The 140,257-nt window shown below is 59.2% G+C and overlaps 1 protein-coding gene across 3 annotated transcripts; it reads right to left on the bottom strand.

Annotated features, from left to right (window-relative positions):
• Positions 1-40,478: 40,478 nt before the first annotated feature.
• On the bottom strand, positions 40,479-138,191 carry NFATC1 (nuclear factor of activated T cells 1). 3 transcript variants are annotated; one of them, XM_060029259.1, is made up of 11 exons: positions 138,149-138,191; positions 137,717-137,856; positions 127,862-128,939; positions 111,870-112,029; positions 98,076-98,278; positions 95,962-96,134; positions 94,162-94,302; positions 86,340-86,395; positions 81,764-81,896; positions 69,992-70,657; positions 40,479-42,292 (listed from the first exon to the last, which is right to left on the bottom strand). In XM_060029259.1, exons 2-11 carry the CDS (start codon positions 137,805-137,807, stop codon positions 42,243-42,245), a joined length of 2,751 nt encoding a protein of 916 aa, XP_059885242.1. In that variant the 5' UTR covers positions 137,808-137,856; positions 138,149-138,191; the 3' UTR covers positions 40,479-42,242. The 3 variants fall into 3 exon arrangements, with proteins under 3 accessions (XP_059885242.1, XP_069397437.1, XP_069397438.1); XM_069541336.1 differs by having other exon boundaries at positions 70,083-70,657; positions 137,717-138,188; XM_069541337.1 differs by having other exon boundaries at positions 70,299-70,657; positions 137,717-138,188.
• Between the last annotated feature and the right edge of the window lie 2,066 nt (positions 138,192-140,257).

Raw genomic sequence — 140,257 nt, 5'->3', positions numbered from 1 at the left:
GCGTAGAATCGGTGAACTTCAGCACACATGGGAATTCACCGAGTCTGAACAGCAGAGAGGAACGGTGCGAAAGACATGAACGGAGCTTCGGGGGCCTGTGGGACAATTAAGAAGATGTGGCTTAGAGGACCAGAGTCCCAGAGGAGATGGGAGGGGAGTGACGCTGAAAGAGAATCGGGATAAACAACGGCTGAGAGCTCCCCAAATTTGGTAAAAGACGTAAACCTACAGATTCAAGAATCTGAACAAATTCTCAGTAGGAAAACACCCCCAAACCCATGCCGAGACACATCACGATTACACCTCTAGAAGCTAAAGACAAACCAAAATCTTTGCAATGTCCAGAAGGAAACACATTACCGACAGAAAAAGAACAGCGGTTCCAGCAGCCGCCGGTTCGTCTGAGACCACGGAGGCCAGAAGGAAGTGGCACGATTTCAAGGGCGGAAAGAGTAGCACTGCCAACCCCGAATTACTCTTCAGGGGTGAAGGGGAAACAAAGACAAAGTTCTCAGGCACAGATAAATGCGTAAATCAGGGACTGAATTTGCCACTAGCAGACCTGCCCTCCAACAATGGGCAAAGGGGGGTTTTCAGACAGAAAGGACGCGACCAGAGGACTCCTGGAGCCTCGGGAAGGAAGACAGAGTGGGAGGAGCCCGAGATGTGTGTCCTTTCCACCCCCACAGGAGGCTATGAGTCACCCTGATGGGGAGGGGGTGGAAGGCGCTCAACGGAGGTGAGGGGCCCATCGGGCAGGTGGTGCCGGCTTGTGCCAGTGACACACCGGCAGCAGCCAGATGACAGCGATGGGCGGTAGACACTCAGACACTGTGCCCGGATCAGAGGAGCCCTGTGCGCACGCTCACAGCGAGGCTGCAGCAGGCCACGTGTGCAGCAGCCCTTGTGAAGAGGTGGGGGTGAGGGAGCGAGGCCGGGGCAAAGGCGGGGCTGACGTGACACCAGAGCACGCGGCGTGAAGGGTGGGTCCGTTTCCTGGGGCTGCTGTCACCAAGCCCCACAGACGGGGCGGCTCAAGGAATTTCTTCCCTCCCAGTCCTGCAGGCCGGGAGTCCGAGATGGAGGGCGGGCAGGGTCAGCGCCTCCTGGCGGCCGTGAAGGCAGGACCCGCTGGGCCTCTCTCCTCCGTCCATCCTCATGCAGGCTCCTCTCTCCGAGTCCCGTTCTTTGTGTCCCGTAAGGACATGCGCCCGGCTGTGGGGGCCTGCCAGATGATCCAGGACCACCTCATGTCGAGCTCCTCACCTAAATCACGTCTGCAGAGACCCAGGTTCCCCGTGGGGTCGCGTCCTGAGGTCCCGGCACGCTGGCCAGCTGTCTGTTCTGCTTCCTGGGCAGCAGGGAGAACCCCCACATCCTTAGAGTGTCGTAAGCTACACCCCGGTATTCAAAACTAGCTCAACTATTTAACCTTGGGAGGAATTTCTTCCCTGGAGTCTCTTCAAGAACTCCCACGACGAGAAAACCCAGCGCAAACAGGAGAACCGGGCAGGTCCTCTGGCCCCTCTGTGTCGCAGGCAGGACCGTCTGGCGCCAGGCTGGCTGCTCCCCAGGTATGAGCGCCTCGGGAGCTGAGAAGGGCCGAGCTGGCACCCAGGAGCCGGAGGGACGGGGCAGGGCCCGTGGGACGCAGAGTGGGAGAGCCCAGGGCACAAGGAGGGGGGGCGAGCCCTGGCCGCTGCTGCCTGAGCCCTGGCCGCTGCTGCCCGAGCCCTGGCCACACTCGCCGCCTGGGCCAGCTTGGCAGGAGCGGGTCCGCGTGGGGCTAGGTGTGCTGCACAGAGAGGCTGCGGCAGTGGGTGGGGCAGGGGTTACGGGGAGCCTCGGAGGAAGCCTCGGAGGAACTGGGATGTTGCAGACAAGACGGGTTCTTTTTACTTCTCTTCTTTGGGGTCTGTCTTCTATTTTAATTATTTTCTCTCTGATCTTTTCATCCTCTCTGTTCATAACAAGTTTGTTTTGCTCACCTTTCCATGTTTTCATTGGTCTAGTTTCCTATTTTCAGCTTCTCTGAGTTCTCACCCTGTGACGGTTTTATTTTTCTTTTCCGTGTCTGTCCTAAATTCTGCTACTAATGTTTCCCTTTCCTTCAATGATCCCAACAGTTCTCCTTGAGCTCTTGTATCTCTGCTTGAGCTCTTGTTTAAGAGGTGAGTGTTTCCTTCATTCCTTTGCATTTATGACACTGTGTCAACATAATTTCATCTGTCCTGGGGTATTCTTTGATGGTGTGTGTTCTTTGTCTGCCGTTTGTTTTTTAATCCCCTTTTCCTTGTTAACTTCCATATCTTTGCATAGATCCTTTCGGTTTATTAATCCTGCCTAAACATGGTGAGTTCTCTACAGACCTTCCATTTGCAAGAGGTCCAGGTAGGAGATGGTCAAAACAGCGTTCCAGGACTGAAGGACGTTTCCTGCTTCTCAGCAGAGCCTCACACACAAGTCTGTGCACCTGGTGGGACCACTCGCTTGGGTTTACCTGGACTTCTTCAGGCAACAGAGGTCAGCCCTGTGAGGAAACCATAGTGGGAGCTCCGCCCAGCTCACCTCAATGACAGGCCACTGTGGGGCTTTCCTTGTCAGCCCACACGCCCCATCCCCTGGCACCAATAAGGTCAGGGATGGTCCCATAGCCAGCCCGCGGCCCTGATCCCATTTTCCATCCCAGGATCATGGGCTCTGATGTCAGGGCATCTACCTAATGTGCAGAATTCCGTGTCCTGCTTCTGCTGCCAGAGACCTCCTGTAGCAGGGTCCACTCGTAGCCTGTCTGCAATCCTGGAACAATCTCCTCTGAATTGTTGACGCCTCCCCATGTTGAAGGTTTAAGATTCCCAGTGTCTGCAGTTCGGTCAAAAACAGTGTTTGTATTTTCTTCTTGTCTCCTTGTTTCCAAATGATTTCAGCGAAGACAAACAACTGAGACATTTTATTCACTATTTTAAGCTGAAAGTCAGTACATAACATTTTTTTCAACAATTACCAATTTATATCTAATTCACTCTATGACATGGGTTCTGTGGCTGTCAACAGAGTTTGCATGGTCTTTACAAAATGCTCAAGTGAGCAAAATCTCTTTGGGCAGGACAGTGGACACTGGGGGACTCTGACGTGACCGGTGCACCAGCCCCTCCCCCTGGGGACTCTGAGTCTGCAGCGTTCTGCCTTGTCTCCCCGAGTTGCTGTTCGGGTCAAGCCCTATTTCGCATGGTGGTCACCAACCCGAGAAACTGGCCCTCTCTGCTCACTTCCTCACCTCTCCAGTGCTTTGTGGGGTGACCACCCAAATACACTTTGATTCAAACTACGTCTCAGGTCCCTTCTGCGGGGTCCAGACCACAGGCGTGTCGTGGGTGTGCTCCCTCTGACGTGGACAGACCCCTGTCAGGGACTCAGGGTGGGTTTGGGGGCGACCTGCTGGGTGAGCCTCAGGTGATACGTGTGGTTGTTCGGAAACGGAGTTCCAGGCCCTGCAGCCCTGTGACCCTGGAGCCAAAGGAGGTGACAAGGACGTGCTGGCCGCATGTGTCCGTGAACGCAGGGCAGCGGCCAGGTGGATGGGGACCCTGCTCCGAGGGTCGCCTGTCCTACAGGTTTCCGAAGTAATAAGGACTCAAAATGGCCCCAATCCCAGCCTGGAGATGTCTGCGAGCTGCATGGAAGAAAGAGTGCGGCCCGGCCACAAGGGGAGCCTCCTGGGATGGGGCCCAGGGGCCTCCAGGCATTCAGAAAGCTCACAGCTACAAGGAGTAAAAGTAACCGGCTCGCACTAGCCCCCGCGGCACGGAGCCCGGGAAGGAAGCCTCAGCCCACGGCCGTGCTCGCACCGAGGCCGGTGCGCGTCCAGCACGCAGGGCCCAGGTGCTGGCGCCCAGCTTCCTCACGCCTTGACTGCGGTCCAGTCCCCGCAAACCAGCTCCCGGCTCTCGGCGGGCAGGTGCGGCGGCTGCCAGGCCTTCCTGCTGCGCTCAGGAAGGCGTCGAAAGGCAGAGGAGAGCAGGGAGTGAGGAGACGATGCAGGCAGTGGCAGCGGGAGGGTCCGGGCGCAGTCAGCCTGCGGGACCCGTCCTCGTGGCAGGCTGTCTGCATCTTTCATCGCCTGGCCGAGCCCCCAGAGCAGCGTCCCTGCCCCTCGGCACCGCGACCCTGGGGCTGGATGAGTCTCTGCCGTGGCCGCTGGGCGGCTCTCTGGCCTTGGCTCTCTGGATGCCCCTCTGCAGACAGTGCCTGGGCCTGTGGAGTAGAGCCCCTGGGGAGGTGTTGTGAGGCCTCCCTGGGGAGGGTGTCGTGAGGCCTCCCTGGAGGCGGGGCTGGGGGCAGACGGGCTGGGCAGCCACCCCCCCCGGGTGGGCCCCCCCGCCCCGGGCCCTCCCCGCCTCTTTCCTGTCCCGCGTCCTCTCCACCTCCTCGACCTCCTCGGCTCGGGACAGTCCTGGGGGGTCAGAGGCTGCGTCCCGCGTGGGATTCCCGGTCCTCAGCCCTCAGAAGGTCTGCTTCAAGCCTCCGAGAGATGACTAAGAGATGGGCCTTAAGCAGCCTTCCTTCAGGCTCAGAGGGAAAACAAGCCACTTCTACTTCTTGGCGTGTTTGCCTCTGAGCCTTGGACGTGCTCCGGAAGGCCTGGCCTCCTCCCAAGGGCTGCGTCCTTCCCGGGAGCTGGGCGTTGCCGGGAGAGGCCCTGGGGAGGAGAGGGGCCTCCCGAGGGCCTCCCTCCAGCTTCTAAATTGAGGCCTCAGTGGCCCTGCGGGGCGGGTAGGTTGACATGCAGACAGAGCGGCCCCCCATCGCGGGAGAACAAAGCTTTTGTGATGTCGCCGAAAGACCGGTGTTTGCAAAGGTTGCTACAGGACACGCCGCGTGAAGAATCCAATATAGAGCGTCTAGACAAACTCCTACTGTCTGACCTTTCGTGTGTTTCCTCATCCACCCATCTTGCCAAGCAAATGGGTGACTAAGCAGTGGTTCAGCGGACACCCTGTCACCAGGCCCGACGAGGCCCAGGTCACTCCATAAATTTCAGTCTGGCTGCCCTGACGACGGGGGCTCCTCCACCGGCGGGCTTGCTGTGTGGTTTCCAAGCTGCCATGTGTGTCTGGATCGTCATGAACTAATTTTAAGTCTGCTGCCTCCAAAAGCCACAGGGCGGCTGAAAAACAGAGCTCACTTCCAGCCAGCAGGACCCCAGAGTTTACCTAAGACACGAAGAGGAAGGCGGACAGCCCAGGAAGACAGAGTGAAAGGCGGTGACCGCCAGGCCTGTCCTGATGGTGGGGGGTCCGGGGGCACCGGCTCTGCCAGCGTGAAGCGTCCAGGGCCTCAGCACAGCCAGCCCAGAACATTCTTTCCCTCCCAGGTCCTGCTGGCAGCTGTGCCTGAGCCTCTGAAAGCAGCCGCGTCCGTGGCTCAGAGGCAAGAGGAGAATCCACTCCACATGCAAACACTTAACAGCAGAACTGGAGCCTGGTTGGCTCTTCCTGAGCACGAGGCTTCGAGTGTCAGGGGTCCTCGGGGCGGGGGCGGCAGGAACTCACCCCGGAACTCCCTGGGGCGGGGGATGCAGACAGCACGGGATGAAAGTTCAGGAAAGCAGCCGTGAGCCTCCCGTGGACACACGGGACACGGCCTGGCCGCGCCCACAGACCACTGGGCTGATCGGGTGGAAGCCCGGTGCCGCGTGCCCTGCAGACCCTCCCACCAGGGGGGTTTCCACTGGGACGTGCCTCTGGCTTTAAAAATGGAAACTGGAGAAAGACTGGACTCGTTCTGCTGGAGAAGACGCCGCTTCCCTGAACAACATGGGGCTGTGAAGTGTGCTAGCGCAGCTGTGTCCTCACGGTGGCACTGACTGGCCGGATACTACGAATGGTCCAAAAGGAAGAGACACGCTTTGCTCCAGATGGTGTCACCTGTACCGCAAGGTGAGGGAGAGTATTCCCGAACCTTCCCGCCCCCTGCCTGGAGCTCGAGTACGAGCTTAGCTGCAGGTGTGCTGTGGCCGCAGCGTGTCCTGGACACGCGTGATCTTTACACTGGTTTCCTGCAGACGTAGGAAAGGGGAATTTCCTGGGGTCTCTGGGTGAGCTTCGTGGGCACAGTGCTGGGAGCTCTTTAGGAAGTCTGTCCCTGATGATGGAAAAGCGGAAACGCCCCTGAATTTCTTGTAGGTTGTTGGGACCAGGCTCTGGAGGCCCCGTGGAAGGGGTAACGGAGCCTGTTGATGGGCCATCCTGTAGGGGTGGTCAGAGGGCTACGAGCCCCACTGGACTTCCCAGAAGGGCTCCCAGGCGACAGGGGGCCGCTCAGGGCCCCCTTCCCGAGGCTGTGGGCCCAGGGACCCTGGGCACCGTCCAGAGACGCTCATGGTGGTCAGGACGGGAGCGGGCGCTGGCACACAGCAAGGGGAGGCCAGTGCAACCAAGCATCCCCCCGTGTGCAGGGCTCCCCCCACCTGGAATTACATAGCAGACATCCTGAGTGCTGCGGTCGGGAAGCCCGCTCCAACTCAAAGGAGGGACAGGACAGAGGCCGTGGGCAGGGCCCTGGCCAGCATCTCCCGGATCTCATTCAGAGAGGGACCAGGCCCAGCTCTGACAGCTCCTGCTCTGAGCAGAGGAGACAGTGGGAAGCTTGTGTGTGTGTGTGTGTGTGTGTGTGTGAGAGAGAGAGAGAGAGAGAGAGAGAGAGAGAGACGGTCAGCCCGCAGTCGGTGGCACGACTGGGCACAGGCAAGTCTACCTCTCCGGAGGCTTCACAAAACCTCGACTAGGGCCAAACCCACTCCCGGTGCCCACCTGCCGGTTTCCTCACCTTCAGCACGGGAAGACTCAGAGCCGCACACAGAACCATTGCCAGTGTCACAGGAGCAGTGCTGGCCCTCGGAACCTGGCCGGGGGGCTGCGGTCAGAGCTGTCGGGAAACTCCTGTCACCAGCATACCAGAGGCCCTCGGGACCACTGCAACACTCTTGCCACACTTGCCCTTAATTCAGCTTCTCAACACACCTTTCACGGCCTGCCCACAGGGCTGCCTGATCCCTGGGCACTGAGCTCAGCATGTTCCCCAGCTCTGCTCCCTCAGGAGATGGACTTAACTGTCACGCCAAGGTCACACCTCGATTCCCATGACAACAGTTCCACCACAGCTTAAAAAATGACTTGTGTAACGTCCTGATTCCAAAATGTATCCCAAAGCTACAGTCGTCAAAACAGGGTGGTCCTGGCGCAAAGACAGACATGTGGACCAAAGGAACAGAATCGACAGCCCATAAATAAACCCTGACGTGTGAGGTCGGATGCTTTTTGACAAGGATACTGAGACTATTCCGTGGGGAAGGATAGTCTTTTCAACAAATGGTGCTGGGAAAACTGGATATCCACATGCAAAAGAATGAAGTGGAACCCCTACCTCACACCATATACAAAGAATTAACACAAAATGGATCAAAGACCTAAATGTAAGCCTTAAAATTACAAAACTCTTGGACAAAAACATAGGACAAAAGCTTCATGACATTGGGCCTGGCAGTGATTTCTTGGATGTGACCCCCAAGGCACAGGTAACAAAAGACAAAAATTGACAAATTGAACTTCATGAAAATTTAAAAATTTTGTGCATCAAAAGACAATATCAACAGAGTAAAAATACAATCCACTGAACGGGAGAAAATATTTACAAATCATACATCTGATAAAGAGTTAGTGTCCAGAATTTATAGAGAACCCCTAAAGCTTCACCGTCAAAAACCAAACAACTGGATTCAAAAATGGGCAAAGGGCTTGAATGGACGTTTCTCCGAAGAAGACACACGAATGGCCACTAAGCACATGAAAAGCTGCTCAGCATCACTAATCAGGGAAGTTCAGATCAAACCCACGATGAGACACCACTTCATACCCATCAGAATGGCTATGATCCCCAAACGAGAAAACAGGTGCTGGCAGGGCTATGGAGAAACTGGAACCCTTGTATGCTGTTGGCGGGAATGTAAAATGGTGCAGCTGCTGTGCAAACAGTACGGCAGTTCCTTAGTATTCAACCTGGACGGAGGGGGAAATTCTGACTCAGGCTACAACATGGGTGAGCCCGGGTGAAATAAGCCAGACACAGAAACACACCCTGATGGTTCCACCTGTACGAGATTCCACCTGTCGTCCAGTTCATAGACAGAAAGTAGAACGGTAGCACCAGGGCTGGGGGGAGGGATGGGGAGTGAGTGTTTAGCGGGGGCAGAGCTTCAGTTTTAGGAGATGAAAAGAGTCATGGGGACTCATGGTGGTGACGGCTGCACAGCAACGTGAATGTGATTAATACCACTGAAGTGTGCTCCAGAAACGGTCGCGGTGGTGAGTTTTATGTGATGTGTATTTTGAAACAATTTTTTTAGATGGGGGGGTGGGAAATAACCTGTGCAAAATAGCAGTTACTCCTTGGGCCTCTTGTTGGTGTATTTACTGCACTGGGAAGACACGAGTGTCAGGCTCTGCAGGTTTTTGCAGGAGCAAACACTTCATAATTCTGCCTGCCTTTTCCAGGAACATCATCGTGTGTGTGTGTGTGTGTGTTTGTTTGTTTGTTTTTTGCGGTACGCGGGCGTCTCACTGCTGTGGCCTCTCCCGTGGCGGAGCACAGGCTCCGGACGCGCAGGCTCAGCGGCCATGGCTCACGGGCCCAGCCGCTCCACGGCACGTGGGATCTTCCCGGACCGGGGCACGAACCCGTGTCCCCTGCATCGGCAGGCGGACTCCCAACCACTGCGCCACCAGGGAAGCCCCATTGTGTGTTTTTGATGATATGAGTTATTTGAAAGAAACTGACATTATCCAAAATACAGAACTCCTTTGGAAATTTTGAGGAAGGCTCTTGAACTGCGAAGGGCTTGTCTTCTGTGAGCTGGTCCCTGGAGGGCCAGGTGAGCGGGGGGCCGGAGCCAGGGCTGGGGGAGCAGGAAGCACGAGGGCCCAGAGGCTGAGGCCAGGAGCACAGGGGCCGCCCTGGTGAAGGTGATCCCGCCGGCCCCTCAGCGCCCGCCCAGGACCAGCTCCCGGCACAGGGCGTCCTCAGACGTGGAGGACACCCGGCGCTCCCTGCCTGCACCTTCTGCAGCCGTCCACGCCTCCCGCGGTGGCCCTGGGCTAGGGCCTCTGCACCTTGTCTCCCTCCTCCCAGGAGCCCACGTCTGCCCGGCGGGTCTGTCTGTGCGTCTGGACGCACCCCAGGCTTGTCCTCTGGGCCCTGAGCTGAGGACCACATCCTGGGGCCCCTTCCTGAGGCCCTTTTCTGCCTCTGGGGTGTGTCCTCCTGCTGCGGGGCACCCGGGGCTGGCACAGGGGAAGCTTCTAGTGGCAACGGGTGCCCACAGAGGGGACCCGCCCCGGATCACCCCCGAAGGGAGCAGGCGCATCGAGGGCCCTGGGGCCACACTCTGCTCGGCTGCCCAAGGCTGCAGCGCTGTGACCCCGACGCCCAGGACTCCACGTGACCCCAGCCGAGGGGCCCAGGCCGGGCAGTGCCCGGGAGCAGCGAATCCACAGAAGACGACAGACTTGGGCTCCCTGGAAAAGTCATGATATGCTGAGAGGGAGCTGAGCCGGGTGAGGAGAGCAGGCCCTGCTTCCTGCCGAGCCTGATCTCCCCGAGCCCAGGAGCCGCCGCCCGCCACTCCCGCCCTTGCAGGCGCGGCCAGCTTGTCCCATCCCAGGGCCCAGCGGGGAGCCTGAACACACAGGCCTGCGGTTCTGCCCGTTCGGTTTGTGTACAAAGTGGGCACTTCCACACCAGGAGCCTGTGCTCCGAGACCCGGGCTGGACGGGCCCCCGGCCTGTGAACAGCCCGTTGTGGGTGACGGTGACCCCAGAGTCCCACTGTCCTAGCGGCAGGAGGTGGACTCCGGGCTGCAGGGTGGTCCCTGCAGGCCGGAGGCAGACCCGGGAAGGTAGGCGACGTCTACGGGGACTCCGGCAGGTCTTACTGCGCCCCCAGCTCCCAGGACGAGACCTGGACGTGAGTGTGGAGAGCAAGGTGGGCTCCTGAGCCCCGCAGACTGGTTCACACCCCCACCCCAGCCGTGGGCCCCAGGTTCCTCATCTCTAAGCGTAGGGGCACCCACGGCACCTCCCTGCGGTGTCGGGGGATGGGGCGGCACCAGCAGCGGGAGGGGGGCGGCAGACTCCCCGAGAGCCCGGGTGCCTGCAAGCCTGGGCCTGGCTGCAGGGGGCGAGGGGCTCTAGCAGCTCCCGGGGTGAGGACCACTGGGCCCTCGGAGGGCTGAGCCTCAGACCCCCTGCTCCTAGTGGGGAATGGGATTCTCCTGTGGCTGATTTAGCAGGAAAACATGGTAGACAGGGAAAACGGGAGTCACGGGTCGGATCGTGTCCCCAGAAAGATACGTCGAAGCCCTAACCCCGGGACCTGTGAACGGGGCCCTGCTTGGGAATAGGGTGCTTGCAGAGGTGACCATCCTCGAGGCCCAGGGACAATGTCCCAAGACCACCGAGGCAGAGGGGGACGCGGCCGTGAGCTGAGGGGCGCCCGGGGCCCACGTAAGCTGGGAGGCAGGAAGGACCCTCCCCAGAGCCTCTGGCAGACTGGCGGCCTCCAGGCCAGGAGGAATACGTTTCTGTTGTTTTCAGCCACGCCGTTGTGATGGTTGGTCATGGACGCGCACACGAGGGTCAGACAGGGAAACGTGGCTCCTGTGGGTTCACGGCCCCTCGGCTGCAGGAAGAAAGGCTCGGAGACAAGCCCCTCGTCCAAGGTGCTCTGAAGGGAAGGTCTGTATTTTGCTTTTTTCCTCCGGACTCTGTTGCTCCAGGCTCCTTGCGCGGTGACGAGATCTGCCACAAACAGCAGCGGGTGTGGCTGCGCAGGCCTCCAACCCCAGGAGGCAGTGGTGGGAGGCTGATGGCCGGGGCTCCAGGGCGCTGCCGCCTGAACCGCCCACGGACCGTTTCCTCGGTCTCTGCTTCGTGCTCTCAGTTACGCTTCTCTTAATAAAGAACATTTGCTGAGGAAAAGGACAGAGGCCAAAACAATCCTGGCGCCAGGTTGAATCAAAGTGAAAACAGGTCAACACTACCTCCACTCCTGGGACTCGACCCCTACGAAGGTGGGAAAGAGGGGTCCCGGGACCAGCGGCGTGGCTCAGGGGCCGGGGTGCAGGCGTGCGTGCGTGTGTGAGCGTGCGCTGCGCTTTGGCGAGAAAGTCCACGGACTCATTCTCAGGCCGTCCCCAGAGCCGCTTGCAGGTCCTGTGCGCCCGTGTCTGTGGACGCTGTTTCTGTGGAGGTGCTGGGATTGTGAGGGATCCTTTCTAAACATGAACAGGAAGTTCTCCAGCTAAAGCTTCTTGGTTCCAAACCTCACTTGCTGCCCAGAGCTCGGGCTGCTCCCAAGGCAGCCTGGGTACCCCCTGAGGGTGGAGGCCCCAGGCCCTAAGCCCCATGGGGCCCTGCCTGACCCGGGCCTGACTCCTTCAGCCGAGCCCCTCCCAGATCTCAGACAGCACGGTAGCTCCCTGGTCTTATTCACACTAAAGTGTGAGTGACTGATGGCCTTTTAATAGTCCACACACATCTGCATTTTTCGAATAGAAAGCTATTTACCCAAATAGATCTTTAATTGGCTGCCTTCCTGGGGGCTTAAGTGCAAACTTCAGGAAGCAAGCCCTGGGGGAGGGACGGGGTCTCCCCCATCAGCCCTCGAGGTACCCCAGCTCCGACTCTCTCATGCTTCCCCGTACATTTGGGCGAAGGCGGCAGGAACCAGAGGGGTTCCTGAAGGCTGTCGCAGCCAGGAATTCAGAACTGGACACATCCAGGAAGACGCTCATCCTTCCAGACGCCCCTCCTGGGTCTCCCTCCCAGGAGCACCCCACCTGAAAGCACGTCCCACAGGTGCGGGGTCCATCCTGTGCACTCCGCTGCTGTTGGGCAGCTGCCCCACTGGAGCACCCCTGACCCCCACTTTGTGTCCCATCCCGCCAGCGCCTCTCCATCCCCCGGCCGGAGCAGAACCGGCCCCTCTAGGGGTTTTCTGCCAGTTTCTAGGTTTTCTCCCTGGTCTCAGCGTCCCGGGCGCCCTGCTCTAGTCCACACTCCTGCGGCAGCAATACGGAGACCGTCCATCTATTTTCTCCCCGCAAGTGTGTATCGAGCGCCTACCGTGCCGGCAGCAGCCTCGGTACATACCGCAGGCCCAGCGTCTGGCCTGGTCCCTCCCCCAACGAGCCTGGCGGCCCATGGCTAAGTCGGAAGCAAAATCACTTTAATGACTTTAGGCAGAAAGAGATTGAAAACAGAATCACCGAGGATGCCCCAGGGATGCCCAGCTGGGCAAGGTGCAGCCAGGACCCTCAGCCAGAGCTGTGCCCACCTCACGACCCCACAACCAGACGCCAGCAGCCCCACCAGACCTGGGAAGACTGCCCCACGCTGCTACCCCGAGGCCGTTCTCGAAGTCTCCAGAGACCAGGCTCACATGTGGCCCAGCTGTGCACGCACAGATGAGGGCACCCGGGGAAGAGGCCGGGGTCCCAGGCTGAGTTTCTGCTTCATTCTCACCCCGCTTCAGACACTGCTCTCCAGCCATGGAGGGTCTTGTTATTTCTAGAAGAAGCCCGATGCTTAATCACTTGGTACTTTCACATGTCATGCTGGGGAATGCTTCTCCCGCTGCAAACTCCTCAACATCCTTCAAAGCCCCACCCTGCATGACTGGGCCTCACCACCCCTGGAGTGAGCCCGCAGGCCAGCATTCCGTGGACAGAAGGGGAGCGTGTGGCCAGGAGTGTGGACCAATGCGCTCAGCGCCAGGCCTCCCCGCGGTCCCGTAGGGACGCTGGAGTTGACCAGACTTGGGATGTGGAAAGGGGAGGGGCAGGCGGGGGCTTGTCCAGGCCGCGTGCACGGGTGCTCGCCCCTCCGCTGCAGGCTGGTCTGGGAGTCCTCGGTTGTCACTGTCCCTGGACGTTCCGGGCCCCGCCCTCTCCCACTCTGTCTGGCCGCCTCTCAGCTCACGGGAGAACCTGCCCTTGGCAATCCTTTGGGCGGGCAGGCTGCCCAGTAGGCTGTCTGGGGGAGTCCCCTCCTGCCCGGCCTTGGGGGCTGGGCCCCTCGGTGACGAGACCCCCTCCCCGGCCACAGGGGCGTCCAGGGAAGCTGGATTCCAGGCCTGACGATGCACCAGGACGCAGTGGTGGGGTCGCGGCCGCTGCGAGCGCCCGCCAGCTGGCGGTGCTGCTGGCGCCCACATCCCCCCAGCCAGCCTCCAGTTCACCAAATACCTGGGCTTACAGTGCCTGCCTTTCTCCCTCCCGGCAGCGGCCGGGGCCCAGGGGCGGCTTTGTTTGGGCGCTGTCTCTCCGAGCTGTGTGAACACAGCTGTGGAAGCAGGCTGAATCGCAGGCTTGGAGTTTTCCCCCTCTTCTCGTTTCAGTTTATGTGACTGAATGGCTTGCAGCTGCTTCAAAGGGATGTCCTCACCCCCCCACCTGCCGGCCCATCACTTTATTCACCGTCCGCAGTGGGGGAGAGGCCCGGCCCGCACAGCTGGAGCGAATTAAAACCCACCTATTCAGGCCTGGCATCTGTGAGCCACGCATACCCACCGCACACACAGACTTACACAGCTCGGCAAAAATGGCCTTTTCATGGCAAGGCAGGACGGAAACCACAGCCGCGTGTAAAAGGCCTCCCAGTCTAGGTCCGGGATCCTCAGATCCAACCTGCGAACAAGAAGCGCTGTGTTCCCGCGACCTCGCTCCCTCGAGAGCCCCGGTGCCCACATTCGACAGACGTGCCGCTGCGTGTTTCTCCCCGTCTGCGAAGGGCGCGCCCCAGTTTGTCACATTCTTACGCTTTTCCACTCCCGTTCCTTTGAGCCCTTTTACCCAAATTGTTCCACGCGAAGGGCGCTTTCCCCCGGAGCCTCCCCAAAGGGCTCCTGGCAGACGTTGCCCCCTGGACGGCGTCGGGAAGAACAGAGCCGCAGCAGGGCAGCTAGCTTCTCCGGGAGTCAGGATGCTCTCAGCACGTCCACACCCGCGGAAGAGGCCAGGAGTGAACTGCCGCGGGGGCAGCTCAAGCAAACCATTTCGATTCGATGTGACGGAAGGCCCGGCGCAAGTTTGCTAGGATTTGCTCTCTGGGATCTGAGAAGGATGTTCCTTTTTTGTTGTTTTTTTTTAAGCTTTTTGCATTATCATTATCTCTCAGCCAGCACTGAGGTGCCTGGAACGCATAAAAGAGTATTTTCCAAACTGAAAATATGAAATAGAAGCACCGATAAAAACAACAAAAGCAGATCCCAGACTTACGACCATGTCTTCACCGCCCTCTCCCTCCCTCTCTTCCTCCCCTTCTCTCTCTCTCCCTCTCCCTCTCTCTCTCATATTTCTTTCTGCCAGTTAACTTGGGACACCTGAAAACAAGTGACGTCAGAGACAAGGGATGGGCTCACCCCGCGTGCCGGGCGCCTCGGTGCCCTCCTGCTGCAGCCCCCGTGTAGCCTCGGGCGGCCGGGCCGGGCGGGGCTCCACCCTCGCCTTTTGAACAGCTGTCTGGCAGCTCTGAGTGAAGGTCGATCTGGGGGTGAACTGCAGAATGCAGGGCGAGTGGTTAAGAAGCGGGGTCTCCACCGTCTTTGCACTTTTGCCTGCGGTTTCCCAGCTGCTCCCAAGGGCTGCCCGGTCGCGGCCGGCTCTAGCCTGTGCCCTTTGGATTCCTCCAGAAGGTTTCCTTCCAGAAGGATTCCTCCAGAAGGTGCTCCCTTCTCGGCCTCTGGGCCCCGTCCCCGCAGGCCCTGCCCTCCGCGGGTCAGCAGCGTCCCCGCGGCCACCTCGCCGCCCGCCGGGCACAGGCCTGTGCAGGGCCGGCCTGTGCAGGGCCAGCCTCGCCGCCGGTGCGTGGACCCGGGCCTGAGAACAGGAGGCCTGAGTCACACCCTCCGGAGCTCGCACCCAGGCCTCTGGGCCCCGTGGCCGCGTCCGGGCCCGGAGTCCTCCGGGGCCCACGTGGCATTTGGCCACCCCTCGCTCTTCCCTCGTCGGCGGGGACTGTTTGTTTTGGGGGCCAAATGCAGACAGAGGGGTGAGGAACTCCCCACAGTGGCCATTTGCGCCATTTGAAAGTACTTCTTGACCTAACAGACATCAAGAACTTCACTTCACAGTGTTCTGCACAAGCGGTCTGTAGGGTAGAGCCCTTCCCTGTGAGAAATCAGGACAGAGCTATGCTGTCGGCCGTACCGCGCCTCCCAGGTAAACACGGAGTGGCTTCTGCTTTAACATTTTAAGGGAAAGCCATTAGGTCTGCAATTTAGTTTAATTGTTTGCCCTATTTTCGAAATCCTAACCATTCAGGGCTTAAAGCTTTCAGTTTCCTGTCCACCCAGGAATCCGGCAGCTCAGCCCGGGTGGCTGGAGAGCTCTGCTGCCCGGAGAGCAGAAGGCAGAGGCTCCTTCTCGAGGCAGGCCGGCGGGGCAGAGCGTTGTAGGGCAGGGACCCCGTCACCCGGGCCCCTCCCGAGGGCAGCCGTCCCCCGGCACCAGCCCGGTCTTCGGGGAGCTCCGGCCTCAAGGTCAGCAGGGAGTGGCCTCGGCGGAAGGGCCCGCTGTGTGGAGCCTGTGCCCTGCAGGGCAGGGGGGCTCCCACCCGGCCCTCCCACACAGGGAGGCCTGGGCGCTGGTGCTGGGGCGCTCGCGCGCACCCCTGCGCGACGTTCATTTCTCTCCTTGGTGCGCAGCGAGGCCCCCTGTCTTCGGGCCCCTCTCTGTTGTTGATCACCGCACGGGTTACTTTTCCTAAAGTTAACAAATTCCTTTAAATGAAGGCATATTCTTATATTTGCAGGGCAACAAGGGAACAGCATCACACCCCGCCTCTCGCCCCCCAAAGGCCCCCATTCCATTTCTTTCTACTTGCTTTTCATTTCTACCTGCAATTTTTGAAAAACGTGTTTCACTGCCAATTTAGGATTTTTCAGACTTAGGCGTCATCCGCTGACGTCCTGCTATGGAAGGTGAAGGTTCGGGGTGTTGAACCCTCAACTCTGAGGCCTCACACACGCCCTCCCTGCCTCCTCGCACTTGGAGTAGGTGACTCACCCCGGGGGGGTGGCTTTGTTACGTCCACATGGATGCCACGGGGAACACCTGGACGGGCAGCACGGCCGCCACCTCCCTGGCATCGCCACCCTCCTCTTCTAGACGAGACAAGACACGTGCTATGACTTTTTAAAAACTTACTTTTAAACTGAACAAGTTTACATAATATGAATAAATACACTTGGAGTCTGAACCAAATCTCGGACATCATGTCGTTTCATCCATAAATACTTCAGCTTGTGCCTCTTACAGGTGAGGGCTTGTTCCTAACGTCACCCCAACACCACTTTCATACCCAGCTAAGGTAAGAGTCACCCTCAATATCCCGCTTCCTCCAATTTCCTCAAGATGCCTTTTGTAGCAAACTGTCGAGGGGCATGTGGGTAAATCTCCAAGGTTCCTTCACACCAGGTCTGCCCTTGAGTGGGCGGGAAGGGCGGTGGGCTTGGCAGCAGGGGTTAGACCACAGAGGAGCACCACGTTCTTAGGACAGTGAAACCGCAGGAGACAGGCCTGTGTCCCTGGCGCTAATCTCCCTGGACAGCAAGACGCACCAGACTTTGTACCGGTTCCAGGTTTTCCTTGGGGGTGCCCACCTGTACCCTCTGCTCTCACACGTGAATCTGGCCACTGGCAAACTGTCACCCAGGACACCCTCTCCCGTGGTCCTCGGAGCCCTCAGCCTCCCACCTGTGTTGGCGCCGTGGTTCCTGGCCCCAGGCTTCCTGTTCCATGATTTACGCTCTCAGGTTGCTGGTGTACATCCTCTAGGAGCTTCCATACATGTCTGAAAATATCTCTTCCTTCACGCTTGATCGATAAAGCAGTTCCTAAAATGGTAGGAAATTATCTTCCCGAACGAACAGTAAAGCATTTCTCACCGTCTCCTGGGTTCCGTGTTGCTACGTAAGATTCCAGTGTCTTTCCCGTTCCTGACCCTCTGGAAGTCGCACGTTCTCTCTGGAAGCTCTTGGGGTCTTTATCTCAGAGTTCTCAACTCCAAAATGTCCCGAGGGTGGGTCTCCAAGCAGGCGTGCTTTACTCACAGGGCCAGGAACTTGGTCCTTTCAGTCTGGAAACGAAACACCTCCATCCGTGGAAGCATCTTGCATGGTTTCTTTGATGGTATCCTGCCCTCCGTTTTCTGAACTTCCTTTACTTCGATGTTGGGCCCCTTGGACTGATCTTTTTTTTTTTTGCGGTACGCGGGCCTCTCACTGTTGTGGCCTCTCCCGTTGCGGAGCACAGGCTCCGGACGCGCAGGCTCAGCGGCCATGGCTCACGGGCCCAGCTGCTCCGCGGCACGTGGGATCTTCCCGGACCGGGGCACGAACCTGCGTCCCCTGCGTCGGCAGGCGGACTCCCAGCCGCTGCGCCCCCGGGGCGGCCCTGATCTTTTAATTCACTGAATCTCTTTCTTCTCCGCTTTGTATTTTTCTTCCACTTTCCGGGATATCTCGGTTTCACCTCCAGCTCCTCCTCTGAATTTTTATTTGTGCTTCATTTTTTCTAATTCCCAAGAGCTCTTTCTTAAACTCTGAATAATCCCTCTAACCTAGCCTCTCCCTCCTGCGTGATTGCAAACGTCTTTTTCTATCTTTCTGAATATTCGTTAGGGTTTGTTCCCCTGCCCCCTACATTGTCTGTGTTCCTACTCTTTTCCTTTTCTGTCTATTCTCCTCTCATGTTATAGGCAGAGCAGAGCTGGAAAATGTTCAGCCATCGGCTCTCTGGAGAAAAAAGCCTTGAGTTGTCCAATTTCCACGGTGCAGATTCTCGCATGGTGGGCAATTTCTGTTACGTGGTGCTCTCCAAAGGCCATGGCAAGCAAGACACCTCCTGCGGCCTGGCAGCGTCCCCGGTGCCGGTCAGCCCTGCGTGGTCAGCACGGAGTGCCTGATCCTCTCTCAAATCCATCTGTGGGTCTCACTGAGGCAGCTGGGAAGGAGGGGTTGAGGCAGCGGGTCTGGATTCAGACAGTCAGCGCTAGGAGGGAAGACGAAAAGTGGTGGAAGAGAGAAGGAAAGAGCAAGAAGGCCTTGCAGCAAGGTCAGCTCACCAGCGAGTGGAAGGGCCGCCTCCCGAAAGAGGACCCAGGGGGCTCCGGCTGAGTCATTTTGGGGCGCTCGAGACTGCACGTTCCTTTCGCTTACACTGTTCCTAATTATAATTCTGGGAGAAATTAGAGCAGTGGAGAATGGGGCCAATGGCCGAACAGCGTTTCCGAAATAAAGATCCCGTCTCTCAAGTATCGAAGCGCCCCGCCAGACGACAAACTGCAGGACGTTAATTCCCGTCTCGTGGCCAGTGGCAGGACGCTGCTGCCACGCTGCCCCGCCCTCACCCAGGGGGACGGCGCTCTCGGGCCCGTGCAACTTCCACGCACCTTTGTTCCCGGACGCGGGCCGTCGGTCGTGGCAGGTCACCCTCCATGGCCTCTGCTGAGGCCTCCAGGACGTCGGCTTCCGAGATGGGGGCCGAGGACCCCCGTTCTCACCCACCTCCAGTGCAGGAAGGAGACAGATACCCAGGTTGACAGAAAACGAGAGCCCGGCCTCCCACTCCCGTGAGCTTTCACACCGTGACCATGACAGCTGTAAGGGCTACCCTCCGTAATAAGCATAAGACTTACAATGGTCAAGTGACCCGTGGCTTCCAAAAGCTACCGTAAAAGACTGGCGCGTGACGCGCGCCCCTTGCACCTTCAGCGTCCGCCCTGCGCTCGCCGCCGCTGCCCCCTTCCCTGGGGCCCCTGCGAGGGCTGGGGATGCTCTGTCTTCAGCGGGTCTGGCTCCGGCCTGGACGAGTCCAGTTCCCTTCGTCTCGATGGCCTGTCCCTGTGCCTCCCCAGGTGCCCAACCAAAAAAGCCGGAAGTCACGTCATCAAGGCGCCGTTTGGGGCCCAAAGGGGCCTCCCGCTCGCTCACTTCTGTTCATCCGCAGCTTCAAATACAAGGACCCTGCAGACATCATTCCTCCCACGTGTGCGCGTTTACACAGAACACATTCATACCATTCACCGTCTATGGGACTTAGGACCAATTACCTAGCTCCCCAAAGAATAAGGGGTTGCAGGGGTGACTGTTCCTGGAATCCTGGCGTGGAAACATAGGAACGTTTCTTATCCAACGTCTTGATGCTGTTTGGTCAAAACACACCTGAAGACACAACATAAGGTTCACGGCAAATGCCACAAAAAGCCCACGCAAGGCTGGTACAGCTATGCGAGCCGGGCGTTTCCCCTGCACGGGCGCGAAGCGGCCCTGAGGGATGTGAGGAGACTCCGTCGGAAGCCTTGACTCCCTGGGGTTTCTGGAGCCCTGCTTACTGGATTTGTGTCGCTCTGTTTGGGCTGATTAACTCGGGTGTTTGTTTGGACCTTGGAAACGTGCTGGCTTGAATCTTGGTTTGTTAATTATGAAGAAGCGTTCCTCTGAGTTTTTCCGGAGATGGATACAGCTTGATTCTCCAGAGGTAGGACACTCCTCAGTTCCGTGCTGAAAAGAAATCGCTATTATATCAAGCCACTCTAAATTAAAATCTCATCCTGTAACTCAGCTTTGTGTCCAGTTTCTAATATTTACTGGGACCCTTTGGTCAACCTAATCTGTTAGCATGTGGAAGCGCAGCTGTGTCTGGTGCCAGGTTTTTCAGCAATGTTTATGCACCATCCACGACAGCAACTAAAGCCTGCACAGAAAAGAAAGCTTGCAGACGGGCTACTTCCTGAGACCTGGTGTTGGATGCATGAGTGAAACATGAGGCCACGAGGCCATGTGATGGGGAAGAATGTGAAACGGGCGGGCATGGCGCCAGCCCAGGGCAAACAAGTCTGACCACCTGGAGAGAATGAACCACCGAACAGCTGGAGGAGCAGCGGCGCTTCCTGAGCTCCGCGGGGCAGTCGGGCCTCCAAGCTTGATCCGCGTTTATCCTCACAACAGCATCTGGGCTGGGCACTGCTGCCACCCCACTGCCCAGATGAGAACCGAGGCCCAGGGCAGTCCGGGAGCAGAGCAGGGTCAGACCCCGGTTCAAACCCAAGGAGGCCTGATTCCAGGGCCTGTGAGGCTTTATGTTTGGTACGACAGACGCACAGCCAGGTGCACGGCTTGGGGAATGTTCACATGAGTGTCCGCCCTGAAACCTCCACCGAGACCGAGATACGGAGCGTCCTCGGCACCTCAGAAGGCGGCCCTGAGCCCCACCCAGAGTCAGCCCCTGTGCTGACCTCGGTCACCGTAGGTCACCCCTGCCGGCTCCCGACACTCGGGCCACTGTGCCTGTTTGCTCTCATCTGACCTGTCAGAGCCGTCCCGCGGCGTGAAGGCGTCGGTTTCGTTCCGTGCTGTGTAGTGTCCCGTGTGTGGACACACCAAACTGATGATCTGTTCTGCTGCTGGTGGGCATTTGGGTTGTGTCCGGCGTTTGGCTCTTTGCATAGACAAGACTCTACAAACACGGCCCCCCACATCCCCGGTGGGCACACGCCCGTGCCGCGGGGTGTGCACCAATTGCCGAGCAGATGGGCACAGAGCCCCGCGGGCTCAGCTGCGTGGATGCCGCTGGACGGTTCCCAGCGGCGCTGCCTGCTTACGCCTCCGCCGGGCCTGTGGCCCCCTTGTGCTCCACACCCACGTGCTCGTCAGCCCTTTGGCCTCCAGTCACTCCGAGCCCCTTCCCAGATGCTGGCTGGACGCCCGACGTCTTTGTGTGGACGCCTGCTCAGATCTTCTGCGCACTGGAGGATGGAGCTGTCAGCCTTCCCACGTTGGTTTCTAAGAGTTCTCTGCGTCCTCAGTATCCGTGGCTACGTGGCAGCACCTCTTCACTTTCTGAACGGTGTCTTCTGATGAACAAAAGCTCTTAATTTTCATGAAGTCAGATCAATCCACCTGTGTTTGTTGCTAGGTTCTCTGTGTCCTGGTCACCCCTAGGGTCCCCTGCCCCGCCACCTCTCAGCCTCTGCTGCACGGCCGTGTCCCGGCCTAGAACCGTCAGGGCTGCAATCTGTCCTCTCAGCCTCTGCAGACGATGAGGCAGAACAGACGGGAAACAGGACCGGGGGCCTCGGCACTACTTTCTCCCTCCATCCCTCCTGCCTCCGAGGCCAGGGTTCGGAGACGCCCCTCTTCCGTGCACCGCTTTCAGGGGGTGAGCCAAGCACTCCCTCGGCCGACTCAGCTCCGGGAGCAGCACGTTCACTCGGGACGCGGGCGACACCATCGCTGCCACTGAAGGCCGAGTGGCCGCGGGCGCTCCGCGACTCCAGGCGGAGACGGCCTGAGCCCAGTCGTGGGGTAGCGGCCTGAAGCTCCGATCGGCTGAGAGGCACTGACACGGCTCGCCTGGCTGGGGTGCAGGCGAGGTGAAGAGGCGCCCGAGGAAAAGCGAGGGGAGGCCGCTGCCCACCTGCGGGTGGAGGACTCACACCAGCCAGGCTTCAGCTGCGACGCAGAGGCCACCTGGGCCGGGGGACATGGGCGGGCAGCCGGGCCACCGTCTTGTTTCTCCTCTTCCATCGCGTCCCAGGGGGAAGGTGTGCCAGGACCGGGGCCAGCCTCGCGGGACGGATGGGGCCCTCGCAGACGGAGGCTTCGCCTCGAGCCGGGCACCCGCTGGCCCGTGAAACGTGGGCGGACTCTGCAGTGGCCCCATTTTATCCTGCTCTCTCCTAACCTTGATTTTCTTTCTGGTTTTAAAAGTAACCTGATCCGTGGGAGACAATTTGGAAAACGCAGTTAAAAAAATAAAAGCACATTTTCAGAGCCACCCGTAACAGCCGGCTGAGGCTCTGCTGGGCTTTGTCTGGGGTACTGTCGATGGCGTCTTGGTCTGCGGCCACACAGAGGGGAGCTTCGGGCAAAGGAGCGCAGGTCCCCCAGGCACCTTCGCAGGAGGGGACAGCCGCCCTGGGTCAGCAGGTCCTGGCAGAGCTGGTGTCCAGCTGCGGCGGCCATCAGGCCAGCGTACACAGAGTTCAGCCAGGCTGCGGTCACCACCCATTAGCTGGCTGTGAAGTCAACGTCATGAGTCCTAGCTAGCATTAAAAAATGGAATAGAGATGTCCATTTCTACGATTGCAACAGACGCTGATTTCTATTGGGGAATCGCTCCCCTGGCAAGGTCGTCGCCCATCTGCCTGTGCCGTGTACGCTGTTGTGACAGCAGGGCCATTTCTCATGGCGGGACTGGCCTCGGTTAAGAAGGTTGGGAAGCTCCTGGCTGGCGAGGAGGGGCGTTCGGAGGCTGCCCGTGGCCTTTTCTGATGAGGAGGAGGGGGAGACGCAGTTACCAGGGCCAAGGTGTGTTGACGCCAAGGCGGCCGGAATGTGGGCAGAACAAGGAAGGTGCAGCCAGACCTGCTTAGACCTGGGCTAAGCACCCCCCCCCCCGGGCGTCCACCCCTCCACGCGCCACGGCTGTCCCCTTGTCCCCAGCTCCAACCACAGTTTCCCTGGAGGGACCCTTGCAGTGGACATCAGAGAAACACGGGGAGGGTCCACACATGCGTCAGCTTGGGTAGAACACACGCTGGCCGCACACGTGTCTGGCGTGGACACACTCTGGGGCGCGCGGAGCTCCTCCAAGAACTTGCCCTCGACTCCATGCCTGTGCTGGGAGGGCTATTCGCCGATCACATCTCTCTTCCCTCCCAAAGAACGATTCCCGTGTGTCGCTCGGAAACCGAGGCCTCCGCTCCTGGGCTGGCAGCGTCAAGGCCACCGTGCAGCCACCACGCTCGGCCCAGGCACCAGTCTGGGGCCCTAACCCCTCGGCAGGTACCGTGCTGACCGGATCCAGTTAGAGCTGCGAAGCCAGGAGGGACCCTGTGAGGGCGACGCCAAGTGGTCCAGGCCCCTCCCTGGAAGGTCAGTGGGAGACGGGCGCCTGGCAACAGCAGCCTGGCCGTGGGGGGCTGGATGGTCCTCCTTCCAGCCCAGATGGTGTGGGGGCCCCGAGGAGCCTGCATTTTCGGCTCTCAGAGTCAAGACGCAAGATATGAGACTGGGAGCGTCTGCTCCGGGCCCGTCTTCTGACTTTATATTACAGACAAGTGAGAACGGAAACGGTAGAGAGAACGGCCCTGTAGACCCCACGGGCCCCCTTCCACGGCCAGCCTGGTGCCCTCTGCCCGCCAGCCACAGAAATCCCAGGCTTCACATTTCATCCATAAATATTTGGTTAGCTTTCCCTGAAAAATAAAGATTTTTAAAAAGAACATTAGTAGAAATCTATTACCACACAGAAAATTAATAATAGTCGTGAGATCATCAAATTTCCAGCCGGTGCTCGGCTCTGGACCGAAGCCACTGGGACAGAGCTCGGTCGCAGCTGCGGGGCAGAGGAGAGTGTGGGGAAGCGAGTCCTCTGGTGCGTCTGCCCCGAGGACAGAGGTTGGACGACGGCAGGAATTCCAGGGCAGCGATTCGCTGCAACATGAGGAAGAGCTCCTGCGATCGGAGCTGCCCAGTCCCGGCTATCGCTGAAACTGCCCTGCTGCTTCGGGCGCTGTGACGCTGGCGCTGCCCCGGCAGGGCAGAGCCCGGTCGCCTGGCGCCCTTGCGGAGCTGTCTGCTGCCTCTGCACAGGCCCGACAGGCCCTGGCTCCACCCAGCGTCCCCGGTTTCTCCTCGAGGCACGGCCCACCGGTCCAGGCCCCACGGGAGGATCCACGCTGGGGCGGCTGTGCCCCGCGGTGCGGGATGCTTTAGTCAGGCTTAAGGCTACCCACTGGCTTCCCACATCCTGCCGTAGTGGACGTCGTCACGTCCCCGCCCGGCACACCGTGCTGGTCCCTCCTGCTTGGTGCAGACACGCGGGGCCACGACGGGGACCCCCGTGCTGCGTCCTCACCACCTGGACACCCCCCAGGCAGCGTGCACTCCGTGCAATGTCACCGCTATTCGATGCGGAACTGCTGCTGACGGCTGGCACGGGGTCACCCAGACAGAGGCCAGAGGCCTGACGGCGAAGATCACGGGGCGCGATCAGACCACGGCGCGGGCCTCGCCCTCCAGCCCTCGGAAGTGAGGCGGAGGGCGGCGGCGCTTTTTTCTTCACTTTTTGTGCAACCAGCTCTGCGTCCTGAGCAGCTCTCCACCCGCACCCGACCCTGTGCTTCCCGCTCTCTCGCACTCGCAAGTGTTATACGCAGCCCGCAGAAAAGCCTAGTCAGATCCCCGCGGGAGCCTGTCCAGGGGGTCTGTGTGCTAACAGCCGACCCACAGGCCCCCGGCGGGCCCAGGTGGCCGTGGCGAGCAGCGAACTCTGGGGACGCGGGGCAGGTCCCCGCGAGGGCGCTGCGTGGGTGCCAGGCCCGGTGCAGCCGTACCACATGCCCTGCGGTGAGGCCTCAGGCCCGGGCTGTGGTCCTGCCCAAGGCCCTGCCCCCGGCCCGGATGCTCTGCCGTGGCTGCGCTGCCTTAGAGGCCGGAGTGACCCGCCCATCGGCGCTGCCCACGCAGCCTGACGGGGTCTGTGCGAGCGGCACCCCTGCCCCACCGCGGACGGAAGAGGAAGCGGCACCTTCAGCCCGTTTGGTGGAATCACTTTTTGGGGTCGTATCTGAGCATCAGTCCTCAGTTCCACAGGCAATTAGGAACGGCCGGCTGAGCGCCACTAAGCATCTCGGCGCCCCGGCCCGGAGCTCTGGGCTGCCCTGTTCCGTCCCCTCTCAGGCTCATCTCAGAGGGCCGGGTGCCCGTCCCCAGGGGAGTGGACTGGGCGGCCCCTGGGACGACGGGGGCTGTTGGGCGCCGGGAGCCCATCCTGCTCCCCTAGACCGCCCCGCCCTCCGCAAGCGGGTCTCATTCCTGATGGGGCCAGGCCAGCGATGTCCCCCCGCCCCACGGCTGAGTGTCAGCCTGGCTTGGGCTTTGCCTTGTGCCCAGGGCGCTGTGGCGGGATCTGAGCTGCGTCGGGAGGCTGGGGAGCGGCGAGTCCGGGGGGCGGGCGACGTCCGGACACAGTGGTCTGTGGATGGTCAGAGGGGCACGGGGTGGCCAGGTGGCCAGGAGGTGGGAGAGATGCTGCCCCGGGCCACCGAGAGGGCGGAGACCCTTCCAGCCGAGGCAGGGACGGAGCAGCAAGCCAGGCACAGGCTCGGCCACCGTGCCCCAGCGCCTCTTTGCCTACAGGCAACCCCAAGCCCGCCCTCCTTCAGACCTGCGCAGACAGCACCTCCCTCACCCTGCGTGCTGCTCCCAGAAGCTCTCGCTGAGCCTAGGCACCTGGGGAGAGAAGGGCCCCGAACACCAGTGGCCACGGCCAGCAAACGAGGGGCACCTGCCCGCTCCCCCCCGTCAGGGCGGGCAGCCCCTCCCCCAGGACCCCCGTGGCCTCAGGCGGGAGGGCCCCTCCCGGGGAGAACGGCCTGCCCCAAGCCAGCCCTAACCCTCGCCCTGACCCCTGCAGACCCTCGGAGTCCCTCCCCAGTCGTCCGTCTGCCAGAGCACACAGCCAGGGCGGCGTCAGCTGGACAGGTGGACCGGGGTCAAGTCGGTGGGGACGAGGCTGAGGAAAGGAGACGGGGAACCTGAGCCTGGTCTCTCCCCTGCTGCCACTTTGACTAGAAAAACCAAGAATTCTAAGTTCAAAGCTGGGCTCTCAGGTGGTTATGAAGGCATAGTTTATACAACTTGCAAGCTTGATTTAACACTTTTCAATATTTAGGCAGCCTTGTACCCAGACAGCAGGGGACCTGTGGCCTCCAGTGCAGAGAGAAAGTGGGTCTGGTTCTCAGAGTCACTGGCCCCAACGCCCGGCGGTCTCAGCGATCTCCGAGGGTCCCACTCAGCTCACCTCCAGACGCAGCCTCTGGGCCGTCCTCTTGGCTTCTAGGACCGGCGACACCCTTTTCGTGGTTAGCTGCTGGCTCTCACCACCATGGGCCCCCAGATCCCCAAGAATGATCCTCCTGGACCACCTCTCTCCAGGCCCCGCAGGGGACGGCCAGTCTTCCCGCAAGCCGGCCACAGAGTGTCTCCTGGACATGTGTCTCCCGGCAGGTGCAGCGCTGTCTCAGGGTGAGGGGGCTTCACCCTAGAAACCACGGAGCTGCCCTGGCCTGGGAGACCCCGAGCCAGACGGGACAGCTGCTCGGGACAGCCGGCTCTGCCTGCAGACCTGTCTCCGTGACTTCCCGAAACCACCCCGAACCAGGGAGACGCCGCCCCCGACCATGCTCCGTGACCGACTGGACGAGTATCCCAAGCCAACCAGGGGCCTTCCCAGCCCTGGGCGGGGCCTCTGCCCGGCCTCGCCCTCCAGCCATGGGCCTCCCAAGCCACCATCACGTGGAAACAATGCAGCTTTTTTGTCTGCAAAAAAAAAAAAAGAGGGGAGGAGAGAGTGGGGAGGAGAAGAAATCACTTGCCTCCCGGTGGGTGGCAGGGCTCCAGTGTGGAAGCCACTGTGTGAGCCCCACTTGCGGCAACCTGAAAAGGACTGTTGCTTCAAGAGCTGGGACTAAATCAAGCAACGTGTCCGTGTTTGCAGGAATATCGAGCGCTCTGAAATGTGCTTTCCATCTACCGCTTAGCATTCAGGAAGATAAACAAGGTGTGGCTTAAACAGCAGTTCCAGACTCCTGGGCACCTCACAGAATTCTGCCAAGGACTGAGGGAGAGGCCATCGGGCAGAGACTCATCGGTGGGGCGCGGGCGGGGTGCCTTGGTCCGGGGACCGCCGGCCAGCCTTCTGAGGTTCACCCAACACCCGCCGAAGGGCCAGGAAGGGGCAACACCCTCCTGACCGGCCAGGGATTCACAGTTACACGTGGCCGTGCGCCGCGTTTGGACTTGGGCTAACTCCTCACTTCGTTTTTCAAGCCAAACTGCACAAACACACGAAACTGAACAGCCCCCGGGAAGAGATAGCCTCGCGGTTTTCAGTCAGCCTCTGACAATGGCGAGCGGCGCCTAAGCTAGAGGCGGCTGTACCACACGTTCGAATAAGGAGACGGTTTCCACCTGGAGAGTCAGTTGCGGGAATCAGCGATCAGAGCGATGCTGGAATTTCTAAGGTCCTCGGTGGCAAAGCGAGCTCTTTCGGATGACGTGGTTCGAGGGGGCCAGGAGGACAGCCCTCCAGCAGAGGCTTGAAATCCCATCAGCTTCTTCAAGCCGTTAGCTTAAGGCGGGAAGGCAGAGGCCTCCTCTCAGGGTCCGAATGTGATTGCTGGGCAGTGGTTCCTGGAGCGCCAGGCTCATTTCTGTCTGGGCTCAGTGGGAGAGGATGCTGGGACCAACCAGCGATGTCTTCCGTGGGCGCGGAGAACGGGCTGGGAGCACGCGTGCCGTGGAGCCCCCGCTGTTCTTTGAGGTTGTCAGCCGCTGTACCTCGGCGCGGTCTGAGAGGATTCAGAGGTGGAGCGGGGACAGTGCGTGGAGCCAGGCGGCACCTGAAGGGACAGGAAGGGACACGCGGTGGCTTGGGGAAATGAGCCTGAACTCGTGTTCTTGTGTAGGGCCTAGACCTGCCACTGGGTCCAGGGTGTCGCCCTGACGGTGATGAGTTATGGGAATGAAACTTTACTGCCAGTTAACACGGAAAGCGTGGTCACGAGGGGAACTGCTGCTGGAGCAGGGCCTCTCTCCTGAGCCTCTTGTTCCCAGTTCTCCCAGCACCCAGTGCAGCTTCTCGTTCATTCCCTCGTTGCTTTATTCGCCTACGCGTTCACTCAGAGATCAGTAGCCTGGGCTGGGCTGTTTACTGTGGAAGGCAGCTTCCACGAGCTTGCGTCTCCGTGGGAAGGTGGGGTCAGGCCGGGTCCGCCTCGGGAGAAGCCGGTTTCCCGCAGCGGGGCAGGCGTGGGGCTCAGACTCGGTGACTCAGCGGGTGGCGCCCAGTCACGTGGTCACGGAGAAGCCGCCCCGCGCTGAAGGTGTCTCCCTAGGTGTGACCGCTGGAACTGGGCCCACCGGTCGGAGGTAGATTTAGTGCTTCACTAACCTAATTTTAAAGTCACAGGACAGAAGCCTAAATGGCCTTTGGCAAGATCACCCTGAATTTCCATCTCTCTTGCTTCCCCAGCTTCCCAGGTGCTGCTGCTAATCCTATAAAAGCAGCTCCTCTGCCAGCCCTGGAGAAGCAGGTCCCAGGGCCGGGCCCACGTGGGCCCCCGGGGCCTCTGAGGCCTCCCCGCCCCGGGGGAGGTGACAGACGCAGAGCCGTCCGGCCTGGACTCCCACGTGTTCAGAGGCGATGCCAACTCCAGCTCCTCGGAGCAAATGCCAAGGAACACATTCCTCCCCGGCTGAGTCACGGCCCGCTCCTAGAGCCTTCTGCTCCGTGCTGTGGGGCTCGGGGAGCTCTGGGGGTAGGACAGCCGGCAGCACAGAGAGCGTGACCGTGGAAAGTCCTGGGAAGTCCACGCGGGGTCCTCGAGGCCTCAGCCGTGGGGCTCTGCAGGCCTCGCCTTCACAGGCTCAGGGCCCCGTCAGGGCCAGAGGGCCCCCAGGAGGCGGCGCGGGCGGGCTCCCGGTCCCCCTGGAGCTGGTGCACCTCTGGACGTGGGTGGGCAGATCTGCGAGGGGCCCGGCAGGGTGCAGACCGCGTCTTCAGGGCGCACGCAGCACACGAGAGGATTTAAAGCAAAAGCGACAGGACACTGTCCAGCCTCAGGCAGTCGGGGGCGGCCGGCTGCCAGCCCTGGAGCCAGAGAGCAGGGCCGAGGGCCGAGAACCTCGGAGAATATCCCTGTGCCTCCGGCCCAGAGCCGGCCGGTGCGCGAACACGCCCCGCCGCGGCTCTGCCTGCAGTACCTCTGCTCCTGGCGTGGGCGCGGACGGACTCAGGCCCCCAGGGTCAGGGTGCGAACCGTGCCTGAGCGGTCCACGGGGGCCAGCTCTCGTCTCTGTAGTTTTCTAGAGAAATCCTGCCTAGCTGTTCACTTTTGTTAGGTTAAATGAGGGCTTTAAAGAAAGATCACGCAGTAGAATACATGCGTTATCTTCTGTGTAAACTGGACTAGTTTCAGTTTGCACTGTGGTGAATTAAGTCTTGTTACCAAGGGAAATGTAAATATATTTTGTCTCGGTGACCAAAAGGAGAGAAAGGAGGGACAGTCGGTAGGAGAACAGTCCTTGGGGAAGCGGAGGCCAAACCCTGGGGAGACTGGACCAGGCCTGGGCGGAGGCGGCGGGATGGGGGGGGGGGAGGAGTGGCACAGGAGGCCCTGCTGGCGACTGGACGGCAAGTAGGAGGAAGCCCGGCGGCTGACTGCAGGCCTCTGCCGGGGCCCGAGTGTGTCTCCCCGGATGCACACGCTGGAGTCCGACCCCGGGGCCCCGAAGATGCCCCTCTTTGCACGTGACTGGTTAGGATGAGCTCGGGCTGGAGCAGGGTGGCCCTCGCCCAGCACGAGTGGTGTCCTTGTGAAAGAGGGGCATTGGGCGCAGGCACACCTAGGGAGAGGCCACATGACCACACAGACAGAGATCGGGAACCCCAGCGATTTCAGGCGGCCACCAGAAGCTGGGGAGGGGCTGGGATGAGGTGCCCCTCACGGCTCGGAAGGCACCAGCCTGCCCACAGCTTGGTCTTGGTGTCCAGCCCCAGTCCCGTGAGGCGCTTAGGCTGCCGGCTGTGGGACCTGGTGCAGGCAGCCCGGGGAGGCGACAGCCTCCAGTGACTCCCGCCTTGTCTTCCTGCTTTTGCTCCCGCCCAACCAGGCACCTGGGTGTGAGGCCCTGTGTGCCCACCGGGTTTACAGTCATGCTAATTGGAACCAATTTGCCAGACACACTGGGCAGGTCCCAACAGGAGGTGCTGAAAGGATTGGCAGGAAATTCAGGTGACAGGGAACAGGCAAGGCAGAACCAGAAGCAGATAAAGTGAACAACGCCTTCTTGAAAACACAAATCCAGGTGGGGGGTTGGCTGGCACTGGGGGCTCCCGTCAGAAGGCAGGGAGGGCCGGCCGGGCCCAGGTGGAGGGAGGGCCCAGTCGGAGACAGGCGTCTGACCAGGGCATCTGGGCAAGGGGACCAGGTGGGTCCCCCGTGCGGGGCCCATGGGTGGTTTCGAGGCTGAGGGTGGAGTGACGGGAGGCCCGAGCTGCGGCCTTAGGATCCGAGGGGCCCTGGAGGCAGCCCTGGTCGGATGTGGCCATAGTTGCAGGGCTTGTTGCAGGTCCTGTCCCAGGTCTGAGCTGGACCACGTGCTGTAAGGACCCCCGACCTCTCCTTCCTTTGTTCCCCACCGGCCCTGGGCACCTGTGACCCCGCCCCCGCCCCTCAGCCTCTAAACCAGTCTCTGCGGGTGGCTTCCGTGCTGTCGCGCCCTGCTCAGGGCCTGAGCTTCCCTTTCGCCAGGTTGTAAGGAAAATCCCTGCCTCACACTCGGGCCCCACAGCCAGCGGCCCCGCAGGCCTCAGCCGGCTGCGGAGCTCCCGCTATGGCCGCGCCAGAGTCCCACGGGGGGTCCTGCTGACGGAGGACAGGCCACCGACTGCCCGGGGGGGGCGTGACGCCCGGGGGGGGGGCGTGACACCCGGGGGAGGGCATGACGGTGTGCGGCAGCCCTGGAGGAAGACAGGACAAAGAGGAAGACAGGACACGGTGGCCTCGGGCACTTCCTGTCACAGGGTCACCTGCCCGCTGGCCTTTCCGTCCACGGGGCACAAGCCACAGCACAGAGCCCAGAAGATGTGGTATCAGCTCCACTGTCAGCCACGCGAGAGGGGGCCCTGAGACCGTCACCCCCCAGGCCACTGTAAGCTTTGCCCCATGGTGACAGACATGGTCTGAGTGGCCCTGGAGGCCAGCACCTGTTTTCCCAGATGCAGAGAAGGAGGCGTAGACGTCTAACTGAGTCAGCACGGATCTGCGTTTCATCAAATCCAAGGGCAGGTGCTCAGCTGCCCCTCTTGGACGGCGGGCACGGTCTGTCCCGTCTCCTCTCCCGTCAGCCGGCCTCGGCTGCTGGTGTGCTGAACGCGAGGCTCCCGGGCAGCGGACTCTGCGGAGGCCACGTGCCCCGGGCTTCACGCCGCAGTCGCCCATGACCGAGGACAGGGCCTCGTCACGGGAGCCTGTGGAACAGAGCAGGGGCCCCACCACGGAGACACCCACGCCACCCAGCGCAGCCCTTCCCTCCGGGCGGCTCCGCCAGTCGCTGGCTCTGTGGGGCCGAGTGCCTCCGCTGTAAAGAGGGTGGACAGGTCCCTTTGCATCTGTGAGGACGGAGCGTCACCGCCCGCCTCGGCCGCGCGCCCTTGCTGGCAAGGGGACGAGCCACACGCGTGGCCGTCGTGTGCATCTCGCGAGGAGGGGCTGCAGCTGGGGGTCGGGGGGGACGACAGCCAGACAGGGTCCGGGGGGGGCGGGCGTCTTCTTCTTCCAACTCTCTCTGTCCTGTCGCCACGCCCAGGCTCACGGGCCTCCTGGAGGCTTGTGTAGAGCTTACAGTTTAAACAGGGCCTCACAGGACCTCGACGTCCTGAACCACATTTGAAGCAAAGCTGAGGTTCGGCCTCAGAAGGTGGTGACACAGAGTAACCCTCAGCCGAAGCCCTGCTACAAGCGACGGCAAATTTGCTTTGCCAACCTCCACTTTAGTCCCAAAAGTAACGCACCCACCAAGACCAAAGACGGGAGACAACGCGCCCAGGTTTCGGGAGCAAAGGCACTGACGGCTCTGCTCCAGGAGCGGCTGCCACTGTCCGGTCAACGGCGGGCCGTCAGCAGCGAGCCGGCACGTGCCGTCGACGTGTTTCCCCGGAGCCCCTAGCCCCCAGGAATCAGCGCGGCGGGGCCCTCCCACACTCGTCTCCCGCGGTTCGGCCCCAAGCACCCTAGCCCAGGTCCCCCCTTTCTCCCCACGGCTTCTGGTACATCTGGGTCCCAGCTGCCTGGCCGGGCTCACCACCCGCACGGGTCCACGGGCGTCCCTGGCAGAGGCCTCGTGCGCACGGGGAACAGGGTGGGGTCCGGCGGCCAGGAGAGTGTGACTCTGGGGCCGCGGGAGGGCGTCGAGTTTGGGTGACAGGGAAACGGCACTTGGACAAACTCGAGGCACCTGGAAGCAGCACGAGCTCAGCTTTAGGCCCCTGGGGGGCTGAGGCCGCGTGGCCCCGCAGACGGCACGGCCAGCGAGGGAAAGGGCTACGGAGAGGGTAAGTCCTCTACGTACGGACAGAAATAGAACCGTTAGGTCGTAGCAACCTGTGAGAATATCCGTGCCTCTTCACAGCGTCCGGAGGTGTGGGCCAAGCGAGGGAGAGGGTGCGAGCACGGAGCCCCCGTCCCTCGGGCGCGGCTGGTGACCCCCCGCGCGTGTGCGCAGACCCAGCCGTCGGGTTGTGGTCGGGAGCGGGGGTCCACCGTTCCCTCGGGCGCCTGGCTCTCCTTCCCTTCTCGGGGGCTCCTGGAGGCCAGGGCCTGGCTACATTTTCTTTTGTAATAACGCCTTCCCAGCCCGGCCCTCGTTGGGCACTCGGACACCCCCACACACCCTGGGACTCAGCCTGTCGAGCAGGGATGGCAGATATGATGACTCTACTGAGTTCAGGCCTTGGGGTCCCTTCCAGTCCCCGCGTGCAGTCGCCAAGGGCCAGCCCCCCAGTTGTGGGCGATGACTTCTTTCCTGAGAGCAGGGACGAGACGTCCCACGGGCTGAACAAAGCCAGTACTCTCCCAGAGCCCAGAGGGGTCCCGGCACAAACACAAATGCTTCTAACAAGGACGCGGCCTGCGATGAAATGCCCTGTGACCCGGGAGTGTCCGAGGCCTGTGCTGACTGCTGTCCACAACCGGGGCGCCTCCTGCTTTGGGATCCAGACCCCGTCTCCCATCTCGCCCCTCCGCTGAGTGGCTTCCCGTCCTCAACATGCCCGTCTCCACTCACCCTCTGGAGCTCTGGGTCCCCCTAATTAGCTCTGTGCTCGAGCGTCTTTCTGTATCTCCTCGCTGCCCTGGCTGGGACCTTGGCTAACCTCCCAGCTGAGCCAGCGAGGCAGGCAGCTCCACCGTTTAGGGGGCGCGGCCCCCAACTCCTCCTCCTTAAAGAAACACTGCCTGGGATTTCATCACAAGCCCATCAAAACATAATCCAGAAAGTTTTGCTTAATGGAATAATCAGGAAATAAATGATGTGGTTAATGGGCTTCCTGGTTAATGGGGGTTAAAACCTCTTTTGTCCGAGGCTTTCCTCAGATGTATCACCAGACCACCGCCTCCAGCACCTGCTGCCACGTGACTCGGTCTTGAACCCTTAACTCCCACAGAACCCTAAGGATAAAGGCAGGCCTTTCCCGGCCCTGCGGCCAGACGTGGCCGTGTTTGTTCCCCAGAGCAGCCTGGCGCTCCCACCCCCGTGGGCTGGAGGATGGCAGCTCAGCTCAGCCCAGGGAGGACGTTCCGTGGAGGGGCAGCTGCACCCCGGGCGCCCACACAGCCGGCGCGCGGGAAGCTGGGCTGCGTGGATCCCGGGCCGCAGGACAGAGCGCGGGTCCGGATCTGCTCACCTGCAGAGCCTGTGTCGATACCGCAGCTGCTGACCTGCCGCCCCTAGGCTGGCCTGGCACCCACCCCGCCCCAGCCCTGGGGACGACAGGCCTAGAGCAGAGCTGACCTGGGAGGCCTCAGGCAGGGCCGGGGGCTAAGAGGGAGAAGCAGCCAGCGCACGGCAGCGCGGACGGCAGAGCGCTGAGCGCGTGCGCACCTGTCCCGGCCGCACGTGGGTCTCTCCGGGACCAGCTCCGAACACGCCTCACCGCTGCATATCAGGTATGGGACGCGCGCAGACAGCTTCCGGGTCACTGTGAATGTCAAGTGCGGCAACACAGAAAACTTAGAAAGCTGCCGAAGTGCCATTGCTGGCAACTCAGGCTAAAAGCCCCGAAGTGCTACAAACATGGGGCCTCGAGCTGCTCAGTCCCTCCCTTAACCCCCAGCACCACAGTCCCCTCGGCTTGGCAGCCACGGCCCCATCACAGCAGCTCACGCGTCCCGCTTGATGTATACAAGCACACCCCTCCCCCGAGGCCTCTGCCCCGCAGGCCCCACCTTCCAGATTTCTGGCCACGGGAAGTTCCAGGCAGGGGTGGCTAGGCCAGTGGGGTCCACAGGCGTTGCCTCCATCTTCCGCTTGGTTCTGGCTCCAAGAATAATTAGGAAATCCCTGTGAGGGGAATACCAGGCCATCTGTCACCAACATCCAGGATGGGAGGAGATGGCCTGGCCAAGGGGGCCTGATGACAGGAGCACGGCTGATGGACACAGGGGCAGAAGGAAGCCTACCTACTGGGCCAGCTGCCCCGGCCAGGATGCACATCTGCCAGGAAACTGCAACCAACAGATGCAGAGAAACCCAAATCTAGGCACAACGGTGGGGGGGCAGCAGGAGGGGTCCCTGACCCCCAGCAGAGGAGGGTCACCAAACATGGGGGGGGTGGGGCACAGGGGATGAATGGGTGGATGGATGGGTGGGTGGATGGATGGGTGGATGGATGGGTGGGTGGATGGTGGATGGATGGGTGGATGGGTGGGTGGATGGATGGATGGGTGGATGGATGGTGGATGGATGGGTGGGTGGATGGATGGGTGGATGGATGGGTGGGTGGATGCATGGTGGATGGATGGGTGGATGGGTAGATGGATGGGTGGATGGATGGTGGATGGATGGGTGGATGGATGGATGGATGGGTGGATGGATGGGTGGGTGGATGGGTGGGTGGATGGGTGGGTGGATGGATGGGTGGATGGGTGGGTGGATGGGTGGATGGATGGGTGGGTGGATGGGTGGATGGGTGGATGGATGGGTGGGTGGATGGATGGATGGGTGGATGGATGGGTGGGTGGATGGGTGGATGGATGGGTGGGTGGATGGATGGATGGGTGGATGGATGGGTGGATGGATGGGTGGATGGATGGGTGGGTGGATGGCTGGCTGGATGGGTGGATGTGTGGATGGATGTCAGTTCTCTCTCCTCAAAGCACGAGCACAGGGAGAAAGCCACAAGTTAACAGAGACAATTTCCTCCCCCGAGGCCTCAGTAACTTCACCTGTCGACTGGGGGTTTCATTTGTCTCACGCCCCTCACGGGATGGCTTTGATATCAAATGACGTAGAGCGCATTTGAAAATAACTTTGGAAAGTGTCATTGAATCGTGTACACGAGCCATGTACCGTTTCTTTTTATTTAAAATTTTAAGTATTTATTTATTTAGGCTGCACCGTGCAGCTTGTGGGATCTTAATTCGCCAAGCTGGGGTCGAACCCGTGCCCCCTGAAGTGGAAGCCCAGAGTCCTAACCACTGGACCGCCAGGGAATTCACCTTGTACTGTTATTATCTAGATTAAGTGGAGTGAGTAGAAATTAGTGAGCGGTTTGGATTAGAGGGTATACTTTTAAAAAATTTACTTTATTCCTTTCAAGTATATGTAGTTACAGGAACTAATTACTGATGGTATATTTTCAAGTCAAAGTCCTGCTGGGCCTACTACAATGAATAGGAAAAAAATCATAATTAGCAGCCTTATCTGTATGCAAACAACGAATGTTCCCAAAGACCTTAACGCCACTTACATTCTTTAAGTGATTAAATTGCTCGCAAACCCCTTTCTCACTAGAAAGTCTAAAAGTGAACTTGAACCAGCCAAATACCATTAACGTCTAATTGTTCCAAATTCCAAACGAACGTAGTCTCAGCTGACATTGTTTTCCAGGCACAGTACATGAAAACACAAAAGGTAGCTGCGCCCATGAAGTTCACAGACCCTTATTTCTGGGTGTGAGGCTTAGATGCGCCGACAGCCCACTGTGTTAGTCTTGGGTCCGTGTCGTCTGGGATGAGCCTGATAGCGGCTTTGACCTGGGAGAGGCCGCGGCTGTGAGCTTCCTGTCTTCCTGTCACAGGGACAGCAGGACACCAGGGCCGTGTGAGAAGGGTCTCACGCCACCTGAACACAGATATGTGTTTTTCTTCTCTGTTGCGTTTTGAAAAGCCATGACCAGGACTCTTTTGTTCTTCCTCCAAGTAAAAAGCATACTTGGCAGCTAAGGCCGTTTTTCAGCCTCTGTTTGACGCCTTCCCTTCCGGTTAAAATTATACGAGGCCCCGAGGCATGTCTGGTGATCACGGGCCACTCTCTTGGCTAGACGTGTAGTTTTTATGTGAATAGCATTATTGTTATATGATATAAAACGCAGGGAAAACGGAAGCTTGACTACTTCTCTGATTAAAATTTGGCCTACCAAAAAAGCTTTGAGAAGTCAAGCATCAGAACGTCTGCTTTCAGTCAAGGTGGACTAACAGGGCCCAGATTTACCCTCCCACCCAAAGCAGTGAAAACTTGGAAAACATACATGAAACATGTTAGACGTTAGCCATCAGGCAACGAAGAACAGTGATGCCTGAGAGGGGCACCCGGCGGCGGCCCAGCCTGTGGCCTGCAGAGGGTGTTCCAGCCCCCGGTGTGGGGAGATGGACCCCAGGAGAGCCTCCCACAGTTGAGGAGACGAGGGGGCGGGGCAGGGCTGTCGAGGCTGCTCGAAGCTTAGGGGCGTTACTGCAGAGGAGCGGGTTGCCCAGAAGGGGGCTCGGAGACCTGCAGAGGGTTCGTCCTCGGGCTGTGGGTGAGTCCTGACCCACACAGGCATGGGGGGGAGTCCCCTCAAGTTCTAGTAAAGAGCGGCGGTCCTAAAGGATTAAAGGGAGAGATGCTCGGTCCCCACACGAGCCTGACACACGGCGGAACATACTTCACAGGGCGTCGGGGAGTGTCCTCGGAAGGGTTTTGCCCTGTGAGTGGGAAAAATTAGCCTCGGCCTAAGTGTTCCCATCAAACAAAGTCTAAAAGCTAAAAAGACCCAAAAGGATCAAAACTTTCCAAGTGACTTAAACTGCATCCCAGAACGAGCATTCATGAAGAACACAGAACATACCCAGCCCTCAGGCAGGCAAAATTCACAATGTCTGACCTCTGATCATGCAAAGAGGCAGGAAATTACAATCCAAATGAGACGAAAAATCAGTCCATGAAAATCAACTAAATACCACACCAATCATGGAGTTAGCAAACGAGGATATTAAAACAGGTATTATAATTACCTCCTACGTGTTCAGGAAGTCAGAGGAGTGAGTTAACATGTTAACAAACAAGCTTCTCGCATTAAAGGCTGCAGTGTCGGGACTGAAACACTCCAGAGCCACAGGGGATCGGATGCCGTGGAAGAGGACACAGCACGAGAAACTAAGGAAAGCAAAACAGAAGAAGTCTGCAGAACTGAGCGTCGGTGGACCGTGGACGGACTTCACGCAGCCTCGTGTGCGTGATTACAGCTGCGGAAGGAGGGGTAGAAACACTGGACGGGATCGTGGCTGCCGCGTTCCACTTTTGCTGAAAACCATAAAGCCACGGATCCTTGAAGCTCAACAAACCCCGAACACAAACGACACGCACGTGGGGGCAGAGGCGGCTGAGGATGGGGGCTCACACGCCCCAGCTCCCACCTCCCGCATGTGACTTAGCCTTCCCCCCCACCCCAACAGATGCTCACTAGTGTTCTTCCTCCTCCTTTTTGGAGAAAACGAGGAGTGGCCGCCGAGGACCAATGTGCCCTGGTAATTGAGGTCATGACCACGAGCTGCAGCCCTGCAGCCCTGCGGAGGCCACGACGCTTGAAGACCTGTGGTCACAGCCTCCAAAACACAGCAGCTGCTGGAGGATGGGAGATTCTACGGGCGTGTGTGTGTGTGAGGGGGGTATCTGCAGCTCTGTTTGCAGAAGGGCCCTGTGGCAGATCCCACCGTCAGCAGGGAGGTCGTGTGAAATGCCTGCAGCAGCTCCGTTCTTTAAGAAACGGGGTGAGGCGCCAGTGGCCCCCGTGAGGCGCTTTTCTCCGCTCTTGGAATTTGGACGTGTGAAGCAAAAGACACACGTGTAATCTGGGGCCTGGTTGGTACCACCTGAACAACTCAGGCTCCCAGGCAGAGGCCCCAGTTTCCTGGCAGGAACCAGGACAGGTTGATTCCACCCAAGAGGCTGTGGAGGGCACGGGTGAGAGCTGCATGGGCATCAACGAACACGTAGTCATCTTATCGTTAGTGTAATTTTTTTGGCACAAAGAATTATAAATACAATGTGCTTCACATATGTGATTCCAGATTAGGTTAGTGATCCAGAGTCTGTCTGAGGGACGGATAATCTAAAAATTGAACACGGGAAAGCAGTTCTTCAAGAAGGAAAACACACAATTACAATATTACCAGGAATTCCACTCCCAGGTGTGTACCCCAGAGAACGGCAAACAGGGGCTGGAACAAAAACTCATATACGAATGTTCAGAGCAGCGTTACTCACAGTAGCCAAAAGGTGGAAACAGCCCAGATGTCCATCGGCTGATGATGGACACAAAGTGTGGTCCATCCGCACAGTGGGTAGTATCTGGCCACAAGGAACGAAGCTGTGGTAAGTGCCGTGATGTGGATGAACCTTGAAATCACTCTGCCCCGCGAAAGAGGCCATGAAGCATCCAGCCCGTAGGAACCCACGCGCAGAATTAACGTGGCTCCCGGGGGCTGGAGACGGGGCGGGGAGGGACGGCTCACAGGCACAGGGTTTCCTTCTGGGGACACAGGTGGTGGCCACACAACACTGTGAAGGTACCAAACGCCCCGAACTGTGCACTTTAAATCGGCTCATTTCACCTTCTGTGAATTTTACCTTAATTGAGAAAACACAGTGGAGCAAGGACTTCTCCCACATCTGGCCCTTTTCTCTCCGCTTCAGCCGCTCCGGTCTTTCTTCTTTCAATTTCTTCTCCGCAAACACATCAACTCAAATGCAGTTTATATATTGCAACGCGGAACGTATTTCTGAAGGAATATGTAATGCGAGTGGCGCAGAGACCCCCTCCTTGCAGTATCGTTGGCTGGGGCCAACGGCGGGGATCCACGGATCGAAGCAGCTGGGCCCGCGGGTCCCTCCTCGAAGCCAGGGCGGAGCCCACGCATCCCAGGTGGCGGGGAGGGAGCAGCCTGTCTGGGTGACAGGGTCGGGGGCTGCAGGAAGTCTTCCAACCAGCCGGGGACCCGCCTCCTCAGGTCAGGGGCGCCCTCGGACAGACAGGGGTGCCCTCGGGCAGACAGGGGTGCTCCCACGGCGAGCTCTGCTCGGGCTGCACTTGGTCTGACGTTTAGCAGATTTTCTTCACACTGTCCCGTCCTGGGCTGGGGCCGGGCTGGAACCGCAGGCAGCGCGGGAGGGGGAGAGAAGGGAGGTCAGCAGGGCAGCCCCTCGAGGCTGCCCCGCTTGTCCCGCGTCAGCGGCTCTGGGGCCGCACCTGCCCGGTTCCTGCAGGGCCGAGGTCACCCCGGACGTCGCGGGCGGGTGGGAAGTGACGCGACGCTCCGGGTCTATACGCTTGCGCAAAACACAGTAGCTGCCCGCAGGAAACAAGCTGGTGGGCATCTTTCCTTATTATTCAAGAGCAACAGAGAAGAAACAACACTAAGTAAACGCGTATTCGCAGAAGCCCAGCCTCCTCTGCAGAAAGCATCGTTTTATAAACGTGCATTTTTATTTCTGGAATATAAAACGCTGTTGTTGGGAATGGGGGTGGGCTTGTAAAAACTCACGTTGAAACTAACAGCCTCCAGCACACTCTTCAGCAAGGCGGGCGGAGCTCTGCCCTCCTCTGCGCCCCCCAGGCTCCGGGACTCCCTTTGGAGCCCAGCTCTCCAGCCGGACCGGGGGGCTCGAGGGTACCTTGTCCACAACCCCACCAGGCCCTCTGCGTGTGTCCCCGATTCCCCAAGCTCCTGTGGACATTAGCGTTGGGTTCCCTTCAAATGCGTCGGCACAGAAACGGCTGGGAGAGTCTGTTGCTAACTGCGTTGATGAGATTCTTCTAGGATTTTACCTCAATCTGTAAACCTTCTGGCCAGAGAAACAGGAATTCTCGCGGTTTGAAAGTCCTGAATGCAAAATATTGTTTCCATAATTCAGGGCACTCATCCCTAGAGAAGCTCCAGGTGTCACGCTTGCTTTATCAACAACTAGATGCTATTCTCCCACCCAAGCCTGAGGCAGGGGCTGGGGGTAGGGGCAGGGAGGGTGCTGCAAGAACTAGAAGGAGACGGCAAAGCCAGGCGGCCACTCGCCTCATCCTGTCCGGCGATGGCGGGTCTCCTGTGAGCGTGGGAGGCCTCGCCAGGCTCCGTCTCTGGGCAGAGATGCTGACGGCCTCCCCGACGTGGAAGGAGGAAAGACACACCCCTCACACTGCTCAGCGGGAAGCCCCTCTTACAGACACAGAAGTACACGGACCTACAGCAGAGAACGCGCTTAAGAACAGAGAAGGATTTTCCACACGTGGGAAGAATCACTCTCAAACTAAGATTGTCCAGCAAAAAAATATTGCTTTATTGAATCGATTTTCTAACTACAAAGAGAGCTAACACAGTATCAAACACTTCCTTTCCATAGGACAGTCTCCCGAGAAATGTCTCATGCAACTCCTAGGAGGCTAAATGCAGGCAGGGCTTCGGGCGGGAAGGCAGGGTCATATGTACACGAAGCCATATATCTTCAGCTCTTCACAGTAATGTGCAAATGTTACAAATATGGCTTTCAGATTTTCGGTTCTGTGACTTAAAAAAAAGTAAGACGTGATCGTACAGAAGAACATTTTTAAAATAATTCTTTCTGTGGGAGAGCGCTTTCCCCACCAAAACGCCGAGTCTGGTGACAGGACTTGTCACCTCCCCCGAGGGTGCCAATTGGGCGGAGTTCCAGGAGGGGGCGTGAGTTCCTAAGGCACAGTCATCAGGTTAAACATGTTTTCGTTAAAACCATGCTTTTTGGTTACGTGAAACGACAGGTCACTGCTAGCAATAACGCGTACTAAGCTGTTAAGGGTACAAAATGCAGTAGTAAAGCTCACACTAACCTATCTGGTAACAGTAACTAGTCTGGAAACACACTACAGTCACCACATATTAAACGCTGTTTTTGGTTATCGTTTCCTTAGATGAAGCAGAATTATAAGGCTTCTGTGAAATAATAATCTTACAGCTGAACAAATATATTACACTCCTTCTGTAACGTTATTTATAGTTTCTTTCCAATTTTGCTGTTTGGTAACAGACGGTATTGTGGACGCACCTCTCCCGGCTTTTAAAGTGCTTGGTTAACTGCAGGAGAGGGAAACACACAGACCTCCCGGGGGGTGGGTGACGCCCCCTCGGAAGTGGCTGGGAAGCTGGGTTTGGAGCCTCAGGTGAATTTTCCAGAATGGATACTGGTTATTGCTGACATGGACGCCCTTGCTGGGCGAAGAGTGAGTATCACCACCTCCGTTATGCTTATACATAAATACGCGGCTATAGATGTACACGCATGCAAATTCAAGATCCATCCCGAGACAGATAGATTTCTTTTTTTGTCCAGTCACCTACCTTGTGCTATTCAACTTACCTGTGCTATGTTCGAAGCCAGATTAAAAACAAAATCCTAACATGCTATAATGAACAGCCCTAAGGCTTGAGTAACACAGGGTAGGGAAGGCAGTCATGAAAGAGCTGAGATGACACCTTGGAAGAGTTCTGAAATGCACCGAGTAAGGCAACAGAATTGTATATTACAGCCCAGGAAAAGGTGAAGAAAGTAGGAAACGTGCTAGGTTTTCCTCACCATGCCCGGCTAGCCAGTATTCTCTTAATTTATACATAGGATGAAGCCTCATGACGAAATGTCTTTACAGCTTTTGCTCTTACAGATACTCTCCTGGTAGCCAGTTCAATGCTCAATCCCATGATGCCCGGCTGCTGCGGTCTGCTTAAATAAGGCACTTCCAGTATGAAATGCAGGGGTGCCTGAAGGGTACGCTTGGGGTCAGGCTGCCACGTCGGGTTGCGGTCACGAGGGGCGCACCACACGGTCTGTCTTCTGTGCTTCCCCTACCCACCCACCTTCGTCTCCTTCTTGAGATGACTTTCCTTCAGAAGATGGAGTGGTCTTTTCTTCCTTCCTTGAGCTACTTCTTTGTACGAATGATCTAAGCCTTCACTAAGGTGGAAGTTCCGAGTGGTACCAGGTGTGAGTTCAGTCTGTTGACTCAGTTGTCACCGTCGAATCAACACCACGCAGCTTCTGAGAGTCCCAATTGCCGACTACGAGTGGAGGTTGGTACTGGAGAGGTCGTTTCGTATTATCTCGTTTACTGCAAGAAAGCAAAGATAGAGAGCATTAGAGAGACAGGACTCTGCACACGAGCTTACATAAATCACCAGAAATTCCATCAGTCAGTTATGTTCAGCCTGTGAAAAGGTGTCCCCAGAGGATGAGGTGTCCTGAGCCGGCAGGACACAGCTGCCCGGGAGCCGGCACTGTGATTCCAGACACCAGTTAGGCCTCGGCCTCAGGTCCCGACAACTGACCCAGGCGCCGGTGCGCAGCCTGTGCTCCCGCAGGTTTGCGAAAACAAAAGATAAACCCTGCAGCGGAAGCACCCCGGTGAAGTCCTCGCCCCGTGGGCCCCTCTCCGTGGCCTCGTGGTCAGACGGGCCAGGGCAGCTCGGGGAGGAGCGCTGGCCTCCCGGGCCTGGGCCTCCCTTTGTTCGGGGCTCTTCCTTCACGTCTGTCCCGTTGTTCGTGTCCACGATCGGCCTGTGATTTTTGGCAGCCGGAGGGGAAGTGAGAGGAGCTGGCAAAGGCCACGGGAGTGACCTGCACGGCATCTGCCCCCCATCACGGCACCAGATGGGGAAATGCTGCCCAGAGGCTGTCACCACCACTCGCAGGGCTCAGAGGTGGGGACGTGCTTGCGTCACGGGAACTGCCTGGGCTCCCTCTACTGCCAGATAAACGTGTGTTTCTGCAGGGCCCCCGCCCAGCCCAGGGCGGCTTCCTGGAGCAATTAGTGGAGTGCGTTTCCCGAGCCCACTCCCTTCCCCAAACTGCCTTTCAACACCCCCCCCCAACTATTTTTAAGAATAACAATAATAAGGCCCAGCGGGGGAACCAGGAATTGTGTCACGGGAACTGATAACAGAACGCGCTGGCCCTGGTTCAGTCAGGAGCCCGCCCTGCGGACCCCAGACCCGGGCTCCTCCCGAGGGGCCGCCAGCACGCGGGAAGGGGGCGCCAGGCAGCGGCCTGCAGGGGACACGCCTGACCGACACGGCCGCCTGATGTGCACCACACGTCCTCTGCAGCCGGCCCTGCCTCGCACGGTAAACAGCGGAGGGACTGTGCTCACCCGGCCACCAAGGAGGCCAGGACGAGGCCCAGGGCGCGGGCAGCTCCTGGGTGGTGGGCCGTCTCTGTGCCACTCGGCCGCCCGGGGCATGGGGTGGCGGGACTCGGGCCACCAGGGCCGGAGCTCCTCTCCGTCCACACCTCGCAGAACGTCGCCATGAAAGAACATTCTGACAAGAACACTCACAACGTCCCGGTCTCTTGGGGGTTTGGTCTGGGTCAGGACAGGCCGCACCTGCACGCAGGGTGTCTCTGTCTCAGGCCAAGCGTGTGGAACGTACTAGAAAGATACAGTGTGTGTGTGGGGGGGACCCACACACGAGGTGTGACAGCACTGGCACCACAGAGCCCTGCGCCCTGTATTCACTCAGCAAGCGACAGTTTACAAGGTGCTTTCGTGGCCACCATCGCATTTGTCCTAAAGCAGCCTAGGCCGTGGGCCCAGTGGGGCTTCCTAAACGGTTCTGAGAAAAGCGAAAGGTTTGGGGCCACACATGGGCCAGAGTCCCTCCCACAGGGTGGCAGGTGCTACTGGGCGGGGGGAAGGGAGGCGGCGGGGCCACCTCCACCCAGAAGAGAAATTAGAGTCAAAACCTCAAAGCAGGCCCTGCACGGTGGGAACAGTGGTAAACAAGGTCCCACATGAAGAGGAGGCGTGAAAGTTCAATCGTACCACACAGAACTGGGGTATGCCTTCCCGCTAAGGGTTTAGGACAATGAAAGTCCCAGAGCAGAAATCTGATTCTAGTAAGACCAGCAAGAGCGGTAGAAAAATGTCTGAGGGGTAATAATGACAGGAATTGGGATGGAAGCCTGAGGGGTAATAATGAAGGGGATTGGGAGGGAGGCCTGAGGGATAATAATGACAGGAATTGGGCGGGAGGCCTGAGGGGTAATGAGGAAGGGAATTGGGAGGGAGGCCTGAGGAGTAATAATGAGGGGGATTGGGAAGGAGGCCTGAGGGGTAATAATGAAGGGAATTGGGAGGGAGGCCTGAGGAGCAATAATGACAGGAATTGGGCGGGAGGCCTCAGGGGTAATGATGAAGGGGATTCAGAAGGAGGCCTGAGGGGTAATAATGAAGGGAATTGGGAGGGAGGCCTGAGGGGTAATAATGAAGGGGATTGGGAGGGAGGCCTGAGGGGTAATAATGAAGGGGATTGGGAGGGAGGCCTGAGGGGTAATAATTAAGGGGATTGGGAGGGATGCCTGAGGAGTAATAATGAGGGGGATTGGGAGGGAGGCCTGAGGGGTAATGATGAAGGGGATTGGGAGGGAGGCCTGAGGGGTAATAATGAAGGGGATTGGGAGGGATGCCTGAGGAGTAATAATGACAGGTATTGGGAGGGAGGCCTGAGGGGTAATAATGAAGGGGATTGGGAGGGATGCCTGAGGAGTAATAATGACAGGTATTGGGAGGGAGGCCTGAGGGGTAATAATGAAGGGGATTGGGAGGGATGCCTGAGGAGTAATAATGAGGGGGATTGGGAGGGAGGCCTGAGGGGTAATAATGAAGGGGATTAGGAGGGATGCCTGAGGGGTAATAATGAGAGGAATTGGGAGGGAGGCCTGAGGGGTAATAATTAAGGGGATTGGAAGGAGGCCTGAGGAGTAATAATGACAGGATTTGGAGGAAGGCCTGAGGGGTAATAATGACAGGAATTGGGAGGGAGACCTGAGGGGTAATAATGAAGGGGAGTGGGAGGGAGGCCTGAGGGGTAATAATGAAGGGGACTGGGAGGGAGGCCTGAGGGGTAATGATGAAGGGGATTGGGAGGGAGGCCTGAGGGGTAATAATGAAGGGAATTGGGAGGAAGGCCTGAGGAGTAATAATGAAAGGGATTAGGAAAGAGGCCTGATGCGTAATAATAACAGGAATTGGGCGGGAGGCCTGAGGGTTAATAATGACAGGAATTGGTGGAAGGCCTGAGGGGTAATGACAGGAATTGGGAGGGAGGCCGTAGGGGTAATGATGAAGGGAATTGGGAAGGAGGCCTGAGGGGTAATAATGAATGGAATTGGGAGGAAGACCTGAGGAGTAATAATGAAGGGAATTGGGAGGGAGGCCTGAGGGGTAATAATGAAGGGATCTGAGAGGGAGGCCTGAGGGGTAATAATGACAGGAATTGGGAATGAGGCCTGAGGGGTAATGATGAAGGGAATTGGGATGGAGGCCTGAGGGGTAATAATGAAGGGATCTGAGAGGGAGGCCTGAGGGGTAATAATGACAGGAATTGGGAACGAGGCCTGAGGGGTAATGATGAAGGGAATTGGGAAGGAGTCCTGAGGAGTAATAATGAAGGGAATTGGGAGGGAGTCCTGAGGGGTAATAATCACAGGTATTGGGAGGGAGGCCTGAGGGGTAATGATGAAGGGGATTGGGCGGGAGGCCTGAGGAGTAATAATGAGGGGAATTGGGAGGGAGGCCTGAGGGGTAGTAAGGCAGCAGCAGAGTAGCTGCAAATCTTTTAGTTACTCAGGGTTATGCAGACCACAGGAAAAATAACATCTGTCTGACAAGAGAAAAGGGGAAGGAGCCTCAGAAGTGGGCTTCCCCCTACTACCCACTGGGGCGCCTGAACCTCGGAGGGGGCGCCATTGCTCGATGTGTCCTGGACATTCTGGGCCCAGACGCAGGCCATGGCGTGGCTACTCTCTGAGTGAGGCTCGGCCCTGTCCTCCTTTGGCCCCGTCGGGAGCCCTCAGGAGAGCGGCACGGGATGCGCCAGGGCAGCCGAAGCTCTTGCCCATCACGGCGGGTCAGTGGTATCTGACGAGCCTCCCTGAGGACAACCTGTCAGCTGGACCCACTGCTGTCCACACCTGGCAAGGTCAGGCTGGAGTCACAGGGTTTCATTCCTTTTAGGAACAGACTCAAGAACCACCCCACACGCACAAACATCCTCCAGCATCTTCCCTGAGCGCCGCGGGGCCTGAGCCGGGCAGCTGCCCAAAGTGAAGCTGGACGGCCAGGAGCCCCACGGCAGATGACGCTTCACACAGCGTCCACACGGCTGAGGGTGGACGCCCAGACCTCACTCTCTTCCAGAGACACAATCTGGACAGGAACCCTGTAGGGAAGCCATGACGGTCCCATTTCACAGATGGATAAAGAGAGACCACATCAGGGAAGGGCTGCTGAGGTGGAGGGGCCTTTGACGGTGGGCGAGGGCGCGGAGCACAGGGTCCTGGGGCCCCCCGCCGCCCAGCCACATCCTATCTTCCCTCCGTGAGGTCACGGGTCCGCGCCGTGTCGGTCCCGGCCGCGGGGCTCTGCGTGGGTTATTTTGGGGGTGGCTTTCTCTCTTTGATATGGTTGTGCCGGTGACACCTACGATTTCCCACAATGTCTTCTCTCTACTGATAATTTCCATCTTCTTATTCAGCTTTTCCACCGACACAGAGGTTTTTTTATCTTTACAGAAGTATTTTGAACTGCAGGTAACATGTGACCCTCACGGATCGTCAGGAACCTGAAAGAGGAACCTTTGCTCCGCTTCACGTCAGATGTCCTTGCAACAGGATGTGGTGAGCTGTTATACCACAATTTAATAAGAAGGGTTTTTTCCCTTATATTTAATTTTTCTCTAAAATGCTCCTAAGGTGGAAACTCTTGTTTTTTTTCTAAAACTCATGTGGCAGTTTGAATTGTTGTTTCAATCTGGGGTACGTACGCAGGGTGTTACGTGTATATCTGATACACACACAAATCCACCTCTCTATAGAAATCTGGAATTGAGAGAAAAGGAAGGCAGCATTTTTTAAAATACCAAAACTAACATGTACAAAGTACAGGCATAGCTTTTCACCTGTACTTGCATGATATTTGTAAATATCCTTCCTGACACTATAGAAAGATGTCTCTGCTATTCGTAAATGAGCATGTAAATTAACTAATAAGGTGAAACGTCCTTTTTAAAGTAAAATATTTGTACTTTCATATCTGAGTTTCTTCTTTTGAGCCCCCCTTTGAGAACAGTTGGCGTCAGAGCTTCACGTTGCAGTGAAACATCCACGGCTCATCTCTCAGGTTTCGCGTGTGGGTTTTGTGTGACGATCCTGAGGACAGTGCAAACCTAAAAGGAACTGTGAGTCCAAACAGTGTTTATGTATTTCTCCCCTCTCGACGCCTAACCTTTAAGCAAAGTGCTCCCACGTTTCTGAGTGCTTGGTTTCTGAATGCTAAACTAAGGATCTCAAGACATATCTTAAGGAACGCACAAACCACGGATTCACCCAACACCTACGCAGCCTTCAGCGTTCATTTCTAAGCCCTCGCACGTACATCGTTCTTCATTCTGCAGCAACCCCTCGAGAAAGACAAGGCAGGCAGTGTGACGATGGAGGCCTGGCCAGTGGGAACGGGGCCGCTGCCCTTGAGTGACAGGGGAGAAGCTGAGATCGGGACTTGGGGCCGCACGCCCCGCGGCTCTGGGAGCTTCCAGGCTGCTCCCTCCCGGCTCCACGGGCAGATCCACAGGGCCGGCGTGAACTGCTCTCCTCTCAGTGCTCACCGGGAAAGTCGGGAAGGCGCAGGGGAAAGGTGGACGGGCACAGCCCAGCCCTCGGGACCCCTGCCTGTTCGTCCCCTCCTCCCGGGCCTGCCCCCACCCCCAGGTCCCTTCTGTCCCTGGTCCTCACGTCCTCCGCGGCGAAGCCGGTCAGAACACAGAGGCGAGGGGAGGCGAGGGCACAGCCACTGCTTTCCTCTCCTGTGCACATTCTCTTCCAACAGAACAAAACATCAACACACCCACCAGCCACCACACACACACGGTGCTGTGTCTGAGCTAAAAAGACCTTTTCTTTCAGTCATTTTTCCTGTATAGCTTTTACGTGCTTCAGAAACTTTTTTTCAAAAAGGAGGACAAGTTGCAGGTGACCGAGGACTATTTCCCCTGCCCTGGGGAGCCACACGCCAGCAGCACGGCCCCGGCTCTAGAACCGACGGCAGATGAGCTGGTCGGTACCAACCTGCTGGCGCAGGTACCGGCGCCAGGAGGGGGCATGCTGGCCGCTGTCGCAGGAACGTCACCCCAACGCCGCAGCCGCGCCAGCCTGTCACATGAGCAGCCCGGGGAGGCTCTGAGCGAGAGCTGCCCCGCGCCGAGGCACCTGGCGGGCTTCTCACGCTTCTCTTCTCACTATTCTACCCGACTTGACTTGGTTTTCATATTTGACATCCGAGCAGCAGCGGGCGGCCGTCAAAGCGCAGGGGCCGTGGCTGGCGGGGGGCCTCTCACCCTCCCAGCCCCGAGGCGGGTCCTCACAGCCAGCCTCACGGCCTTATCGGTCCCAGGACTTTATCAGCAGCAGCCCCGCTTCCCTGACTCTAAGTGAAGAAGCGATATGTATGCTTCTGTGTTCGACTCTGAATAATCGGGACTTGGACCACAGTGATAATAACATCACTTTGCTCTGCGAGAGGAAAGAATGACTACGACGGAAAGCCCAGGGTCCTGACACCCAGCAGGTCCCCGACACCCCCAGGAAACACAGGACAGCACGTGGTCAGAGTCAAAATATAAAGCAACCCCTACGGCGCGACAGAAGCCACAGAGGGCTTCAAGGTGGAGCTGTTTCTAAAGACGGCCCGGCCCGGGTTCCCTGGGCAGCACCTGGGCCCCGGCTCCTCCGACGCCAGTGGGCAACCTCGAAGCCAAGCATCCTTTACTTTTTCAACTTCTCTCAGACCTAAGTTCTTGCCATGTCCACGTTGTAGCATTCAAACCATCACTCAGAGACGTGTGAGCAGCCTGTGACCTTCCTTTAGAAAACCTGATACAAGGCCTTCGCCCTGAACACGCTGTGGGGAAAGTGCTGGACAAAGGCCACCCGTCCTTTCCTCATTCTGCCTCCAAAGCCCCCCTGAGACTGTCCTGCCCCTGTGGGGCCTGGAGGTTTTCTCTGTGACAACAGGAGGCTTGACTAAGGCCCCTTTCTGCCCCAAGAATCGGGGAACTCCTCAGTCATGTCAGAGGGAGAAACAGATTCCTCCTGGGTTAGAGTTCTGTGTGCTGGGAAAGGCATGCCCCCGCATCTTCCCAGCTCTGGGGGGCAGCTACTGCTCTGATTCTTACTTTGGATGGGACCAGAGAGGGCAGGAGACGCACCAGTGCTCACACGGCGGGGACGGCAGGGGCCTCCCTGGGGGAGGCAGCCCGGGCAGAGGGGCTGGCGACAGGGCAGCCCCTCGGTCTGTCTCAATGTGGCGGGATGGCCGCTGAGAAGCCTGCATCAGCGGGCTCGCCATCCTGCATGGGTAAAGGGAAGAGAAGTGCTCTAGCACCTTCTGGTGAACTTTCAATTTACCGACTGTCGGAAAAAGAGAAAACGACTGGGCGTGTGAGTGGCAGCCGCCCTGGTCTGCAGTTAATGCAAAGTCTGGGTTCAACCACAAGACACAAAGCGGGATGAGGGACAGGGCCACCTCAACTCTTTCAGTTTCCTTATTTCTGACAACGTGTGTGTGGATCCCTTCATTGTCAGAACCGGTATCTGTGTAGGGTTTTCAGGTTAATGAGAACATCAGCCACGTCCTTTCGTTGGTCAGAGAACCGGCAGTGTCGCTAGTCGCTCATCGGACACAGCTGTGAGTGACGACCGGAAAAAGCAGCGGGAAAGCTGCCTGTGCCTGGCCCCAGGCTGGGAGCGGCGGTGGGCTCTGTCCCTTTCCCTTGTCGGGACCCCAGCAGAGACGTGGCCCTGCCTGCGGGGCTTGGGGAAGGAAGGGCCAGGAGAAGCAGGTGCTAGAACCTTCCGGCTGGCCTTCACACAGACACCATCCTAGTTTCTCAGGCCTGGGCTTGAGGTTAGAGGATAAGAAATCTAGTTCAGCAGTGTTAACCTAGCCACACTGTTTAATCCTCGCTTAGGAAAAAAAAGCTTAATTAACTCGGATGAGGACCATACTTTACAAATAATACCTTTGTGTGAATTAAAAAAAACGTATTTGTTGATATAGCTCATCACACTAGCCAAATTCCATGATTACATACTTAACTACATACAACACACTTTAAAGCGTCTTTCTCTTTTCCAATAGTTATGTCAGTTCCAATAAGGAAAGGAACTGTACTACGAATTTTTAAAAACTAACAGTATTTATCTACTGCTACTTAGTAAAGCAGCCAGCCCAGCAGGGATACTGTCATTCTTTCCATCTCTGGCTTTACAACGTTCTGCGATGCTGCTTTCACGGAGAGGACGATTTCTTTAAAGCATCGATGTCCTTTAAACAAGAGCGATCCAGGGAACAAAGAAGGTCTTGGCGATTCCACTGCGGGCCCCGTAGAGCTCTGTCCCCATCCCCGTTCCAACACACCACACGATGCAGGAGGTACCACGATTCTTTCCGTCAAAGCTCACCATCAAATTAAACACTCTACAGAAATAAACGCATGGCACGGAAGCTGCTGTTACTTGCCCACTCCATTTTCCTCCGAGGGACAGAAAAATGCATATTCTTCCAGAGGACAAGTCATCAAAAACATTTCTATTTTTAAGGGAAAGCCAGAATAGCTTTTTGAAGAGCAAAACAAAACAGGAAGGACATTCTTTCCCATTCTTATAACTAAAAGATAATTAAAAAAACTATTTGCTAACTTTCCCAGAAAATACACCTTTGGCTGAAGTTAGTATTGTAACCTGAGAGGATGATAATTTGGGTGGACAGAAGTAAAGATGTCTCAGGCCAAACCTCTTCCTAAAGAGCTAACTTCTAGGAAGTCTCCAGATGCCATGTGCTGTGCTAAGCCTGCAGATCTAACGATTCTTGGATAAGGAAGCCCCTTGGTGGTGGCTGAGAATCCTAATGGACGTACGGACTGTCGCTGCTGCGACTCTGTTACCGCTGGGACACACGTGCCCCAGGTGAGGACACACGCCGTCCCCGCTTGCACTGCGAATTTACACTCAGGTCTCACTTCGGGGAGCAAAGTGGACGTGAGCTAAGCCGAGGTTCAACACGATTAAAGCCGCAATTCAGAGATCAGGGCACAGCCAGGGAAGCACGTGCTCCGGTGCCACTGGGAGGGGGCATCAGCTCAGGTGCAGGAAACGTGAGGTGGTGGCTCCCGTGTGGGTGTTTAGTGTCTTGGGAAGAGGCGGCCTCCTGGCAAGTCCGCCTCCCCACAGGTGGGCCCGGGTCAGTCGTCTCCCCGGTCCGGTGGCCTCTGTGTCCACAGTGTGGCCGCACCTGGTCCACCAGCAGCCCCTGTCCACCCACCTCGGGAGGCGCTGCCTCCATGAGACTCTGGGCTGAAAATGGTGATTTTGCCACGAGCGCATCACAACTGCTGTAATTCTGAAAATGCAGAGTTGCAACATCACTAAAATCCTTTTCTGCTTTTCTTTTTTTTTTCCAGAGATGCTTTGTGAAGCAGTGGAAAATAAAACAGTTTCTCAAGTTTCATTAAAAAGTAAGTTCTCGTGTTACCTCGGGTGTCCTGGACCTATTTCAGCCTTCACTTATTTTTATCTTTTTAATCATAATAAGCCACTGCCACGGGGCCTGCTATTTTTGGAAGGAGAGAATGGGACAGCGGAGGGACTGGATGACGACAAGTCACGGTTTTAATAAAATATGACCCTCCCAGCTGGATGCAGGCTTGGCTCTGATGGACACCATTGTTAGGTGGAGCTGCCAGCCATTAAAGCAGAATAATTGTCCTACCTCCGTGGCTGCTTCCTTATTTAGCCTGAATACGCCAAATAGCGCAAACGCCCCGCGTGGAAACTCCAGGGCCCGTGGGGAGGGGGCGGCCCCCTAACCGGGAGGGTCCCCTGGCTCGTCCCCCTCCCTCTGGTGTGTACCAGTGAATGCTTTCCATGCGACCGGCGCCATTACTTCATCTGTGCCAAACTCACTCTGCTTTGCTCGCTGGGGTCATTAAATCACCAGCAAGCATTTTTCCAGGGCCTGCTCTGTGCCGCTAGAAACCACGCTGCCCCAGTGATGAAACTAACAGAGTTGCATAAATAGCAAATTTAAAAGCACTTTAATTAAAAAACAAAATAGAAGAAATGCACGCGGACGAGGAGCCACCGTGGGCTGGCAGGTTTGCCCCCGTCACCCGGCTGCGGGAGCACAGGCCCTGCTCTGGCGGCGGGCACGTGACGTCAGGGCGCCCTAAGGCCCAAGACACACACCACGTGGCTGGTCTTACTTTGTGGGGCGTCAGAAGGGACAGTGAGGTCAGACACGCCCACGCCGAGTCTGGGGCACTTGGGCCCCCGTGGGACCCGACCCCCCACCTGGCGCCAGTTTTGGTCAGAAGATGCTGCTCGTGAAGGAAGCACAGGAAGACGCTGGGTTCGCAGGAAAAGAAACCACACCTCAAAGCTAACCGTGACCTTGAACTAAACCCTCACCTCACCCGAGCATCATCGGTAGTTCTGTTAGGTGTGATCGTGTCAAAAAATGGCCATTTAAAAGGATGCCTGTCGGACTTCCCTGGCGGCGCAGTGGCTAAGAATCCGCCTGCCAATGCAATGGACACGGGTTCGAGCCCTGGTCTGGGAAGACCCCACATGCCACGGAGTAACTAAGCCCGTGCAACACAACTATTGAGCCTGCACGCCACAACTACTGAGGCTGCGAGCCACAACTACTGAAGCCCGCACACCTAGAGCCCGTGCTCCGCAACAAGAGAAGCCACTGCAATAAGAAGCCCGCGCACCACAACGAAGACCCAGCGCAGCCAAAACAAATGGAAAAAACAAAAAGGATGCCCGTGTCTGGAGGACACAGGGTGAAAGATGCGAGTCCGGGACTGATTTTTAAACATCTCGGCATGAGGTGGCAGATGCAGTGACAGTGCCCTACTACCCCCCCGCACCCGGCCTTGAATCAGGGTGAGGGGCTGCGGGCCCCTTTACGCTGTCCATTCTGCCCCAGCAGACATCTGGAATTTTCATAATTCAGCAACAGCACCACGATCAGAGAGAAGCTGGGGACGGGCTGGCTCAGCACCCACGGTCCTGCAGCGACAGGGACACGAGGGCCCCGCGCTCTGCCCGGCCATCACCCCCACTCCCCACCCCCGGCCATGCCCGCTGCCCAGGCCGGGTCCTCGTGCCGCCTGAGCTGGGAGGATGCCAACGCTTAGGCCCACCCAGACCCACTGAACGTTCTAAGTAGATCCCCGAAGACTGCATTTGAGCCCACGAGAGTCTGGGGGTCCCTGGGCTAGCTGGGGGATGGACAGGGGGCAGACAGGAAGCCTTCGGTACCACACAAGAGATTTACCTTAAAGACAATTTTCCAGAGCTGCTGCCGTAAAGGCCACGCCTACACCCCTGTGGACAGAAAAGCACACTCTTCTCACCTTCAAAATATTCTAAGCTATCGTTCAAATCGTTGAGAAGAGGTGCTGCACCACAGGCCCTGGGCAGCCCAGGGAGGGCACAGCTGCGTTCGGCCACTGGGCGCAGCCCGGCTCCTCCGGGGCGTTGAGAAAAGAACTGAAGTAACGCGCAGAGATTGTCACTTGTATCGGTATAGTTTGCAGGCGATACTGCTTTTAAAGCAGTATTTTAAATTATTATTGGTGCAACTCCCCGTTTCCTAGACTGAATTCCTGCGAGACCACCTCCACTTAGGGTGCACAGGCCGCGCGGGGAGGGGAGAGGGCCGCGAGCCGACGACCGGGCCTCACTGTTCCCTGCGGGGTCGCGCGAGCGCACCATCCTCCGCCGTCCTCCCCGCATGCGCGGGGCCTCAGGCCCACTAGGGCCGTGCGTCCGTCAGGGCTCCAGCTCTGAGAGCGCTGGGACCGCAAGGCCTCGGCTGTGGGAGCAGACGCCGCCCTGGGCCCTTCCCACGTCCCTGCCCAGAGCAGCGCTCGCCCTCCGCGGCTAAGGAGGACAGTCCGGGCGTGGGTGTCGTCCGGGCCCGGCATCGTCGGGGCGGCTCTGGAAGGACAACTAAGAATTTCGGGGCCCGGTGGCTCGGGGCAAGGCCGGCAGCGGGGGCGCGGCGTGGACACCTTGGCTGTTCACAGGACAGCGCCTCCAGTTCAATTTCAGCAAAAGGTCCAAACCATGGCCTCGGGAGCCCTGCGCACCCCCGCGCGCCGTCAGGGGTGCGGGTGCACGCTCCCGGCTCCCACGCCGTCCCTACGGACTCAGACATGGCCGCCACGCGGTAGCAGGGCCCCAGCCTTCTCCTGGGCTCCACCGTCCGGGTCCTGAACATGGCGGCCGCCCCGTCCGCCCGCTCGCACGGGTCACCTGCGCACCAAGCGCCAGTGCCGGCCAAGCGCCCAGCGCCCCACCCGCGGCCGGCGCGAGTAGGCGCAGGACGGACGTCACGGAGGGTGCGCAGGGCCCGTGCCTGCAGCCCACCTGCCCCCCGGGCAGCCCCCAGCCCGTGCCGACCGCTCCCCCGAGACCAGACGCCAGCCCACTCCCGCCGCCGCCTCCGTGCGGCCAGTCTGCCCCTCCTCACGGCTCCGAGGCCGCCTTGAGGGTCACGCTGTACCTCTGAATGCTGACAAAAGCAACCGACAGCAGATCCTGTTTGCTCACTCGGTAAAGATCTGAACAGAAAAACCACAGACGGCGTGAAGAAAGTGTGCAATACCAAGCCGGCAAATGACTCAAAATTAGCAAATTTGGAAAAAACAGGCCGATAGACAGGGAGGCGAGGAGTCAGAAAATTCGGGCAACTGAGACAGGCCCCACAATCCTCAGGACACACTGGCCTGGGGGTAGGAAAAAGGCAAAAACCAAGACTGCATTTTTGTATTGATTATCCAATTATGAATCTTTACAGAAGCTATTCCAACACTGCACGTAATGAGCAATTCATCAAAGTATATTAGGTGCCATGGAAGCTGCCTTCAGTATAAAGGGCCATTAAGTTTCTTGTAATAGCACATCACTGGAGCTTTCGTTAGCTCTAAATCAAATCAGCAGGACCGGCATGCACGCACTCTAATCGACTTCATGTAATGACGCCGTGCCCCCGGTGCTTACCCAAACGAGCAGCCCTGCAGAGCCGCCCTGCCCCAAGCCCACTTCTCAGCCTGAGGAACGGCCCAGCCGCTTCTAACGACACTTGCAAGAACCCGGAAAGGACGCACAGGCCTGTGGACCGGGGACCCCCGGGGGGTGGGGGGCACCAGGGGCACATCCCCGTGGGAAGGGTCTTACAGGCCGGTTTCTGGAGGAAGTTCTATAATTGACCGCTCCCGAACTCGACAGACGTGGAACCCAGGGCTGGAAATGTGTCCTGCAGAGGCCTCAGGCCCAGTGACACTGAATTTCCCAAGTGAAACAGAGACGCCAGTTGAGGTAGAGAAGACAGCCTCTGAGGCTTAGCTCCCATCTCTGAAAAGTCCTTCCTGAAATGATCTCTAAGTCCCTCAAACCTAAAAGCAAGAGCGCTGGAATCACTGGCCTCCGTAATTTACTAGGCAGCCAATCGGGTGCTGTCTGGAGCCCTGCTTTGTCATCCTGAATTGTTGTTTATACTGTAAATACTATTTAGCTGTTTAACCTGCTCTCCCAGACCCCACTCTAACTTCGCAGGGGTCAGGAGTCTGATGCAATCACGTGTCTCGACAGCCCTGCGATGCCGGAGCAGAGCAAGCAATCTGCAAATACTGGTTGGGTTCTGTCGTCTTTGAAGGTTGAATTAATCCCTTGCAGGAGCCTCACCGAGGTTGAGTCTGGGCAAGGTCTGCCCCGCAGGCCTCAGAGCACTGGTTGCCCAGCTGTGAAGTTACAACCACAGTAACCTGCACATCATCTTCCTGTCCCTGGGGCGGAGCTGTGTGTTTGGAAATTTAAATTCCTTCTCTGTTTATCTAAATTTGATTTCTGAAGAAGCCTTGAAATAACGTCCTTAAAAAAAAAAAAGAAAGGAAACTACGTAGAGAACAAACTATGTAGAACATTAGTTCACAGTAAGTGTCAACTCAGACTGAAGATAAACGAGGCCTTACGGCAGCACCTTGAGGGGTCGTCGCTGTGCCTGAGCCGTGCTGGACTTTCACGTGGGATTCAGAGTGAGCTTAAGGATAAATCAGGGGCCCATTTCCGTCACAGGGCATGAAGAGATCCGAGATGAAGTGACAGGAGTCTCAGGCCAGGAGCTGGGGCTCTGAGCTCCGCGCCTTCCCTGCTGGCCACCGTCCGCTGCTCCATGAGCTGCCGGACAAGCTTCCTGCGCAAGAGCACAGGCAAGACGTTTTATCAAAACACTGTGTATTCAGCAAGCCCTGGTCCAGCGGAGATCACTGATGCAAGCAAAGGGATGAAAACTCCTTAAAAAATCCCACAAGTGTCTGTAAAATTCCCCGTGGTGAGCAGGACATGTTTCTAAATCCAGGGGGTCCTCTAACCAGCCAGTGACAGTGAAGGGCTCCGTGAAGGAATGTCATCCTGCATTTTTACGTCTCCTCCTCACCCTCCTACCACTTAGTTAAGTGCTCGCCGCCCGCGGAGCGAGGCTCGCGCCCCATGGCCCGGCTCCTGCCCTCTGTGTCGCCGTGTCCTGGCGGGGCAGGTAGGAGCCAGGGGGTCTGGGTGACCCCAAGGCCGGCTCTGAAGACTTAGCAACGGTGGTGATCGGACAGCTCCAGCCGACTGTGGTGGCCGGTGGATGTCGGCCTGTTTATGAGTCAGAGGTCGTGAGCCGACCTGGCCTTGAAAGCAGAGAGAAACAGGACGCCATGCGGAAGAGGGCACGGCAGGTGAGGGCAGGGGTGCGATGCTGGGGAGAGGTTGCCCGCGAGCCCAGGTCAAAGCCCATCCACAGGGAGCCCACCCAGCTTGTCACATTCACCCATCGCGGAGTTTCTATCCGCATGTCTCCCTGCAGCTCTGTGATTCCGCAGCGTCACGGCAGGAAACTGCTCGCAGGATGGAAAGCTGGCATGTGATCCAGTGGAAATCACCGTTTCCTGAGAGGGAAGGACAGTGTCACAAGAACATCGCAGGCTACAGCTGGGGGCGGCAGCTGCTCTGCGTTTCGCGGCCTGATCAGTGGACGAGCTCTGAAGGACGACGACCTGTGCTCCCAACTGCGGCTTTCTGTCCAGCACGAAGGCCGAGTTAACAGACAGACTCTGACAACAGGATTTGAGCTCTTTCCTCAAACTAAAGCGCATTAAAACCGCCTGTGCAGCACCCCGCCTCCAACGCGGGCCAGCCGCCCGGCCGCGGCTTTTCCAGGGCGGCTGCAAGCGCCCCTGCCGACGCCAGAGCAAACACCCAGGTGGCGCCCCGTGCGGCCACCGCGCTCCAGCCACGTCCACCGCCTCTTCTGCTCCGACCGTCTGCCAAGAGGAAATCACTCCGCTGCGCTGGGAGCCTGCGAATCCCAGAAAACAATCTTAAATCCACAAAAATAACTGACTTCGCTTCTCCTGAGCTGCCCGGTTCCATTCTGATTTTTATTACAATGTCAACAAGAGTTTAATTTGCTTTAAAGTTTAGGTTCTTAAATCTGAGTGATATAGGGTAGTTTACAGCTTGCTGGCAACAGCTACTGTGGAAAAAGAAGGAACGCACATATAAAGGCGATTCTAAGTTTGACGCTGTGAAAGCAAGGAGCCGTGCCAACAGCAGCACACGGCAGGCCTTCCCCTCCGGACAGCGGCCCCGACACGTGGCCACGCTCCGTGTCCCTCCCTGACCAATCTCGCCCAGGGACAGTAATTAAGAGGAAATGCCCTTAAGTCTCATTTCTCTCCCTAAACACTAGAGGATGCCAGCTGTCCTACCTGGGCTCCTCCCTAAAAACCGATTCCAGAGAAAACCCTTGAGGGGGAAGGAGGGTGCTCTCCCCGCCCCTCACTAGGTGACCTTCTCATTCCCTAGACTTTGGTCCCCGAGCTGAGCAGACGCCACACGTGTCTGCACAGGACGCTCCGACCTCAAACGCAGTCAGAGGCGAGATGTCAGCTCCTGAGGCCTCTGCTGGGGCCCAGCTCTCATCTCTGCTGAAACTCTCTGCAGAGACTCCAGACTAGCCGGCCAGCCAAGCCGCCTTATGGAGAAAGGACGGGGCAGGCCTTGAAACAGGGCTGTCCCTGGAGCCCCTACCCCCGGCAGGGCAGCAGAGGGAGCCGTCGGGCCAGCGGTTCACAGCCGAGGCCCCTGTCTGCTGCAGACGCCCCGGCGGCATCTCCCCCTCTTCCCTCCTGCCAGGCCTCTTTCTAGCTGTCGCCCAGGGCTCTTCCAGGCACCCTTCCTGAGTATTTGAAATAACAGGCTGTGGGGCCTGATAGGGCAGAGATGGGGCAGCCTTCGTGGGGAGGGAGGGCAGGCTGGGCCGATAAAACCTCCCAGGCCCCGGCTAAGGACTGCGTCCAGCACTGTCTACCCGGCTTCGGGACAAAAGAAAGCTGGCCACCGGGCTCTGGGAGCGATAAGCGTCCGCGGCCGGTGGGGGGGGCCTGGCCCGCCAGCTTGGCTCATTGTCCCAGGACCAGGCCGTGATTAGCCGGGTCCCCCGGGCCTGATAAGGGCGGATGTTTTAAAAGGGGGAATAGACTTTCTTTGTTCTTTACTGTGTGGAAGAGTCCACATTATAATCTGGAAGGAAGGAAGGACGTTGTGTCAAAATTCAAACTGAAAAAGGGAAAGGGACTCAAGATTTTGTGTGCCCAGCCTACGTGAAGAACCCACGTCACCACGGTCGGCAAACGTCTGGGGCTGGTCCTGCATGCGGCCCACGTTTTGATGAAGAGAATTCTTAATTTAACTAAACAGGTAAGTAACGAGAAGCACACACATTTTTATTCCACGAGAGAAGCTCTCCCATCAGCATTATGTTCGTGTCGTATAAACACAGAATTAGAATTTTCTCCCAACACTCCTGGAAGAGGGCTGCGCGTGTTCCACGGACAGAGGGAAACGTGCACGGCACACACAAGCCTTCGCTTCAAAAGCACTTTTCTCCTTCTGCGTTTTAACAAAACTGTACTTAATGAACCTGCACAAGAGATCAGACCAGAAACATCCCCAAGCCAGGCTGCTGGCTGCTTCTGCAGAGTTGCCTTTCTGGACATCTTCATACAAATGGAACCAGAATACATGGTCTTCTGCGTCTGGCCTTTCGATTCAGTGTGATGTTTCCAAGGTTCACCCATGTCCTAGCATGACTCGTACTTCCTTCCTCCTTCCGGCTGAGTAATACTCCATTGTATGGGCATGCCACCGTTTTCTATCTATTCCCTAGTTGCTGGACGTTTAGGTTGTTTCAAGTGTTTGGATGTTATACACCATGCTGCTAAGAACATCTGTGCACAAGTCCTCGTGTGCACATACAGGTGTGTTCATTTCTCTTGGGCAGACGCCTAAGCACAGACTTGTTGGGTCTTAGGGCAAACGTATGTTCAACTTTTGAGACACTGCCGAAGTGGCTGCACTGTTTCGTGTCCCCACCAGTAATGTGTGAGGGTTCCAGTTTCTCCACATCCTCTCCAAAAGTTGCTATTGTCTCTGTTATTTTTTACAGGTATGCAATGGTATCTCATTGGCATTCCCTGTGACTGATGATGTTGAGTATATCTTCATGTATTTATTAGCCGTTCATATACCTTCCTTGGAGAAATGTCTATTTAAATCTTTTACCCAGTTTTTGATGAGGCTTTTTATCTTATTACTGAGATATGTGTTCTTTGCATTTTCTAAATATAAGCCCTTTATCATACGTTCGTCTCGTATGTTGCTTGTCTCTTTCTGGACGTGCTGCATGGCTTGTGGGATCTTAGTTCCCTGCCCAGGGTAGAACCCAGGCCCTGGCGGTGAAAGCGCTGAATCCTAACCACTGGACTGCCAGGGAATTCCCTTGTCTTTCTTTTTCTTAATGGTATCTCTTGAAGCACAAACATTTTGAATTTTGATGAGGTCTAATTTATCAATTTTTAAATGTTATGGACTGTGTTCTTGGTGTCATATCTAAAAGAATCTTCGCCTAATCCAAGGTCTCAAAGATTTTCTCATATGTTATCTCCTAAAGGTTTTGTTTTAGCTCTTACATTTAAGTCCATGATCAATTTTGAGTTAACTTTTTCGTGTAAGGTGAGAGGTAAGGGTCTAAGTTTACTTCTTCCAGTGTATCATTTAAATGCTTTTTCGGTCTTGTTTTGTTTTGTTTACTACATATATTCTTAACATTTTCTTAGTGGCTCCTCCAGAGATGACAGTATACTTAATATCTGTTTCAGACTAATACTTATTTCTAATAATATATAGAAACCGTTCCAATATAGCTTCCTTCCCTACTCCTTCCTTTCTACTATCATCGTCACAAAAATGACATTTTTATGTACGCCCATCAGCACAGGTTTGTAATTATCGTCTTATGCTTTCTTAGAATGCTTATGTTGCTTTTTTAATTATGTAATTACTTTTACCAGTGCTTTTTACTTCTTCATGTGGATCTGAGTTACTTACTGAAGGACTCCCTTTGGTACTTTGTGTAGGCCAGGTCTGACGGCACTACATTCTCTATGGCGTCTTTGCTTACTTCTCCTCTATTGTTAAGGCTAGTTTTGCTAGATAGAAACTTCTTGGCCACCAGTCGTTTTCTCTGAGCGCTTTCGAGGATGCTGTCCCACTGCTTTCCAGCTTCCATGCTTGCTAACGAGAAGTCAGCTGTTGATCTTTTTGAAGATTCCACGTACTGTACCTGATGACTTGGTTTTTTTCTTGTGGCTTTTAGAACTGTCTCTTTTTCTTTGACTTTTGACAGTTTGGCTATGATGTGACTCTCTGAATTTATCCTACTTGGAATTTGTTGACCTTTTGGGATGTCTACAATGTTTTTCTTCCAATCTGGGAAGATTTTGACCATTATTTCTTCAAATACTTTTTCTATTCTTATTATACACACATTTGTATGCCTTTCTGGATTCTTATTATACACACATTTGTATGGATTCTCTTTCTGGATTCTTATTATACACACATTTGTATGCCTGATGGTGTTTCACTTCTTCAATTTTCTTTTATCTTCTTACTTTCTATCCCTCAGACTGGATAACCTATTGGCTTTTCTTCAAGTCTGTTGATTCTTTTATGCTGTCAGCTCCAAAATGTTGTTCAGCCCTTCTAATGTTTTTTCATTTCAGTTATTGTATGTTTCAACTCTAGAATTTCTACTTGGTTCTTTTAGAAAATGCATCTCCATTTGGTCAGACACAGTTGTCCCACTTTCCTTTCATTCTCTAGACACAGTTCCCTTTGGTTCCTTGAGCATCTCTATGGTGGCTGATTTGCTTTGCTACAAAGTCCAATACCTGAGCCCTCTCAGGGACCTTGTCCACTGCACGCGGGTTGCTTCTTCCCCTGTGTAGGGGACATATTTTCATGTTTCTCTGCATGTCTCATAACTTTTTGGTTGAACACTGGACATTAGAGATAGTACACTGCAGCAGCTCTGCAATCAGCTCCCTCCCCCACCCCACCCCCATCCAGGATTTGTTGTTATTGCTGGATTCTTTTTTTTCCTTAGTTGTTGCTTATTTGATTAGTGACTTTCCTGGACTAATTCCATAGATTCTGTATCTCTGCAGTGTGTAGCTGTGAAGTTCTGTTCCACTTTTTTTTAAAAAGTCTTGCTTTTATTCTTAAGCCTGGCTTCCTAGGGGTCACCCTCAGGTTAGCATCCTTCAAGGATCAGTCTGGTTTCTCTGAATGCCTTGAACCATTAGGCCTCCCCGTTTTGTCGAGGAGATATGTGTGCAGAGGCCGCCTCTGACACGCCCTCAGTTCACAGTCAGCCTGGGCTTCACTCCTGTTCGTACAGTCGCGAGGTGAAGGAGCCACAGGTGAACGGCTGGGCCCTCTCCTTGCCCACGTCTTCTGAGCGTTCACACACCCACATGCATGTGTGCGGCCTTCCTGAGTGTGCACATATCCATGTGCACGTGTGCAGTCTTCCAGACCCCCAGGAGCATGTCAGGGGTTTTCAGAATCCCCTGTGGTCACCTAGCTTGGCCAGGCTCCTTTGCCCTAATTGAGATCACAGCCTTGGGCAGCTCCAATGAGGATGACCCCAGCCATCTGCTACTTTTTATGCTGCCCTGGGAATGAGGCTTTTCCAGGGAGCTTCACAACCAGTCAAAGGACTGACTGTGCTGTGGGGATGGGGTTTTTTAACAGAGCCCCAAAGAGGCCAATCTCCTTCACTGTCAGTGAAGCTGCTGGCTTTTCACAGCTACACTCCATGGAGCTGGGGAGGGGGCATGGGAGTAGCCCCAAATTACAGCACCACAGATCCCACGTTCGTCACCAAGGTCCAGTTTCCCTTGAATAAGTGCTTTTCAGTTTTTTCTGCCTCTGGTTGGTGTTCAGACTCTGGGATAATTGATTTGAAAGTTTCGTCACTGTTTTTACTGCTTTTTAGGGGGTGCTCTCTCAGTGAGGTCCTCTCTCCACCATTTTGGAAGTCCTGCCTGTCTTCCAGTCCTTCTTGGGTCATCAAAAGTGCCTCAGTTAATAACCAGAGATTCTCTGATGAAGAAAAAAATATACCAGCTTCTCTTTGGCTCGCAAGGCCATTCATACCTGGAAGCTGGACTTCTGCGCAGGAGTCTTTGCTCACTGCATCTCTAGTGGGCTAAAAAAAAGCTCAATAACACAGCTCAGCCTTGAGAGTAGAGAGACAGTGTTGAAGTCAGGACTGGCGGATCAAGGTGGTGTCCCTGGTCCCGTCACTCACCAGCTGTGCCCTGAGCAGGTCGAGTGGCATTTCTCTCTAATGAGAGAGCTGCGGCCTCCGTCTTTGTCCGCTGGGGCTGAATCGGCAGTCTTGCCCCCTCACAGGATTGCCGTGAGGCTGAATAGGTCAACAGAGACTGTATGGAAACGTCGCTCTGGAAGGAGCCAAAGGCCACACACAGGTGCTGTTTCGCCGTTTGGGTTTTCTGTGTGCTGGCAATCATGTCAGGTTGGACTGGGAACCGCCTTCTCAGCTCGACGGGAAGACGGTTACTCCAATAGCAATTTTCCAGGTTCTTCTCTGCCTGGACGTGATGGACGGCTGCACCAGGCACTCTCTGTCCCTCGGGGCTCCACGTGAAGAGGGCACTCGTATCAGGGGTCACTTAGAAGTCCCACGGCGCTGGCCCTGTGCGTGGCGTCCAGGGCAGGGCCGCCACGCGCCTGGCGGCTCTCGTGGAAGCGCAGGCACCCCGCAGAGGGAGTCGTAGCCCTCTGTGGCCCTGGTCGCCACTCTCCCCAAAGAGACGCCAAGCCCTGATGGTCCAGCATCACCTGGGCGTTTGAACGTGGCTCCTGTGCTGCTGGACACCTTTCCTTCTGGCTTCACGCTCTGGTGAACACAGTACAGCCGTGTGCTAGGTGTGGCTCGCAGATCTGAGAGGACCTGTCAGATGTGCTCGTCCTTCAGCGAGAAAGCGCTTTGAAATGCACGGCATCAGAGAGAGAAAACGCAGAGACCAGGCCAAGGTCGTGCAACCTGGTCTGAAAGGGAGACGGAGCTGATTAAATCCCCCTGGAAAGATGCTCGCCTCTGCAGAAGTATTGCCACACTGGAAAACTGCGTCACGGTCCTGACGCGCTCACTTGCCAACACTCTCCCACCCTCACAGCCTGCCCGAGACTGGAGACAACGCACCACGAGGCGCCCAAGTGCCCCGCACGCAGCCAGGTCCGAGCGCCAGCTTCCGTCGCCAGTGTTTCTGGCACCAGGTAGACCTAAGTGGTTCTAGTTCCACAAGACCTTTTCTAGCTCTTCCCTCCGCTTTCTCCCCTGTTTCTTTCCCTCCAATTAAGAACGTCAAACAGCTCTCCCATCTACAGTAGGAAATCAGCTAAGACCTAGGATTAAGGGAGAAGGTGAATGTTAGCTGAAAGCAAACCACCAAATTCCCCTCCAAGTGCACAGAAAATAATTGGGCTGGAGAAGACCTGATTAGAAGTCAAAGCAGTCCACGCTTCTAGCTAGCGTCTACATCCTGCAACTGAGAGGCGCCCCGAACCTCGGACACCTAAGCTGCAGTGTCATACGAGCTGCAGGAGACTCTCAAACGTCCTAGCCTAGCAAGCTGTGTCCCCGGGGCCAAAGGCAGTGCCCTATTTATAGAGGCCCTGACTCAGCGGACACCTCAGAGCAGTCCCTGCCTTCCCTCCTCCTCCGCCAGAGGCAGATCCTAACGGCTGCTGCCCTGCAGCGCAGCCGCAGCGGCGAGCACACACCTCCCAGGGCGCAGCAGACGCGCAGTGCTCGAGCGCTGCCCGTGGCGGGCTGACAGTGGTCGACTGCTCCCGCCACTCACTGGTTGTCGCTCGGGTCCACCCGGTCGGGGACGAGGCAGAGACTTGCGCCCAAGCCTGCACACCGGTCTGACCCACTTGGAGGCACAGCGGCCCTGGAAGCTCAGCCCCGAGTCCCCGTGCATATGGACTCCGGCGCCCGGGAGGCACGCACCGCCGCCGGGTGGGCAAAGTGGAAGTGAGCGGGCGGGGGCTCCGCTCCTCCGGGTGGCGGCTTCAGCCCGGGCCCCGGTGGACTCCACCTCGGGAGATGAAGCCTGCGGGTCAGCACGCCACCAGCATCCGCTGCCTCTGGTGGTACCCCAGGGGCCCGGGCCTTAAGGACCGACCCTCAGGAACCGCGTGCACGGCTGAGTGCATCCTCCCGCCCCCGGGTAGCAGCCCACGTCTGCAGTGTTAACAAGCCCGTGCGTTTGACCTGCAAGGCAGGCTCTTTCCAACATCACCAGGAGCGGGGAAGGCCTCAGAGCCGGGCCCTGGGCCAGGTTAGTAAGACTTTCCATGAGGAAAGCACCGTGTCCTCCCCCAGAGCAGCCCAGGCTCAGGAAAGAAGGGGGGACACGGGGGACGCACAGCCAGACGCGGGGCAGACATGGTCCTGGCCGCCTGCTCCACCTGCTTGCTGTTCTAATGACATCTAGACTTGTGGAAACCCGAGAGCCCCTGCAGGGGACCGAAAGGGCCGACCGTGGCCGAGGCCGCAGGGCGGGCGGGGCACGACGCGGAGGGGCTGCTACGGTGGCAGACAAACCGACACCCCGGGAGCCGTCGCTTGGGTCGCAAAGGGGGATCCTCACGTCAGCAAAACGGGGCCGCTTCACGTTAACGCTGGCTGGATAAACTCTGCGAGCTTCAGGGACGTTCACGATGGCTTTCCAGCAGACGTACGCAAGCGGCACACGGACTACTGTGCGCGTGTGTGTGAGCCGCCCACATTCTCACGTGTGTCGGTCAAGGACAACCCGCCACCCAGAGAGGGCTGCTGCTGTGCGGTCGCATAGCGCAGCTCTGCGAGGGGCGGGTCCCAAAAGTCACACCACGGAAATGGCTCACGTGTGGCTTTTAGGACACATGTCCTCTACATTCAAAATAAATGAGGCCCATAAGCTAATTTTTAAAAGAAAAGCTGCGCCGTGGAACCGCCACGATCGAGAAGTCCGAGTGGAGAGCATGTTTCACGCATATTGTTGAACTAAAGAATAAATCATAGTGGGAACTATTTATGGTCCAGACACTTTTGAAACAAAACCGAAGAGTAGAAACAACTTAAAAAAAAAAAAGCAACCCTATCGACAAGTTGGGGTTCATCTGAGGCGAGTCCTCGTGCACTCAAATTGTTCCTCGAGGTAAGTGGAGGCTTGGGACGTGCGTTAACCCGCCACATCTGGGGAGCCACTCCACAGACTGAGCAGCTGGCCCCCGCGTAAGGCACGGCTGCTTTGCGGTCTCTAAATGGTTCATTTACGGGCCCCAGATGCCCCAGGCTCTCTGGAGCTGGACATAATATCCTATTATTGCCTTTTTCATTCTACGTTCCTGGAAAGCAAAAAACCCAAATAAAAAACCAGAACACGTGTGAGATAAGCTCTCACCCCTCACAGACCTGGCGCCATTAGCATCACAAACAAGCCCGAGGAACCCCAATCGCCCCCTGACTCAGTGGTTGCACCCACGAAGCAAGCAAGGGCCAGAGTCACTGCAGCCTCGGCTCCCATCAGCCTCTGAGAGCCCTGAGGGCGGTGGTGGTGAGGGGCGGGGCCAGGCGGGATGTCACCTAACCTGTCACCTTGGGGTCCTGACACGCAATGGCTCTGCGTGCCTGCAAGTGACACGGGGCTGAGTTCGCTGTGTGAGCCGTGGTGCACGGCTGGTCCCTCCTGCCCCAGGGGAACGGCGCCACGGCTCTCGGGGCAAAGCCCAGGCGACAAGCAGGTCGTACCCGCCAGCGGCCCCCGGCACCAGCTACCCCGTCCTGCTGAGACGAGGCCTGGGGAGGGGCTGCCGTGCACAGCCTGAATCGCCCCCTCCCTCCTCCCCCTGCGCCCCCTCCTGCTCCTTGTTCCCTGGTCCCTGTCGTCAGCCACCCCAACTACTCGCCTCTCCCTGGGTGTAAATGACAACGATGAAGTCTCTGCCTTTTAACATCAAGGTCACTTGAAATCAGCGTCTAGTTTTCTGATTTAGTTTTCCGCCCTCGTCTCCATTTTCTCTTCTCTGCACCTTCCTGGGCTGGGCTGCCAATTAAAACCCAGACATACCAGGAAAGTCGCGTGTGCCTTAGAGTGAGGCGACGACCCCCTCCCCGGGCCCCCTTCCAAACCTTTCACAGGGGCCTCTTTTCTAAATCAGGGATCGGCCTGGCCGACCGGCTCCCTCTCCCACCCGGGCCTCGGGGGCCGCGCTCTGTACACGCGCCCTCGAGGCACGCCATCCTCCCCCCAGAACAAGCGGGAGTGTGGACATCGTCCCTCTTAACAAACTAACTTTCAAACCCCTCAACCACAAACCTTTAACGGTGGGACCGGCCAAGGATCAGGTCACTGGTGCCAACTCAAGGCGTCCAAGCTGTACAGGAACCTCGGGGGCCCACACCCACCCCACGACACCGGCGTACCCCTCCCCCCATCCCCGTCAGGAGAGACCAGTAAGAACCCGCCCCGGAGCCCCTCAGCCCCTGGGCCGGGGAGGCTGGGGATTCAGGTCCCCTCGCCACCATGTGGGCCTTTATTCTGCACTAGGCGGTCTTTCGAGGACTTACGAGGGACTGACCTGTGTCTAGGTCACAGCTCCTGTAAGCAAGTGAGCAAGTGGGTTCCAGGCGGAGGAACCACGGTGAGCACGGAGATGTGGCCTCAAGGTCCCCCAAGAGCCCCCCCGGCACGCAGCTGACAGCTCCGGCCACCCGCTCACGAGGACAGACGTGCTTCCTGCTGCTTCCACTACAAGCCTTCTAGCAAGAGTCGGGCCCCTTCTCTATGCTCACTGCCTGTGGACGCGGGGAGTCTTGAGCCGCTCAGACCGAGCAACAAACACTTGAACTGCTTTCCTGCGCGGGGACGGACGCCTGACCGGAAGGTGTGTGGTTCCAACTCCAGGAGAGAAGCCCCATAGCCTTAGTTTTCAGTGGCCACTTCCAGGGCCGTTCCTCCGGCCTGTGTGCTCAGACCGACCCCGCGGGCCCGAGAGCCCCCCGCAGGGAAGCCAGGCTCGTGCGGGGCCGCCTCCCGGCCACGCGGCGTGTGCACCCGAGGCCTCCCTCCACCTCGGGGGCCTCCCTCTGGGAAAGACCGCTCGGGGGGACGCTGGGCGCAGCGTCCACGCAGGGGATGTCCACCCACAGGGACGTGGCGGGGCCCCTCTGAACGGGGCCAGGGCAGCGTTTACTCTTTGCCGCTCAGGGCTCCACCCTGGCGTGGCTTTAACTGGGGACGAGCAGGGTGGCACCGAAACGTCACGCGTGGGGGTGGTGTGAAGATACACGCACGTTCACGGACACGCATTCACTGCTTTCTGGGGAAGCCGCACACCGTGACCCCAATCCTGACCAAGGAAACCGACGTCACTTCGCTCTCGTGGCCAAAACCGAAAGGCCGTGTTGACAGCTGGCCCAGGCGATGGCCGCTGAGTACAAAGCAGGGCCCACGAGGATCCTTTTGGGACCGAGTCCCTGAAGCTGCTGTCCCAGGAGTGGCCGCAGGTGCCCCCGGGGCCCCCGCTCGCCGCCCCGCCTGACGCTCAGGTGCAGGCGGGCCTGGAGCACGGGGGCCTTCCTGCTGGTGAAACGCCGGCTGCAGCCCCCAGCCCAGCAACAGGGCTGGACCCCGTCAGCTTGGCCGCCCCAGGCCTCAGGGTCTCACAGGTCCCTGTCTGCTCGGGGGGCAGTGAGGCCCCTCCCAGGGCCTCCCCTGCTCTTTCCTGAACCAAGGCCACATGCTTTCAAGTGTCCTTCTTCTGTAAACGCAGGCGGCCCCTCTGTAGGGTGTGCTGGTGGGACCCTAGAGAGGCCAGGTCCCTCCCTCCCACCCTCAGACGTGCTTTCAGAGGCCCCGCCCCGAGTTCAGGGGCTCCTCCCTTGAGGACCACGTTCTGGGCCCTCAGCAACCTAGGGGCTTGGTCACGGCCCAGGAGGTGCCAGGCTCACCTAACCAGACGCCTGCGCTCACGATGGGACCGGGACGGCGGTCAGGACGGGAGGAGGCCCTGCTCCGCACCCCCGCTCACCCCGGCGCCTTTGACCCCAGGGTCCCGCCGAGGCGGGCCCGTGTCTGAGGTTGGACGCTGGCCCTCAGGTCTGCTTTGCGCCAGCAAGCTCCGCCGTGGTCCCGCTGGAGTCAGGGCGGGGGTCGCAGAAGGCGCCCGTCTCCCTCCTCCAGGCCCTGCCCCGCCTCACAGCTTTCGGGCGAGAGCAGACGGCTGGGCTTGGGCCCCCGTCCCCCACGGGCTCTCCCGGCCCTGCACCCGCCGACGGCGCTCGTCTGCCCACTGTTTTCGGGGCACACGTGTGGTCCCGGGGCCCCTCAGGCAGAGGTTCTGAGACCAGCCCGGTGCGGCTTCCTCTGGGGGACGGGTTCTCGCTGCCTTGTTCCAGGCTGGCTTTGTGCGCCCACACGGACGGACCGTCCACGCAGGGCCCACGAGAGCACCGGTGACCTCTCACCCACCAGATCACGGGGCCCCCGGCACCTTTTCCCAAATGACAGAGAAAAACAATCCTTCGACGAGGTGCCTTCTGCTCTCATTTTATAGGAAGACCTTGGGGCTCAGATTTTTACACGAATTAGCCTGACTGCAGGTGCCTCGAGGACGCCTGGTTTCCAAATCACCCTGAACGCGTCTCCATGGAGTCCGGTGCCGCGCTGGGACCCGAGCCCCAGTCCAGGGAGCCACCGGCACCTCATCGCCTGATCACTGAGCTTCCGACAAGCCTGTCACGTGCTTACAGTGCTCTCACGAGCCAAACAGGGTGCCAGTCGCTCACTTTCAGCTGCGCGAATACATAAACGGTTCACGCGACTAGAGAAGCGGTTCGGACACTAGGAATCGAGAAGCTGGAGCCGCGGCCGAGGCCAGGCGGTCTTCCCTCCTAACAGGGCACGTCAGCTCCCGGGGGCGCTTGCTCCACGCGGCCAGGGCCGGCACACCCGGGCGCCCCGAGCTCTCCCCGTGTCGCCCCGTGGACAGTGTACCCGAGGGTCGACAGCCACAGGCCCCCACCGGGCAGAGCTGCGCGACCCCGCTGGCTGGCGGCAACACTGCCGGCCGCCAGGGGCCACTGAGGGCGGCAGGGGCGTCCCGCAGGACACACGCCAGGCGCGCCCCAGCTGGGCGGCTGGTGCACGCGCCCCTCCTGCCGCGGCGGGCCCACGGCGCCAGGCTGGCCGCACGCCTGCCCGCGAGCACTTACCGTCGTCCAGGTCCAGCGGGTCCAGCTCCTGAGGCTCTCGCTTGACCGTTACGGGAATGGGGGCCAGACTATGATTACTGTCCTCACGCACCTCGGGCGCTGGCAGGGGCCGGGCGGCTGCAGGCTCGCTGCTCGGAACCTCGGATGGCTGCTGCTGCTGGTGGCCCGTCCCGGGGGGGCGCGCGGGGCCGCAGGGCTGCAGGCGGGTCGGCTCTTGGGTCCCGGGCGGCAGCGGAGAGGAGGGACTGTGGGGACAGAGCGCTGGCCGGCACCCCGGGGAGCAGCTACCACTCGACGGCGGACTCACCTGTGGCTGCAGCGGGGCGGGGGGCGGCGGCTGGGGGGGCCCGGGAGGCACGCCCGCGGGTCTCGGCGCCTCCTGGCCGGCGAGGACCCCGCCGACTGGCCGCGGAAGTCCGAGGGGGCCGTGGCCCGGGCCGGCCGTGGCCGGGCCGTAGGGGGCGCAGGAGAGGTCGTGGAGCTCGGGGCTGGCGCTGCTCTGTGGACGGGGCGGGAAGCCGGGCGCGAGGCAGGAGCCCGGGTCAGGCGGCAGGGCGAGCGGCTGGCCGTAGCAGGGCTTGGGGAGCGGACTCAGGCCCTGGCTCATTGGTCCACAGGTGAGGGCAGGCTCGTAGTCATCACTGGGCTCCGTCTTTATGATTGGAACTGCGAGAAAGAAAAGAAGTTAAATAAACACGCGCTGCAGATGGGAGCCGCGGGGCGGGCCCGTGGCTAGGATACCCTCCGAAAACAAACAGCGCTTTGACTGAGTCCCTGTGTGTCTCCTGCCTGCTTCTCCCACCCGATTAAAAGGAGGGTGTGAGTCATCGGCCCAGAAAGCTGCAGCTGGCTCTCATACGAGAGCACTGTTTTCCTTGGCGTCTCCCCCAGCACTAATGTGCCAGAAGAATCCATTCGCAAACTGCGGTAGGAGCCTTGGGCCCGAGGGCCCGCGGATTTGTAGTAACCAAAGGGACACTTTTAACTTGGATGCACCACTGCATTTCTGCTGCTACTGACGCCCTATCTGATAAATGTCTGACATTTGGTGAACCTGAACGGTAAGATGGCGTTTGGAAGTCAGTAAAAATCTGACAGAAAAGATGAGTGTCCATTTGCTGTAGGAGAGGAGCCTTCAGCCACTCGACAAGGAAACCAGTTCCACACGAGCAAATACGCCACCCCTCCCTCCTGCTGCTTCGTTTCCACTGGAGACAACACACAACCAGTGATCGCGCGGCTCCTGGGGCAGAGCCGGAAGCCCCCGGACGGCTTCCAGACCACTGCCCTGTCCACCCCTCGCTAGGAAGCCGGCGGTGCAGAGAACCGGGCTGGGAGGAGGGCGTGATGGGCACTGGAGGGTCCCCTTCACTCCCCTCCAGGCCGTGGGCCCGACCAGGCGCCGAGAGGGCCAGGGAGAAGGTGAGCAGATGTGCCGTGGGGTCTGCACAGGGGCTGGGGCTCCACTCCCGCCCTTGCTTACTTCCTGTGTCCCGTTTTCTCGTTGGTTCCTGCCTCTTACACCGGTTTACAGGAGACATCCCGGTGGTCAGATTATCCTGCTAGTGACTGGTAAGAGCGCAGTTAAATTCGTAACAGATGCCCGGCGCTGCCGTAGCAAACGCAGGATGGGTAATGAGCTGTCATCAGATCCCCCCTAATCACATTTTCACCTCTTCGTGTGTGTGCTGCCGGATTCCCGGCGGCCGGGGCAGCCGCACGGAGGGAACGCCCCTCGCAATCCCAGCCTCCTCCTTAAGTAAATAAAGGTTCTCTCCCAAACAGAGCTTTGCTCTAACCAAGGTCTCGAGCCAGCAAGGATGCACATCTCTTCCGGAACAGCCGGCGCCTGCGAATCCACAGCAGCCGTGACGAGGAAGACGGCCTCTTGCGAAGCCTGTCCGCGGGGCGCCTGGGTAGCACGGTAGCCACACGGCTGGGACCCGGGGGACACTCCAGACCCACTGACGCAGGAGCACGTAACTCCGCTGAGCGTCTCCAGGCCCTGGGCTTTCGACTCAGGATTCCCAGAGAAGCTGTTTCCTTTAGTCTTGCCCTCGTTGTGCCAACTTCCCAGCCCCTGCTTCCCGTCATTCTTCCCGCGTCTGACGTGTCTGCATGCTGGGCAGGGAGGCGCCTGGTCCCCGGGCGGCGCTGACAGCTGGAGGGCAGGGAGGAAGCACGCGGGTGATGGTCATTGCGGGGCCGCCACGGGAAGTATCCCTGCTGCCTGCAGGCCGAGCCACGGTCGGCCACTCGTCCCCGAAGTCACGTCGGGCCGAGAGCTGTAGGGCGCGGCGCCTCGGACGCCCCAACCCCAGTGTGCCCAGCGTTCTTGGACAGGACGCACCCAGCACGGTGGGGGCAGGCGAGCCTGCGGAGGGTGCACGGGGCGTCCTCACCCCGGGTGCTCCGCGGGGGTGTGCGTTTGCTTTCATCAGCCAGGCCGACGACCCACAGGGCCTGGCCCGCCCCGGTGCCCACACTCACGGGCCTTTGCTGGGGAAGGGACCTCTCTCCCTCTCTCTCTCACAGCCAGCTAGGGCTCTGCGTGAGGGGTCGGGTCCCCGCAGGACTGGATTCCAGGGAAAGTGTCACTGGCTGCCGGCAGGACACCGAGAAGGGCCGCTGCCCGCCGTCCTCGGGTGGCACTGATCTCCGTGTGGCTCACATGTGGGGGAAACGCCCGCAGGTCCCGGCAGCAGCCGCGTGTGTCTCCCGTGGCTCCGAGGGCTTCCTCCGCAGCGAGGGTGTGAAGATTCCCCACGTGAACGTGCCCTGACGCAGGGCCGCAGGCCCCAGGGGAGGGGCGGGCACTTGGTACAGGAGCTGTTCACAGCCCAGGCCGGGCCCCCAGACTCGGTGCGCCTGCGGCCCCGTGTCCCGGCGCGAGTGCATAAGCGCCTGTGGCTTCGTCGGGTGGCCCCTCAGGACCAAGGGTCTCTCCGCTCCCGATCCGCACGCCCGTGGCGGCAGCTTCTGCAGCCCAGGGGTTCTTTCTTTTAAATTAATTTATTTGTTTATTAATTTTTGGCTGTGTTGGGTCTTCACTGCTGCGTGTGGGCTTTCTCTAGTTGCAGTGAGCAGGGACCACTCTTCCTTGCAGTGTGCGGGCTTCTCATTGCGGTGGCTTCTCTTGTGGTGGAGCACCAGCTCTAGGCACGTGGGCTTCAGTAGTTGTGGCACGTGGGCTCAGTAGTTGTGGCTCACGGGCTCTAGAACGCAGGCTCAGTAGTTGTAGCGCACAGGCTTAGGTGCTCCGCAGCGTGTGGGATCCCAGACCAGGGCTCGAACCCGTGTCCCCTGCATTGGCAGGCCGATTCTTAACCACTGCACCACCAGGGAAGTCCCAACCTGGGGTTTCTGCCGTGAGCACCTACCGGCTGGGGTCCCCCCGTGGAAGCCCACCTCAAGGAGGGGCCTCTGCTGGGTCCAAGCTCTGTGTGCAGCCCGACACGGGCTCCTGCTCCGAGCTGGGCATCCCAGGGAGGCGGGCTGGGGGTAGCGGAGCGGCCTGGGGCAACCTTGACACAGACGCACGTCCTCGCCTGTAAGAGAACATGTGATGTGCCGCGCACGCTTCCCGCTACAATGCCCAGGGTGTGAAGGTGGCCGTCAGCTCCAGCACAGGCAAGACGGCCTCTCCCAGGAACAAGCGGCCCTGCCTCTGGTCCGACAGCCTCAGGCTTCAGGACGTGGCTCTGCAGACGGCACTGCGGAGCTGGGGGCAGCCTCCAACCAGAATCATCCAGAAACGGCCACTGGGCACAGCTGTCACTAAAAACAGCCCCGACAAACCCATATGACCCGGGCGGGGAGGGGGGATTCGAAAGCTGCCCGTGTGGCCTGTGGCGTCCAGAATGGCAAGGGTTAAGATCTGCATCAGCGCGCTGAGGCTCAGAGCTCTCGACCTTAAGGAAATACGTGTCTAGCAGGTTAAGTTAAAGCCCTGCTGGGTGCCTCTCTCCTGCACCGGATTTTCAGCCAGCACGAGGGCCAGCTCGCCCCTTTCGTCCAGGGTCCCCCGAGCTCTCTAAAAACCCTCACCCTGTCTGCTCTGCCGGCTGTGGAGGTGCAGCCGGGGAAACGGCCGTGGGCCTGATTTACATGCCACGCGGCCAGCCTAGGCCCTGCGATCCCGGGGGCTGGCGGAGGGCAGGAGCGATCGGGCATCTGTGCTGCTGGCCGCTTCAATGTCCGTGGTTTATGACCTGTTTAAAGCTGCCCTGGGGCACCCGCGTTCACTCCCTCTTCGCCCTGGGGGTCTTTCTGGGAAAGTCTCAGCAAGACGATCTTGGGGGGCCTCTGTGGGCCAGACCCGGCCGAGGGCGTGAGGCGAGGGCTCAGGAAATGCATCACCTTCCCATGGCGTCGGGACCCACTGGATTCTTCCCACGGTCGGGTGGAGACTCGACCCGGGCGGGACCCCTCCCCACCGCAGCCTCCGGGCCTTCGCGGGTGCACGAGTCCTTGGTGACCCAGCCGAGCTGGGCCTCCTTGCTCGGCTCAGACACCCTCCCCTGCATTTGCAGCCTCTCCGCACCCGCGCAGTGGGCCGATCCCACCTCTGGAGGCCCCAGCACGAGGCCACCACTACGAACTCCCTTTGGGCACAGACTCCTGTGCACTTAACGGAGATAATCCCCCCGCTGCCTGCCCTGAGGGCTCCGCACAGCCCAGGGACAGTGACCAGGACAGAGACCCCAGCGCCTCAGCGCCAGGTGGGGACAGTTCCCGGCAGACGTGGAGCAGACGCGGGGCCCGGGGCACATGCGCCCGCTACCCCCAGGGCACCTACAGAGTCTAAACGCACCGAAAGCAGAGGGTGCCTCCCGCCTCCTCTGGGGACGAAGGGGACCTGCCCGGCCGTGGGCCCGCCTGCTGGCCACCCAGTGGGATCGGGGAGGCCCAGGCAGGTCCGGCCGCCTTTCCGGATCCGCTGCCAGACCCGCACCTCCTTGGGTGGACGCTCTCCAGGTCCTCGCGGTTCACAGACGCGGCCGCACTGCCGTGTCACTCACGTGGCCAAGCAGTGTGAGCCTTGCTCTGTCCGCAGGGCACGGGGTGGACACGTGGCCCCCCAGGCACAGCTGCCCCATCCCATCCGCACGCCCTCCTGACGTCTCTCAGATCGCATCCACCCATGGGAATCGGTGCCCACGTCCACACCCTGCCCTTCACCCGGGGTTCAGTGGATTTTGCAAATGGCTGATTTAATGGAAGATCAGACAAGGGCAGCAGAGGCCCTCGGCTCACGGCCACTCGGCCCTGGGCCGCTACCAGGACCCGGGGCGGAACTGAGGCCTGGGGTCCTCAACTCAGCCTGACCCCCGGGATCCCACGTGGACGGAGAAGCCAGGGGGCAGCGTGACACGACCCCTGCCGGGGAGCGGGGCTCACACCCTGGCCTGCCGGCCGTTACACAGAAGGACGCCGTCTCTCGTGAATCACGCCATCACCTTCCCACCGTCCCCGGGCAGACAGGTGGAGCACAGCAGCCGTCCCGGGCTCCCCTCACACCTGTGCGCCTGGGGCTCGTGCCCAGACCAGGACCCGCACACGAAGCAAGAGGAGCTGGGCTCCCTCCACCACCTTAAGAGCACGGCCCAGGGGTCCGACCACGGGACGCCCGTCCTCTGACCCCCGGGAGGCCAAGGCCACGGCCCAGGGGTCCGACCACGGGACGCCCATCCTCTGACCCCCGGGAGGCCAAGGCCACGGCCCAGGGGTCCGACCACGGGACGGCCGTCCTCTGACCCCCGGGAGGCCAAGGCCACGGCCCAGGGGTCCGACCACGGGACGCCCGTCCTCTGACCCCCGGGAGGCCAAGGCCACGGCCCAGGGGTCCGACCACGGGACGCCCGTCCTCTGACCCCCGGGAGGCCAAGGCCACGGCCCAGGGGTCCGACCACGGGACGCCCGTCCTCTGACCCCCGGGAGGACATTTGGGCCTCGGCCCTCTTGAGTATCAGAACCACGGGAACCCAACTGTTTTATTCAGAAGACTTTTCGCGCCTGTGACACAGCTCCTCTGTGAGTCCCCGGAGCTCAGGGTTTTACAGACGTTCGCATCCCTGGCACTTTGCATGGCGTCCAGACGCAGGCGAGTGAAGAACAAAGGCAAAACGGACGCAGAAAAGCAGGCCAGCCCGAAACTGCACCAAGAGAAAAGCAGGCACTCCTCCTACACGCACAGCTAGTGTCCTGCACACACGGACGGACACACAGACGTGGCCACACCTGGGACGAGGGCGAACGTCTGCGCTGCTCTCAGGTGGATGAACTCAGAGCCCCGGCAGGCACCCGCCGGCTGCGTGGCCCTGGGGCTGATCCTGTGACCCACAGGCCTCGCTTTTCCAGCTGTAACACAGACGTGACGGCCACCTAAGAGGTGGTGAGGGACCCAACGTGGCATGAGCCGTAAGGGCAGCGGCACCGAGCCTCCCCCGCACGGGGACAGCGGTGCAGGGCCCTCCCTCTTCCCAACCCGCTGGCACAGGGAGCAGCGGGGCCAGGGCTCAGGCTTGGGGCCACAGCCCAGCTCTTTGGCCTCGGACAGGCCAGGGATGCTGCTGCCGACTGAACTATCCCCCAGACGCGGGGGCTGAAGCCCTAACTCCAGGGTGACTGTGTCTGGAAATGGGCCATTAGGAAAGGAGTCGGGTTCAACGAGGTTGGAGGGGCCCTGATGCCATAGGGCTGTGGTCTTAAGAGGGAGAGAGGGTCTCGCTGTGCATGGGGGACATGGCGAGAAGGGGGTGTACGGGCGCTGAGCATCCCCCGCAGGCGAGGACGCCCCCTGTGACCGCCCCCCCGCCCCTCCCACCAAGGCCTCAGCGGTTCGGCTGCGGCCACCGCCCTGTGCAGAAGAGGTTGCCCCGAGCCCCGGAGAACGGAGAACGAAGCTCACACTGTCTTCTGTTTGTTACGCGTGAGCCGCGGACACAAACGCCAGCAGGGCAGCTTCAGGGCGCGACTTTTCTGAGGCAGGAGACGTGGCGGCAGGAGCCTTCTGCACCGCCGGCCCTCAGCAAGCGGGCGCCCACGTCTGCGTCCAGGGCCGAGAGGGGGCTGGGGCGGATGGACCGGAGGACGAGGAGGGGACTCACAGACCCCACCGCCGCGTGATGGCAGGCACAAGCTCCTACCCCCCCTCCCCCAGCACAGCCAGCACTTGCGCCAGGTCCTCGGGTTCCCAGAGGACAAGGCTCTGGGTGCATGGCAGGAACCTCCCGACCGAGACACCACAGACTCCGCCGAGACCCCCGCTCCGCGGTGGCGGCAGTGCCCGCCACGCCCGACGGGGTGGCCTGTCCTCCCTCGGGTCCTCCCCGCCTTTCTGGGGGTGCTGCCTGGCAGCCTCTGCGGGAGCGTCGAGTGGACACCAGGAGACAGCTCTGTCGCGGCAGGCGGGGTGTGAGCGGGTGTGGCGGCCTCGCCGTCTGTGGCACCAGCCCCGTGGCTCCAGGGCCCTTACCCGGGGCTCCGGCTCCCCGCAGCTGGGTTGGCCATGGCGTTCGGGCAGAGCAGACCGCACGAGCCAGCAAACGCGCCGCTTGGCCTTCACCCGCTGTTGCCAGCGCTGCGTCCGAAGGGAATGTGATTCACTCTCCTGTGGTTTGACCCGAGCAGCTGTGCACAGAGGGCTGTGACTTGGCGGGGGGCCATGCTGGGGTAACCCCCGCGCCGCGCGCTGTCGTGGGCAGGCCCCGGTCCCCGGGGGAAGGGGTCACCAGGTCTTCCCTCCGCAAGGCTGTGCTCAGACTTCTTGGGGGTCCAGCCTCACTCCCGACTTGCGTTGCCTTTGCAGTCGGTGGCCGTGGCCCTCAGGTATCTGATCAAAACCACCCTCCCCCTCGCTGCTCCGCCACGGGTGACGGTCTCAGTGGGGGAGCCTTGGGTGTGGCCCCCCCCGCGGAAAGGGCACCCGCCTTCTTTCCCAGCAGCTCAGGCCCCACGATTCACCCCCTCGTCCTACTCTGTTCCAAGCTCAAACCCCTCCCTGCGGATTCAAGGCCACGTCGGGGGCCTCAGGCCGGTGTCTGTCAGGACGGTCGACAGAGTTGACCCCGTGGCGGCCTTTAGAGGGGAAGCCCCCTCCCCTTCACATGCCTGGGCTCTCCTGCCACCGGGTCTGGACACCTCACGGGGAGGCGAGCGGCGTGCGAACCAGACACACCGTGAGGAGCTCAGCCCCGTGGAGAGCGCTGCGGGGAAGGGCGGCTTCCAAACCCTCCCCACGGGCCCCGGCCCGGCCCTGACTCGTCCCTCCCGGGGCGCCCGGTGGGGCAGCCAGTTCCCTGCCTCTCTGCGGCGGCAGGTTTAACGTGGAAAGAAATGAAAACATCGGTCCCTCGTTCTCCTGCTGGAACAGCGAGAGCGCCCGAAAATTGGCAATTTACTAACAGCAGCCTCCGGGACGCGGGAGTTCCCAGGAGAAGGTGCATCACAGCGCCTGCATGAGCCAGACGTGCGTAGCTGTGCACCGTCCCCCTCCAATGCACGCTCACCGCCACGCGGTCGCCACGCCACTGAGCTGACTCAGGAAGGTTCCAAAAGGCCCATGGGCAGCGGCCGTGCCACCAGCCACAGCGGGCGCCCCGTCCCGGCTCCCGCCAGCCTGCACCGGGACCCACCCGGCTCCCCTCAGCCTTCAGGTGGGAGTGTCGGGTGGGCTTGAGGCCCAGGATCAACACCCCCAGGGCCTCCCTGGCTGACTCTGGTGAAGCTCCAGGACCCTCACCCCGAGCAACAGGTGGGCAGGGGGCCTGGTGCCACTGCAGGCGCTCCTGGGGACCAGCTAGAAACATCTCAGGGGAACAGGCAGACCCTCCAGGCCCGAGGATCTGTCATGACTGACCTCCTCATTCTAGGAACATGCTGACTTTGGCCCATGACTCTGAAGTCGTTGGCTGGGATTCCCCCCTAGTGTGTGAGCTGCCGCCCCTGCCTGCTCGTCCCGGGGTCACTGGGCAGCGTCGGAAACGGAAGCCCTGGGGACACAGCCAGGGTGGACGCCGTCGTCCCCCCAAACCCAGGGGCCGCTCCCCACAGAGCAGGCTGTTTTCCCTCTTTAACTGGGGCTGTTTCCCCGGGGTCTCGGCCTCGTGACAGGTACCAGGGCCCCTCAGCTCACAGCGCTGGAGAGAGCGGACGCTTTCTTTCGGGAGACTGCGGTTAAACCCAGACAGCGACAAACAAGAAACTGAGGAAAACCTCCCTGGCTGCACGTGGGTGGGTCCGTGGCCTCTCCTGCAACTGCCCGGTTGTCTTCTCTGCTCTGTCCTTGACCTTCCCGCCAGGAACCCCCGCTGTACACACTCTGCTTGCTCAGGGCGTCCTACACGCACCTGGAGACTTTCCCCCAAACACGGCCCCCAGAGACGGGAAGCGGCCCTAGCTGCCCGGGCCCCGCGCAGACCCGCAGCCGGGCTTCCTTCCGGTTTGAACAACGACACGAACGATGCGTCAGACGGCGGGCGGCGGGGTGGTAGGCTTCTCTGTGCGGAGGCTTCAGAGGGTAAGGACAGGCTGAGACCCGACGTGGGAAGGAGGTGCCCACCTGGCCCCTAACCAGCACCACCTGCTGAACCACGTGAAGACTCAGCGCGAAGCTGCAGGGGGCAGAAGCGACCGCGAGAAAAAACACCAAACCTAAAAGCTGGGAGCTCGAGTCCCGCTCTTGCACTGGTGCATTTATTGTTTACAAGAGAAAAGCACAGGAGGACGGTCCCCACGACCCGGGCACGGAGTCAGGGCCGGCTGGGGTCCCTGCTCCCAGGGAGCTCACGGCCCCACGGGGCACAGCCACCCAGGAAGGCAGGGCAGGGCCGGGGCTCTCAGGCGTGGGTGGCACGGACCCCTCGACCCCCTGGGGATGGGGCAGATTTCCAGGAGAGAAGTGAAGGGAGACCAGGGCCTGATGAGAGCAGCACAGGCCACAGAGCCAGACAGCCATGCTCCGGAGGGACGGACGGACGGACGGACGGCTCTGTGGGCGGGGCTGGGTCACCAGCTCGAGGGACCGGGGGGTCCGGGTGACGGTCCACACAGCATGAGCGATGGGTGTGCTGGGCTGACACGGGGGTGATGGGGTGCGGAGCGGGGGGCAGGTCAGCCCCTGGCGGGAGGGAGCCTGCAGGACTGAACGGCAGCTGTAGGGTTGGGGGGAGACGGTGGCCCCTCGACAGTCCTGCCCCAGGATCTCAGTGACGTGTCTCTGGGGGCCTCGGTACCTCCCCCGAAAGGGGGACCTGGTTTGCGCGCAGACCCCCTCCCTCTGACTGGGGGCGTCTGTGTTAAGCGGGAGGTGAACTTCGAGCAGGAACTGCAGGAAACGACGTTCGAGCTGATTTCTAAACTGCTTTAGAAAGGAATTTTTCTTTATAAACCTAGGTTTTCTTTAAAGCATTCAATTTTTAGTCAACCATGCTTGAATTTTAATTAGGACACGATCATTACATTTCCAAACAAAGACTGAGTATTTTCTGCTGTAAGGAATGTAGTACACGTCCGAGAACAGGCAGGATTAGTGGAGTGCTCAGTGCCCATCCCAGAAGTCCCAGAGGGGCCCCCACAGACGGCCCCACGGCAACGCACACTCCTGCAGGTCTGTTCACGTACACGCTCGTGACGTGATGAGCACGAGACCACGTTATTCAAGCCTGGACAGGCGTGGCTAGCGTCTGCCCCCAAAACAGTTGATTCTGCTTGCTATCCCCTCGGGTTTTCCAGGGCTTTCTATCACCTAGTCTATCGTACGTGACATTTCACACTAGGAGAAGACCAAAGCCTTCAAAAACGTCTTGCTTTTACTAAGATGATCACATGGCTGCTTTCACAATCAGTCCTAGTGCGTGGTTCCCCTCCTAGGTTATATGAATCTCAAGTTTTTAAAACAGCAGTCACAGTATAACAAGACCGTTGGCACAGCTGTGCTTACGTGACACAGGTGAATCAGGACGCGGCCCTCTCTGGACACACACCCTGCCGGCCTGGAGGAGGGCGGCATGGGCCCCAGGCGCCAGGCCTCGGGTCTGGGCAACACCGAGAAACAACTTTCTACTAGTTCAGAAGCGAAACAACACACGATGCTGTTCTCCTTCAGAAAACAGCCTGAAAAGTGGAGAAGGTACACACACAGGTCTTTTTCAGGCCAAGAAACCATCCTCAGAGCGTGTGAGCGGACAACCTGAACGAGGTGCTTTTTGGTCGAGTAAAGGGTGTTTGGGAGCGCAAGCCCCCTGGTCACCGGAGACGCAATTATCCAACCAGGAGTTTTCTGTGGGACGTTAGCTCGAGGACAGAAATCATTACCGTCAGTTAATGATCACACCAACCACCAGCCTTCAGGCTTCATACAAGGGTTTATTTCTAAAGGCACCTGCAAAATCATTATAACCATTTGCTTCTCCGCCTTAAACATCTCTAGAATTTAAACTCACACCGAGGCCACCTCAGCTTCTGTGTACAGAAGAGCTGCACCTCTTCCCCCTTGGCGGTTGTATGTCTGCAAGCAGCTAGCAAAATGATCAGTAATTATCCCCAAATGCAGCCCCAGCCCCAAGAGTAACGAAGGAAAATACACTGAAAGCTCCACTTTTCTCTGGAAGGAACCGACGACGTGATCTTGCTAACAGGACGGTAACAGCTCGGGCGTGCAGCGCGACCACACGGTCTGAAGCCACCACGTGTCAGGGTTCCTGATTTTCTTTCAGGAAAAGCACCCCGTGGGTTGGTTCGCAGCGTTTAGGGTTAGAAAGAGAGCGTTACCATTGGCGGGCAGGTAGGTGAAGTGCTGGTACTGGCTCCTCTTCCGCTTCCCGTTGCAGACGTAGAAGTTGACTTGGACGGGGCTGGTTATCCTCTGGTTGCGAAAAGGCGGGATCTCCACCACCAGTGAATTCTAGTGAGAAAGCGGCAGAAGGAGGGGGCGGTGAGCATCTCACAAACGCACAGACACACCCAGGCCCTCCCGGAGTGTGAAACACACGGCAGGTTTGCCCTTCAGAGAGGCCACCCTGAGAGCCTGCAGGGACCCTGATTCCTCCCAGCAGAGCCGAAAGGTGGGCTGGGGTGTGTGCGAGGTAGGGAGGCGGGGGCTTCACCTACGATGCCACCGACTGGGCCCAGGAGAGAAGCCGTGAGCACAGATGCTAAGAGCGGGCCCGCTATCGGGCAGGGAAGTCTCCACAAGACCCCACGCCCCTCTGCCCTCACGCCAGGGCATGACCTTCAGAAAACTAAGCCCACGTTCACCGACTTGGCGCTCCTGGGGAAGCCGGGAGCAGCAGTTCAGGTAACTGGCAACGAAGACCCAGGGGAAGTGCTCGCCGCAGACGTTCTGTGCCGACGGCCCAAAGCCCAAGCCACGACCCTCTCAAATCGAAGGGGACGGGAGAGTCGGACTCAGCGAACTTGGGGGGGCGGACAGTCAGGCACGGATGCATCAGGGTGGCTTGCAGAAGCTGCTGTTACCTTTCCATGTTTTCAATGAAAAGTCAACGACATGTTTACAAAAGTGGCCCTTTCAAGTACAGGTATAAACACAGGTCGCCGTGGGGCAGCACGCGTGTGGGAGAAGGAAGCAGGCTGGGGTCCGTGTGCCGAGACCGGGCGTCCACGTGAGGGCCTGTCCTTGGCGCCAAGGAGGTGCCCTTGCTTTGGGGGTGGGGAGGAGAGTTCACATCCAGAAAGTTTCTTCAAGGTTTTTTGTCATATGATTTCGGTTAACAAGTAGGAAAATGTATAAGAAAAATCCATGGCATCCCTTTTTTTTTAAATTAGAGTAACTGTAGCCTGTTACCCAATTTAACAGCAAAATTGATTGAATCCTGTTAATAATGAAATCTGAAGAATGTTTAACCAAAACTGAGGAGAACTTCAGGGCAACCTCTTCCCTTTCCAGGTGAAGAAATGGGGCTCAGAAGCCTGCTGCTGAGGGCACAAGAGTGGCAGGGCCGGAGGGGCCGGGACCCGGGCTGCAGCCCCCTCTGGGCTCCGTCCCCTGGGGCCACACTTGCGTCAGGCAATGTCCCCTGTTGTTCTAACAGCCTCATTCCATTTGGAAGAAGCCACAAGCACGCAGGTCTCCTGCCTGAGCAAAGGAACCCCAAGGGGACGGACCCAGTGGGGGTGAGGGTGTGCGCCCGGCCAGACCCCTGCAGAGAGTCTGCACCCCAGCTACGCGGCCCGTGTTCGGGAGCCTGGCTGGGGCCCGACGGGTCTGGGTTTCTGCCCTGGCTCTGCCATCTCTGAGTCTTAGCTCCACCGCCTGCGCAGGGAACCGGAAGAGAAAGACACTCCTTGGGGGCTGTTTTCTGAGAATTCAATGATATGAGGCGACCCTGCAGGTGATGCTGGCCCCCGGCACACAGCGGGTGCGCCACGATGGCAGACACGGCGGCCCACGGCGACCAGAGCCCGATCTCTACAGGAGGAACCAGGACAAGAGACAGAAAGGAAGAGGGTTTGCCTGAGCTGAGGCCAGAAGCAAAGCGGGGAGGCGTCAACAGGAGCGGCTGCAGGAAGCAGCGGGGTGCGTCCGGCAGGGCAAGGAGCCCTGAGCAGGTTCCACGTCGCGGGTCGGCTTCTGTGGGTTCTAAGAGGCTGGAGGGCTGTGTTTTGATGTGGTCACAGACTGAGATGCTAGACAGACTATGAAATTTTGTGACGAAGTTCTGTCCTCGTGGGAGCACCAATGCTAAACACGCAGTAAGGCAGAGGCGGGAAGGGAGACGCAGCGACAGGAGCGCCTGCCACGGCGGGAGCAGAGCAAGGCCGCCAGCGGCACTCGGCACACCCGCCACCCGCTTTAAGAACACCCACTGTCTGGGGGCTTCCCTGGCGGCGCAGTGGCTAAGGATCCACCTGTCAGTGCAGGGGACACGGGTTCGAGCCCTGGTCCGGGAGGATCCCACAGGCCGCGGAGCAACTAAGCCCGCGAGCCACAGTTACTGAAGCCCACGCGCCTAGAGCCCGTGAGCCACAACAAGAGAAGCCGCCGCAACGAGAAGAAGCCTGTGCACCGCAACTAGAGAAAAGCCCGGGTGCAGCCACAAAGACCCAATGCAGCCAAAGATAAATAAATAAATTAATTAATTGAAAAAAGAAAACCCATTGTCTAAATTGCTCACGACAGTACATAAACTATAAATGCAGCACAATCCGACCCTGTTTTAAATATGCACAACACGAGGCACGTGCACACGACACGAGGCACGTGCACAACACGAGGCACGTGTATATATGTGTGTGCACGTGCAGACACACACCCGTGACAGGAAAAGAATGGAAGGAAAGACGCCCCAATGTGAATGGTGGCTACATCCAAGTGGTGAAATTACGCTAGGCGTTTTCTTTGATTATACTTTGCTATATCTTCCAATTTTCCACAGTGAACATGACACTCTTTTATAATTAGAAAAAAATATATAAAAGTAAACTTCATTTAAGAGATAAGAAAGATGAAATGGTGAACGTAAAGCACACCATTATTCACATGTCCTACGTTTCTTTTAGAACACATGACTGATAACCGTTAAGCTTTCTTTAATATATGCGCTGTTCACAGTGGAAAAGGAAACTCAACAACGGAAAATCTGAACATGCAAACTTGGCAGAATTATTTCGATGCCAACAGATGCATAGCTTCTGCAGGCCTCTCCTTCCTGCCCAGGGAGAAGGGGTGGGCGGCACTGGGGCCTGGGGGCAGAGGACTCGAGCCTGCGGTGGGGCTGGAACTGGGAGCCGAGGGCCCCCGTTTCGGGGTGACGGCTGGTGGCCAGTGTCTGTCACAGCAAACCTGAGGGCCGGCTCTGCGACTGCTGGGCCTGCGGGACCCAGAGTCCCCGTCAGAAAGTGGAGCTGCCTGAGACGGGGCACTTTCTCGGGGGGGCCAGGAGGAGCCCAAGAGGATGTGTGAGGTTAGAGGCCTGGACACCCTGGGCGGAGCGAGGTCGTGGACGCAGGTGCCGCCCCTGGGCCAAGGAGGAAGCATCTCCTTCTGATACCATTTGAAAAGCCTTCTGGTAAATGGGTCGGTGCTTGGAAAAGAAAGCTTAAGTTGCAGGTGAAAGATGCTTCTTCCTGACAGCGCCGCCTGTGCGGAGGAAGTGCAGGCCCCAGGCCTCCTTCCCAGCACGTGTCCTCCCGGCCACCGCGCAGAGGGCGCCTAGATCCCTTCAGCAAAGCCCACAGCCCGAGGTCCCCTGTTCGCACGGGGGAGCCTGAGGAAAAAATTCAGTCCTTGACCTGGACGAGATTCTGAACCGTGACCCCCATTCCCTGCATCCACACACCTGCGTCAGGAGTGGCTGGTGGGCCGAGGCAGAGAGCCTGGAAGGTCTGTGAACGTCTCCAGAGAGTCACCTGCTAGCCTGTACGTTATGTTACCTGAAGGTTTCTACTGCTCTTCTGGGGCTAAGTAGGACACACACGCACTCGGTGGTGCACAGTTAACCCAACCCCGGCAATAATCGCTTCACACACAATGGTCTCAACGCCCCAACGAGAAGACAGAGGCTGTGGGGCAGGTAAGAACACAAGGCCCGAAGAGCCCGCTTAAACCACAAGGACACAGACTGAAAGGCGGGTCAGAGAACGCTGCGGCAGCTATGACTTCACACAGAAAACATCCTCCACCCACAACTCGAGGAACAGTCATTCTGCCTCAGGTCCCTCCGTGCGTGAACCACGAGGGCCACGGGAGGCCGCGCGTAAGGACGGGCTCAGGCAGGCCCTGGGCCAGCGCGGCGACCCCTCAGAGGTCAGGCGTGTGCGGCGGGCGCCCGTCCCCGCAGGGGCCCCGGCTGCCGGCCAACGGACAAGCCGGCTGAGCACACTGAGGTCTGACCTCGCGTCTGTGTCCTGGCTCTTCCCTGGGAGGACAGCAGTGAGGGGTCACTGTCAAGGATGCTGGCGGAACCCCGAGGCCCACCTGCCCAGGAGCGGGGAAGGTGTGCTCAGGTTCTGGACAGCAGGTCCTCCCGGCGGGGGGGGGGGGGGTTGGGCAGCGGGCCCCCTGGGGCCCTGGTGACAATGGCAGCCAGCGGGGACAGCAGGCCCCGGGGGTATGAGTGCATCCTGGGCTTCCTGGTGGGGGGCCTGCAGCACACGAGGCGCCCTGTCCTCCCTGGTGGCCCCACGTCCGAGTCGTCCCCGTGCTGCAAGTCCCGAGAGCGCTTATGTCGGGAGGCATTTCCCAACCATTTCCGTTCCTCGCTCTGTCTGTTATGTTCATCAGTGGTTCGTTTTAACAAAGTAGAAGCCATGTGCCTTGGGCCAGGAGCCGCTGCCTATAAAAAGCCCCGCCCAGAGAGCGCCGCCCATGGCCGCCCGCCGCACTTACCGGCTTGCACAGGGCTCCGTCGATTTTCGCCTCCATCTCCCAGATGTGGTGGCCGTCTGCAAGAAAGGGCGCGAGAAGTCCGTTACTCTGTCCTGACCGGGCACCGCCCCGAAATCACACCCGGATGCAGGCAGACGGGACTCGGGGCGGGAACCCTCTGATGAGAGGGTCCACCCTGGCCCGGCCGGCCCACTAGCAGCTGGTGAGACTGGGAGGCCGCACCTGACTGACCGGCTGGAGAGAGGCCACGAGGCTCTGGGGAGAAGCTCAAACCCAAACCCGAGAGCATGGACCTGGTGGGGCCTGGAGACCCCGCTCTGCAGGAAGGAGCCACGTGCCAGTGAGCACCCCCAGCGCCAGCCCCGGGAGGGGTCCACGCTCAGGTCTCCAAGGGGAGCGAGCCCGGGAGGCGCGCGGATGACCCGGGTAGGAAGGGCGCTGTCTGGGGACTCGGACCTGGTTTGCGTCTGGCCTGCGGCATATGGGGGGCTGCGGGGCCTCGCGGCCGGGGCCACAGAGCCCTCGGTGTCTCGGGAACAGGGATATTCTAATGAGCAGGGGCCCGGGAGCCTCGGTCCTGCCCCAGCTCAGGGGAACCGCCGGGTGAACAAGAAAATCCGCTCTGTGACTGCGCTTTGGCGCATCAGGATACAGAAATGCAAAACACAAGGTATTTTTAACCTCACCCTGTGGCGTTTGCATGTTTGAAAAAACTGAAAAGGCTCCAGTGCCGAGAAAGAAAGGGTTTATTGTCCCTGGACCAGGCCCTCGAGGGAGCCGAAGGCTGGAAGCCCGCCCTCCAGGGTGACGGAGCGGAGCCTGTTCTGGGAGCTGGGAAGCCCTTCTGGCAGGCACGCTGTTTGTGGACCACGTCTGGCCGCTACTTTGAATTAATAGACGTCAGTCTCCTACAGGGGCCTCCTTCCTCTGCATCTTGTATAAAGTCGGCTCCCCAAACAAACCATTACAGCTGGATGGGCTGAGCTGTTGCTTATTCTCTGTTTTCCAAGAAGAAATGTGTGTGTGTTCCAAATCCTAAATTATAAATAAATTAGACAAAATCTCCTTTTTCTCCCTGGCAGTGCTGGCCGGGCAGGGGCGGAGGGTGGAGCAGAGAGGAAATGTGACTCACAGAGCGGCTGGGCCGTGCCAGGACCACACCAGCCCCTCGGGACGCGGAGGTGCCCAAGCTGAGTAGCCAGCAGATGGACCCACTCGGTGATAAGACAGGGGCCGGGGCCCGAGGGACCCGCATCCACCTCTCCTCTAGGAAAAAATAACAGGAAACGGAAAGAACACCCACCGCCCTAAAGGCCTCGGGAGTCTGCAAAGCAGCGAACGCTCCAGAGTCCTGCGAGCACAGGACGCGGTGAGCGAGGTGCCCTGACTCCGGGCCGATAAACGAGGGGGATCCCAGCGCCTGCGCAAAGCGCTACGGGATGCAGGCTGCTGCGTGGCGCGGCCCAGACCTGCCGCGCACGCGGATGTACTGTCGGGCCTCCCACTGGTTTGAGGAGATCGAAGTTACTCTTCCTGTAACCAAGGCTCCCGTGTCCCCGGTGCCTTTTAAGATCAACAAGTTTTCTCATGACAAAGCCTATCTTCGTCCCTTTCCCCCAAAACAGCTTTAAGCGCTCAAACCTGAACTGTCGGCAGCCGCCCCGTCTTTTGTCGATAGAGGCTGACAGGCCTCCCGTCAGGAGAGGGGAGACTGAGGCCGCCCGGCATTACCTGGCGTCCACCTTACCACCACCGCCCTCCAGGAGGGGCCCAAGACCAGACCAGCCTCCCGGGAACGCTGTTGCAGGTTCACCCGTGGAACAAAAATTAAGGGAAATACAGGCGTGGAGTGGAGCGGGCGGCGGGGTGTGCACGCTGAGGACACGCAGGGCGGGAGGGGTCTCTTCCCTCCAGGGCCTCCTGGGCCTTTGGGACACTGTCCTTGTCACAGCGCCCGCCTGGGGGCCGGCGGTCCCACTGCGCGCACCAGGGCTGCGAGCCAGCCGGGCCTGGCCACCGGCACGGTTTCTGAAAGTGCAGAGCCTTCAAACCACACCACTAAAGCCCGCCTCACAGGCCCAGGGCTCCCTGTGTCCCCGCCACCTGGCCCTGGGGGGCTCTGGCCCCGAGTCTCTATTCTGTGGTTGGGTCACAGCCGAGGGGCCGGCCTCGGGGATCCCAAGCGCAGCGTGAGCTCTCGGAGGCCAGGGTCTCCTTGGTCAGAAGTGCACACGCAGCCCTGCTCAGGGCCAAGACCGGAGGAGCCGCCCAGGGCTGGTGGCTGCCTGCTCTGTCGTCACACGGGGACCCTCCCCACCGGCACCCGGAGCCCCGCTGGCTGCTGACTCCCCAGAGCTGCCCTGGCCTCCCTCGGGTGGGAGGCCATGCGGCCTCTGGGCGGCCTCTTCTGCACAGGCCCGGCTGGGCGTCCTACGCAAGTTCAGCCTCTACCGGGAAGGGAAGCGATCGGCCCTGAACGGCCCTTTGTGTTCCAGCCTTATCAGGAACTGGCTGGCTTTCTCAGTAGGAAACTGCGCGCAAGCCCAGAAGTAAAAATATTCCCAATCATTAGGGAATTCCCTGCGGCGTGAGTCATCAGAAAGGCTTCCCCACCCCACCCACGGCCAGAAGGCTTCCACAGCCGCCTCGGGAGGAGCTGCCTCCGTGGGACAGGGCTGAGCGGGGGCCACCGACAGAGGCCCGAAGGTCCCAGCAGCCTCCCTTGTTTCCGGCCCTCCGCAGGGCCGGGGGGAGGTGCTGCCTCTGACCCACACGTGGTGGCACACTCGGGCCGTCGGAGCCCTGCAGACCAGCAGATGCACCTCCAGAGTGAGGGAAGGTCCAGTCGCTGCGGCACCTCTGAGGCCCAACACCCCCGCCAGGAGCGCCCAGGGGAGCAACACACGTGTGCTCTCGGGAGCCCGCGCACGGAGTCACTGCAGCGTCACGCATGACACCGACAGCCGTGCACGGTGAACGATGACCAGGACATTCTCTCTCCGGTCCTCAGAGGGTGATGTCCTGATGCTCCCGCGGGATGGACCTCAAGGACCTCGCTGGGTGGAGGAGCTGGGCCCACAGGACACCCTGAGCAGGCAAGTCCGTGGAGACAGAAAGCGGTCCTCAGCTGCCAGGCTGCGGGAGGACACGGCTGACGGCTAGCGGGTGAAGCTTCTCTGGGGTGAGGAGAATGCCCTGGGATATATGTGCTGGGCTCTGAATCAACCCAAGCCCTTGGACTTTAGCCGGGCGAGTTGTGCGGTCTGTGAGTTACAGCTCAACATGGCTGACACGGAAAATGAATCCTCCCACACGGCCGCACGCGGCGTCGCCACACGTGGTCCTGAAAGAGGCGGAAGAGGCCAGAGCCTGGAGCCGCTCCCCCCGCCGTGCCCACTCCACCCCGCTGCCCCTCCCCGGGAGGGACCCGGGCCCACTCTCTGGAGCCCTCCTGGGGAGGCGCCCGGAGGAAGAGACGAGCGAGCCTGGCTAAGCTGAGGGGCTCTCTGGTGACACCCACGCGAGCACAGGACCCCACTCTGGCTACTGCAGCCCCCGCAAGGCTCACAGCCGGCCTCACACCCCCGCACCCTCCACTGCAGGCGGCCGTGCCCTGGAGGGAGAGGTGCAGCTTGGGCCGTGAAGGCCAGGGAGGGCAGAGGTCACGCTGAGCCCACCGCCCGGCCCAGCAGCTGCAGCCCACTCCCCTCCCCAGCCTGTCGCATGCGCACCCACGAGGAGAGCCCTGCAGGGAGGGGAGGTCCCCGGGGACAGGGGCGAGGGCGCGTCCCGGGACACCGACAGAGGGGAGAGCTCGGAGCCGGGAGGAGAAGGGCCCTCGGGCCCCTGACGCCAACAGAGCCTGCGCACCTGACGGGGCCCTGCCCGTCTGCCCATCTCTGCGGAGGGGTGCCGGGGTAGCGTGATCCCGCCCAAGCTGGTTCAAGATGTTGCGTAGTTTAGAAGTGTGGGAGGATCACTGAATTCCGGGGCCACAGAGTGAGAAAGAGCCTTCTGAGGACAGGAGGGGCCCAGCCGCTGCTCGTCTGCTGACTGGGGTCAGGGCCGTTTCCCGGACGGTCAGGCCCAGGCAGGTCGCAGGCTGGGGCTACCGGGGGCAGCAGCTCCCACGCCCCCGCCGCCCCACGAGCCCACACCCGGAGGCGTCTCGGCCCAGGGCTACCCTAAGACCCCACCCGCAGAGGTCAGCCACCCACGACCACAGCCATCCTCGTGGACGCGCAGCACCTTCCCCGCCCGCCTTCCTGGGTCAGCACCAGAAGCATCTGAACACAGCGTCTCCCCCGCACCAAGTCTTGGCTTCTGGGTGTGAGCGGCGCACCAGCCAGCGGGGGCCGTTCTGTGCAAGTTCCAGAACCCCTGGGACCAACACCTGGGTCAGCGGGGCCGCAGCCGGAGTGCCAGCTGGACAACCAGCGAGTGACACCCGACCTGCAAGGCCCTACCCGAGACGCCGCCCGGCAAAGGCCGACCACAGCGGCCAGACCCCAAGAGCCAAAGGGCTGCCGGGCACCACCCAGCCGGGGAGGCCCCATGACGGCCCGACTCCGATCCTCTTCCGTAAAACGGGCAACGTCTCCGTCTGGTTCAGTGTGGACTCCGGCTCCAGACGCTTCCCCGCAGGAAGCAAGTCCTGCTTCCGTTTTAAGGTCTTAGGAGACCCTGGACGCAACCTTTTCTTCTGGGGTCTGTCTCTGTTGGCTCTGGGGCCTTAGTAAGAGGTCTGACAAGGAGGTGGTCCAGTCGCGTGGCAGGCGGTCACGCTGTGCCCGGTGACCCTCCACGTCTACACCCTGGGTGTCCTACCTCCAAGTCTGGGCAGGCTGGGACCTGGTGAGCCCCAGTGCGGTGCGGCCCCTCTGAGTCTGGGCCTTGAGGAGGCCTGGCGCCCACAGAGGGTGCCCGGCGCCTTGTGTAGGAGACCCGGGGGCCACGGCTGCGTCCAGCCACACGCGAGGGCCGGCAAACTGTTGTCTGTTGAAGCCGCCAAGTTCTGGTGAGGTCTGTCGTGCAGCAGAAGAAGCCCAAACAGGCTTCACACGGTTTCCAGGAATTGCAGAGAACAGGCCGGGGCTGCACACAGCGGGGACTTTCAGCGTCGGCGTCAAGAACATAACATTCACGGCAACGGAACCTCTGAAGCCTCCCTCTCTCCTGTCTCCAGAAGCGGCAGTTCCCCTCCACGCGGGCGCTCTCTCTGTGTTCTCATGTGTGTCAGGCTGTTTCAAACACTCACGCATGCGTACAGATATGTCCCCCACGCACAGGTCTGAAGAGAGACCCCCAGATCTTCAGTGGGAGACGGGCACAGCATCTCGCTTCCTGCAGGTGGCCCTGCCGTGGCGTCCCGCACCTGCCACGCCCCCTATGTGAGCCTGTGCCGGCGTCCGCGCACACACACGGCCACCGTGGGAGGTGTCATCTGACGCGGAGGCCGCGGCTGTCAACCGTGAAGGCCAGGCCCTGCAGCCTCTTGCTGGACACAAAGACCTCAGAAGAATCTCAGGACGGTTCCGGAAAGTTGTCACCTGATGCAGCCAGAGCTGAGCGTGGCTGGTCCACGGCGCTTTGTGACGGGCCCCTCGTCCACAGACGGGGCTTTGCTCCTACATCCCGAGGGCCGTCCTCCTGCGGGCACCCTGCTCGGTCACCATGATGAGGACACAGGTGACGGCAGGGCTTCAACCAGGAGGAACCCTGAAACACTGAGGACGCTCCAAGCGCGGCCCAGTGCAGCCGAGGGGACGTGGTGACGTGGAACTCAGCTCCCCCGGCCTGACATGGCGACGTTCGCGGCAGCTATGGACTATATGCTCCTGCAGCGGCTGCCACGGGGCCCACTGCCCACGTCCAGCGGCTCCAGAGACCAGGCTCGCTGTGCGCGCCGGCCTTGCTGCCACCAAGCAGGGGGTGAAAGAACCTTCAAGCAGACCAGGCGGCCTCCTCGCAAGCCTAGAGGACGATTAGGCTTTGAATCTAAATTGACTTCAGTGGTTTCTCCCCCCGCAAATCAACCAAGAGAAGCCCAGCCGGGCAGCGTCGGCGTGCACTGTGCTGAGAATGGAGGCAGAGGCAGAAAGCGTGTGGACACCTGCCCCTGCTGCAAACACAGAACTGGCCCGAGTACGCGCGCAGACATGCCGACAACCCCGCTGGGACACAAGCACGACGTGGCAGGACGCACAGCCGCGTCTCTACGTCTCCCTTGTCGCACGGTGTTCACGGGACGTCTGGCCTCCACCCACTCGCTGGTTTCTCGCCTTCCACCTGCCAGACGCAGATGTGCTGCAGGAGCGAGCGGGCTGGGGACGGGCCCCGACGTGACAGCGAGCGACAGCGGCGCTCGGCCTGCATGGGGCCGGGGCGGCCCGGGAGGCCACGTGAGGGCGACAGTCGGACATCCGAGGACTCGGCTCCCGCCTGCAGGCGGGTGGCCGCTGTGAAGGCCCCGTGACCGGGCCACGGTAAGCCACGCCAACCTAGGAGCCCCACGGGCACCCACGACGAGCCGAGGGGCTCAGGAGACGTCTCACAGTCGCATCCTGGCACCAAGGTCAAAGTCGGGGCTAACTGGTCGAGGAAACAGCGAGGGGCGCCAGCTGGTTCCCACCACGGACGTCTGTGCGCGGCGAGGACGCGGCGAGGACGCGGCACCGGGCCTGGGCTCCGCCCCCACGCACTGCGCACGCGCACGCGTCTAAAGCACAGAAGCTCGCGCTGTTTCCGGATTCACCTCGCCCAGAGGGGGCTTTCCGGGGGCACAGATCCCCCCCCACCACTGTACTTGGTCGGGTTTGCTCCAGCCTCTAAAACAGTTTCCAATCACACGCGCGACCGTACAGGCAGAACACGTTAAACGTGAGAGACTTTTTAAGCCCATTTTGATTGAAGTACTAAGTTTCCTGCAAACTGTACAAAACCAACCCCATTACGGAGGCTGAGTGCCTCCGCGGTTTGCGGTACTCAGCACGAGCCCTGCCCCGGCGCTCGGGAGGGGGACCGTGACCAGGAAAGAGAAGGCGAGGGATAAGGCAGCAGGCCCGGACCCCACAGGAGCCCCTCCCCAGCCTGGGGGCCACCTCCCTGCAAGGACCCGCCCCCCAAACAAACTCTGGAGTTTGAGAGAGACAGAAGGTCCACGTGGCCACGTGGTCGGGCCGGGCGTCCCGGGTCAGGAGCTGTGCTGCCCCTGCGTCTCCCCTGCAGCACAGCGAGAGGCTCATTGCCTGGTTCCCCAGACACCAGAGGGAGGAGACCCTTCCCCTTCAAACCCGCAGCCCCCTTTCCCGAGCACACGTGCAGAGGTCCACACAGGCGTGCGCACACGCACGGAGCGGCCCAGGGGCCGCCGTCACTGAAAGAACAGCGGCTGCCTGTGCACCTTGGGGTTCTGTGCTGACAAGGGCGAGGGCCTGAAGCATGCCCCGGGGGTACAGCAAGGTCTCCGGGCCCCAGTGGGGCTCCGCTCGGCTACCGTGGCCGCTCCATGCCCAGGCGCCTGCCTTGGACGGTCTGTGGTTCTGAGAAACGAGAAGACGCCTCCGCACGGGCAGGCCCGGCAGCAGGAGCTGGTCGGAGCCCACGAGGGAGGCGCCCGCTAGCCAGGCAGACGCGGGGCCGTCCCTCTGCAGAGCACAGCCTCCTGCAGGCCCCGCACCTGCAGCCCCTCTACGGCCGGCACCGTGTGCAGTGGCCCAGGACTGCGCATGGCACCCGTGGCCGCCCGCGCCCACCTCCTGCCAGCCAACCTCCGCCGGCGCCCAAACAGCAAGGGCTCGATGTCGGTTTTTAAAGAAGATACCTGGCGCTTTCTCCACGAAAATGACCTTGGAGTCCTGCAGAAAGTTGTGGCCGGACAGGACCATCCTCTTCCCGCCGAGGACGGGGCCGCTGGCCGCGCTCTGCTTCTCCACGAGGGGCAGCTCCTGGGCCGAGCGCTGGGCTGTGTGGGGCAGGAGAGCAACGGGAGTGAGACGCCCAGGCCCCTCTGCTTGGCCCTCTCGGGGGCGGCCGCTACACCCTGCTTTCAAAGAGTTCTGGGTGAGCAGTGCGACCCGTCCCTGGTACACGGAACAGAAGAGTAACCACGCGTGGTCCGTGTCTTCACAGTCTACTCCAGGTTAGAGTGACACGGGAAGGCAGCCACGCCTCTGACTTGTCCACGTGGAGACAGCGCACCTCTCAGTGACGAGCGTGCACACGCGTGTGAGTGAGTGGGCGCGCTCTGCCAGGGTGACTGACTGCCAGTGGGAAGGGCCCGGGGAAGCCGTGGGGAGCCCTGCTGGTGATGGGGAGGCCATGGCCCGGAGAGCAGGCGTCCCCAGCTAGGAGGTGGGATGTGGGGACCCGTCTGAAGCGGGCTCTGGCTTAAGGGCTGGCGGGCCACAGGCGGCCGAGCTCAGGCTGTCGGGGAGGGCGGGATGGGCAAAGGACCAGACGCAGGAGGAGGCAGAAGTGTGGCTGGAGAGGTGGTGAGGCCAAGCCAGGGGTCCTGACACAGTCACCCAACAGCCAGGGGACCCGAGAAGGAGGGTCCCACTCTGCCTCATGGGGCGGGGGCCTCGGGGCAGGGGGGCAGAGCCATCCGTGGCAGACCCCACGGACTGGAGATGGACTTCTAGAGACTGGACGGGAGGGTCCAGCAGCAGCAGGGGGGAGGGCTGGGAGGGAGGTGAAGACCACACAGCAGAGAAGGAGAAGGGGCTGCAGGGGAGGACGCCCCGTCGCCGAGGTCTGGCCGACGCTCAGGTCAGAGGCCGAGGAACTGAACCAGGACGTTCCCACCAAGACGGGTGGGCGGCTGAGCCGCGAGGTCGGGGGTGTCCTGAGGCAGCCCACACCAGAGGGGTGGGGCGGTGCTTCAGAGATGAGAGAAGGAGGAGGGCGGGTGGAAAGGCTCTCGCTGGGGCCGTGGCCAGTGGAGACTCTGGTCCCCCCCGGGGTCCGGGTGCCGGGTCGGGGGCGGGCACTGCGGGGTTTCCATGCGGAGCTGAACCGGTCACCCGACTCGCTAACAAAAACGAACAGCGTCACTGCAAGAGGAAGCTGACCCCAGGCCGCGGCGGTCCCCGCTCCTGGAGGAGCTGCGTGGTCACGGGCATCCGAGCCAGAAGCGTCTCGGCACCGGGGCCCGTCCACGCACACCGAGGGCCGTGAACCCAGGGCCACCAGGGGCAAAGGCCCGAGTTACATACGGGCAGGCTTGCAAATTCAGGTCCCTTCAGTCCAACAGATGTCAAGGCCAAAATGCCACTTTCTCAGGTTCCCTGAATCGTGAGGGGATTAAGTCAAATTCGGTCACGGCAAACATCTCGGTACTTCGGGACAAACCTCCTTTCCCTCTTACGCCCTCCTGCAGGTGCCGGGAGTCGGCGGCAGCCCTCACACCACGCACGCACAGGAGCTGCGGGCGCCCTGGCCAGGGTGCAGGTGTTTCCGTGGCTGCACGGGAAGGTGCGGGTGTTGTGGGTGGGACGAGCACAGCTCAGGGGCTGCGCACGAGAACCAAGGTGCTACTGGAAAGGAAACCTGCGGCAGGGGCTGGCCCCGCTCAGCCTGGAGACGGGGGTGGGGTGGGGCGGTGGTGGGGGGCAGCACTCACAGCACTCGATGGGGTTGGAGGCGACCTGCAGCGACAGCGTCCGGCCGTTGGGCTGCGGGACGTGGACGCGGAAGACCAGCCTCACGCGCGTGTTCTTCCTCCCGATGTCCGTCTCCCCCTTGCGGAGCTCGATGTCAGAGTTCCTGAGCTTCAGGATGCCGGCGCAGTCGATGCTGCCGGAAACAAGGGTCTATGCTCAGCCCCGGACCCCCACCCCATCCCGGGCGACCGCTCACCGAAGGCTCTTTGCGGCCCTGCCCAGGGGCCGGGGCGGCCAGACACCCACCCGTCGACTGAGCTGGGGCCGAGGCAGCAGGAGACGAGCCAGCCCCGGCCTCAGGAGCCCAGAACCCAGGCAGGCAGAGCTGCCATACGCTCAGGGCTCCAGAAGCCCCAGCCCCGCTGCCCTGGGCTCGGTGGACGCCCCGGAGCAGGACGCGGCGTCCAAAGCAAGGCTCCCCCGGCTGCTCCAGAAACCTCCTTCCACTTGAGATTCCAGCGGCGTCCCCCTTAATCCAGGATCCTGAGTTTTCTAGGGCCTCATATGATTTCACTTAATTTCATTTAACTTAACAGTTCCATTCAACACCAGACTCCAGCAGAACCACCCAGGCGTCATTCATCAGATGGAAACCAGCCCTTTCCCTCTGTCGGAAGCTAAGGAAACGAGGCCGCGTGATGCCTCTGGGTCAGGACCACAGCCCAGCCCGGAGCAGCAGGGAAGCCCTGGCCCTGGAGCCCGGGGCCAGTCCCGCTCCCGTGGTGTCTACACCGTCTCTGGGTTGGATGGTATTGTGGTAAATGCAGCCACCGAAGGAACGGCTGCTGCTGAAGGAACCAGCAGTTCTCTCAAACCATCTGCCCTGGTCCGAGGGAACTGTGATAACAGCTCTTGAAGCAAACCCAAGGATTTAGAATGAATTCCCCCAAATCCGTGAAAAGCCAACATGGAGAGAAGGCCTCCCCTTTTTCCTTTTTTCTCTCTTTTTTTTTTTTTTGTTGCAAGCACGGGCTCTAAGGCACGTGGGCTTCAGTAGTTGTGGCATGTGGGCTCAGCAGTTGTGGCTCACAGGCTCAGTAGTTGTGGCTCATGGGCTCTAGAGCACAGGCTCAGTAGTTGTGGCGCATGGGCTTAGTTGCTCCGTGGCATGTGGGATCTTCCGGGACCAGGGCTTGAACCTGTGTCCCCTGCATTGGCAGGTGGATTCTCAACCGCTGCGCCACCAGGGAAGCCCCTCCCTTTGCTTTTGACTTAGAGGGTTTATGAGTTACAAACAACTTACCCAAATCCCATGCAAAGCTCTACACGATGTGGCTTCCACACCCGCTCCCTCACCCGCCACAGCCCTGAGCTCCTCGCTGCCCCGTGGATGCCCCAGACTCACTCCTGCCTTGGGGCCTCTGTACTTGCTGCCTTCCTGCAGGGTCAGCTCTCGGCTTCTGTGCTGCCCCCCCACAGACACTCGCCCCCAAAGTCTCCAACAGGCCCCCCGTGCTAATGAGTTCCTGCCTTATGTCCCCCGCCCCAGAGGCCCCCAGGAGAAGGCAAGTCCTGTGGGACAACCGTGTCCCCTTTCTCTGCTGCATTCACAGCTCAGGAGTGAAATGCATGTAGCAGTCACTCAGTTCAGGAAGCCACGAACACAAGCCCTACTTGGACACGAGAAGATTGCCCTGCAGCTCGTTAACCAATTCACCTCTAAACTACTGAGTCAGATCTGACCTGCACATTCCAGCTGGTCACATCGGAGATGCAGAAACCCTCAGTGAAAATACGACCCAGACACACCGATCTCTTTAATGTTTCAATGTTTGCCTTTTGACCATTGCTCTAGCTTTCACAGTGCAGTCACAGAAATAAATGGGTGACACGTTCACACGTGGAGGAAGTACTGACAGCTGTGAACTGAGATACTTAAAGTGGCAACATGCACAGGGGCTGAAACCCCAGGAAGAAACAAATCCATTGTCATAAATACTTGTAACGTTTACTGAGGTGTTAAGCCCAGGGCACCCAAGCCCCCTGAGCTGTGGAAACGTGGGGAGACACGCAGGCGTGCAAGTGCCCACCGAGCCCCCGCCCCCGCCCACCGAGCCCCCGAGGTGCAGCTTACATTGCTCGCATGTTGTTCTCCGGCAGCAGCGGGATTTCCAGGACCTTGGTGTTGGAGAGGATGGCCTCGTGGCTGGTGGTGGAGACGGTCTTGCCCGTGATCCGGTGCACCTGGTAGAAGGCGTGGGGCCTCAGCAGCCGGTCGTCCGCTGTCCCGATGAACAGCTGCAGGGTGAGCGGCTCGCTCTCCATGTAGCCGTGCAGCTGGAGAGAGAGGGAGACAGGCCTGTGAGCGCCGCGCCGACGCCCGGACCCTCCGTGCTCCCCGTGTGGAGGCTGGTTCAGAGGGGAGCGTGCGCAGGCCGGGTCTGGTCCCCCCGCCCCTCCTGCACCTCGGGCCCCAAAGTCTGGGGCCTCTGCTCCGCAGTCGGTTCTGAACACTTGGCTGCCCACGCTGGAACACACACACACAGACATGCAGTGCACACCTGCACGCATGTACCTGCATCCCAGGAGCACACGTGCCCCATGCCCGGGACCGTGACGGGGATCCGCAGGGGGAGGCAGATGAGAAGCAGAGCCAGTCTCTCCGGGCCACTGCCTCCTCCTCAGGCCACCCCTCTGCCCACACGCGGGCGACACAGCAGCTTGTGGGGTCCCACCCGAAGCTGGGCCAGTGCCAAGCCGTCCGCACAAGCCTCCCCTGATGAATTCAGACACTTGCCCAAGAGGACGCCATCCACTTTCCCCTGCTCAGGCCAGTCCGAACCAGCAAACAGGATGCTTGCAAACGAGATACAAACAGCATCGGCCCTTTTCGGCCTGGCTCGGCAGGTGGTGGCTACGGGTTGCCCTGGTGCCCGCTGCAGGCGCCCCTGGACCGGCTGCGGGCAGCCCCAGGTCGTGGCCCGTCTGCCACCAGCATCAGACCCAACACGGGTGGCCGCGCGTGGCCGTTCCGACCGTGTGGGCCAGCCGGCTAGGCGCACGATCTTGAAGACAAGATCATGTGTGGGCACAAAACCCAGTGAGACTCGGGCCCCAGAACCGGAACGAGCCCATCGTGCACCAGGAGCCCATGGGAGAGCGCTGCTCCCGCATTTCAGGACCTACACTGGCTGCCCCCGGGCTGACCAGCAGGGGCGCAGGTCAGAGCCCTCCTCGTGCCCCTGCACCTCCAGCCGCTGCCTCCCTCAGGGTGAGTCCTTTTCAGAACTGAACCTGACTCGCCTTCTCCGTCCAGGTCACAGCTGACCGTACTCAAGAGGCAAATCCTGAAGAAAGCAGGCAGCTCAGGGCGAGGCCCAGGCCCAGATTCCACAGGACCCCTGGGGCTCACCCCTCCTCCTGCAGAGGCAGGCGATGCGTCCAGCCAGAGCCCCCAAGGGTCCCGACGCAGGACCCCCGCGGAAGGGGCAGCCCCACGAGCAGACAGGCTCAGTCAGCACAGCTGTGCTGCTTCTCGCGTTGTGGTCACGTTCTCCCTGGACTAATTTTAGCCGCTTTGACAACAGGTAGCAACTGTAACACAGTCTGATGGGCCAAACTAGTGCCGTCCCCGAGAGCGCTGTCACTGCTTCCACAGCAGCAGAGACCCTGGTGCGGCAGTGCCAATGAGGCCACCTGCAGGCCCCAGACCCGCCTGCTCCCCTGCGGGATTCTCAGGGGGTCGCGAGCCCCTCCCAGCCCTGCGGCCGAGTGGAAGCCACGGAAGAACCAGCCCGCAGCGGGGTTGCGGTCGGGTCCACGCGCCCCGTGAGCCCCGTCTGGGCTCCGTCTCTGCCCTGTGGGAAGGCGCCCTGACAGTCACTGCACAGCCCACGGGGAAGAAGCTCAGGCTGGATGACCAAGACCTTCCAAGCCGCACTGGCTCAGGACACAGAGGGGGCCGGGGCACAGCGCAAAGGGCCAGGCTGCCAGGTGACCGAGGGAGCACAAGAGGGGCATGTGTCAGTGACCCGAAGAAACGGGAAACCTCCGGTCCAGCTGCAGCTGACCGCGGTGACCGAGATCCTGCTTCCGTCTCTACGGGTCATTTTTCCAAGTTGGGACGTTAGAATGGAAGCTGAAGCGCCGTCCAGATGGGTGAGTCGGAATCCGCTGGGAGGTCCAGCGCTGGGAGCTGAGCGCCTTCTCTGCCCGGGTGTCTCGCTCGCTGTCTTCCTTGCAGAGAACTCACTATATGCTGCCCTGGCTGGTTTTCCATTTCTTTCTACGACATCCAGTTAGCAGCGCCTGCCTTGTCCACACCCCCCCCCCCCGGCACTGTGGCCTCCCCGAGCTCTCCTCCATCCCTGCGTTTGGGAACAAATGTCTCTTCAACCCAGAGAAGCGAGCGCCTGCTGTTTCAAGTGTGGTTCAAATCAGCAGTGAACCGTTCATCAAAGCCGCGCTGACAAAGACCAGCTACTGCACTGACTTCACTTAATTACGAGATGAAGAAGCACTTATAAATTTTCAGAGCTCAGGAGACAGTCCCAACGACAGGCCGTTCACGGGAGCCTCACAGAGCTCAGGAGACAGTCCCAAACAACACAGGCCGTTCACGGGAGCCTCACGGAGCTCAGGAGACAGTCCCAAACAACACAGGCCGTTCACGGGAGCCTCACGGGCACTCAGCAAGCAGAGGGCCAGGGCCCGCGCGCCACCCGCTTGGGGCCCCCGGGAAGGATGTGCCTGGGCGCCAGGCCGCTGGTGGGGCTGACAGCCGGGCCAGACGAGGGATCCGGGTGGCGCCTTATTAGGGCGGGGCCCCCGCAGGGTCAGCGGCTCCTTCCCCCCCCTCCGTCCCGTCTTCCGGCCAACAGGGTCTGCATGGTGTCGCAACTATGGATAGGAGACAGCAGGCCACGAGCCAGGACTGACCGCTGCTGGACCGCAGCCCCCGATGAATGAATTTACAGCTTCAGGTGAACGTCCAGCAGCTCTGAGGCTCCCACACGAGCTCACCACGGGTGTCCGGTGTCTGCGGACATTCCAGAGCATTCCGTAGCACCCGGTTAATATTTAACAGCCCGTGTTTGTCACAGGCTGTGTTTGTCAACGTCACCCTTGAGATTTTCTGGAGACAAGCAGGAGCTCCACGTAGGACAGGTGTGCACGGACGCACACGCAGCACACACCGACACACGCGCACACTCACACTCAGACACGCGCACACACGCACGCGCTCTCCAGACTGGTCTGGAATGCGGTAGTTGGTTGGGAAGATCTCATTTCCTGGCGGCGGCAGGAGTTTCACGCGTCAGGCTCCCAATTTTCATCGTTTTCGTCTGTGGCGTGGTCCCAAGCACCCGTGGATGTGCTCGTGGTCGAAGTGGTTCCTTCCTAGTAAAATACTCGAGCTTTCACACCGACCCACGGGTGTCCGGCCCACATGGACCGGATGAGTGTCTGACGGGCGTGCACAGAGGAGGGGAGTCGGTCTCAGGCCTGCGGCTGAACCCGAGTGGCCGTGGTGAGCAGAGAGCTAGAGGAAGCGTCACGTTTGCTGAGAGACCCACCCGTCCACTCGCGGCCCTCCTGGCCTGCTGCGCCCCTCGCGAGGCCAGTGCAGAGCCTTTCCTGCTCTCAGGCCGCCACACAGAGAACCTGCCAGGAGCCCCCCAGCGCCTGACGCTCATTTCAAGGTGGGTCCTGCTCACGTGGCTTAATTCTGCAGAAACAAGATGCCTCTCCTGCTTGAACTGAAGAGCTTCTTCCTGTGTGGACACGGAGCATCTCTACACACACAGTTCAGTTGGGGGAACCAAGGCCAGCCTGCCGGGCCCGCCCAACTTCTCCCTGCTGGGGAGCGCGAGTCCAGTCTTTTGCCAATTTAACAAACCTCCTAAGAAACCTGTACTCTGTGCTGGACTTGACCTACATTTTTAAAACCGGAAATGTAAAAATAAGATCAGAGACCGATGAAGAAACAAATTTTGCCTCTTAGCATTCCATTCTGTGACATTTAATATAAGAATACGTAAATGAGTCTTTGGCTAAGACTGTCTCTTGTGTGGCCAAGGCGTATTCCTCCCAGCCCCCAGGCCAGCACATGGCCTGGCCGGGGTCAGACGATTTGAAAATGACAATTTCAGATCCCACGGGACTCACACCGGGGCCCTGCTCTGACGGCACATAGGATGCAGCGGACTGTGGGAGTAACTCTGCCTTTTTAAAAACATGCCATTTCAGTGAAAATGGGAATAGTTAAGGTTTAACCTGGAAGATAAACGTCTATTATTGAAAACATGAAGTTCATTTTAAGAGAAGTAATTTAAATACTTCACATATTCCACTGCATGGGTTTTCTGCCCCTGGCACGTTCTACTATCTGTCAAAATAATATTTATAAAATTACCTGTCATATTTTCTCCAAAGAAGATATACAGACTGCCAACAAACACATGAAAGAACGTTCAACATCATTAATCATTAGAGAAATGCAAATCAAAACTACAATGAGATATCACCTCACACCAGTCAGAATGGCCATCATCAAAAAGTCTAGAAACAATAAATGCTGGAGGGGTGTGGAGAAAAGGGAACACTCTTGCACTGCTGATGGGAATGTGAATTGGTACAGCCACTATGGAGAACAGTATGGAGGTTCCTTAAAAAACTACAAATAGAACTACCATATGACCCAGCAATCCCACTACTGGGCATATACCCTGAGAAAACCATAATTCAAAAAGAGTCATGTACCAAAATGCTCATTGCAGCTCTAATTACAATAGCCAGGACATGGAAGCAACCTAAGTGTCCATCATCGGATGAATGGATAAAGAAGATGTGGCACATATATACAATGGAATATTACTCAGCCATAAAAAGAAACGAGATTGAGCTATTTGTAATGAGGTGGATAGACCTAGAGTCTGTCATACAGAGTGAAGTAAGTCAGAAAGAGAAAGACAAGTACCGTATGCTAACACATATATATGGAATTTAAGGGAAAAAAATGTCATGAAGAACCTAGGCGTAAGACAGGAATAAAGACACAGACCTACTGGAGAACAGACTAGAGGATATGGGGAGGGGGAAGGGTGAGCTGTGACAAAGCGAGAGAGTGGCATGGACATATATACACTACCAAACGTAAGGTAGATAGCTAGTGGGAAGCAGCTGCATAGCACAGGGAGATCAGCTCGGTGCTTTGTGACCACCTGGAGGGGTGGGATAGGGAGGGTGGGAGGGAGGGAGATGCAAGAGGGAGGGGATATGGGGACATATGTGTATGTATAACTGATTCACTTTGTTATAAAGCAGAAACTAACACACCACTGTAAAGCAATTATACTCCAATAGAGATGTAAAAAAAAAAAAAGTAGATAGAGAAGCAAAAAAGAAACAATCACCCTTCATCCCATCACCTAAAATAAATCAGTATTTTGAACGCACACACACACACACAAATAAAATAAAATAAAATTACCTGTCATAACAATGACCTCACTTTGCTTCAACCTAAACTAAACAAAATGTGCTATTCCATTTTCAAGGTGTAAGACCTGGTGAGTTTCCTCCACATAAAAATGTTTGTTTTTAGCTGCTCTGCTCACCTTCGCACTTGCACGGCAGGGTGACGGGCAGAGGGAATGACTGACGCCAAATTTAGTCGGTGCTGAAATTCCCACAGCGCAAGCCCACAGTGGCAGGAGCGTCGTACAAAGGACAGTTAATTGAGGGAAATTACTTTCCAGTTAAGTGTTGAGCTGGGACAAACGTACACCGAGCAAGAGATCCTCGTGCACAGCGCAGCAGGCGGTTTAAAGGGAAATCACGCGTTAACCCAGATGTCAACTCTGCATCTTCACACAACACCCAGAGGGGCTCTGCAGGAAGGAGAGAATCCACGCAACACCCAGAGGGCCTCTGCAGGAAGGAGAGAATCAGCGCACAAGCTGCTTCCACTTCTTTCAACCCCAACTTTCCCAGTACTGGATTAACTTAAGAGACTGCGTCGTGTGAGCTTTTGGTCTCCAAAACCACAGGAGAGCTTTCCCCACGGGGCGCCGCCTGCCCCCCCACCCCACGCCGGCCCGGGAGGGAGGACGGGCCCAGGGCATGCGGTCAGCTCACAGGAGACCAGACCTCAGGCGGGCAGGGCCAAGGCTGTGCTCCCGAACCCTCCTTCCCCGGGACGGCCTCTCTGAACTCACTGGAAACACTGCACGACGGACGGGGCAGTGGCCACCCCCAGGCATACGGGGCGGGCAGAGGGCCTGGCCCTTGGTGTTTATCACCAGCGCCCAAAGGGCGGCCTCGGGCAGGGCCCGGACGAGGGCTGACGGAGGCGCTGTGTGGGCCGAGGGTGCTTCCTGCCAGACACCCACATGCCCACGCGACGGTCACTGGCCTGCCGTCGGGCCAGCCCTGCCCTGGCACCAGCTGCTGCTGAGGGGACGGCCACCACCGCCAGCCACGGCATGATCATGAGTCCCGCTGGGCGGGGCCCGGCCCACAGCAGGGCCGAGCTGGCTATCTGTGCTGACCAGAGCCCAGTGTCCCGTGCAGGAGAAGGAGACTGGGGCCACGCCGCCCCACCCTCGAGTGTGCAGACGGGGTGCTCGCGGCTCCCCAGCTGCGTGCGGGGCAGGGGCAGCGCTCAGGGAGCCAGCACACCCCAAATCCAGAGCGCCCCCCGGAGACAGAGCCGTCTGCAAAGCACAGCAGGAAGGGGTGCCCAGGAGGACCTGGACACGGGGTTGCTGCCGGGAGCCACCCACCTGCGAGCCGGGCGTAGACACTGGGCCCCAGAGCTCGGGCCGGCGTGCCCTCCGTGGCTCTCGTCCTCCTTCTGCCCACGGAGGGCAGGCCGCGCAGCGGGCGCACCTCCCTACGTCCCTGTGCTGGGCGGTGCCCCAGGAGGACGACGCCCAGAAGACCCTCCCTGGGGAGAGCTTGGCCCGAAGGCGAAGGACAGGGTTCTGCACGGGGCAGCAGGCCGGGGGCTGCCAGCGGGAGGGAGACCCGGCCCCGAAGCAAACGAGGCGGGGATCTCCCACCGGGCCACCCCCCAGCCGAGGGCACTGGGCATCTGTCTCAGCCGCCCGTGGTGCGGCCCCCAGGAGACCATGGAGCCCCCAGTGAGAGGGGAGGGCCGGCCAGGGCCACGGATTTTCCTATTTTGTCATTTTTATCAAAGACAGTGGTTTCTCACCATTATCTCCGTTACACCGTCTGGCAGCCCCCCCCCCCCCCCACCTGCACCGCGTGTGAGTGTTCTGACAGCTGCGATGGGGCCGGAGTGCCGACGCATAGCTCTGACCTGAAACGGTCCGGCACATGGCTCCGCCCTCAAAAGACATCAGGAAAACATCCTGGGATAATGCAGAAAGCACAGCAGAATTATGGAAAGTCATCAGGGGTTCTGTGCCCGAGGCGACTTTTATTCTAGAATTCCCGCAGCCTGGAACACAGAAGCCAAAACTCTTGAATTAGAAGATTTTTGGAGGCTGACGATGTTGTTTATTGCTCTGAAAAGGTTTCCACTGCTGAGCTACTCGCGGACTTTATCCCCCAGTGACTGTATCGGCTGCAGGAAAACTTGAACTGTGCTGTCCTCAGTTCTGTTGCCCAATGAAACTCTAAAACAGGTGTTTAAAAACCAATGTGCCGTACCTGAGATCGAGTGTCTGTGCCATGTGTCAGCAGACAGCAGCAAGATCCCAGCTATGTTTCCTATTAATTATTATCACTGGCAACGACTCCACTGAACGCCTCACCGAGACCACGCAGGCACAGGCACCTCTCTGCTTTGGCAGGAACGTAAATGGCAAACCCCCCGCTCGGTGCCCTGAGCTTCCGCAGAGCCCACTGTGTCGTGGGAACAATGGCAGCGGCTCCCGCGACACAGGTGTGTCTACAAAGAGTGAGACCGTCCAGGCCTGTGTGCGCGGCCGGCCCAGAGGGAAACGGCCACCTGCCCGGACGCTGCTGGAAGAGCAGAGGGCAGCTGTCCGCTGCCCAGCTGCCCCATAAAAGATTAATCCGCCCCACGGGCAGGTCAGCGGCGTTTGGCTGCCGGACGACCGGGGTCCGGGCTAGGGTCAGACCTGCGTCCGAGCGCTGTCTCAGCTCCTGGGGTAGGGGGTGGGGTCTGGGCTGGAGCAGGGCTGCTGCTATAGGGCAGTTCTGACCCTCAGCTCCTCACTGGGCCCAAGGAATTTCTTCCAGTAGCATCTATTTCTCTGGCTTTTGTGAAAACCTTGGCTTCCAGGTTAACAATCCTGTCTCAATCCGGTTTCCGTAAGAAAGAATGGAGCAAAGCTTTGGGTAAAACAGAACATGCCGCGGACGCCAGATGAAAGAAAGCACTGCTGTGTGTCCGCAGTGTTCAGACACCCCCAGGAAGCCTGCTTCTTGAAAGGCTGATGCTTCTGGACCCAGGGGTGCGGGGTGCTACAGGAAATGAAAAGTGATAACAGCCGACCGGCTGATTGTAACCATCTGGAAAGAATGGCTGGTTCCTGGCGTGTTCCTTCCTCGGTGTCAGCTCGAACGTCTTACATAGTAGAAAAATACCTGTCCTGGCCTACGGCGGCAAACGTGAGCCTCAAAGCCGACCCCCCTAAAGAGAGGCCCCTGCACCACGCAGGGCACCAGGCCGGGGCCGGGACCCCCCTCGGGCCAGCCCAGCCTCCCGGTCCCCACTGCCTGGGCCAGTCACCCGGCCTGACGGGGGTTACACTGGTCACTCATAACTGACAGGAACACAAATTACAAACCTAAAGTGCTGTTTAGGAATTGACAGGCCTCCGCCGAGTCTCACGTTTCTGCGACCTATTAATTATTCACACAGGCCTGGCCTCCTGTGTGACGGGCTAGATGCTATCGAGCAGGTTATTTTGGTAACTGGGTAAACAGAGCTTCATCCTTTGACCCCTGGGTCAGAGATCGTGACGACCCCCAGCTCACTCCCCCAGCCCCCATGGGGCGGCAGGAACCGGGGACCTTCCCGGAAGGGACCTCTGCTCTCGGGACAGGGGACCAGGGATGCAGCACAGCGGGCAGGGAAGAGTGACGGCCAGGCCTGGTCAACAGCCCAGGAGGGTAGAAGGGAGCCGGGGACACAGCAGGAAAGAAAAGCAGAAAAACGAAGTGCACAGAAACGGCCTCCTGGAGCTGCAGTTTTCTCTGCGGAGGCAGAGGGGACACAGGGACCCCTTTGGGGACACACACTCTGAGTTAGCAAAAACACACAGCCCGACGGCTCTCTGCTCTCCCTCCCCAGGGAGAAGGTGGGGGACTCTCCCTCCTCAGCCCAGACCCACTGACGGCAACGGCAGGGAACCAGCTGCGGCTGCCGTCCAGGCGCTGGGCGCGGACGCGGGGCGGGGTGCCAGCAGGATGGTCTGGGAGACTGGACGGAAGGGAGGCCCCAGACGCACCCAGAACACCTGGCCCCGGGGCGAAGGGGCCCTGCACTCATCCCACCGGAGAGCCGCTGTGAGCCCTGCAGCTCAGGAGACACAGAACAACGGTGTGAAGCCCCCACTCCGACGGCTCCGGGTCGGTCTGTCCTGCCGGCACCGCTGGGGAAGGCCTTTGCATCCCTGTCGGAAGCTCTCGGGGCTCCTGCATCTTAAACCAGAGAGTGGCCCATGGATTTACACACACACGCGGGGCGCTGGTGGCAGAAGGTCTGGACCGATGACAAGAGGGGCCCTGGGCGCTGGGAGCCAGGATACTCCACCCTGCCCCCAGCTGGACGCCTCCCGCCCGGGAGGATTCTGCATGTGTCTGAATCCTTTGGCAGTAGGGGAAAAGGTACGATTTTAAAGTTCAGGGAAACCCACACTCCCTTCCTCCCTGGTCCCATCATTACAAAGTCAGCAGAGGCCAGCGCAGACCCGGGGCCCCTGGCGCTCGCTGTGGCCGCATCACACGCACACCCGCCAGTGGAGCCGGGGGCCTCGAGGAGGACGGCCCGCACCCACCCAGCTCCAGCCCGCCCAGCTCCAGCCGGCACCCGACAGGGCCGTCACAGCAGCCTCGGGGGCCCAGACGCGCCCGCCGGGCACACCCACCAGGGCCGTCAAGGACTCTGGAGAGTCTGGGTGGTGGACGGTCTGGAACGCTCACTCCCGGCACCAGCCCCCGAACGATGCTGGGCGAGCCCTGTACACATCTGTGTCCCCAAATGAAAACGGGGACAAGACCACGTGAATGCAAGGTCCTTTCCTAATCTGAAATTGCAGCCTGATTCTGCCTGGAAAGAAGGTTCTGCATTTCATCGCGTCTCCTAGACTCAGAGGAGGGGCCGCGGAGGTGGAGGCAGCTCCCCCTGCGTCTTGGGTGCTCGGGAAATGCAGGAGTCCTCCCTGGGCCTGGCAGGGCCTGTCCTACGCAAGGCCACTGCCCCTGACTTCACGACAAGCTTGGGGATGCAGAAGCCAGTCGATGAGCTGGCTGTCCTAGGAGGGCAGCAAAAGCCCCGGGTGCAGGCCTCCTCTGAGCTCCATGTGACAGCGGCTCCGAGGGACGGCCTGGGTGCCCCAGAACCAAAACCCGGCTTCCCTCTGGCCAGCCGACCGCAGAACGGCCAGTGGGAGCGGCTGTCTCCCCAGCATGTGGACCCGCCTGCGGCCGAGCTCCGGGGAGCCGCGGTGTCGGGGGATGTGCTAGGATAACTCGCCGCAGAATAAAGCCCTGCGGTCGCTGGGCTCTCACGGCGACTGAGAGCTTTCTGTTTCCATCTGTCTGACAACTGTGTGCAAATTCTACTTTTATCCAGTTTGTGCTCCACTAACTGAAAAAGAAAACAAACCCCAAAGCCCCTCTTTTTACCTGCTCACGTCACCTTGCACACAGACTCCCTCTACCGCAGACAGATCAGAGAAGTCTCCAGTCCTAACCCTCTTGCAGGAGGAATGCTGATAGAGGCTGACATTTCTGTTGGGCCTGGTTTCCTCTCGCGGTTCAGCTGTGCAGCAGGGGAGGGGCCTTCACTCTGCTTAAACCCAGAAGCAGCCTCTCCCATCCTGCCGTCACTGAACTCGAAATAATTTTGGAGGATTCACTCTTAAGGTATTTCCAATGCGGTTTCAAGTTTCAGAATTCCTCCGCAAGTCTCAGTCCTCTCCATCTCCTCGACACTGAGAGATCAACACCGCCCTGCGCCCAAGACACCTGCCCGGTGGGAATGGGAGCACGGCGCTGGGACCCTGGCAGGGGGTGGGTTCCTTGGGCTCCCAGAAGAGGCGGGGCACACCCTCGTCCCCAGGGCCACAGCCACCAGGCGAAGGACAGGGACGGCCCTCGCTCAGGGCCTCAGCCCCGCGCTTTGCATCTCACGACAGGAGTGTCCACGTGGCACGGGGCTCCCTGCCCTCCAGGGCCAGCGCCCCTCGCCAATGTAATTGACAAGAAACGGGGGCTTTGGGCCATTATTTCTCTGCTGCTTTATTTTAATTTCTCCTTATTGAACAGCCTACTTCCTCACCTTTGTAATGTCTTTTCCATTCAGCAGCAACGTACTTTCTTCCAGTGGAAACCGCAGCAGGAAGGGACTTAAACACCGTTCATGGACTTGGCTAAGCGCAGGCGTTATCCCACCTGCCTCCGCCCGGAGGGGATCTGAAAGGGCCGCCGGCAGCTGGGCGCTGCTGAGCCCGCTCTGCGTTTCCCAAGTCAAGCGGCCAACCAATACCAAGTGGGTATTAACCGGCGTCGAGCGCACAGCCTCCGATGTCGCCCTAACGTCACCCCGCGAACTCCAGGCCCTGAACACCGCGTCGGCGGACCGGCACTTGTCTGCGCCCTCCTGCCCTCGCAAGCTTTATTTTTATTTATCTAAATGGAATCAAATACAAACACGGGGTGCCCTGCTGCTTCCCCTTCGGCTTGCACCATTCCCTAAATGACGGGGTTGGGGAGCGGACTGGACAGGCGGGGGCGTAGCTAGACGGGGGAGAACCGTCTCCATCAGCGCCGTACGGCTGCAGTTCCGGGGCAAGAGGGCAAGCTCACGTCCAAGGGGACGGTCACAGGTCACATCACAGGGGTCTGGTGGGAGACGCTGGGCTGATGAGGTGACACGTGTGACCAAATGCCAACGCCTGCAGGACAGCCTGTCCGCGAGTTCACCTTTACCTCCTGGGCTGGAGGGGAGCGACAGGTTTGGGATGGCGGGCGCGGCCTGGACACCAGCTCTGAACACGTTGACTCTGATGCCACGTACACCCATCTCCCCCGGGGTGTGTGAGGCTGGGGAGTGGCACCCGGAGCCACACCGACAGAGCCCCACCGGCTCCCCATGAGGCCGGAGCAGCCCCTCCCCGATGCTGCCCCGGCCCCGACACCCCACGGCAGGTCCCCGCTCCTCCTGTCCCCAGCTGAGAAGCAAAGTGGCGGGTCCCAGCCGGCACTCCAGGGCCCAGTGGGGCGCGTGGGCATCTCTAAGGGACCCTGGGCAGGCTTACTTTGGGAACCACCGCCTCAAAGGGTCCAAGGCTTCAGAGAGGAAAGGATGGAGTCTTTAAAAGTAGCCTCTGAAAACCCCAAACCAGAGGCAGCAGCCGTGCAGACGGACTTCGCTGCCTTGGACAAATCTTAACGTGGCCCAAGGAGACCTTGGTCGAGGCTCTGTTGACGGCCGTGGGGAGACGTGCTACAAGGATGGTGGCCACATTTGGGGAAGCAGCCCCAGGAGGTGGGCGGCCGCGGCCAACGCAGGAGGGGAACAGCGGCTGCGGGCGAGCAGGGCTGCACGCTCTTCCCATCTGTCCCCATCTGTGACCTGGGGGATGGGGTTAATTCTGAGCAGAGGGCTGGGCAGAGGTGGGCTCCATTCCCCTTGGGGCTGGAGAGGGCAGAGGGCCCCTGGATTCGATTCTCGACTCTCCCCAGAGCAGGGGCGCCAGGAGGAGTCCTCTGCCCGTCCGTGTGTGGCGTGCACGGCCCCCAGCGTGTGGTGTACGCTGTGGGACGTCTGCAGCAGGAACGATGGACAAAATGCAGCTGGGTTAGAAATCGAGGGGGAGCTTCTCAGCAGAAGCTTCAGTCCTTGGTTCTAATAACCCTGAACACTTATTTCTACAGATTTGTTAAAGAAAAGGTCCTCAAAAATAAAGCCCTTTTATTTCAAAGGTGTATTTCTTTTCTTTTAAATTTTCCTATTCCAGGACACCTTAAAGCGAAATAGCACCAAGGTCAAGTCTACTGAGAGGTCTAGACAGCAGCCCCCAGGCCACACTGCCCACTGGCCACCATCCAGGCAGCGAGATGGACCCTCAAGGTGGCCCAGGGCATCTTCCTGGACACACTGTCTCCCCTTGGCTTCTCTCTTCCCTCTTTCCCATCTGTTCTGAGTGGAACATGACTGCTCAGGGACGCATGGGGATAAAGGGCATTGTCCACCGGCACAAAGCAGTAGCCGGGCTGTACCGAGGTCCCCTCAGTTACCCACCAGGAGACACAAGCAAAAGCTCCAGCCATTCCGCCTCCTCGTTGAGTAAAGGCTTGCTGGCAACACCCTCCAGGGGAGTCCTCCCAACCCCGCCGGGCTGGCCACGCCCCCACGATCTTCAGGGTTTCGCCTGCTCCCCCAGAGCAGTCCCACCGACGAGGAGCCTCAGGTGTCACGAGTGCAGCTGGTCTGTGAGCTCCAGAGGCAAGCAGAGCTTGGCACCTCTATGCCATTGTATATTGTGCCATTGTACCACTCCATGTATCGAGGAGAAAACTGGGGCTTGACTGTGCATAAAATATTTAGCTAAACTGGTTGGGAGATGAGAATATTTTTAAAAAAAGACAGAAAATGAAAGGTGCTGTTAGCTGTTACCGCAAAGTGGCCTTTGGATTAAACCAGCCCCAGCTGCTGCCCCTGCAGCAGGGACAGGACTTGGGGTCAGAGCAGAGCGGATACCTGCACACTGGGGTGTCCTCCGGCCAACGCCTTCACGGCCCCCCGGCTCCCCTCCGTCTCGTAATGAGCTCTGTGGTGGGACTTGGGCTGCACCTCGATCCTCAGCTCGTATGGTCCTGAGTGTGACGGCAGCTGCCAGTCGAGGGCAGGGAGAGACGGGCTGAAATGGAACACAGAGCATTAAACATTCATGCCACGCTTCCCACAGACCACAGACCCACCTAAGACCCTGGGGCCCTGGGAAGCAGCTCATCCTGCCGGGCTTGTATCTGAAATTCCCATCGATAAGGATAACGGCCTGACACAGACAACGGCAACCCGATCGTGATGGACGCCCAGAGCCTTGTCAGGCCTTCATGACGAGCTTCTGAATAAGATGGAAACATTTTCCCACACGACCTTAAAATATTTTCCTTCCTTCACGATAGGCCTATAAATTATTTAACCTCCCTAATAAGATAGGTTCCAGAATTAAAGACCTTTTCAGAATCACAGTTCTATCAGCCTGGCCTCAGAACTGGGCGGCCTGGCTCCCCTCCCCTGTGTCCCACGCGCGCTGGCTGCGGGCAGGAGTGAACCGTCGGGGGTGCCGCCAGGCCCCTGATAAAATGGCGGGGTTGCGGCAATCTCGCCCAGCCCCCTACATCCCGTGCTCCGTGCACGACAACTGGGCAGCCGCCCACCCAGGGCACGAGTGAGCTGCAGACAAAGACCACAGAACCAAGGGAGCGGCCCTGGGGCCCAGGGCAGATTTGCAAGGCGGGTTTGTCACTTGGAGGCTGAAGAGGGGAGAGGGGAGTGAGCCGGGCCCTGCCCGAGGGGTCCACGAGGCCCACGACAAGCTCAGATCTCTGGGGCACTGACAGTCTCACTGTACAGACGGGAGATGGAGGCCATTTGCCACCTGAAACCAGGTCCACGTGAGGCCAAAGGTCCTGCTCTCCCTACAGAACGTGCTTCAGGGTCCTGCCCTGTAAAAAGACAAAAGGCTGACCCCCAAAGCCACAGTCCACAGGCAGAGGCCGCCAGGCCCTCACAGGAGCTGGGGTCTGGCCCACCCACCGCCTTCCTACAACGATAGCCCAGTGGGGGTGGGGTGGCTCTTGGTCCCCACAGTGACAGCCCCTCCCCCTCCCCTCTCGGATGCAGAACCTGACCCAACAGAGATGCTGCTCGTCAGACCTCAGAGTGTCTGGAAGCCAAGCCCGGGCCGGCCAGGAGGGCTGCAGAGCGGGGGCAGTGTGAGGACCCCCTGCCCCCACAGGGGTGGACGGGAGGCGCCCAGGTCTCGCCCTCCACACACGGCGCTGAAGGTGCCCTTGCTCCCAGAGTCTCCGCCGTCTGGGCGCCACTGTCCCCTCGCCCCGCTCCGCCTGTCGCTGACGTGTCCGTCTCCGCGCATGCAGCAGAGACCGTGCGTGCTGGCGGCTTGTTTGGGACAGGTGGCTGGGAAGGGTGGGTTTTGTTTAGAGGCCCAGACACACGGACGCAGCGCTCGTGGCGTCTCAGCCTGGAAGGAGTCGGTACACTACTTCCCCGAAACGTCCCCCAGCCTCTCCGCCTCATCTCAGACGATGAATCAGGGTGATTTTTAAAACACAAAACAATAGATAGAATAAAGGTACTTTTTGAAAGGAGAAAAAGCCCAGAAGTCAGCTTGAATTGGAATCAAACATGTAATTTCTAAAAAACATGCAAAATACTCCTGGAAAGGACAGTATATTTCCGGGCATTCGCGGTTTTCTAGTGACGGCAGAAACGGAATCATCTCGCCACGCACGTGCAGTTACTGCTGAATCAGCTTTGCGGACACCCTGTCCACCCTCGGGTTCTGCAGCCCCGCCCGCTGGGCTCCTCTGAGAGCACAGGGCGCTGCTGAGAGCCTGGCGGGACGCAGGCCGCGCACACCACACCCCACTATAAAGTGTTCACTGGGTCCCAGGGACACTGCCAGCCCCGATGCCACCCGGGCGGACGGGCCTCCCAGTGGGCCTGAGCTCGACCTTCGAGCAGCAAATCAAAGGCTCTAACGTGAGAAGAGGCTGCATCTGTGTCGACGCAGCGAGAAATTTAAAATCCTAACTGGAATCCACCGCAGATACAGTGAAGTGGGCGTGTCCAACAGTCAGACGCCAGTGGAGGTGGGGAAGACCAGCGCCCCCCAGGGGCCAGGACCTCCGTGCAGGCACGGAGGCGGCTTTGGAGTGTGTCCCTCAGCCCCCGTGTCCACCCTGCTGGGCCCTAAAATCACCGTCTGCATGGAAAGCCTTCCAACCCTGGGAAGCCCCTCCTCCAGACTACATGTCAGATTCCAGGACCAACTTGCACTTGAAAACCCTCTATTCAATGGCCAACCTAAACCCAGATTTCTTCAGGAAGCGAGACCGCAGGCGGGTGGGATGCTCATCGCCCACCCGCCGGGCCCCCGTCTGCTGTCTACATGTTGATTCCATGTCAACAAGATGCCCCCCGCCCCCCGGTTCTCACTAAGTACAGCCTCGGAAAACTCAAGACGATGTGACCAAGAAGAATGGGAGGGACACGTGTGTGCGCAGAGATTCCGAGATGCCCAGACTAGGGAAACGCCCAAGTCACGGGCTGAGCACAGGAGCCCCCCGCCCCGCCCCCAATGCCAGGTGGCTTCTGAGAAACGCTAAACAGAATCGAATGGGAGTTTTCCTGGTGGGCGAAGCTCCGCGGTGCGTTTAGCAGTCTCCCGGGCTGTGGTGCGCAGAAGCACTTTCTTGACGTGTTATCAGCGACACATGCGGCCACACCGCCAGGACGAAGGACCAGCGAGCCACGGGCTTCGAGCGCGAGGCCGGCCCTCGGTAACTAGCATCTTACGGGAGCTGCCCCGACCCCCAGACAAACCGCCCAGCTCAGCACACCCCGCCCGGAGGGAGCGGACCACATCTCCGTTTAGAATATCCAACGTACTAATCTGTTCTGTTATCTTATACATACTGTTGATCTAAGTGAAAACACTGTCCTCTGCTGTAAATAGAAAAGAAACAAATGAGAAACAAAATAAAAGTTAGGTTCATCTGACTCCCAGGAAATTAAAAAACGAGAGTGTGCGACGGAAAGAGAAGCAAAGGAAGGATGGAAAGTGCAATCCCTCGCCGTCTGCGCAGGGCAAGCAACTTCTGAGCCGCTCCGCACTTGAACGCCATAGAGGAACAGATCTGGGGAAATGATTGGCTCCTGAATCACGGACAAAGCCAGCAACACAGTGTGAGCGCAGTTTCGAGTTAGAATGGTCCGCAAAATAAATACTGTAATACAGACAATTTAAAGTTAGAATGGTCCGCAAAATAAACACTGTAATACAGACAATTTAAAGTTAGAATGGTCCGCAAAATAAATACTGTAATACAGACAATTTAAAGTTAGAACGGTCCGCAAAATAAATATTGTAATACAGACAATTTAAATTATTGTTTGGGGTTGGACATTTTCAGCATGAGTTTGGCAACTCCACAAAAATTGTAAATGTATCTCTGATTCAGAGAAAAGGTCTAAGACTGGAAGCAATGTTCCAAGACGCAGCGGCCCCTGCCGCGAGGACGGTGATTCACGGCTGCGCTGTCCCAGCCCAACCCCCTCACGGGCCCCGCAGCCGAGCGTCATTCCTGGGGGTCACCAGCGACCCGGAGAGGAGCCGCCACGGGGACCACATCAGGAGAGTTCTCTCATGGCCTCAGCCCAGGGCTGCTGAATAACTTCAAACTCACCTCCAACTTAACTGGATTTTTTACAAAGCCACACTCAATGCAGCCAAGACAGCACGCGGTGCAATTCGAATCTAAGATCCCGCTGATCTGTACGAACAGAAGCTACCTTACATTCTCTCCACACACACACGTACACATCTCATAAGCAACCAGAGAAACTACCTCCACAGCTGGGCGTGTGTCTGCAAGTATTTTCACACAAGAGGGATAGAGCTTAACAACGTAAGGCACACAGTGCGGTGCCCTGTGGCTTTTAACGTAAAGATCGCACGTTGGGCAGTTTAGCACATTGTTCAAAAATGGCTTGATCTCAGCGTCACGTCTTGTCCTGCAGGTGACTGATCAGTGCTCTGTGGATGACTTGGGGGTTGCCCCCAACTTGTTGCTCTTATCAGTACCAGAGGCGTGAACATCCAGCCTGAGATCCTGGTGGCCTTTCCGCTCATTTCCTCAGCACAGATCCACAGCCTCCGCCAAAGAGCGTGAACACTTGGGGCTCCTGACACCTCCCGGGGGTCAGGTCCCCTGCACGGCCTCGCCGACACAGGGCCCGATGGATTTAATCTTTGCCAAACCACACGGGGAAGGGCGCTCTGAGGCTGCATCTTCCTGTAACGCTGTAACACGCACCCATCACGTGGTAACAATAAACTGAAACACTCTGAACCCCCAGTGGTAACGTCTCTGAAAGTCTCCAGGCCTCTCACACGTCCCCTGACCTCTTACACGCGTTTGACTAATGGCAACGTGGGACTCCAGGCGCCCCACACCCCAACTCTGGCTCCTTCGGGGTCTCCAAAGGCCACTCCGGGATGACGGCCACTGTCCTTAATATCAACTTGTCATTGCTGGGGACCCTGGCTGAAGGGGACACAGATCTCTCTGCAACTCTCTGTGAGTCTGGAATTCTTGCAAATAGAAGGTTTTTCTAACTGGCTGTTGTGCACTTGGCACGTAAGGACCTGAATCACGTTCCTTTTGCTCCCGTTTAAAGAAGAGGAGGCTGGAGGCCGCATCTCACGCACCGCCCCCCCCACACCGAGGAGCGACGCTGGTGCCCGTCGGCGCTGAGTGCCTGCGGTTTCCACCCGTTACCACCGGCACCATCACCCCACCCCCAGGGCCGAGGGGTGGACCAGGCCCATGGCCCCCCCGAGCCACCAGGAGCCCCGCTGTGAGTAGGTGTTAAGCAGCCTGGCTTGGCCTGGCTGGCCCTGGCCTCCAGGCTGGGGACGCCGGCTCGTGTGACACAAGGAAGGGAGTCACGCGACTCCATTGGGGAGCCCCCTGGGCCCCAATCTGAATCCCCTGCTCCTGGAGCTGCTGCCACCATCCACTTCCCACCGGAAAGCCTTTCGTGTCCTATCGAATCTCTGTGCTTCCTTCATGCGGGAAAAGGGTGAAGGATCTTTTCTGACGCTTAGTTCACGGCCTGGAGCCTGGAGCCCACCTCCCCACGGGCATGCAGAGCCCGAGACGAACCTGAACTTCTCTCAGCCCGTGTCTCCCGCCCCCATCCAGGCCCTGCCCCAGCTGCCCGGGGCCCCTCCTCCCTGCCCGGCCACTGTGGTCACCTGCTCGGGGCTTCCCTGGGTACCCGCGAGTCCGGGGCAGTCTTTCCAGCACACAAAGGATTTCACAGACAGCCTCCCGCGCTTCAGCAAAAGCTGTGCCGCCCCGGAGCAGGTGTTTACGAGACCGCAGCTCTGACCTCGGCACCGCCGGCCGCCTGCACACGCCTCGACACCAGCCAAACCCGGCCCTGAGCAGGACCCAGGGACACCCGCCGACCCGCCAGTCTCCGCGGGTGCAGCCTGCCAATGACGTGTTTCTCCAGCACAGGAGACCCGGCCTGGAGCGCGGCTGACCGCGGGGACACAGACGGACGGAGGCCATTCGCACTGATTCAAAACCAAGGTCATCGCAGGGCTCAGGGCTCCGGAGAGCCTCACTCCGTCCCCACCCCCCTCTGTGCTCCCGACGGCCAGCGGGGCGGGGCTCGGGCTGGACCTGCTCACCCCAGGCCTCTCCATGTAAACCACTTCATCGGCCGCTGCTGCCACCACGGAGACGCCGGAACCCGCCTCTGAGGGAACGGCACGCACCACTTCGCCAAAACTCGGAGTCAGATCCCAGCAGGGCCCCGATTCTGCACCAATTCGAGGAAAAACCGCGAACGCCAGGGACAGAGGAGTGTGCCAGGTGCCCCGGACTGGGGCCTGCCGAGCCCCTACAGCTGAGGCGGGGAAAACAGAGATTTCTGCACCTGAGCCGATCGGGAGGCCTGGAGTTGGAATCCGACCACCTCGGAGAAAGTACGCCAGGGGAGTCTGGACGCTTGCTCGGTGATACCAAGGGATTCCCTTAAATCACATACCAGTGTCGGGTACGGTATCTACCGGGGTCATGATTCGTTTCTAAAACTGAGCCCCCATCTCTGAAAGACACGCTGAATATCGATGGGTAAGACTTCACGAGGTCTGGGAGTTACTGCCAAGGAACAGGTGTGGGTGACGAGGTGAGGCAAGAGGACCACAAGTAGTCAGTCCGTTAGGCGTGGGCATGGCGGCCCAGGACTAGTCTCTGACTCGCGTACAGTTTGGTTTTCTGTGATACAGAGCGAAAGAGCAACGCTGAGAAACAGGCACTCAAGTTACCCCAGTGATGTTCCAGGGCCGGGAGCTGTCAGGGATTCACTGCCCTCTGTTTATCACCATTGAACAGTCTCCACAGTGAAGGATGTGAACTGTAAACCCCCGAAACCGTCTACTTTCTCACCTTCCTGTTCTCGCCCTGGCGAGCTCGGTGACTGAGTCAGAGGCAGCGACTTCCCTAAACTGGCTGCACTCGAGCCTGGAGCCCTTCCGGAACCTTCTCCCGGAAAAAAAAGGCCTTGTCCACTCAACGTCAGAGAACCCCTGTGCACTGGACATCCCACTGCAAGGCGCCGAGACAAGAGCATCAGCAAAGCCCCTGTGCTGTGGAGTTCTCCCTCCGGGTAGACACCCGGGAAGGGGGCTGCTCTTTGGTTCAGATGGTTTGGGTAGAATCCTTTCAATTCTGAATTTTCTGAGACCTAAGGCTCACATGGACTTACCACTTAGAAGAAAACTGTAAAAGCTTTCAGGACTCTTCTGTTTCTAAAAGAGCTGAAGCTACAAACTCGGACTTGGCAGGACTGAAGTCCGCCCGAATGAGAGCGAGAACCAGAGCAGAAGGGGAAGGACATCACCCCAACTTTAAAGCAACACGTTTTCCCAGGGTCGGGAGCCCATGGCCGCCTCTTACTAGCTGTGTTTTGTCTTTTCCCCTCCAATTTTAAAAAGGTCATCAGCTCAGTTCTCAGCTATTTAATCAAGCAGGGGCTCCCGCAGGCCAAGGCTTGGCCGGGACCACACACCTCGCCCCAAGGTCCACCCAGCTGCCCCTGGGGCCCCCAAGAGGCATGGGTGAGGAAGCTCCTCCCATGCCAGAAAGGCCGGCCTTCCTGGAGGGCGCCCTGGAGAAGCCGACCTCTCCGCTGATGACCCCCCAGAGGTTCGCGGGCCGTGGGTGGCGTCCTCACCCACCCACCCACCCTCCCAGGGAACAGCCCTCGGGGAGGGGCTGGCTGTGATCCACGAAAGGCCAAAGTCCTTCGGGGCTGGCCTTGCACGTCTGATGGGTCTGGAAGGGATGGGACTGGGGGGCGGGCCTCAGACAGGAACTCACGCCCGGAGGTCTCGGGTGGTCACCCCCAGCTGTTGGGACCGGCTTCCTCTGCACTGTCACTCAGATGGCGCTGAGGGGACTCGGGGACAGGACTGGCCACGAGGAGGACGGTGGCCTGGAGGAGATGCCCTGACCACTCCTGGAGGCTGGAAAAGTGCTTTTACGGAGACGTTGGTGGGTGAACAGGGGGCCGAGGGACAGAGCCGGGCAGTACAATGCAAGGAGGCGGGCGAGGCGAGAGGAGGGAGCCCCACGTCGGGTGCTGTAGGCAGGGCCCCCGCACCCCGAGATTCTGCGGCCAATGACCTGTCCTGAGGCCCAGGATCCCCCCCAAGAGGCCCTGTCTGGGTCACACCAGTGCCAGATGCCTCCCTGCTGCCACCTCGGCCCTGACTTGTTCCCGACCGGTCCCCAACTTGTCCCCATGCCCCGGGGACTTGGGGGGGCACGGACGGGGTGCAGTGCCTGGGGCGTGCTCGGGAGGTGGGCAGCCCAGGAAGGGCCACCTGCTCGTTCTCCACACTCCCGGAGGCTCTGCCAGGCCCAGGTCTGCTCAGAAATCCAATTCAAACTCAGTCGTGGACCTGGAACTTTCAGAACAAGAACAGCGAGGCCACCGTGGAGAGATTCTTTTTTTTTCTTAATGATCAATTCAGGAATTTCATAAGAATCCGTTGCTTTCAGTGGCTCCACCGAACGGGGTGTGGAGAAATCCAAGGGGCTAAGACTTCCTTCCAGCTTTCCGGAAAACTGCCGTCATCCTTACTCTGCACCACTCATCCCCCCGCCGCCCCCCCCAAAACAGGCCAGTTTCACGTAAGCCTCTCAGGCCCTGCCGTCCAGACTTGCATCCCGACAGTTCCCACCGCCCTGCACCTGTACGGGGGGAGCCAGGCAGCCTCCAGGACCCCCAGGCAGACTGGACCTGGCCCCTCTCCCGGGCGGACAGCCACCTGGGGTCTCCTCCTCGGCTCGCAAGAGGGCAGCATCGCTGCGGGGCCCTCCTCTTACAGAGCCGGCCCTCTGTTCTCCAGGAAAACAAGCCCTCCACTCCTAAAACCTCTCCCGAGAGAAGACACGTCTAAGGACACCAGATGCTCCTACAACTCAATGTGGGGGCAGCCCAGTGGGACACAAAGAGCTCTTGTCCAGAAATCCAGCTGAGGTGGAAAATAAGCTACTTTGGAGGAATTTCTCAAACTACTGGGGCTTCTCCTCCTGACCCAAGACTAGACAATTGCATTTGCACCCAGTTCCTCCGTCCCCGGGGACCAGAACTGTCTAGACAAGGGAGGACGCCGCCTTTCCCTCACGTCCACTACTGGAGTGGAACAAAGGGCACAGGGAGGGCCCATGCCTTGGGTGGGTGGATGGATGTCTGGGTGGATGGGTGTACAGATGGGTGGATGGAAAGAAGGGTGGGTGGATGGGTGGAGGCATGTTTACTTGGTGAGGACCCCCGCGGGAAGCTGAGCTCTAGGTGGTCCCTCTGCTTCTCCACTGACCCTCTTGTTTGTTACAGGGGGCAGATGCCAGCGAGTTTGTGACTGTTACTGGGCCCCAAATGCCTTTTCAGATGCCACTAGAGCCTGCTGCTAACCAGTCATTACAGGGCTTGAGAAAGCTCAGATGATACCTGCCACACTGCTCATAAAAACCAAGAAACAGAATCGCCGAGCTAGTGTGGGATGGGGCATAAACAAGCCATGAAACTGACACTCGGATTTGATTTCTACCCAGAGATGCCAGGACCGTCAGGGGGCAGCTCCCAGAGTTCACCCTGAATCTGTTCTAATAGGGGACCCACAGAAAACCCTGGACAGTCATGAAACAGTAACCATTCCATTTCCAAACTCTAAGTTTAAAACAGACTTCAGGGGCTCAGGACGTAAAAAATAAGCTTCTCAGATCATCTGCAGGAACGTACCTGCATCAGGCACGTTGCTCCCTGAGGACTAGAGAAGCTCACGGCCCCAGCGAGGGTCTCGCTGAAACGGAGCTCAGCCTGTGGTCAGGCCAGAGGAGACCCCGTGCCCGACAGGCACAGCCTGCTGGGCGTTGCGCCCGCTGCCGTGCTCTCTGGACACCAAGGGCGAGTGACCGCAGCACCCCGGACTCCGCCTCCCCTCACCCCCCATAACATCCGACTTGAAATAAAACAGTGGGACGCCAGTACCACCTACAGGTGCATGTCCAGCCCCGAGACGTGCCCCCGCAGTGGGGGACTCACGGCCATCACTGGATCCTCCCAGCCTTGAGCCCTGCAGTGACCACCCTCGTCCCGCACCCCCAGACTCGGCAACTGGAGCCTTGCAGCCTTTTGTCTTTCGTTTTGTGTCTAGCAATTTCCAAGTGCCTCAGTTTCCCCATCTGTAAAGTGAGACCCATCCACGCCTCCCGTGAGCTCACTGGCCCCGAGCCCAGGTCCCCGGGGAGGGATGCTGAGGCCACAGTGCACGCACGTCCCGACAGCCCTGCAGAGCTCTGGGCTCAGGGGAAACAGGCATCATCACGGTGTGACTGCCCTGCAGGTGGCTACGCTCACCTGTGGGAAGTGACTCTTGGAGGAAAATCAGGCGTTCCCAGGGGCCCCGGGGCTTCCAAGGCTTGAGCAGAACGGTCAGATCCCGGAAACAGCCCGCTTAAATCTACATGAAGCCTGAGCAGGGAGAGGACAGAACCATCCACCTCAACAAGCCTGTAAAACATGGCCGGAGTGACAAAGGCACCGTCGCTGAGAGCACTGGACGCAGGGCGTAATTAATGCACCGCTTCCGTGCTCCAGTCGTGAGGGTTTTCGCAGCCGGTGCCTGTTGGGCGCTCAGAGCACAGACGAACCTGGACGGGAAACCTCAGAGGGAAAAACAACATGCGGGTCGCTTTCTTTACCAAAACCCAGCTAGCTCAATGCTGTGGGTCAAGCCCCAGCTTCCAGAAGGTATTTTATTTTATTATTTTATTTTTTTGCGGTACGCGGGCCTCTCGCTGCTGTGGCCTCTCCTGTTGCTCCGGACGCGCAGGCTCCGCGGCCATGGCTCACGGGCCCAGCCGCTCCGCGGCATGTGGGATCTTCCCGGACCGGGGCACGAACCCGCGTCCCCTGCATCGGCAGGCGGACTCTCAACCACTGCGCCACCAGGGAAGCCCCAGAAGGTATTTTACAAGCATTTATTTAAAAAGCAAAGCCCATCATGACATATAAATACAATTTTGCTCATTAATTTTCACGGAAGGCCGAGTTTTAAAGCTGCCTCACGATTACATTTCAGTCTCCGGCAGGACTGTTCCCTTGTTTCCCTGGAGGCCCAGCCCAGGTGTGCTGCAGGTGCGTGGGGTCCCCGACGAGCGCCCCACACTCTCCTCGGAGGAAAATGTCTGAGCAGAAAGCAATTCTGTTGTGTCTGTGGTCACTCGTGCGTGTCGTCACTGGACACTTGCTCCTGGTCGAGTCTCCTCACGGTTTGGAAAATCTCAAGATTGGAGACCCGGGAAGGGGCCCCGGGATGGGAGACCCCTGAGCGCAGCAGCCCCGCCTTCACACGCACACGGGTGGACGGCCCGGCGGGAGCAGGACCAGGCCAGGAGCTGACGGTTCCGTAGCCGAGACTGCGGACATTCGGATTATCTACAAGATCAGCCAACATGGCAGAGCTCAAGGGCTAGACTCAAACATCTGTGTGTAAAGCCACAAAGATTCAAATTATTTTATCCTCTCCAGGAACGCAAAAGTACCTGAGATCCTCTTTCTCCTTTTCGTGGCTAAAAATAGACATTCACAGAACAACATCAAAAAGAGAAATCAGGGCGTCCCTGGTGGCGCAGTGGTCGAGAGTGCGCCTGCCGATGCAGGGGACACAGGTTCGTGCCCCGGTCCGGGAAGATCCCACATGCCGCGGAGCGGCTGGGCCCGTGAGCCATGGCCGCTGAGCCTGTGCGTCCAGAACCTGTGCTCCACAGCGGGAGAGGCCACAGCAGTGAGAGGCCCGCGTACCGCAAAAAAAAAAAAAAAAGAGAAATCAGGGCCTACGTCCTCCACGTACACCTTGGGGGAAGGGTCCTAAAGGTGGAGCAGAAGCCTCTCCCTCTGCCACAAACCCACAGATCACAGCTGAATCTGCAAGGCTAACTTTTCCAGTTGGAAGTCAGTACACAGAGCACCTTTTCTGGCGTCAGCTGTGAACTCTGGGAAACCAGAAAGAGCCTGCCCCGCGGGGATGAGGGTTTGGGCCTCTGAGACCACATAGTCCTGCAGCAAGGAAGCACAACTGCAGAAACGCACAGCCCGGGTCTTGCACTCAGACTCCGAATTCACCTGCAGGAGCCTCTGCAGGCCTGTGGCCAAGGTCAGCCTCTGGCCTCGTGAGGACCTCTGTCTGCGGGGCTCCCACCCTCCCCGAGCGCCACCAGTATCCTGGGAGCAGGACGCGGACGTCAGAGAAAGGTCCCAGGCTCCCCGACGCCCCCCGATTAGAGGGAAAACTCGTCAGGGCTACGGGGAGCAGGGGCCCAGCCAGGGGCGCCTCTGGGGTGAGCTAATCACGGCGTGAGTCCAGCTCTACCTCTTACTAGTGGGGCCTGAACACGTGACCCTGGCGCTGGGTCTTGTAAGCAAGTGCTCAGGGGGACCGTGCAGAGACCTCCCCACAAACTGTCTTCTTTTTAAAGCTCGCTATCAGTGAGCTTCCTTTTGTTTTTTGGTAATCTTTTAAAATTTTTTTTTTTAACTTTCCGGCCGTGCCGCATATGGGATCTTAACTCCCCAACCAGGAATTGAACCTGAGCCCCCCGCAGTGGAGGCGCAGAGTCTTAACCGCTGGACCACCAGGGGAGTCCCCAGCGAGCTTCCTTTTGTGATCTTCAGATGATGTGGCTGAGGGTCCTTTGCCAGGTCAGAAGAGAGACAATAACCCAGAAGTGACTGACTGGTCCAGAAGCCAGCGTGGGCTGGCCCGATGGAGACCACCGAGTGCAGACGGGCGGGGCCAGGGCTGCCCCAGCGGAACGACGTGCAGTTGGATTTGTTACCACCTCCGGCTTCATTTAATCTTATTCCAAATTAGGATACACTCCGAAATATTCAAACAACTTACAAAATGCAGTCAGAGTCAGCAGTAGTTTCATCGGACTTCTGGAAACTAACAGTTAGACACAGCATAAAGGTTATGGATGTTATTAAAATCATCGATCGGACCCAACAACCTAAAAGAAACCGCGTCTGAAATACTGATTTGGACACGCAGCCCCTCGGGTCACTGAACCCAGTAGCCCCAAGTAACCCTGTTCATCGCGGGCCCTCGCCCCTGAAGAAAGTCCACTCTTTAAGTACTCAAATCACAACAGCAAAGTCTGTCTGCAGGAATTTAATTCAACACGTGTGCTGTTGATGTCACAAAAGGCTCACCTTAAAATGCTCCGCATTCCCAAAACTAGTTTCCTTTTAAGTATTACACATTCCTCGTGTAACTTTGCCCCTTTAAAGGCAAATCCAGAGGTTATGCCGGGCACAGACAGAGACATTAAGACCTCAGAAGTTGGGGCTTTCCCCGAGCCTATCCTGAAGGAAACACAAGTTCACTGGACACACACAGCGAGGACCCTGGGTACGGACCCTCGCCCAGGGCAGACGCTCAAGTACGTTCGCTTGAACCAACGGACATTTAAACTTTAGCTCCTTTGGGACAATACAACGTCCTCTGAAAGCCACCAAGGAGAAACAATCCACCGGGAGTGGGAATCGGCCGGTCGCCTCCACCCTCACGGCCGCAGCCGATCGTGGGAGCCGCGTGGCACCATCCTTGGCGGAATCGCTTTCTCGTCCACAGAAGGAAGCGAGGTGGGAAGACCGCCCCCTTCTGAAGAGGCTCGCGGCCTGTCGGACGTGAGCGCGGGGGGCACTTAAAACAAGCCACCTGCATTTCCCCAAAGCTTTAAGCGCAGAAGCGTCATTCTCTGAGGCGCTAAAATAAGTCTAAAGTCTTAGTTGAAAGCCATGAACTTCCATCCAACACTGCTGCTGGCTTCACAGACCTCCTGTGGGAAGAATTCAGCAGCATTCCGTGACCCCGCGGGCCCATCAGAAGGCTCTGCACACGGGCGAGCCACGCACGCTGTACAGACAGAAAGACCCCAAAGGGGCAGTGAGCCCACGGCCCCCAAATTCCTTGGGTAGAGAGTGACGCTGCTCACTTCTCATTAAAAAGTTCCTTTCGCTGGCAAGACGGAAGCAGAAGTGCCCAGAGGCGCCGCACCACAGGCTGGGAGGTGGATCTGTCCCGATAAGCCGTCCACCCCACACGTCGCAGCCTGGCAGCACTGGGCACCCCGGCTGGGCAGCCCGAGACCCCGTGGGCAGGAAGTCTGGCCACCTTCTCGGCAGGTGAGTGCCTCGACCTCTCTCTTCTCCCGTGGCCTCCAGCCGCCCACCCCACCCCCACCCCCTGCACCTGCTGACGGGATCACACGGAAACACATCGCCAGGGACCAGGAAACACATTTTGATGTGGAACCAAAACAGAGGGAAAAGTGGACTTCAAACCCTCGGGGGGAAGTGTGGGGCCTTCACAGCGTTCGTTGGCGTGAACGCACAGGAACGCCGGGAGCGTCACACCTCGCCTGGAGCTCTGGGACCAAGAGATAAATGGAGCAGGGCACTCAACCAGGGAATCATCACCGAGACCTCAGAGCAGACAGCAGGCAGCAGCTCTGCGTCCTGACGCAGGACGACCCCCCAGAAACACCCGCGTTCCCGCAGGCTCCCCGTTGCTGAGGTCCTGAGGAAGCCACCCCATCTGCCACCGGGGGTCACAGGCTGAGCTGGTCCCTCCAAAAGTCCCAGGTTGGAGTCCTAACCCCAGGACCTCAGAAGGCCACCGCGCTTGGATGTGGGGTCTTTACAGGGGCCGTCAAGGTAGGGCAAGGCCCCTGGGTGGTCCTGGTCCAAGGACTTCAACGCCGGTGCCTGGATCGCAGACTCCAGGCCCCAGAACCCTGAGGGATAAACGCCTGCTGTTTAAGCCGCCCCGTCTGTGGGGTTTGGTCACAGCAGCTCCTGGAGACACGGTAGCTACCTTTGCACCTGCAGTGATGATGTGGGTTCACTGACGCCCCGTCACGGTCCATGAAAATGAGAAGGTCCTAAACTGTGTGTGGGCCTGTGTGCTTGAGCAGGTTAGCTTCAAAACCTTCTTCTTCTTAGGTAATAATTATAAAGAAAGGACAGCTTGCATAAACAGTTTTTATATTTTAAAATGCCTCCAAATGGGTTTTTAAAATTCCCACATTTATGAATTAAATCCAGGTCCTGATTCCCAGTCCACGGTAACCCTTGCTTCTCTACCTCTCGACTCCTAAATGTGCCACCAGAAAGGAAGTATTCACTGTCCGATGCTTTAGAAACGTTAATCTCTCACACTGTTTCTTTGCCACAAACTTCCAAAAAGGTTTAGCTGTGTTCATTCGGCGCCTGGAACTACATTATCCACCGGCAGCTCTAACTCACTCATGTGTGCTTTAGTTGTGGAGAAAAAGAGGGTCTGAGCACAACAGAGAAAATTCTGGAACAAATGAAACCCTACCGATTTGCTCTCCTCATCTAACGGGCACGACGGCTGGAAGGCACTGGGCCCCACCATGCAGTCTTGCCGCCAGAACAAAAAAGGGAGCAGGGACAAGAAAACCCTGAGCCTCGAATACCTGAATCTACAGGCAGACGCCTGCATGCCTGTCACACACGCCTCTTCCTGGAGAGGCCCCCGCAGCCCCCACGGCAAAGGCCGTGCACCTCCTGGGAAGGCCCGTGTGCACAGTCTACGCCTGACAAAATCCTGGAGCAGAAAGCACTCTGCCAGGGGTCATTAGCGGCCCACCTGTTGGGAAAGCTGTTTAGTTAAAAATAAAAACCCCGGGCTGAGTAAGTGGACCCAACAGAGCACCGGCAGCCCGAACGCTCGGAGGAGCTGAGGCTCCTGCCAGGCAGCCCGCCTCCTGGGAGGAGAAGGCTGCGCTGTTTCCAAACGCCGGCGGGTGGGGCTGGTGCGGGCGCGCTACTCTGGGGAATCGTGGAGCCGAGGCCCCATCTGCACCGACAGTGCAGTGACGGCAATTAAGTGCGAGCAGGGAAGCCAAAACACAGACACGAGCGTCACCTGGCTTTATAGGAAACAAACAAAAACTGAGCCCACGTGTCGGTAAACCCTTGTGACGGGCTGACTCCTATCCCCAAAGGTCTGACCCCGCTCCCCCCTCCAGCACCTCGGATATGACCTCACCTGGAGACAGGCCTTTAAGAAGGAGAGAATTCGTGAAGGTGAGGTCTTGGGGGTGGTCCCTCGACCAACACGACTGGGTTCCGACAGAGGGAGATTCAGACACAGACACAGGCCGGGAGAAGGCCGAGGGGTGTGAAGGCAGAGGGACGCCAGGACGGCAGCAGACCCGGCGCTGGAGAGCGGGAGATCCTCCCTGAGCCTTGGAAGGAAGCAGCCCTGCCGGCACTGGGCCTCGGGAACCCGCTGCCGCGGCCCACGCCCACCTGCACCCGCTTACCTGGTGTAGGACGTTGGGGACCTCGGCCGGGCCCACGGGTACAGGTGCTGCGGCACCGACAGGTACTGGTCGCAGAAGGCGCCCTTGCGGATGTGCTGGAAGGATGGGAACTCCTCGGGTGGGAAATCAGACGTGGGCGGCGTGGCCCCCAGGTCCTCCCCGGCTGGCTCCACCTTGAGCGCCACTGACGGCGAGTGGTCCAGGGCGGTCTTGCGGGCCTTGACGGGGACGCCGTCGCCCAGGTCCAGGCTGCCGTCGGTGCTCAGGGCGTTGATGGCGGCCACGATGGCCGAGCTGGTGTACTGCGTGGTGTTGCCCAGCCAGGTGTCGTCGGTGACGCTGACCCGTGGCGATCCTTGCGGGGACGGCGTGGGCGAGGGGTGGGGGGAGCAGGACAGCTGCCGGCCGTTGAGGCCGTACTTCCGCTTGTTGCAGGGGGACGAGGGCCTGGACGTGCGGGCCCCCAGCCAGCTCTCCTCAGTGACGCTGGTGCGCGGCGACGTGGAGGGCGAGTGCCTCGGGGACCCGAGCAGGCCGCAGGCCCCCAGGCCACGGGGGAAGCCCTCCTCGGGGTCTGTGGTCTTGGGGGACACGCAGGGGGACTGCCACGGGGACGTCTGCGGGGACGCATACGGGTACGAGAAGCTGGACTCGTAGGACGAGGCCTCGGAGTTGCAGCTGCGGGACGACAGGCTGCTGGCCGGGCTCAGGCACGAGGGGTCGCGGTAGGCCTCCAGGCTGGGCAGGTTCAGGGTGGCCGTGGACGGGGACCGCTTGGAGCTGGGAAGGACGTCTTCCGCGTCCGCGTCATGGAAGAACTGGCCGTTGCCGTGGTGCAGCCCCAGGTAGGAGGTGATCTCGATGCGAGGGCTCTCCAGGGCCGGGGCCCCGTTCGGCCTGACTCCGCCGGAGGAGAGGAAGTAGCTCGAGGGCCCGCCGTCCAGGGCGGCCCCGTAGCCTGCGGTGGAGACGCCCGGGGCCGAGGTCTGCAGGCCGTGGCACGGGGCCGGCAGCGAGGGGTGGGCGGAGGAGAGGGGCAGGCCAGAGCCGATGCCGGAGGTGACGTAACTGTAGTGCTCTGGAAGGGAGGGGGAGACGGGTGAGGCGCTGGCCACGGAACCGCCACCCACGTGCTCAGGGACCCCGCGATCCGGGACCGGCCTCACCCCTCACCCCGCAGGCCTGGCCTCCGAGATGGGCTCGCTACTGCTGCTCCAGCAGAGAAGCAGCCCGAGCCCCGGCCTGGCCAGCAGGGTCCCTGCGCCCCGCCCGGGCCCCTCCTCTCTCCACTCCAGCCACCGCCCTCTCACTTGGACACGCGCCCACCGGGGCTTCCCTCTGCACAAACATCCTTCCCGCAGAGCCGCAGTGCCGGTCCCCTTACTTTTTTCTGCTTTTTCTCAAAAATCACATCCCCCACCTGCCCTACCCCAGTCGCAGCCCCCAGCCCAACAGGCGTGTCACCCTCCCCCACTTTCTTTCTTCTCCTCACGTTCACCATCTCCCCCATCACGTCCTGCACCAGCAGAACCCATGCCTCTGAGGGCCGCGTCGGGCCCGCCCAGGTCTACCCTGGTCCACCCCTGCCTCCAGGGCCCAGGCCTGTGCCTGGTCCACGACGGTGCGCCATCTGTCCAACCAAGAGACGGGTGGGCGGGTTTTCGACACGGGGGCCTGGACGCTTAAAGACACTGTGATAGACTCATCGCCAGCGACAGAGAAAACACCCCAAGGGTTCTGGACGCACACATCGGTTCCGGGATCGCTCGTGTACCTTCTGATGGTGGCTCATGGCCTAGGAATCCTTCTTTTACAGGAAACATGAAGCAGACGACATTGAGGTACAGCCGTATGTTAAATCATCACATACTGATTACAGCCTCAGTAAAATGTTCTGAAAAAGTCACACTAGCGTAATTAGTCATTTTTAGCAGCAAAGCCACACGTCTGGACTTCCAATTTGAACAGACCCTGTGTAGCACGTGGGTACCTCATTATCGTGCGCCTAGAGCTGAGGCTCCCAAGGTCTCTGAATAATGGAGCTGCTCGTGGAAACCCTACACCACCTCCCGGGCCAAGCGCACCAGCCCGCAGACGCTTCATCCAATGACAGTGCCGCCCTTCCGCTGGGCTGCAGAAACCCACCCGGGCGGACCCCAGAGAATCAAGGGCCTCAAAGTACAGGCTCACATCCCATCCGATTTATTAACGGAAGTGGGTCCAGCTCCCCCAGTAGGGGGATATCTATTTCCATTATGGCTTATTTCAGAAAGAGCATACAACCTCCCTCTGGCAACCCAGACCCTTACATCTTTGCTATCAAGAAACTCTGGCTTTACACTCTGAATCCCCTGCCCCATAAAACATTGTTCTCTGCTGCTCCCCAAAAGAGCAGCCCAGAGGGAACACACAGGCCTTGCCCTCCCCGCCCCCCGCCCCGGGGGTCAAGGCCAGGCTGTCTTCTGGGGAGAAAGCGTCAGTGTTGTCCAGATGCTCAGATTCGGGGCCGGATTGTAAACGGCCCCAGGGAGAGACTGAGCCGTGAGGAGGAGAGAAGCGAAACTGCAGCGGAGGGAACCAGAAGCTCTGAGTGGGAGGTGGCACCTGGGCGGAGGGGGGCTAGGCGGGTCCGCGGATATGCCCCCCGCAAGCCTCGCCACCCCCTCGTCCCGAGAGGGAAGGACAGGCGGCGCGACCAGGGGCCGGACCCCGACGCCAGCGCCCGGCCCACCTGGGGCTGCTGGGTGAAGCTCCCCTCAACTGCCGGGTCCCCCGCTCACACCAACACCCTCGCAGGCCCACGGACACATTTAACACAAAAACCGTACTAGAATGTTAAAAATCGGAGGACAGTCTTTGCAAAAACCACACAGGAGGTTAATAAGCCTGGAAAGGCATGTCCAGAGGAGACAGTCAAGACTGCTCAGAAGGAGGGGGCCGGGGGCTGCAGGCCAGGCCGCTGAGGCCCCGCCCGCCACGCGGTGACCCCTCGGGACAGGTGCGGACACCCCTGCCTCAGCCCCACCCTGTGCCTGGGTGGGCGGAGGCCTTGGACGCAGAGGAGGCCGGGCCAGTGCTGTCCAGAGGGACCCCGGCAGCGGGCGGGTGCGGATCCCACAGGAGGCCCCGGGGTCTCTGCGAGGGCAGGACCCATCAGGGGCGGCAGTGGTGTCAACAAGGAATCAGTCTTCTCTCAGTTACCGTGGGAGCCTGAATGCTGCTGTGTGTTTCTTCCCAGAGGCACCTGGCCGATGCGCCGGGCAGAACCAAGGTCCCCTTCAGGCCACAGCGCGGTGGTACCTTACGCGGACCTTACAGCCACATCCACAGACCTCCCACTAAGAGGGTCTCCCTTCACCGCTGGCCCAACACTGTCCAAACCATTCTAACCAGAACTGCCAGTCTGAGAAACAAAAAATCGTTCCCAGTAGCTGCGTGGCTTCAGGTAAGTCAGATGTCGACCAAAGGGGGCTGGACGGGCTGGGGCGTCCAGCACCACCTGTCGTCGTGTGGTTGTGATGGGGGCTGCGTGGCCAGTACGCAGGACATTAACAAGTCGCATCCCAGACGTCCAGGGCAGGGATTTCAGTAACGACACGTCAGCAAGTGGCTGTATTACGCTCGACGCGCTCCAAGGTCAAGTGCGAGTTACACAGACCCTGGCTCCCTGCCCCCCCACCATCCGGGCGCCATGTGGGCTAAAGCACCGGAACCAGCATTTCTGGCATTTCTCAGGCGGCTTCTCATAACCGGCTCTCCAGCTCCACCTCAGCGAGTGGGGTCTTCACCCCGCCCGCCCTGGCTCCCCTGCAGGCCCGCAGCCCAACACACGGGCCCCGCCTCTGCCTGCACCCTGCCACCACAGGGTACTCGCCGGCCTGAACCAGCCTGGACGCGCGCCTTCCCTGGCCCACAGAGGAGGCCCATCCCAGCTCCTGCGGACAAAGAGCCCCGGGCAGCAGCTATGATGCGGCACGAGCCCCATGCCTCCCTGACGTTCTGTCCGCAAGGGGACAACACGCCAGCCCCCCCCAGCTGAAAGAGGGCCCCAGACCCGGCCGCTCCTGGGAGCAGTGAAGGTGCCCCAGGCCTGCACCCTCGCTTCTGTGGTCACCGTGTGCTTTGAGCCCTTTCCTCCATGTGAAGAGCACAGGCCATCCGGCCTTCGACGAAGAACGGACTTCATTGTAAAGACGAGTCACGACTCCAGGAGGGAAGCCCAGGCAGGACACGACGGCAAACATACAAACTGTGCACAGAGCCCAGGCCCGGGTCCGCACACACTCTCAACGGGCCTGCCGGGCCCCTTCCCCAGCACCCGGAGGCCTTGGGGGGCCTTGCAGGGGTTTAGTGGACAGAGCCCACACTTCCCGCCCAGCTAAGAATATTATGCAAATCTGTCATTTATTTTAAAAGATACAGCTGATCCCACCACTGAACTACCATTTGCTGGCAGGAAGGTAATTCCAAGAATTCAAAAAAATCCTAGCCATCAGCTTGGGGCCTCCCCACCACCTGCCCACAGGACGCCGCCACATTCGCGGTCCCGAGCCCGAGTCGTGGCGGGGACCTGAGAGCGTGCCCGCCCCTGCCCCCGGCCCCCAGAGGGAGATGGGAACAGGGGGTCCGCTGACTCCCAGGGCATTCCGAAGGGGGGCCTTTATTTAACCAGAGTCTGTCAATAAGCGCGACGCAACAAGGGAGAGAAGAACACGAGCCTTTATGAGCCTTTATTAAACACAGAGAAGACCACCTCAGCGTGCGTTCGCCTTAATTAACTGAATTGCACAGCAAAAGCCTTAAGCGCCTCAACCTGATTCTGAGCTCAGCCACCGTCTGCTGATGGAAGTTCTCCCTTTGCGGACAAAACGTGTGCAGGTAGGTCCCAGCCTGCCCGGGGCCTGCCTTCCTGCCGGGGCTGGGTGGGGGGACATCTCTCCCCTCCCCTCATCCCTCCCAGCTTCCACTCAATCTCCTACCTAAACCGTAATTCAAATCTGAATTCTTTAACTATTCAAAGGGATTACATTTACCTGGAATGAAAACATTTCCAGTGACTTTCCTGACAGCCCTGAGATGCTCAGGCTGACGCCTGCCACATCGGCGGCCACTGGGGAGCTCCGCACCCATTACTCCCAGTTTCTGCTGCTGCCTCCAGAGCCTGGCTGCCTGCCCAGGAGATTCATCAACTTACAGCGCAGGAGTCTAAGCAAATATTGGGGAGAGCTTATTCAAAACGGCTTAATACAGTGGACGTTCATGAAAGCGTGGCTCATCTCTGAAGCCATGCCGCCTCCAGGTCCCCGGCGGGGGCAGGCGCAGAGATGGACGCCAGCGTGGGGAGTAGGGGTGCCTGGAGCCTGCGGACCGCGCATCAGCTCCCAGTGGGTCCAGCGCCCACTGCGAGCTCCATCCTCAGCTCGTTCAACAGGCCAGAGCTGGCGGAAGTATTTCCTCTCATTCTGAAAGCTCGTGTATTTCAGAACCGCACAAACGCATCATCTCTGCACAACCACCAAAAAAGTCGATCCGTGTCCTTCCACCATGGCCGACTGCATCTCAGCAGGTTCCCGAGTGCTCAGACCCCTGCCCAGCGCCATCCGGGGCCTCGAGGGGGACGCAGAGCGCACTGCTGGCTGCGCCCTCGCCCCGCACACGGCGGCCGTCTCACCAGAGACGGGGGAGCCACCTTGCCCCTGCCCGCGTCCCCCGTCCGTCACAGACCCTGAGAGGAAGCCCGTCATGGCGACTTTTGTTTTTCATTGTACGGAACACCCCCTTCAGCATTTGCTGGGGTTGAGCCGTAGGACACGAAGCTAGAAATAGAACTGGAAGCAGCCTGGCAGCCAGGCCTCCTCTCCCCAGCCGTGGGCACTGCCCTCGCGGCCAGATTATACTTCGCAGGTAGTGGAAACAAAACAAAACACAAAACAAAAAAGACGCTCCACGCCAGGACCTTTCTGTCGGGAGCTGTTTACTGGGCAGGGCAGGAGCCAGGCCCGTGGGTGACAGACAGACACAGCTCTGAGGGCACCGGTCACCCCACTGCCTGCCAGGGAGATGACTTCCAGAGGCAACAAGCAGCCGTCCTCACAGGGGTCCCCTGCGTCGCGACGGGGACGGGCTCCAACGCCCCAGCCTCACTGCCTTAGGTCTTCACCTTCCCAGGCCCCGCGTTTAAGGAATCAAAAACAGCCTGTGGCCATGAGTCGCTGTGGCCTTCCTCTGACAAACATCACAGAGAATTAAAATGTCCTCTGGGACAAAGCAGCCCGCTGGTGGAAACATCTCTGGAACTTTGGGGCTGCTGAGCTGAAGGTGCAAGGGCAGTCACCTGTGCTAAGAGGCCAAGGGGCCGCCTGCGCTCTGGGCGCTGGGCCCCGCGCCCTCCTGCGCAGACACGCGGGCCTCTGGGGCGTCCTCGCCATCACCATCACCACCGCTGAGGAGGGAACTGAGAATAAAAACGCCCCCAAGTCTTCACGTCATCAGAAGATGCCCCCTTTCACACGTGAGCCGTGAAACGCCATCCTGCACAGTCAAGGTGGCGGTGAGGGACCTGCCCTCGAGGCCAGGAGGCCGAGGCCAGGCCCATTTCCTCTTGAGTTGCCAGGGCTACAGTCCCCAGCCCCGCGGCCAAAATAACTTAGAAAACAGGAGCCCCAGGCGGGCGGGAAGCAGGGCCACGCCCGCCGCCCGGCTGACAGCAGAGCAGCTATTTCCTGAGACCCAGAGAGAAGCAGGAGGCCCTCTGCCTGCTCCCCAGAGACGGAAGCCCACGGCCCAGCCTCCTCCCTAGAGGGGCCGGGAGTGCCCCGGGAGGGCAAACAACACCCTGCCCAGCCCAGCCCAGGGCAGATTATTTTTAAAATTCTCTTTTCTTTCTCCCAACAAATGGTGGCTGACTGTCTATCCGCACCGCCGAGCGCTCTGGAAGTAAAGAACCCCAGGACCCACGGCCCCTCGAACACCCAGGGGCCACGCTTCCCAGCGCAAGAGGTGGCGGGAGTGACAGGGTGACAGGTGAGAGGATGCCGCTCTCAACTCAGAGAAAATCGTGACAGGGACAAGGAACCCCAAGGTCAGGGCTGGCCGTGTCCTTTTGAGAAGGTGCCCACTTTTGGTTCAGTATCATCTCTAAGGCTCTGCGCCAGCGCGCTTCACACTCGATCTCAGAATTAGTCATTCATTCATTTATTTCTATCCAGGTTCATTCCAGAAATAATGTGAAGGCACTCCCGTCACCCATTAAGAGCTGAAGAATTTAATATAACAATGTAACCATGAACTTAATAGTTACAATATAATGTTAGTAACTAATAAGAACAAGAAGAAAGTACTTTATTCATAAATGCCAAAACTTAGAAGCAACCAAGATGTCCTTTGGTAAGTTGAATGGATAGATAAACCGGGGTCCATCCAGACAAGGGAATATTATTTAGCACCAGAGCCAGCAAGTCACGAAGAGGCATGCAGGAGACGGAAACGCGTGTTGCTAAGTGGAAGAAGCCCATCTGAAACGGCTGAGCACTGTGTGTCCAACTACGGGACGTTCTGGAAAAGACAAACTGTGGACCCGGTGAGCAGATCAGTGGTGCCGGGGGCTGGGGGAGGGAGGGAGATACGGGGGAGCACAGAGGATGTTTACGGCAGTGAAAACACTCCGTATGACCCCATGATGGTGGCTACGTGTCACTGCACACCTGTCCAAACCCACAGAACGTACAACACGCAGAGTGAACCCTATGTAAACTACAGACTTTAGGTGATGATGTGTCAGCGCAGGTTCATCGACTGTAACAAAGGTACCATCTGGTAGGGATGTTGATAGTGGGGGAGACCGTCCCTGCGGGAGGAGGGGGAAATCTCTATACCTTCCACCCAGTTCTGCCGTGAAGCTAACACTGTTCTCAAAAAGTCTTAATAAAAAAGAAAAAAGTATGAGTGCTTCTCACATAAATAGGCAAGAAGGAATGTTTTCTATCAACTTCTTCCTAACACCATGACAAGGGGAAGGAGCCCTTTCCATCTCTGCCCAGAGCTCTCTCCAGCTGCCCTTCCCCCAAAGCCTGGTGAACGCTGGGCCCCAGCTGCCAGCACCCCAGAGGCCTTCCTGCAGGAGGCTTTAATGGGACTGTGGTCCCTGGAGGTCGGGGTGGGGGCTGTATGCTTGGCAGTGAGGCTGAAAAGGCCCCTTGACAGCGTTACTCAGCTCGCTGTCGGGGGGAGCAGACATGCAAAGAGACGGGGGGAGGCCGTGAGGGCTTCCCCAACTCTGGGAGCTTCCCAAGCACCAAGCGGGCAGCAGAGCCCCTGAGGACACAGGACGAGCATGGCAGTCCCTGTCCTGGACTGGCTTTCACACCCTGAAGAGGTCACCAAGCCTCTCATCAAAGATATCTGCTAAACAGACTGAAAAGGGGGTTGGATACCAAGGGAGAAAGTCTTCTGGTGGAAACAACCCAGGAAGCCCAGCCAGGACCTGCGCACACACAGCCGAAGCCCAGCAAGTGCAGAAGGCCTTCAGGGCCTGTTTCTCCACTTCCGCCCCAGATCTGTTCAGACAATTGCCTCGGTCTCCCACCCGCGCCTGCCTTGTCACCGCCTGACCCAAAGGCCTGGAAATGGTACAGCCGAGGAAGTGGAAAAGAGAAGACGTTTAGGGAGGACAGATCCAAGCAGCCTTGGCCTGGTTAGAACATTTATTTTTTAAAAAAACGAGCAGGGGGCTTCCCTGGTGGTGCAGTGGTCGAGAGTCCGCCTGTCGATGCAGGGGACACGGGTTCGTGCCCCGGTCCGGGAAGATCCCACATGCCGCGGAGCGGCTGGGCCTGTGAGCCATGGCCGCTGAGCCTGCACGTCCGGAGCCTGTGCTCCGCAACAGTGAGAGGCCCACGTACCGGAAAAAAAAAAAAAAAAAAACACAAAAACGAGCAGGACGTTGCACTTTTAAAAGAGGGGCAGTGAATGATACGGAAAATATTATACAGTCATTGCAGAGACGGGCGCCCGCCAGTGCCAAGTGTGCTGGGCTCAGCTTCACCACTTCACCGCCACGTGGGCAGGGACAGAGAGAACATCTTGAAGACAGACACAGAAAGAGGGCCGACAGGGGGCAGAAAGACAGGTCGGGGAGAGCCAGGCTGCAAGGAGGGGGCTCTCGGTTCCCTCCACGCAGGGCGACCCTAGGCACAGACTGGGTCTTCCAGTAAAAGGGGGCGTGATCGTTCAAGGGCTTACTCTTATCCAAGAGCACACACTCTAGGGGGCTGGAGGGTTCCTTTATCTTCTGTTTAAGTAGAACCTTTATTTTTGACCGAGAAGAGAAAACGAAAGAAAGGCAAGGCCCGGGGACTTGGTGGTCCGAGGTACCGGAGGAACTTTTCCTGGTGGCAGGGGGAAGGGAGGCTTCAGCGCTGAGGGCACAGGGAGCGGGCGGGCAGACTCGGGGAGCTCGTGGCCCCCGCCCCGCCGGGACGTCCAAGTCCAGGGCCTGGCACACTGTCCCCTGGCGGGAGCGGCGCCCCGCCCTAAAGAGGAGGCCCCTCCAGCGGGAATGCGCTCAGGGCTCAGCTGGAGTGCGGCCCCGAGCCTAGCACACTTGGCCGGGGGATCTGCCTACTCCAAGGGGCCTCTCTCGCTACCCCGCTCGCCCCTCAACTGGACCCGCTGGGGAGGCTATGGGCGCTGCCCCCGCCCCTGGCGCCGCGGGGGGTCGGGGACGGGAGACTGGGGGGCGCCCCGGGGCAGAGGGGCGGGAGCCGCGGCGCGCCTCCGGGCCCGCCCCTCCCGCCGCGGATCCGGCCCGCCCGGCCCCGCGCCCCCTCCCTGCGCCCCGGCCCCGCGCGGACCCACCTGCGGTGGCCGCGGCGGCGCCCTCGTCGCTCTGGTTAAACTCGAAGAGGAAATCAAAGTCGAACTCCTGGTCCTCCTCCAGCCCCGTCATGTTGGGTCGGGGGTCAGAGATCAGAGGGTCGGAGTCCGAGGTCAGGGGTCTGGGGTCCGGGGTCGGGGTCGGAGGTCAGGGGTGGGCTCGGATCCGGGGTTCGGGTCTGGTCGGGGGTCGGGGACCTGGTTGGGGTCCCGGGTCGGGGTCCGGGGTCGGGATCTAGGCTGGAGTCGGGCGGGGTCCGGTGTCAGGAGTCAAGGCCTGGGTCGGGGTCCTGGACTGGAGTCAGGCTGGGGTCCGGGGTCGGGGTCGGGATGCCAGGTTGGGGTCGGGGTCGGGGTTAGGGCCCTGGAGGGGGTCCGGTCGGGGTCCAGGGTCGGGGCCCCGGCCGCGGGCACCTGTGGTCGAGGCGCCCGGGGCTCGGCTGCGCCCTGCGCTCGGCCGCGCGTCCTCGGGTAACGTGACTCCCGCTCGCGCCCCTCCCCCCGGCCCTCCCCCGCCGCGCCCCTCCCCCCGCTGTTTCCGGGTTTACATAAACAAGCAGCTTGCCGGCCGCCGGCTTCCGAGTTTTAAATAAACTCTCCCCGCGAGCTGGAGCGCACGCCTTTCACTGGTGTCCCGGCTCCCGGCGCCCACACCCGCGCCCGGGGCCCCCAGGAGGCTCTCGGGTCCGCCCCTCCGCGCGAGCGAGACCCCCGAGTGCCCCCCGGGTCCGCACTCGGGGGGATACGCGTGCGCCGGGGACTGGGGGGAGGGGACACGGGGTCCAGCCACCTCCGTCCGCCCCGCCGCCCGAGCGCCCCTGCGGCCGGAGCCGGGTGGGCAGAGGCTGGGGGCGGGCGAGGACGGGAGCCGGCGGTGGACCCCCGCCCGCCTGCAGCCTCACTCCGGGGAGGCGGGCACCGCTAGCGGTGCCGGCTGGCTGCACCCGGAGGCAGCGGGTCGCGAAGATCAATAGCTGCGTCCCGAGTTGCTGCTGACGCCTCACCAACCTACTGAACGTGCCTAGAGGGGCCTCCCCGCTGCCTGGCCCCTCGTAGGACGAGGATCAGCCCGTCTCGGTTGTTGCCGAGTCTGTAACGCGCACGTCCAGCCGAAGCCCCGCAGCCAGGGCTCGGAGTAGAATTCCCTGGACCGCAGGGCTCGCTTTCAAAGCAGCGGCTTCTTCCCCAGCCCGCTGCGAAAGAGCAAGGAACACAGGGAACACCGTTTTCCAGCCCCCAGAGCCCGAAAGAGGAAGGTGGGAGGTTGGTCGGGGCTGGGAGCGCGCTCTCCTTCGCACCTTGAGGCCGGGCTGCTTTACGCGGCCTTCCACTCGCAGGCTGATGCCCAACTGGCACCCCTTCCTTTTTGGGACCCCGTTCACGTTAGTCCCTCAGATTCCTGAAACACGCGTGCACACGCCTGTGCGCGCACAAGTAGCCTGCCAGCCACCCGTGAGTGACTCCAAAGCTTTCCCAGGTTGAGGGAGAGCTCGCGGGGGGGTGAAACCCAAGGCCCGGACACAGAGCAGCCCGTCCGCACAACAGCAGTATAAAAGGCTAGGCCCGCCTGAGCACCAACTCTCCCCAGGACTTTCTCCCAGGTGTTTGTTCTAACTGCCCGAGAATCTTGGCACCCCGTGACACCAGCATCTGCAAGAGCAACGGGATGGTGGCCAAGACGGCGGTGTGAGAGGCTGAGAACGACCCGCGCAGGGGGAGTCGAGTGGGAAAGGAGGAGAGTGCACAAGTGTCCGTTTCTGCAACTCCGCTGCTAATCAAACGAGTCCTGCTCTCTGCCCCGCAGGCCCTCTGGCCCCGTGGGGATTGCTTTTTTCGGAAGCAGATAACCTGGGAATCACGTGACCCCTCCCCCAAACCCTTTCCCTCTCATGACCCTTTCCAAATCGCTGGTTTTCTCCAGTGATAAACTATAGTTCACTTTGGCCTGATTTAGTTTCTAATAATAGTTCTATCTTTGAGATGTATGTTGGAGGGCTGTTTTGTTTTAGTTTGCTTCTTTTGCTGACCTTCAGGCAAATGGAAGTTCTGTTTTCCGTTCAGAAGCCACAATATTTCATTTTCTCTCTTTTCGGGTTTTTTTTTAAGTTCAGCCACCTTCTCACCCCCACCAAAAATTTACACACAAACAACAGCCTCTACCATCTGTTTAGACTAAAACTTCTCGCTCAACTGTTCTGTCCAGGAGAAAGTGGGTTTACCCTTCCGGGTGCACCCGAGCCCCTCGGGGTCAGGACTGGGGTCTGCTTTATCCTAAGGCCGAGCTGATCCCCGCCTACTTGCAGATCCCCCACCGACGTAACCGGATAGGGTGGCCGTGTTTTAACTGCTCCTCTTCCCAGCACCCCCGTGCCTTTCGTCTTGTAAATGGTTTGGAGCTATTTGCTAATTCAGCAGACACTCCCGTCTTGATGGAAACGTTTAGCTGGCTCTTCCTGTCAGAGGCTGCCGGTGTGCACCGGGCCCAGAGCTCCAGCCCTGGGTGTGACAGAGCAGCAGGGCCTT

This window comes from Delphinus delphis, chromosome 13 (assembly GCF_949987515.2).
Source record: "Delphinus delphis chromosome 13, mDelDel1.2, whole genome shotgun sequence".
Classification (NCBI taxonomy): domain Eukaryota; kingdom Metazoa; phylum Chordata; class Mammalia; order Artiodactyla; family Delphinidae; genus Delphinus; species Delphinus delphis.
This window is presented reverse-complemented; position numbering and strand designations above follow the sequence as displayed.

Bases quoted from the DNA above. Each gene is read 5' to 3' on its own strand.
- NFATC1 (XM_060029259.1), bottom strand. From the start codon at position 137,807: ATGACGGGGCTGGAGGAGGACCAGGAGTTCGACTTTGATTTCCTCTTC. The intron at 96,135-98,075 runs GTAAGCTGCACC...TGTTTCCGGCAG, and splicing joins GAGAACAACATGCGAGCAAT to CATCGACTGCGCCGGCATCC. The intron at 81,897-86,339 runs GTAAGTGCGGCG...CTTTCTCACTAG, and splicing joins ACGGAGCCCTGTGCAAGCCG to AATTCACTGGTGGTGGAGAT.